This window comes from Vulpes lagopus, chromosome 14, assembly GCF_018345385.1.
Source record: "Vulpes lagopus strain Blue_001 chromosome 14, ASM1834538v1, whole genome shotgun sequence".
Taxonomy (NCBI): Eukaryota; Metazoa; Chordata; class Mammalia; order Carnivora; family Canidae; genus Vulpes; species Vulpes lagopus.
Window position 1 is genome coordinate 18,301,679 of NC_054837.1, and position 143,196 is coordinate 18,444,874.

At 47.3% G+C, this 143,196-nt stretch overlaps 4 protein-coding genes, 1 long non-coding RNA gene and 1 pseudogene across 12 annotated transcripts in view; 4 read left to right on the forward strand and 2 right to left on the reverse strand.

The window, feature by feature from the left end:
* The first annotated feature begins 61,513 nt into the window (after window positions 1-61,513).
* On the forward strand, window positions 61,514-67,190 carry FICD (FIC domain protein adenylyltransferase). 2 transcript variants are annotated; one of them, XM_041729541.1, is made up of 4 exons: window positions 61,514-61,598; window positions 61,780-62,047; window positions 63,067-63,419; window positions 64,379-67,190. In XM_041729541.1, the coding sequence occupies exons 3-4, from the start codon at window positions 63,119-63,121 to the stop codon at window positions 65,452-65,454; spliced, it is 1,377 nt and encodes a 458-aa protein (XP_041585475.1). In that variant the 5' UTR covers window positions 61,514-61,598; window positions 61,780-62,047; window positions 63,067-63,118; the 3' UTR covers window positions 65,455-67,190. The 2 variants fall into 2 exon arrangements, with proteins under 2 accessions (XP_041585475.1, XP_041585477.1); XM_041729543.1 differs by lacking the exon at window positions 61,780-62,047 and having other exon boundaries at window positions 61,534-61,598.
* A 1,496-nt stretch (window positions 67,191-68,686) lies between these two features.
* SART3 (spliceosome associated factor 3, U4/U6 recycling protein) lies at window positions 68,687-106,293 on the reverse strand. 2 transcript variants are annotated; one of them, XM_041728811.1, is made up of 19 exons: window positions 104,713-106,293; window positions 95,941-96,067; window positions 94,286-94,390; window positions 90,320-90,504; window positions 89,106-89,211; window positions 87,477-87,601; window positions 83,277-83,432; window positions 82,183-82,321; window positions 81,606-81,713; window positions 81,101-81,178; window positions 80,924-80,982; window positions 79,923-80,032; window positions 76,744-76,856; window positions 75,574-75,650; window positions 74,765-74,933; window positions 72,216-72,670; window positions 71,517-71,669; window positions 70,495-70,685; window positions 68,687-69,763 (listed from the first exon to the last, which is right to left on the reverse strand). In XM_041728811.1, exons 1-19 carry the CDS (start codon window positions 105,025-105,027, stop codon window positions 69,586-69,588), a joined length of 2,949 nt encoding a protein of 982 aa, XP_041584745.1. In that variant the 5' UTR covers window positions 105,028-106,293; the 3' UTR covers window positions 68,687-69,585. The 2 variants fall into 2 exon arrangements, with proteins under 2 accessions (XP_041584745.1, XP_041584746.1); XM_041728812.1 differs by having other exon boundaries at window positions 89,106-89,157; window positions 104,713-106,290.
* Window positions 106,294-106,462: 169 nt separating this feature from the next.
* ISCU (iron-sulfur cluster assembly enzyme) lies at window positions 106,463-113,643 on the forward strand. 2 transcript variants are annotated; one of them, XM_041728813.1, is made up of 5 exons: window positions 106,463-106,623; window positions 108,301-108,414; window positions 109,305-109,415; window positions 111,557-111,635; window positions 113,137-113,643. In XM_041728813.1, exons 1-5 carry the CDS (start codon window positions 106,510-106,512, stop codon window positions 113,217-113,219), a joined length of 501 nt encoding a protein of 166 aa, XP_041584747.1. In that variant the 5' UTR covers window positions 106,463-106,509; the 3' UTR covers window positions 113,220-113,643. The 2 variants fall into 2 exon arrangements, with proteins under 2 accessions (XP_041584747.1, XP_041584748.1); XM_041728814.1 differs by lacking the exon at window positions 106,463-106,623 and adding an exon at window positions 107,630-107,813.
* A 112-nt stretch (window positions 113,644-113,755) lies between these two features.
* LOC121475501 lies at window positions 113,756-114,791 on the forward strand (annotated as a pseudogene).
* Window positions 114,792-115,233: 442 nt separating this feature from the next.
* On the forward strand, window positions 115,234-117,779 carry LOC121475504. The gene is made up of 2 exons (XR_005983769.1): window positions 115,234-115,383; window positions 117,364-117,779. It is a non-coding gene; the product is annotated as an uncharacterized LOC121475504 (long non-coding RNA).
* Window positions 117,780-133,427: 15,648 nt separating this feature from the next.
* The window catches only part of TMEM119 (transmembrane protein 119), a 17,088-nt gene continuing 7,319 nt past the window's right edge, over window positions 133,428-143,196 (reverse strand). For 2 of the 5 annotated variants that reach the window (XM_041729230.1, XM_041729231.1), the window contains one exon: window positions 133,428-135,585. In XM_041729230.1, coding sequence (XP_041585164.1) covers window positions 134,729-135,574 — 846 coding nt within the window. In that variant the 5' untranslated portion in view covers window positions 135,575-135,585 and the 3' untranslated portion in view covers window positions 133,428-134,728. Of the gene's footprint in view, window positions 135,586-138,446; window positions 138,511-140,032; window positions 140,271-140,364 lie in introns of those variants that run through there. The other 3 variants (XM_041729228.1, XM_041729227.1, XR_005983797.1) reach the window with 3 other exon arrangements.

Here is a 143,196-nt window from a genome sequence, read left to right on the forward strand (position 1 = left end):
TATACTTATTAAAAGAGAAAGATGGTTGCAATATTTTAAGGGAATATCATATGTTGAAGAAACATTGTGGATAGTTTAGTAGCTAGGATTCATGGAGTAGTTTATCGGTGACTTTCCTGGTACCACTCCATCCATCCCCTCCTTCCTTACTCTGATTTTGCACTATTAAACAGATATGTTCAGCCCAGAGAATAAGATTTGTTTAAACCAATCACAGCATACCCATTCCCCCTCTTCCAGTGATTGGCCTGGAAGTGGGCAGGTAGCCCAGATCTGACCAAGTAGACATAAGGGAAATCTACTGAGAGGCTTTCAGGAAGTAATCCTCCCTCTGCCTCTCAGTAAGAGAGGTACATGCAGAGAAAACTCCTTTCCTGCTCAAGTTGTATTCTTGTCCTGGTTTAGGACACAATCCTCTGAAGATGTGATTCTTGGAGCTGCAGCAGCCATTTTGTGACCATGAGGGGAGTTACTGCTCATACTCCAGGGAAGGCAGGAAAAAAATATGGTAAATACCTGCATCTTTCATGCCTTTCATGACATTGAACCACCCCAAAATTACATTCCCTCAGCCCTCTTGGTAAATAAATCTCTTTATGTTTTAAGCTACTGTTAGATGTTTGGGGTGGGTTTTTTTTCTGCCTCTTGCTGCAGGATTCTTGGCTGCAAGTAACAGAAACCCTTTCAAACTCTGAAAAAGGGAGGTTTGTCATCAGGACAGTTAGAGAACTCAAAGTCACAATATGGCTGAATTATGGGAGTCATCTCCTCTTCTCTCTCACTGCAGACCACTCTCCTCAGCTTCCAAGCCTACATGACACTGCAGTGTTGCCCATCCCAGATACTCACCCACTCCACTTCAGGGATTGGCAAGTTTGAGGCTACAACTGCTTGGCCTCCATTCCAAGTTCTTAGTCAACTCGGTGTGCATCAGGTGCCCATGCCTAACTTAATCAATCACACCCAGGATTGGGGTCATGCTGCCCAGCCAGAGCTTTAGAAGCTTAGCATGGAGCAACATGGATGGGAAGATGGGAATGGTATCATGTGGCAGACAAAACAAACAATCAAACAAAACCCTGAAAATTCCAGAAGGCTTATTATTCACCAAAACTTAACAATGTTTGCCTATGTGTTGTTGGATTCTAACTTTTTCTTCTTTATACTGCAATTTCTTACATCTCCACAGTAAGCGTGTAAAAGGAACCAACCAAACCTGATTGCACCATTTACCAACCGCGCAACTTCAACTTTCTGACCCTCAGCTTTCTTGTCTCTAGAGATGAGCACCATCCTCCCTATTTCAGCAATTTGGAGGGAGGATCCAAGGGGATACATCAGCTCACCAGCCAGATATGCTGTAAAGTGGGAGGCGAGGCACCAATCCTCAGAGTGGTTTCCTCACAGTGTTTGTATTGGGTTAAATAATGTCCCCCCAGATTTTGTGCTCACCCAGCACCTGTGAATGTGTGACCTTATTTGGACATGGGGTCTTTGCAGATGTGGCCGAGTTAAGATGAGGTCACACTAGGTTACAGTGGACTCCAAATCCAACAATTGATATCTTTATAAGGAAAGGGAGATGTAGGGACACAAATGGACAGGAGAGACAGCTGTGGGAAGACAGAGTCGAGACTGGAGGGATGCGGTTATCAAACCAAGGAGCACCAGTGCCACCAGAAGCTGGAAGAGGCAAGGAAGGACCCTCCCCTTAGAGCCTTCAGAGCGGGGCTGTGGCCCTATCAACCTCAGTTTTAGATTTCTGGCCTCCAGAACTGTAAGAAAATAAATTTCTATTGTTTCAAACCACCTAGTTTGGAGTAATTTGTTAGGACAGCCCTAGGAAACTAATACAGTGCTAACATAGTACCTTGCCCATGGTCAATTCTCGATAAATGTTTGTCGAATGAGTGTGTGAGAGAATGAGTGAAATGAATTGGAAACAGAGTCTGACAGGGATTATAGCTAAACAACTATGCCAGGCTCTCTGGCAACCACAGTTAATGTTCAACAGTCTCTCCCAATACTGATCCATTCATTTGTTCATTGTTTACCATTTGTATTTATTGAGCTCTTGATTTGGCCCAGGTACTAGGCACTGAATAGCAACCTCATTTTAACTAAGGCAAGGATTTGGTAACCGGTCTCTTTCTAGTCACCACCTCCCCATGTACCTGTGTTTTGATCGATGACTCCCCAGAAGCCACCCAACCATGCTTGCACAATAAAAGGAGAGAAGAAAATTTAATAAGATTCCAAATTGCCTTCCCTTGAATTCAAATTGCTTCATATATTATGTTCATGGTAACTACTCTAGTCCCTATTTTTTCTCAACACCCCCCCACTTCCTTTCTAATACAAGACAAGTTCTTGTGTTAATGAATTCTAGATTTTCATTTAATAAATGTTGTGTGGGAAGCTTCATTATTTGCAACTTCATCAATCTAAAGCGGACACATACATGCCCTCTTTCTAAGTACCTGGGATCAATAGAGCATGATTCTCACGTACTGGGCCCTATGACTGCCAGCAAGAAGAATTCAGTAATTGAAAAGACCTTATAAATCAATACAGCCAAATTGAAAACTCCAAGAGAACTCCACATCATTCACCGAGGCGCTTGTTAAGACTTCTCTTTACTTTCAGAGGGGAAAAAAACAACACTGGTGAAAGGTTGAAGAGGGGGCAAAAGAAAACAGATATTTCTATTCAATCCTAATCACTTGGCAGAGCCAGTGGAGCTCCTCCTTAGCAGGTGGATTTAATTTAGTTTTGATTACTTGTCCTGATTAGGTTTGGTGGGGCTTTTTGTCTTTTACTCTATGCAAACATAAGGTCTCTCCTCTCCAGACCATGTAGGGATGGTTTCTGAGTCTTCTCCAGGGACACACTGAGAGCCGGTTCACTGTAAGTCTGCAAGATAATAGGTACTCAGTAAGTGTTGTAGGGGCGCCTGGGTGGCTCAGTCAGTTGAGCGTCTGCCTTCAGCTCAAGTCATGATCCCAGGATACTGGGATTGAGTGCCACATTGGGCTCCATGCTCAGTGGGGAATCTACTTCTCCTTCTCCCTCTGCCCCTCCCCTCCCCTCTGCTCGTGCTCTTTCTCTCTCTCAAATAAATAAGATCTTTAAAAAAAAAAAAAAAGTGTTGGGGGGCAGTCCTGGAGGCTTAGTGGTTTAGCACCACCTTCAGCCCAGGGCATGATCCTGGAGACCCGGGATTGAGTCTCATGTTGGGCTCCCTGCATGGAGCCTGCTTCTCCCTCTGCCTGTGTGCCTCTGCCATGCTCTCTCTCTCTCTCGCTCTGTCTCCATGAATAAATAATAAAATCTTAAAAAAAAAAAAAAAAGTGTTGGGGATTTCAGTTGAATTGCACTGAACTAGTGACCATTATCCTACAGTCTTTAAAGAACTGGAATAGGGGCACCTGGGTGGCTTAGTCAGGTCATGATTCCAGGGTCATAGGAGTGAGCCCTGCATCAGGCTCCCTGCTCAGTGGGAAGTCTACTTCTCCCTCTGCCTGCTGCTCCCCTGCTTGCGTGCTCTCTGTCTCCTCTGTCTCTTTCTCTCTGTCAAATAAATAAGATCTTTAAAAGAAAGAAAGAAAGAAAGAAAGAAAGAAAGAAAGAAAGAAAGAAAGAAAGAAAGAAAGAAAGAAAACAGAATAAAAGAGAACCCCCTTCTCTCTGTTCCCATGCACACTCCTCTTGCCTAATAATTCTCTACCATGGCTATAAGAGTTGAATGAAATTTATGTTGAGTGCCCACAATGCAGCTAGGGTTGTTTTCTCCCTACCATTTGCTTCCTGATTGTGGTAAGAAAATCAAAATCAGTTAATGTAAATTACCCACCCTGCGGGGAGAGAAATAATCTGTCAGTCAGTTGATGGTGACAACTAGATGTTTGGATGTTTCAGAGATGCTTAGAACACAACCTGCACAAACCTGCACTGACCATCTGCATCCCCACTTTGAGTCTCCCCCTACACTTCACTCACAAAATGGAGACTCCACTTATCCATGGGGTTGAACAGTTCTCCTGCCTACCACCCCACCCCCGCCCCACTACATCCACTCCACAGCCCAGTCCCCATGTCTACTCTCTTTCCTAAATATTTCTGGGTTCCAACCATCTCTCCCCATCTCCATTACTACCACTCTGTGCCATGCCAGCTCTTTCTTATGTCACTACAACTTCCGCCTGCTGAATCTACCATCCCCATCCCCATCCCTGCCCAAAGGATCTTCCTAAAACTCATGTCTGATTATGTCACATGCCTGTGTATTAAAACCCTTTGATCATTTCCCATTGATTTTGGATTAAGGACAAATTCTTGATACTTTATAAAGAAAGATCTGGTCCTGCCCATCTTTCCTGCCTCATGTTGTTCCATCCCTACTCCCACCCCTAACCTTGCTCCCTGCACTGTAGCTACACGGGCTACCTTTCTATTTCTTGGACAGCCCCTTCCTCCCACACTTCTACTTATTCATCCCTTGAGGCTGTTTCATTGTCTCCTCCTCAGACAACCCCTCCCCTCACCCCACAAAGCTAGGTCTGACTCTATTATATATTGTTGAAGACTCCCCCCTTTTCTTGCTTTTATAACACTTATCACAAGTGTAAATACAGTAGTCCCCCCCACCCTTATTCTGTTTCAGCTACCCACGGTGCAATGCAACCCAGAAGTAGATGATCCTCCTTCTGATACATGGTCAGAAGGCTCATAGTAGCCTAACACTAAGTCACAATGCCTATGTCACTCACCTCACTTCATCCCATCACAGAGGCATGTTATCATCTCATGTCATCACAAAAAGGGTGAGTTCAGTACAATAAGATTATTTTGAGAGAGACCACATTCATGGAACTTTTATTAAAGTATATTGTTATAATTGTTCTATTTTTGTATTAGTCATTGTCGTTAATCTCTTTCTGTGCCTAATTTAGAAATTAAACTTTGTCATAGGTGTGTATGTTATTAAAAAGAAAACTACTTATGCCAAGTGACCAAATCAGGACTTAATATCTAACTTAACTGCACTCCAATCTCCCCTAGAAATTTAGTCATCAGGTCTAAATTCAGTCCTGGTCAGTCAGGAATTTTCTGATCCACACTAAAGAGATCATCTGTCACATGGGCCCTCTCCATTCCTTAAAGGAAGAAGAGATGATCCACCTGATAAGACTCACAGCCCTTCTCCCTAAGGGAAGGTGACCTTGCCTGGACCAATCCTTTCTTTTCTTTTGCTAATAACATCCTTACTCACCCTCCTCTCTCTAAAGGTCTTCCAGTTTGTACAACTCCTAGGAGCTCTCCTCTACTTGCTAGACAGGTTGCTGCCTGATTCATGAATCACTTAATAAAGCCAATGAGATCTTCAGTTACTCAACTGAATTTTGGTTTTTACAATATATATGAACAAACATAGTATATATAGGGTTCAGGCTTATCTGTGGCTTCAGGCACAAGGGGCAGGGTGTCTTAGAATGTATCCCCCATGGTTAACAGGAAACTACTGTAAGTGATTTTTGTGTAATTGCTTGTTTAAATAGTTTTCGTCTAGCTAGACTATAAGCACCATGGGGCAGGTCCCACTTGTGTTCAGCACCTGAAGTTTTTAGGACTCAACAATACACCGGCTTCAACATGTAAATTAACTTATTCCTGACAAATTGAAAAGAATGCTAGTTATCAAAATATAATCATGTTTGCCAGGGCACCTGGCTAGCTCAATTCTAGAACATGAGACTCTTAATCTCAGAGTCATGAGTTCAAACCCCACACTGGACATGGAGCCTACTTAAGATTAAAAAATATAGAGGCACCTGCGTGGTTCAGTGATTGAGCATCTGCCTTTGGCTCAGGTTGTGATCCTGGGGTCCTGGGATCAAGTCCCACATCTTTGGGGATCCTACTTCTCCCTCTGCCTATGTCTCTGCCTCTCTCTCTCTCTCTGTGTCTCCCATGAATAAGTAAATAAAATCTTAAATATATATGTGTGTGTGTACTCATTATGTGTTATTAAAAAGTAGTGGTGGGGTATACATATAGAAAAAGACTAGAATAATATATATCAAAAGCCAAAAAAAATTATCTTCACTCTGGATAGTAGGATCATGGATCATTTTAGTGTATTTTTTGGTTCTTATATGACTTTCCAGCGATGGACATGTATTATTTCTTTAATAATAAAAAAACTAGCTATTTTATTTCTTTAAAAATCTTTTTTCCTGGGAACACATGGGTGGCACAGTCGGTTAAGCAGATGACTCTTGGTTTCAGCTCAGGTCATGATCTCAGGGTTATAGGATGGAGCCCCACGTCGGGCTCCACCCTCCGTGTAGAGTCTGCTTAAGAGTCTCTTTCCTTTGCCCTCTGCCCCTCCAGTTCATGCTGTTTCTTTCTTCTCTCTCTTTCAAATAAATAAGTAAAATCTTTTTTTAAGGAATTCTTTCCTTTTTTTCCCTTAATTTATCTACCAATGTGTGACAGCACTGGCTGGTAAGCAGTAGGTGGTTATCCAAAAGGCTAGGCCAAATATTCAGCAACAAAAATATTGACCTTAGGGACTTTGGTTATTCAGATGTGAGGTCAAAATAACTGAGCTGAGAATTAAAAGTCTGGGTTCAAGTCCCAGTTCCTACATTTAGCTTTCTGAGTCTCAAGTTTCCTCTGGTGTAAGATGAGGACCAGGTCTGTGTGAAATGAAGTAATACAGGTCCAAGTTCATCATTAGGATACATAGGGCTAGTCAAAGGTTAAACTTAAGAGAGGGCAGTTTGTAATGGTTAGGAAGGAACGAGATGACAGCAGGTGGAGTCTTAGCCCAGCCACCTGCCAACTACGTAGTCTTCATCAAAGCAGTTCATCCCTTAAGCCTTGGTTTTCACATTTATAAGTGGAGTGACACTAGTACCAAGTTCATAGGGTTATAGTGGGGATTAAGGGAGGTGACGCATCTCAGGTCCTTAGTGTTGTGCCTGACACATGTGCGTTTCATAATATAAAATGATTATTTTTTATTTATTCCACCATGTTTCCATCCCCATTTCTTTCCCACTCATTCCAAGGCAGTGGTACCCACACCTGTAATCCTGACCCACACACTTTTCCTCTGCTTCTGATTGCAAAACCACCATCAACTCAGAATGTCTCTGGGCTCTCAAAGCTCTTATCCATTTGCTCTATCAGACCCACAGGCAGGGGGATCCCTGGGTGGCTCAGCGGTTTAGCGCCTGCCTTTGGTCCAGGGTGTGATCCTGGAGTCCCGGGATGGAGTCCCGCATCAGGCTCCCAGCATGGAGCCTGCTTCTCCCTCTGCCTGTGTCTCTGCCCTCTCTCTCATGAATAAATAAATAAAATCTTAAAAACAACAACAACAAAAAAAAAAAAAAAAACAAACCCATGGGCAGCCAAGTCCCAGGGGGAAATCTTGAAGGTGAAAGGCCAAAGAACACCACTTGCCCTCCAGAAAGCCATCCTCCTCCTCACCATGAGTACAGCTCTAAAAGGAACCCAGTGAGTAGCTCAAAGCCACAGTTTAGGTTATGCTAACAACAACCCTGGCCTGAGGACTTGGAGCAGGAAAGGAATTATAGTCAACCAGGTTCTTCCAGAAAAAAGAATGGTGGTATGGGACAGTGGGAGGGAGTGGGATGGTGAGTAGAGTCCAGAAAAAGGAAGTTGTTTGCGAGTTGAAAAAATAAAGGAAATTCAAATTAAAACAGCAAAAGGATATCCTTTTTGCTAATCAGATCAGCAAAAACAAAGTGCTAGAAATCGCCTTCCAGTGCCATTGATGGAATAGAGTTGGAAGCCACTGTGATGAACATGTAAACTAGCACAACCTATCCCATAGCAACAGCCCACTCCCATCAGAGTTCCAAACTTGCACAACCTTTACCCTCCCAGCTATCAGATGCATGTTTTCTACAAAAAAACATGCACAAATATGTATGGACAAGATTGTGCATGAAACACAGAAAAGAAAAAGCTGGAAATAATTAAATGGTTATCAACAGGAACATGAAGCATACATATTCCATCGGAATATTTCATTGGAGAGTTAAGTATCTTTTAAAAATGAAGTTGTTCTTGGGGCATGTGGATGGCTCAATTGGTTTGAGTGTCCAGCTCTTGGTTACAGCTCCGATCATGATCTTGGGGTCGTGGGATGGAGTCCTACGTTGGGCTCTGTGCTTGGTGCAGAGACTGGGATTCCATCTCTCCCTCTCCATCTGCCCCTCCCCCACTCGCACGGATATCCATGTGCAGCTCTCTCTCTCTCAATAAAAAAGATCTTGTACTCACAAGACTTATTTCTAAGTGACAAAAAGCAGGTCCCAGACCTGTAAGTATTATATGAAAGGTATCATTAGAAGAGAAACGCAAAACTACATTTAGGCATATACACAGGTTGTAAGCAGAACAAGTTAGGGGTCTTAGGAGAAAGAAAGATGAGGGATAGCTTTTGTGACATAAGAAAAGCCATTTTAGGTCCCTGCCATCTTGGGATCTACTTGCCCAAAGAGCATTTCTTGCAGAATTTCCTGGGGTATGTTGCAATTGCAGAATAGACTCCACAGATAATGCTTTTAAGGGGAGCGTAGGGAGATAGGGAAATGGGTGGGTAGAGTTCTTACATAAAAACGTAAGAACAAACAGACGCTGTCAGGCCAGGAGATAGCCTAATATCAAGACAATAAATCAGAGGTGAAACTGATACGGGAAAGCTTGGTTCTTGGTCTCACGGAGTCGAAGAATGGATCTCGTGGACACAGGAGAGTGAGGAAAGGGACAGAAATTTATTAAGTAAAGATACAGAGAAAGCTCTCAGGAGTGAGAGGTCTCGACACGGTTGCCACTTGTAGGGTTGATCTTTTTTTTTTTTTTAATTTATTTATGATAGTCACACAGAGAGAGAGAGAAGCAGAGACACAGGCAGAGGGAGAAGCAGGCTCCATGCACCGGGAGCCTGACGTGGGATTCGATCCCGGGTCTCCAGGATTGCACCCTGGACCAAAGGCAGGCGCCAAACCGCTGCGCCACCCAGGGATCCCTGTAGGGTTGATCTTTAATCAGAAGCCTAATCAGGGAACCTAAATCCTCTTAACATTATCTATTGACACCACCATTGAGTAAGGACTATTGATGACATATTTAATGGCTTAAATATGGGGTCTGGTTATTCTTTGTTGGTCGCAGATGACTGTCATAATAAGCTGCCCTCCCTGCCCACACCTAGGGCAGGGTGGTCTGGCTTGTTCTTTTATCTCTGGTTTCCTTACACCTCAGCATTTTGGGGATTTTTGTTAGCCTGCTTCCATGGCCCCCTTCCTAGCCCTGCCTACCCCTGTTTGTCCCTAACTCCTTCCTCCCCCTGGAATAGTAACCCAAACTGCTGTTAGGGAATGGGACAATGGTCACTCTGGCTGCTATTCGCCTTTAAGTGGCTGACAGGTACCGGTTTTGCTGTTTGTTACGAGAAGAGGCTATCCAAGGGAAAGAAGTCTCCCAGGAAAGAAATGAGAGTCCGCATTTACTCACCCTTTGCTGGGACTGATCCCAGGTTTCGGCATCAAAATGATGCAGGAGAGCTTGGTTCTTGTCTCATCGAGTTGAAGAATGGATCTCGCAGACACAGGAGAGTGAGGAAAGTGACAGAAGTTTATTAAGATACAGAGAAAGTTCTCAGAAGTGAGAGGGGACCCGACAGGGTTGCCACTGAGGACTTGTAGGGTTGGTCTTTTATCGGAAGCCTAATCAGGGAACCTAAATCCTTTTAACATTATCTATTGACATCAACACTGATAACATCTTTAATGGCTTACTTCTTTGGGGTCTGGTAGGTTATTCTTTGCTGGTCACAAGTAGCTATTATAACAAGACACCCTCCTCGCCCACACTTTAGGGCAGGGTGGTCTGGCTTGTTCCTTTATCACTAGTTTCCTTACACCTCAACATTTTTGGAATTTTTGTTAGCCTGCTTCCGTGGCCCCCTACCTAGTCCTGCCTAGCCCTGTTTGTCCCTACCAGTGCTGGTTCAAAAGTAAAGATTGACCTGAGGTACATTCTTGAGTTATCTCTGCAGGATCTAAACCTCTGAGCACTCAGATGCCAGACCAACTAAAGCCAGAGAATTGGTGATGTTGACTTCTACCTGGACTCTGTCACCTTAAGATGACTTTTGCCCCCATTCCATGCTGAGGCCCCTTTATGAATATGTATGCGCTCTTAGCTTAAAACTTCCCCAGTTTTGTTGATTGAGGAGACCTTGCTTTGAGTAATATCCCAGGTGTTCTCCTTTACTCCTTCCAAGTAAAACCCTTTCTTTTCCTCCTATTCTTTTTTTTTTATAATAAATTTATTTTTTATTGGTGTTCAATTTGCCAACATACAGAATAACACCCAGTGCTCATCCTGTCAAGTGCCCCCCTCAGTGCCCGTCACCCATGTCACCCATTCACCCCCACCCCCTGCCCTCCTCCCCTTCTACCACCCCTAGTTCATTTCCTAGAGTTAGGAGTCTTTATGTTCTGTCTCCCTTTCTGATACTTCCTACCCATTTCTTCTCCCTTCCCTTCTATTCCCTTTCACTATTATTTATATTCCCCAAATGAATGAGAACATATAATGTTTGTCCTTCTCAGATTGACTCATTTCACTCAGCATAATACCCTCCAGTTCCATCCACGTTGAAGCAAATGGTGGGTATTTGTCGTTTCTAATAGCTGAGTAATATTCCATTGTATACATAAACCACATCTTCTTTATCCATTCATCTTTCGATGGACACCGAGGCTCCTTCCACAGTTTGGCTATTGTGGACGTTGCTGCTATAAACATCGGGGTGCACATGTCCCGGTGTTTCATTGCATCTGTATCTTTGGGGTAAATCCCCAACAGTGCAATTGCTGGGTCTTAGGGCAGGTCTATTTTTAACTCTGAGGAACCTCCACACAGTTTTCCAGAGTGGCTGCTCCTATTCTTTGGCTAGGTTGTGTCCTTTGGCTTGACAAATCGCCAAAAAGGGAACCCAGTTCTGGGTAACAAGGTGTGCAAATGCATAGGAAAAATCCTGCAAGGTTAAAATCCACATAGTTAAAAAGTAGATACTGAGGGATGAGTAGAGCTCAGAGAATTTTTAGGGTGGGAAACTACTCTATATGATATTGTAATGCTGGATACATGTCATTATAAATTTGTCCAAACCCATAGAACATACACTACCAAGAGCAAGCCTGAATATGAAGCTATGGACTCAGGGTGATAATGACGTGTTAAGTGTAAGCTCATCAATTGTAACAAATGTTCCACTCTGGTATAGGATGTTGGTACTAGGGGAGCCTGTGCATGTGTAGGGGCATGGCATACATGAGAAATCTCTGTACCTTCTTCTCGGTTTTAACATGAACCTAAAATTGCTCTTAAAAATAAAGTTTATTTCAAAAATAAAATAAATATGAAAACATTTTCAAAAAGTGGATACTTATGGAGAGAAGAGAGAAGGACTTGTGCTTTCCATCCTATATAAAAAAGAAAAAAGATCTAAGAAAAAAAATACAGAAATAAGGGAGGTGATGAGTGATCAGTAGGAAAACCTCACCTTCCCATACCATTTCCCATCCCTGCCATTCTTTATGAGAAGATAGATTTAGGTCCTACTTTTAAATATTCAGAAGGCTTTCAGACATATGCCTTGCTTTGAATTCTCTGCCCGCTCCCCTTGCCTGAATCTGCTTGGCATCCAATCCATGAAGGCCTCCCTGTGGGGCTATGCTCCCGCACAAGGGACCCTAAGCACAGAGAAGGTCTAGGCAAAATTTACGCATGACGCAATTACAGTCTTGCATGATTTCCCACTTGTGTCTTTTTGTAAACCTTGATTTAAATTTCATTCCCTTAGCACATTCCCTTAGCACATTCTCTCCCCTTCCAGATATTTTTGCAATGGATATTGTGTTTTTTAAGACTTTTGGGGTTGTAAGTAAGAGAAACTAAATAAGCAAAAGGTGGAATTTATTATAAGCCTTGAGTAAATGTTTGTTGTTGTTGCTGCCTCTGCTATTATTAAAGACAGGACTTGGCTGGGTTTCAGGAACATCTGGAAACAGGAACTGGTGTGCCATTAGAAATTTCATCTCCCTCCATTGCTCATCTCTGGTCCCATTTCAGGCTGGCCTCTTACTCGTATTTGAAATCCATGTCAAACCAGCTTTAGCAAAAAAGTTTGGGGGCAAGCCACTTATTGGCTTATATAACTGTGGCTTCAGGAACTCCTTCATTTAGGTGCTAAAACTGTGTCAATTACGTGCTCATTTTGGAAGAGAGTGTAGAATCAGTCCTACTCAACTCACGTGAACTTTCAATGAGGAAAAGATGGTTCATGCCATGGCAAATCAGTGTATTGCCACCAAAAAAGATAGAAGAGATGCTAGATAGGGAGAAACAACACACATCCACTATAGGTCATCTCCTTCCACATTCCTCTCTCTCTCTCTCTTTCTCTGTCTCTGAAAACTGGCTTTTTCCTGACACTGATCTCTATGGTAGGAGATATGGCTGCCAACAGATCCTAAATCCACCTAGCCTGACTCCCAATCCCAAGCCCAAAAAATTTCAGTGAAGGTCTTGTATCAGTTATCTGCTGCTGCATAACAAATTATCCCAAAGCTAAGCAGCTTAAAAGAGCAACCACGTTTATTATCTCACATAGTTTCCATGGATCAGGAATTCTGGGGAGCTTAGCAGGGTGGTCATGGCTCAGGGTCTCTCATATGCCAGAAATCATCTGGAGGCTAGACCAGGGTGATAGAATCCATTTCCAAAATAGCTCGTGCACATGGCTGGGAAGTTAGTTCTGGTTGTTACAGCTCTGCACCATGTGGGCCTCTCTATAGAATGCCCATGAGTGATCCAGGACAGATCCTTTTTATGAACAGCCTTGTAAATCACATATCATCATTCTATTCATTAAGATGAAGGCATCCAGCCCATATTCAAGGAAAAGGAAATTAGGCTTCACTGTTTGAAAGAAAGAGCATCAGAGAACTTGTGGATATATATATTGAAACCATTACAGAGTTGATTAGTCTTTCTTGGGTCAAGTTTTCACCCTTGAACCAATCAACTGTGTCCAGAGGCAGGATCATGTTGTAACATGGCTATTCCATCTACAATCGTGTGGATATGGATAGAAAAGAAATTTCTAGAAAAAGAAGCTGCACAATCAGAAAAGAAAGAATTCTTTTCCTCCAGCTCCAGAGAGAAAAATCCCAGAGAAGTGTTCTAATTGGCTTAGCTTACATCACATGTCCCTCTCAAGAGTCATACATCACAGTGGTCAGCGGCAGAATCTGGTGCCACAATAAGAAAATGGAGGAGGGGTCCACATGGTCATACATGATCATGCCTATGTTGTGTGACTTTAGGGGAGCCGCTTAGTCATTTTATGTCTTAGTTTCAACATCTCTTAAATAGGAATGAGAAGGCCTTCTGTATAGAGTTGCTACAACTATTAAATTGGGTGATATCATGAGAGACTCCTAACTCTGGGAAACAAACAAGGGGTAGTAGAAAGGGAGGTGGGCAGGGGGATAGGGTGACTGATTAACAGGCACTGAGGGGGCACTGGATGGGATGAGCATTGGGTGTTACATTATATGTTGGCAAATCAAACTCCAAAAAAAATACAAAAATATTTTTAATTAATTAAAATGAATAAATAAAGTAGGTGATATCTGTAAAGCACAACATTCAGCCACATGAAGGTCTATTAAGATCCATACTGCTACATGTCTATAAAACTTATCTCAAACTGGCATTTTTAAAAAGTAATATATAATTGGAAAGTCTCAGGGCCCACTCTTCATTTCTAATTCTCTTGGTTGTTACTTCTTCACTGTGGTTGACTTCCTCCATAAGCAGGACTTCCTCATAAAAGGAAAATAGCTGCAGCAGCTCCATGTCTCATGTTTGAAACCCACACAACACACACACACACACACACACACACACACACACACACACACAGAATGTCTTCCTCTGAACATCACAAGCAAGAGTCCTGCCATTCACCCTGATTGGACTGACTTAGGCCACATGGCCAACTCTAAATCAATCAATGTCCAGGGAAATGGATTGTACTGATTGCCTTAAGCCAATCAAAATCTACCCTGATGGTTGGTGTAGAGTCAGTCTTCCAGGAGCACAAGGGACAGGTGGAGAGAGGTGGAATAAAAAACCAGATACTATTAGAAAAGAGGGTAAGAGAGAATGGGTGCTGTATACCAGCATTGACTTGCTGGCCAAATCAAGCCCACAGCCTGTTTTTATCTTTAATACAGTTTTATTGGAACACAGCCACATGCATTGTTCCTCATTGTCTATGGCTGCTTTTGTATTAGAACAGCAGGTTGAGCAATTGCCACAGAGACCATGTAGCTCAAAAAGTCTAAAATATTTACTCTCAGGCCCTTTTCAGAAAAAGTTTGCAGACCCCTGCAGATAGGCAAATAATAGAATTTCTATTGCAGTAGTACTAAAAAAAAAAGTTTCCTTCACTTCCCTCTCCCTTCTCTTTTGAGAGACATCATGACAAACCAGCAGAGCAGGCATGTGTAGGCAGAGGATCTTTCTAGGGTCCATCAACTTCCACCCCATTGGCAATGACTAAACATGAAGCCACAGAATTCACATAAGGCAGAGGACTGGGTCGAGACGAGCTTTCATGGCTGCTGGAGCATATAGGCTCTGACTCCATTACCCATTGCAGAACTTCACCACTCAAAGATCAATGACGCAGCCTAGATGATGCTGGCAGCCCACGGGCTGCAGATCCCAATTTTTCCTCTGTGATAAATGAGGAGCAATCTCCAGAAACTCTAGCCTGAAAGACAGCCCTAGTTAAATTACTTTATCGCCCAGCTGAGAGATGGCCAGCTTGGAGAAGAGGTACTCAGGCAGCATGCTAACTAGAGCCAGCATTAGCACATGGGCTCTCTCTTGAGTACCAGACCCCTCCTTCCTCCTTCCCAACAAAGCACAGAACTCCACCCTGCAACTGGCCTCTGGAATCCACCCTCCTGCCATTCCACTTGTGAAAAAAGACTGGGCATCTGTGAAGAATATGCTCATCCTATGTGCATACATCCCGTGAGATCACTGTTTGCATGTTTGTTGAGTGGCAGAGAACTTATACATAATGATGTCCTTGCAGATATTTGAAATGCTGGTATATTGAGCTTAAAAGAATGCTCTAGAGCAGTGCCTAAGTGCACAGGCATCAGAGAGATTCAGAATAGGGTTCAAATCTCAGCTCCTCAACTCACTCTCATGGGCAAATGTCTCCATTTGGGATCACTCAGAAATTTCCTCTGGGACAAGAATTGGAGTGCAAGTAGTTTATTTAGAAGGTGACCTCTTGAAGTACCAGCAGGGGACAGGGGTCATGCAAGGTGTATATTAAGGTAGCTACCAAGATGTGCAACTGGAATTGAATTCTTCTGGAGACCCCTGGGAGCCAGTGCTGAACACTGCCTCAGTGGTAACTCATCCAAGGAACAAGGGAGCTGGGGTATTTATACACCAACTCCTCCTATAAGTCATTATTCAAGGGCTGCCCCTGGGGACATTAAATCCCTGCCACTTCTGGCCTGCTATGCATGGGGACTCTGGTGGTCAATGAGATCCCTTGGGGGGGAAAAAGCTGCATATGCTGGCAATTAGAACCATGAAATGGTAAGACCTCACGGAGTAAGTGCAGAGGGGCACCAATAGCATATACTACAACAAACAATCTAAACTCCCTGTTTCCTTATCTATAAAATGTAATAATACCTACTATCATGGGCTTGCTTTGAAGAGTAAAGGCAATACCATAAGTTATAAGAATAAGAGTCAGCACAGTGCCTGGCGTAAGTACACATTCAATGGCAGCTCTGTCTATAAGACCCAGGTTGCAAAATCAAACACACAATGAATGCCATGCTCATTTTTTAAAAAAATCAACTCTGACAACCCTCCCCTCTCCTACCTAAGGGGTTAGTGAGAAATTCAATCTCCATATTTTGGAGGTGGTTCTCCCATCTTTCTAAGGGGGCACTGGAATCTGAGAGGCTTAATGTGGGGCTCAGGAAACAAAGGCTAGGCCTCTGGTCTTCAGTTCCCTATGTGTGGCTGATGGGCTATCATCCAGCTCTACAGAATTGTGTAAATTTGGCCACAGAAATCTTTGTGCAGACTGAAAGCCCCAGTAGTCAGGGCCCATCTTCCTTTGGAGTATCCCAGTCCTTCCACACCACCCCATCCCAACCACCAGTGGGGTTCCAGCCATACCCTCAGGACCCTACAGAGCATCACAGCATCTGTAGAGAGCCAACCAATCCCCTTCTGGTGTTGAGGAGTCTCCCTCCCTCCACTCCCACTGTATCTGATATTCCCCTATTCCTCAAAGGTACTTGTCTCCCTGTCTCTCCCTTTGAGACCTAAGACCAGCATCATCTAGGCTGCACAACATCATCAAGCTACGAATGGAGACGTTCTGTGACAGGCAGCGGAATCAGAGCCCTTCACTCTCCTACAGCATCCCTGAAAGCTCTCATTAACCCAGTCCTCTGCCTGATGTGAATTCACCAGCTTTGTAAGTAGGTCATTGGCTATAGAGTAGCTTTCAACTCCCCCTGGGACATTTGTGCCTGCAGATGACTACTTGTCCAGTTTGTCACAATGTGTAACAAGATGGAAAAGGAAAGAGAGAAGGAAACAAACATTTATTGAGTACCATAGTAGCAGACATGGCACATCCTGTCTACCTTGTGTCCATCCGCTTTTCCCCTTTACTAGCAGTATCTAGTACAGAGGAGAATTGACAAACAGCTCCCCTGCATTCTGATTCTTTTCCTGTAGAAAAACAAAACACAAATTAATATCTCAATGAATTATCCTGCCTTATAAAACTCTGTGCTAAGTCAACTACCATCTCATACCAAATTCTAATATAAGCCAGTAGCAAGAGCCAATCATCTAGTGGGGAAAGAAAAAGCCAAAACTGTAAATTCTATTTATTCATGGTTTGGTTGAGGTTTTTTTTTTCTGTGAATCTGAAACAAGTTAATTTTGGTAAAGGAGAATGCCTAGTCTTCAGCAAGTGCTCAATACGTGTTCAGTCTAGCACAGCAAATATGCCATTCTGGAGACATGTTCACACTCTGAGAAACAGAATTGTGTTATTTCTCTGGTAGTGGCCAAATGTCTGCTTCTCAAAACAAAACAATTACTTTTCCCAAAGGGATGGGAGAGTGATCCAGGAAAATATCACCTTGCCTCCTCACCATCAAAGGTAGCAAATGCATGAAAATTTAATACAGATAATTTGCATCTATTTGGGGCTTTTAGCATTTCAAAATGGTCTCACTTCAGTTGCTGTATTATGCAAGACTTCACAAGTGTCAGAAACCCAACTCAAAGTTATTAAGCCTAAAGGGAGAATTTACCGCCTGGTGTAACCTGGAAGTTTAAATAAGTGTGGCTTAATCCAGGCACTCACAAGACAGCAACAATACTTGGTTCTTTTCTATTTTGTATCTGTGTGTTGGCTTCATTCTCAGGTTGGTGTGTCCTCCAGCATAACAATGACTGATGCGGGTCCTTGCTTACATGCCACCAGCCAGAGAGACATTCCAGCAGAGAAAGAAGAGCCGGAAAAAAAAAAAAAGAAAAAGAAAAAGAAAAAAAAAAGAAAGAAAGAAGAGCTGGCTCCTAGTATCTCTTGCCTTAGTCCTGGAAAGCATTCTGATTGGACCAGCTCTGCAGTCATGTGCCTTTCGTGAGCCAGTCACTGTGCTGGGGGATGGGTAGGTGCTCTGATTGGTCAGGCCTCACCTTGCCTATGCAGGTAGCCTAGAATGGGACTAATCAAAGAAGAGATGGCTCCTCACTATAAATCAGAATGATGTTACCAGGAGAGGAGAAAGGTACGCCAGGCAGGAATGCATAACTGGTGTCCCTGCAGGATCCACAGCTATCACGTAATTCTCACGGGGCCCTATGACCCCCAAAATGATCATGTGGGTCTTTTACTCTTTTTTAAATCTCAAAGTGAAACACACTCACTGTAATAATTACTTTTATTTTATAGATGAAGAAAGAATCAAGAAACACCCAAATTCTCAGTCACTCTGTCTCCAAAGTGGGGACCCTTACATCACTCAGCACATCCATGCACTGTCTTTTCTACCGAGGTTCCTGAAAATGCCCAGGGGTCATTTTCAGGAATGTCCAAATTCTTCTACAATATGTATCAACCAAAGCAACCAAATAGCATTCCTCATCCCTTGCTCACAACCCAGGAAAATCAAACTTCAGGTGCCTATTTTGCACCCACCTGGAAGGGGAACTGATCACTGAGCCAGTAATTCTTTGTTGGGTTAATGCAGCAGTCACCTGGGTGCTTGTTTAAAACAGTTACTTCCTAAGTTCTACCCCACACACCTGTGAAATCAGACTCTCTCAGACAGTGGCATCCGGCCTCCAGGATGGTCCCCAATGATTCCTGCCTCCCAGTGAATCTCTAGTATTTGCATCTTGTGTCCAGTCCCCTCACCCTTGACTAGGCCTGCCCTATTGTCTTAGCTCTAGCTACTATAACAAAAATGCCATATGATGGGGTTGATGTAAACAATAAACTATTTTACAAGTTCTAGACTTGTAAAATTAAAGATCAAAGTGCCAGAGCTCACTTCCTGGTTCAAAGATCACCATCTTTTTGCTATGTCCTCACCTGGGAGAAAGGGGCAAGGGAAATCTCTGTGGTCCCTTTTATAAATATCCCATTCATGAAGACCTTCATGACCTAATTACCTCCCAAAGGCTCCACTTCTTAAACCATCCCATTGGGGATTAGGTTTTTAACACATGGACAAACACTCAGTAACCAGTAGGATATTGTGGGAGCTGACTTCTGCAGCCAGGTCATAAACAACATCACATTGTCTACCTTGTCCTCTCTTGAATCCCTTGTTCTGGGGAAGTCAGCCGCCATGTCATGAAGATGCTCAATCAGCCTTACGGAGGCTTCCATACGCTGAGGACCTGAGTTCTGCTGACAGCCATGTGAGAGAGCCCCAGCCGCAGCCCAGCTCCAGTTCACACTCTGACAGCAACCTCATGAGACCACCTGCCAAAACCAACCAGCTAAGATGCTATCTGATTCCTGACCCTCAAAAGCTATGTGAGGCACAAATTCATTGTTGTTTTAAGCTGTTATGTTTCATGGTAATTTGTTACATAGCAGTAGATATGTAGATATGTAGTTATTCTACAGAGTGAGCCCAGAAATCTGCATTTTTTTGTAAGCTTCCTGAGTAAGTTAGATATACATTTGTCAAAGTCACTGCAGCCCCAGGATGTTCCTGAAGCACTGTATAGACAGTGACATCCGTGCTCTCCAGGGAATTAGGAAGCAAATTATAGTCCACCCCCAAATTATAGACAGTGATACAGAGTACACAGCTACCTTATCTTTTTTCAAAGGAGGCCCAGTATCATTTCATGACACATTGAATGAAAAAGCAGTTAGCATGTACTATGCCATCCCATTTTTGTTTTACAGGTGGTATTATTATGTAATCCCTCATGCCCCAGGAGTCACCAACCTGTAAATACAAAATAAAGTCTTCTATTCCTTAAAGAGAGTTCCCTTTACTCCTAAATTATCAAGGCACAAGCCCACAGCAGCCTAATTGCTTAGAATTAGTCCTTTCTTTTTCTTTTTTTTTTTTTAAGATTTTATTTATTCATTCATGAGATACACAGAGAGAGAGAGAGAGAGAGAGAGAGAGGCAGAGAGGCAGAGACACAGGCAGAGGGAGAAACAGGCTCCATGCAGGGAGCCCAACATGGCACTCGATCCCGGGTCTCCAGGATCATGCCCTGGGCTGAAGGTGACATTAAACCACTGAGCCACCCGGGCTGCCCAGTCCTTTCTTTTTCTAAAGGTTCCTCAAGAACCTACTGAGTTCAGGAATGAGTCCACATGTCCTTTTTTTTTTTTTTTTTTTTTTTTTTTTTTTTTTTTTTTGAATTGTTTTAAAGTTTTATTTCAATCCCAATTAGTTAACACACAGTGTTATTTTAGTTTCAGGTGTACAATATAGTGATTCAACAATTTCATACATCACCCGCTGCTCTTCATGACAAGTGTAATCTTTAAACTGTGTATCTGAATTTTTTTTCGTGTGTCTGAATTTTAATGTGAAACTTTGCAGATGGAACTTATATTTCATCAACTATACATTTTTGTAGCCCTGTGGCTCATATCAAAGATGTCTTTTGTGCTTGAAAACACTGAATTTCGTGAAGACAAAATGAGCGTTCTCACATATATTGGCATGTACTTCTATAGCAGCATTTATTGGTCACCGGGAATTTTATGGTAAAAAAATTAGTGTTTTCCATACTGTGATTTGTAATTCATAGTGGGGCATGAGTTTAATGTTGTGGATCATAAGCAGCATTTTAAAGAAATGAGGTAAAATAAAACAGAAAATACCAGAGTGGCCTGCATGTACAATATACCCATGGACACCCTCCCCACATTTGTATGGCTAGTGAATTATGTCAATATGCATATTTTTCATGCATTTTGATACAAATTTTAAAGGTCAGTACTTTAGAGGGTATCAGACAAATACCTAGAGGCCATTTCTTGCATGAGGATGATGGGTTGGGACCTGCTCAGTCTAAGTTCACAGTTTTCAGTAGCTTTCGATATAATGCTGGAAATTGTCAGTGTAGTTTGAGTATGTGCAGCTTTACTGTAGGCATTTGACCCTGAGCAAACTCACATGTCCTTTTGACTTTGGCCTCCTGCCACCCCATCTCTGTGTTCTGCAGGTATGACTCCCACCTCTGGCCCAGGAGGCAAGATGCTGTTCCACCATCCAAATTCCCCACACAGACCTCGAAAATATCCAAGTGAAACCAGGCTGTAGGATTGGCTTGTTTTTACACATGTATAATACACGAAAATCCCATTCTAAAAATTAGTTTTAAGTGAGGGATAGGGTAGGTAGTAGAGGCAGCAGCGCATAGTGATTCAAATCCTGACTCCACCTCTTAAATGGGCACTGTTGACTCCTTTCTTGAGGTCCTCCTGCCCATCACAAATTCAAGGCCACAGCTCCTATTGTTTTCTATGTATATAGCGCCCCCTGGAGGTGTGCCTTTGTTTCTGCATCATAATAAGGATCCTAATCTTAATCCATAGGGTCATTATTAGGATTGGACAGGTTAACTCATTCAAATAAAGCCCCTCAACAATGTGTGGCCCAGAGCAAGCACTCAGCCATGTTGCCTGATATTTTAATTGCCATCATTAGTGTCTATATAGACCCTACACAGAATCCCACTGCCCTCCTTAGAAGTCGCCCCCCCCCTTATTGTGTAAGCAGGCACCTTTGCAGAGTGTTCTGTGCACTTACATATACACAGAAACATAGTTCTGCACTGGCTTTTTGCTTTTTGAATGAATGGGATCACTCTCTATGAATTCCTCCTTAGCATTGTGTATCAGAGAAACATCCACATCCACAAGTATGGATCTGCCTCACTTTAGTGGGGACACACCATGGTTTGTCTAATAATCCCCATGAGATGGACACCTAGTTTATTCTGTTTTATGCTATTGCAAACAACCCTTTTGGTTTGATGCTGCAAAGAATGCCAATACATGTCCATCACACTAGTATTTAGATGAGATTCCTAGAGGTGGCATTTGTGGACCAAAGGATATTTGCATTCCAAATATTGACAGGTCCTCAGACTTTGAAATTACTACGGTTGGCAAGATAAGAGAAGAGACATAGTAACATGAAGATTACTTTTGAACCATTGTTAAGAAAGTTTCCTCTCTTTCAATCCCGAAAAGCAGACACCACATCCAAGCTCCATGGCAAGGAGCTTGCTCACTTAGCACTGAAGATGTTTTTTTTTGGTGGGGGGGGTGGTCTCCACTCCTCCAAGTTCCCACCAAGCTCCTTCTGGGCCAAGAAAAATGAGGAAGAAGACTTCTTGCCAATAGACCAACAACACCTCCTCATGAACCAGGGGAATTGCTCCCCCATGGAGAAGTCCTAGTGTCACATGCAGCGAATCTCGTGGCCCAAAGAAGACAACCACATTGCCTGTAGGATAGTTCCAAGCCTGTCTGTTGGGTCTTATACATCACCACTGGGAGGGAGACCAATGCTGGAGGCCTGAGTCCTCCTCGCCAGATCAAATGTGCACATCCCTCCTGCCACCATCTGGCTCTCATCACCACCACCAGTGAGCAAATGCTTAGGGGAGAATATACACCCCATCTCCCACGAGCAAACAGGCACATTCAGGCCTGAGGCAGCCCACTTCCAAGTTCAGAAACAGATTTTTCTCCAACACTGCAGGGGCACATCTGCTAGCACACACACGTGCACACACACGCACACACACGGTTTGCATTACATTCTTCTGAGAACACTTAACAGCCCTGTCTCTGGTTTCAGCATTTGGGTTTTCAGGGTCTCCCTCAAGAACTGTAGATAGATATTTTTCTTTTCTGCTCACCGAGTGCTCACACACAGAATCAAGGGATATTCCTTCTCAAACGGAAATTCCAGTCTCCCTCCCAGAAAGTAGGAAATGCATGTAATGTTTTAAATATGAGTTTTCTGGGGTGCCCGGGTGGCTCAGCTGGTTAAGCATCTGCCTTCGGCTCAGGTCATGATCCTACAGTCCCAAGATTGAGCCCTGCATCGGGCTCCCTGCTTAGAGGGAAGTCTGCTTCTTCCTCTGCCCTTCACCCACCTCATGCTCTTTTCTCGTTCTCTCTCTCAAATAAATAAAATCTTTTAAAAAATTAAATAAATTAGGGTTTTCCCAAGCATTTCCCCAAAATGTGCAAGTTGATTCTACTCCAAGAATCCTATTAAATATACATTTATATTTTTCATTCCTTCAACCATATCTACTGAGCACTACTACATGCCAAACATCAGTCTGGGTGCTGAGGACACAGGAGTGGGAAAAACAAGCCAAGACTTTGCAGGGATTACATTCTAGGGCACATACACATGGGGGGGGGGGCGGAGCCTACAAAATATTTTTAAGTAATAATGGTTGTCCTGAGGTTTGTGAAGACAGCAGACCTTTTTTGTTTTCCTTTTATGTTTTGCATTGTTTGAAACTTTCCTGTGTGGAAAAAAAAAATCATGGTTTAGAAGAGTATCATTGTGAGTGTGTGCTCACAATATAGTGCCACGTGAAAACCACTGACTACAGAAGAATATGCAACGTGCTATTTTTGGTTAATAATATATATATATATATATATATAGTGTGTGTGTGTGTGTTGCTGGTGGTAATTTGTGACTGGAGGAATTATAAAGGATTCTGTTATTTCATTTTCTTTGTGCCCTTCTGTGTTTTCCAAGAGTCATACACTGAGCACACACAGCTTTTATGAATACAGGGGAAATGTTATTGAACACCCGGAATGGCTGCCTAGCCCTAAGGTATTCTATCCATCGGTCTATCAGATTGCCAGAATGTTCTCCATTAGAGTCACTCATATGATTAAACACTGTGTTCACGGAGGCTCCTGTTAAAATACGGAAGAGGAATAGCACACTGGCCTCTGTGAGGGCTCACGCGGTGAGGTGGGAATGTGAATGAGGGGATGGAGAAACAAACTGTTGCTCTGGAGAGCAGAGAGGTCCCCCCTGGCTCAGCGAGCCAAGGACAGAGAGGGAACGGCCGGAGGAGTGGACACCAGCGTGGCCGAGTGGGAACGACGTGGCTAGCCTCGCTGGGAGGCTGGGGGGAGGAGGGAGGACTCCTGTCCTGAGGGTTATTCTGGAAGCGAGGTCAGTGCTAATTAGCAGACTAATGAACAACCTGTTTGCTCCGAGGAAAAGGACACCTATTTGTGGGAGGTTTTCTCAGTCGTGAATGGCTTGGCCCCAGTTTTCAGAAGCAACGTCTGGGGTGACATCACTGTCCTCTGTCACAGCTGCCAGAGCTGAATGTCACCGCAGCACCCAAAGGACTCACTCACCCATCTCTCTCTCTCTCACTGTATGTTTTCATCCATTGTCCTGTTTGGTACCATCTGACAGAGAAGGGGGTCCTCAGCACCCCAGCAGGAGAGCAGAGGGGAGGAAGGGCCCACCAGCAAAGAGGTGGATCCTTCCTGATGTAATCCTACCAGGCACACCTCTGCTCTGCGCTTCCTGCACTCTGCATGTTCCCGGTGCCTGCATCCAAGTGACCCTCAAAGCCTCCCTCTGCTGAGACACTGTGATCACCCACACCTGGGGCAGAGGATGGGGCGTGGGGGCGTGATTTAGCCAACATCCCTGAATGAGTCATCTCTGTGATCTCTGACATCACTTCACTCAGCCTCCACTACAGCCCGTCCCTCCTGCCCTCCCAGAAATCTGAGGTGCAGGAACCATAATCATCAAGGGAAGGTTAATATTACAATAGCATCGCACCCAAATTAAGACAGACAAGTTCAAATCTTTCACCTTTACCCCCGGTCCTATTAACCTGTCAGCAAGTTTTGTTGGCTCTTCCTTCAAAATATATTGGGGATCCAGTTCCTCCTTTTAACTGAGGCCACGCAAGGCCAAGGCACCAGGATTTCTGCTGCCTCAGCCTCTGCGAGCTCCCCGTTTGCACACTTGCTCCCCCGCAGGCCGGTCACACACGTAGCAGCCAGAGTCCTCTCTTGAAAATATCAATTGGATCATGTGTCTCTGGTGGCACTTAAAATAAAACATCCATTTCTCACCCTGGTCTAGGAGGCAGCACCATCTGTCTGCTCCTGCGACCTCTTCTACTGCAGCATTGTCCCCGCGGACCCTGTCCTCTCTGTTCCTGGAAAGCCCCCCAGCTCTCCCTCCACCCCACCCCCTGGCCTTTGCCCTTGCTGGTCCCTATCTCTGGAATTCTCAGCCGCTAGGTGTCTGCACAGCTAGTTCTTTCTCCCCCTTCAGGTGGCAACTCAGATGTCACCTCCTCCTAGAGGTCCTCCCTGAGTCCCTGTAAAATCCCTGACCCCCCTGGAGTCATTCCCATCTCATCAGCTGTGTCATGCCTTCAAAGAATTTCTCACCATCTGCAACCACCTTGTTCACCTATCTATTTGTTGATTGTCTGTCTTCCCAAACCACCACACAAATGCTACCAGGGCAGGGCCCAGGTCGATTTTGCTCAAGCATCCAATACACAATAGGTGCTCAGTAAATACCTGAGAAGAAAGGGAGGGCGGGGGAGGGCAGGAGGGAGGGACAGAGAGAACGGGAGACCTGTCTGGGCTCCCCACGCCCACATGCATGCTGCAGCTCCAAACACTCAAGTAAGAGTCAGCTAAGCAGGGCAGCAGGCCCAGAGCCATCCCTACCCTCCATCAACACCACCACATCCAGGACTGTTTGTCACTTGGCATGAGCCCCCATGAGTCCAGTCACGGCTGTTCAGAAAAGCTGGGACCTCTACTTCATTAGTGAGCAGAGACTCAGCAGCCAAAGCTTGCAACATCACTGAGAACGCTTCTCTCTAAGTCAGGTTTATGGCTCTTGTCTTTATTATTAACATTATAGGATGCTCTAATAGGTCTGTGAAAAATAGCCAACACCTGTAGAGTTCCACCTTCCAGCATCCAGCCCTGACCTGAGGTCCTGGGGTACACACGTGCCCATATCACAGGCTTGGTGCAGGGGAGAAGGGGTCCACACTGAGCTGGGGAAAGGATCCATCCCTCCCTGTGTTGGAAATCCCTTCCCTTTGCTCTGCAAGGACCAGAAGCCCATGTCAAACCAACCATGGATGATTCCCCCCAAGTCCCAATTTCTCTCTCCGGCAGGAAGAAAGCAATATTGATTCTGTAGGCTCTGGGGATGGTAAATTTGCCCCTGTCAGGCAAGCTCTGCCAGAGTGGGGAGAAAACAAACCACTCCAGCACCTAAATCTAGTAAACCGGGGAGAGGTGGCAGCCAGGATTGCTGCAGGGGGGAGTAGTTAGGGGCCAGGAGAGATTTATGGGGCACCAGCAGGAGAGAAATGTGGGTGGTTGAGTCCATTCTTCTGCCAACTCCAGATTTATACACTCCAGGCCTAGTTCATTGTCCCCACGGGACCTCAGGGACCTCTTGGCCTCTCCTCCTAGCCTTGGGGAGATTAATCACAGAGAAGAGGCGAGTGTCGGTGTATCGCTGTGGGTGTGAGTGTGCCAGTGTGTGCTCGGATATGTGTGTGAATTGTGTGTCTTTTTGTAATAGCCTTGGTGCATTTGGGTATTGTGTGCACGTATGCATTTGTGTTTCTCTTTGGCTACACCTTTTGAATACATGCTATCAGTATCCCTTTCAAATGCCCTTTTGGGGATTTGCTACAAGGTCTGTGTTCCCCTCCTCTACTGCACATCATGAAGCCTCAGCTTCCCTTCCTGAATGTTGAGGCACCTTCTCCCATGCTGACCGCAGAGCACATCTTGGAGGTGGTCTTGGATTATATTCAGGGAAAAATGGAAATCTGTGATTGTGATATGTCAAGAAAATGAGATGCTGGTCTCAAGCCCCTAGTTGGTGAATACCCTCTTCGTTCCCTCCTGTGAGTCAGTTCTGATTTAGGACAAAGATTGTAAAATCATGTGTCTGTAGTCTTTTCTTTTTCTTTCAACATGTGCAGCCCTTCAATTCTCTCCTCCTCTGCCTCATGACCTGGATGCTACATAACGAGATGGTAGCATCAGAAAATATCAAAGCAGCCTGAGTCCTTAAGTCATTGCATGAAGGACCACCACCTAGAGGGTCGACTGACTGTCACCAGAATTCACACAGGAGAAATAAAGCTTTGTTGTGTGAAGCCACAGAGATTTCTGGGTTTGCTTGTTACTGCAGCATTAGTGGGCCTATCCTGACTAATGCAACACATAAATCATCTTATATAGAACTGGTAAGAAATAAAAAAATACTTTTTGATGTACTGGACCTGGCTATTTCCAAGGTCCTATTCACCTTCAAGACATGAAGATCCTAAATTCTTATGATTGCATGGCCCTAATTCTTTCCCCAGTCATACCACTGGAATTTCTACATAGATGAAATCTCCTCCTGATATTGCCACCCAACCCTCAAGAGTGTTAGGAGATAAGTCTAAAGGTACTGTCAGGCTGTCCCAGAATGGTAAAGCATGAAACTCAGGGGTTTGTTTTGTTTTGTTACTATGACCACAAGCCTTTTGTATTTACTACCCACCTCAGAATTCAGCCAACTGCATTGTCACCCTGTGAGGGGCAGCTGTTCCCAACCCAATCCAAACCCCTTCTCTCCAGATGCCTTTCTGTGATCAAGACCTTCCCAATTAAGGAAATCACTTTGAAATTAACCACAGAAGACTCCTGTGAAGTGCCCTTTGGCTTCAAGCAAACTGGGTGCCTTAAGGGTTTATCCTGGCTCTTTATCTAGGTGAATTGGTCACTCATATCTAACTGAAGTACCAATGACCTAGGTTCAATCTCTACTCTGGTAATGTCCTAGCAGTGTGAACTTTGACAAGTTTCTTAGCATCTCCAGGCCTCATGTTCCTCATCTGTCAAATGTGGACCATAACAGTACCTACCATAGGGTTGTCCTGAGGAAACATGAACACGAAACTAGTTCTTAAGTGAATCAGAATAGCCCTTCACATAAGCAGAATAGGGAAATACATTGTATTCAAAAATCCTTTTCCTCCCTACTCTGGCAAAGTGTCAGTACTTTTGCCATTAGAGTCACAAATTGGAATTAAGATATTGCCTCTAGAAATAAACTTGACCTGAGAAGATAGCCCTTTGACTCATTATTGCTCTCTAGCTTCTCAAGTGTGTCATTGCTACTGCAAATGAGAGACAATGAGACAGGGGACTAGTGGATTTTGATGATGAGGAGAGCCCATGCTTGGGCATTGCTGGGGAAGTCTTGGTCAAGTCTTCATTGGGCTTCATTGGGCTTCTTCAATCAAGAAGCCCCAAGCACTAAAGAGACAGCATGGAAGTAGTGTATGAATCACATCTCCACTTGAGATCTCCATTTCTTCCTGCATAAAAGCCATAGGATGCATTGAGAGCCTAAAGTGGCTGCCACAAATTTTAAAGTGTGGTGGACTTGTTTTCACTGCTATTGCCATAACCATTATGATTACCCTACCCACAAATGCTCTTATAAAACCACCCCTCCCTTCAGTGCTCCTCACACCTTCTCCTTCCTAGAGCCCCATACTGTGCAGCTGGATGAATCAAAACAAACACTCTCCAATTTCCAGAACTCTCTTGGAATCATTGTTTGTTCTCCAAGAGGGTGGGCTTTAATTCCTTTGAGGTGAGAGCCTGGCTTCCATTCCTCTCTGCTGTCATGGAAACCAGGGCACTGGCAACTTGGCACGGAAACAAGAACGCAGCTTTCTTCTTTCACCAAGCAGAGGAAAGGCTGAGACAACTTCAGCGCAGGAGGAAGAGACCTTACAGTTGATTTGATCTCCCTTTGTGAAGGAACAGCCACCCAGAAGGTGCCACCCAGAGCTGTTCACCCACCGAGCCCAGGAACTGACTTCAGAACCATGGAAAGCTCCCTAAGACTTAAAGGTTGAATGAGGAGGCTACACCATATTCTGACTTCTACAGAAGGCTGAGTATTAAAGCTGGAGACTGTGCTGTGTTTAAGAGTGCCAGAACCACAGAGGGGAAGTGTGAAGTATCATTCAGTTCACAGTTCCTCAAAGTGTGTTCCGAGGGCCCAGGCATCAGAATAGCCTAGAACACTGCTTCTTCTGACATCTGAATCATTCTCTGCAGGGTAGAGCCCTGGATTGTGCATTTTAACACACTGCCTCAAATAACTCTGATGTACATCAAGGCTTGAGGCTAAGTGATCTGGTGCCACACTCATTTATTTCAGGTGGGAAAATGGTATAGTCAAAGTGAAGTACATTTCCCCAGTTCAAAGAGCAAGTTGAAACCAGAATCCATGTGTCCCAATTACCAATATTTCTCTAAACCATCCTGGGTCCTATCTCAAAACCCTACCCTAAGTACCTATGCTGATGGCTCCAGCAAGCACATGAGATAATAATGCCTTAGGTCATCTCTCTGAGAGTTCTCTTCTATGATACAAATTCTCCCTGGGAAATGTGAATTGTCTTACCACCATATTCATATACCTGGAACCTAAAGCACACACACATGCTCAGTACATGTTGGCTGAGCTAACTAATATATTTGTGTACTAATGGATGAATGAACTGCTCAACAATGGGGTGGGATGTCTCTTTAGTGCAGCTATAATAAAAATTCACACTTATTGAGCAAGCATTATATGGCCAGCTACAAGGCTAAGAAATCAACATTCAAAGACCCATTGAGTTTGCACAACAACTCGATGAGATAGGAACTATTACCATCCTCAATCCAAAGATGAAGAAATACAGCTTGGAGAAGTTTAGTAACTTATCCAAGGGACACACAGGTGTGGCAGAGCTGGGATTCAAAGCCAGGTATACTGAGTCCAAAGGCTGAGCCACATTTTCTGGACACACCGGGAAAAGCCACTTGTCCTTATGAATAGCCTCTGCATACTGGGAAGAAGGTTAATCAAAAGGCCATCCAAGCCCCTGTGATGTGTTTGGTCATTAGCTAGAGCCTCTGACTGGGGCTTACCAAAGAGAGGTTAAATTTATCCATGCATCCATCCATTCATTTCTTCATTCTGCAAATGTTCATTGGCCACCTAATACATGCCAGGCCCTGTTCTAGGTACTGGTGCACAGTAGTGAACAATACAGACAAGGTCTCTGTTTAGTTGAGAGAGACGACACACAAAAAACTAGCATAGGCACTGTGATATCAGTGCTAAGAAGAAATACAGCAGGGCAAAGGGGATGGAGTGTGCCAGGGCATGTAGGGAAACAGCATAAGAGAGCCACTGGCACACGGCAGCTGAGTCTGCAAGAACCCCAAACAACTAGCTGAAAAATAATATGTCAGGCAACCCACTGTTTGGATCAGAACCACCAAACCTTCTCAGGGATTTCTCTCCACTGAACCGATCTTATGTTGTCTTATTTTTTTCTCTTTTAACAGAATTGTTGATGTATAGATAGAAATAGAACCTGAGAGCTGGAGGCTATGACCAATGCTCCATTCCCTGGGTTAGCCTGGGCCTTTTTTCTGTTTAAGACAGCACTGCTGTGAACAGTGAGGACTGGCAGGAATGCCCGCTCAGGGCTCAGAAAGAACAGAGGCCTGTCCATGGACAACTGTGTCAGCTGGGACTCTCTGGAGACAGGTATCAGAAGCTTTCTAAATCTAACATTAGTAACAAAAGGGGACATGTAAAGGTATGGAGTATTTCAAAGAATCCAGGGTGGAGACCTGCCAGGGCTCAGGAGAGACCTGAATGAGCAGCAGAAGGCACTCAGGATGCCCGTCTCCTCTCTACCTCTGCCCTTCAGCCTGTGTCTCTCCCCACACATGGGTTGTCCAATTTAGGTGACAAGCGATAAGGTAGCTACCTACAGCTCCCATGTTTTATACTTTAGCTCAAAAGCATCCTTTGGACACTAAATCTTCTTAGTCCAAATCTCAAGTTCCCAGGGAAGAGGTTCCACTTGGCCTATTTGGGGCTAGGGTTTTCTACCTTTGGCCAGTCAGCTCTGGACAGGGAGCATGGAACTCTATTCTTTTTAAAGGTTTATTTTATTTATTTGAGAGAGAGACAAAGAGAAAGCATGAGTAGGGGGAAGGGCGGAGGGAGAGGGAGAAGGAGAAGTAGACTCCTGGCTGAGCAGGGAGCCCCATGTGGGGCTCGATCACAGGACCCTGGGATCATGACCTGAGCAGAAGGCAGATGATTAGCCAACTGAGCCACCAAGGCACCCGAGAGGGTAACTCCACTGACCAATTATGGGAAACTCACGTATCAGAGGAGCAATGGAGGAATCATTTTCAGGAATAAGGGAATCAGTGTGAGCTGTGCAGAATCGCATAAACTTGCCATGATAATGATACATCCCAGACTCTAAAAACAGAGACAATGTGCACTCCAAGGGCTGAGCAATACAACCAGGGAAGAACCTGGGGTCCATCCCACATGGAAGTCAGTGATGGGGACGAGAGAGTTAAGCCAAACCCACAAACTCTGAAAAGCGCCCAACTCCACTCAGTAGTCATTGAAATGGCCTCCATAAAGCTCTGAGGCAAAATTATAGATCATCATTTTAATTGAGTGCAATTGGCTATACATTAATATTCATGATTATTAGAGCAGCTAATTTTCCTCTTTATAGAAAAGTGAGTGGGGGATCATTTCAGCTGCTACTTACTTTTCTTCCCTTAGATTTCTGTGGGGGAGGTGAAAGAATAAAAGGCATGGCACTTGAAATCAGCCATCAATTTCTGAATGTTGGGTAATTATTAAGGATTTTTAATTGCTTTGACCTCTTCGAGGGGGCTAGGAAGAAGCATCTTATGAATATAAAAAATACACATATCCACGAGCCTCAAGAAGTGGCTCCTTTGGCTAAATGAAAGCAGACTATCTAAATGAGAATTCTATCTATTCCTCAGTCCCACTTAACCTGCCAGGGTTAGTAACAACAGCAACAATTACAACAGTAACAGTAATGATCATCATCAAAGCCCAAGTGGGATGAAGAGAGCATCTGCCTGGGGGGTGAGAACAGGCAGGGTGACAAGGATGTCTACGAAAGGCAGAGGTGGCCACCTTAACAGGACAACTGTTTCATCGGTCAGACAATTAAACATATTGAGGATAATGGCAGCCAGTTTCTAATCACCAGAATTACATCAGAAGAGAGTTATAGGAGGGAGAAAAAAATCAGAATGAACTCTAAGGTGACAGATTAGAATCAGAAGGATCAATGTGACTTGATGGTTTTCAATATATAGAAAAAAATCTAGAAACAAATATAGATGTAAACATGTACGTGTACACACATAAACATCCCCTAGCTTTGTCCATGGAGAGGCTTTTGGAACTGTGATGCCCCGACAGCAATACACACACCAACACCAAAATCTTTACTTCTAAATATTCTCCACTGGGATCCCTGGGTGGCGCAGCAGTTTGGCGCCTGCCTTTGGCCCAGGGCGCGATCCTGGAGACCCGGGATCGAATCCCACGTCGGGCTCCCGGTGCATGGAGCCTGCTTCTCCCTCTGCCTGTGTCTCTGCCTCTCTCTCTCTCTCTCTCTGTGACTATCATAAATAAATAAAAATTTAAAAAAAATTAAATATTCTCCACTAAATTGAACCAGGGCTTCTCTGAGAAATGGTTGATTCCAGGGCTGGCTCAGAGAAAATACAGGGTGAGCCTAGAACACCTTGCGGTGCCAGAAAGCAAAGCAGGACCCAGAGTAAAATGGAGGTCATACCAAGTGACGCAGAAGGCAGCTTGAACAGATTCTCACTGGCCAAAAATGAGGTAGTTGAAGCTCTAAAACAAATGATGATAGTAATGTATTAAACCCACTAAGTAAAAGAGCAAAGAATGAGTTCTTACTGATATAAATGAATGAATGAATGAATGAATGAATGAAGTATTTGGTGACAGTAGGTACACAGTTTCAAAAAACTTCCCCACAAAAATTCTAAGGTAGAGGAAAAGAGTAACTTCACAGCAAAGAACCTTGGCAGAAACCACCTTGGTCACATGACCAAAGTGAGCAACACATCAGTAACAGAAAAAATGGAACTCACATGCCACCTGGCAGGATTCAATGAGGACACAGCATCGCTCCTGTGCTGTTCCTGCCAAAGATGCACAACCCGAAGCTAACCTATTTTTTTTTAAGATTTATTTATTTATTTATTTGAGAGAGAGGTCACGGGGCAGAGGGGGAGGGGAAGGGGTGAGGGGGCCCGAAAGGAAAGGCTCTTAAGCCAACTCCCTGCTGAGCCCGGAGCCCAAGGCGAAGCTCAAACTCATGACCCATGAGAACATGACCTGAGCAGAAACCAAGAGCCGGATGGATGCTTAACGGACCAAGCCAGCCAGGTGCCCCATGACCTGAAGCTAATCTTAAGGAACATCAGACAAAGCCAAACTGAGGGACAGTCTACTAAATAATGGACCTGTGCCCTTCAAAAGATTTAAGAATGCAGAATGGAGAATGCTCCAGACTGAAGGAGACTCAAGAGATGGGACACCTACAGGCAATGGACAATCCCAAACTGGACCCTTCTACAACAAAAGACATTATCGAGACAAACAGCAAAACTGAAACATGGTCTGAGGATTAGAGGTTAGTAAGGTATCAGGGTTAACATCCTGATCCTAATAGTTTTATTGTGATTATCTGGGAATCTTCTTGTATTAGGGAAATAAATTCTACTATATTCAGGGGTGATGGGTTATCAGGTTGGCAGCTTTCTTTCAAATGGCTCTGGGGGGAAAAGTTACTTGTATTGAACTTACAGCTTTTCTGTAATAATCATAACTCCCAATTGGAGTGCCTAGCATTGCTGTGCACTTTTCATCACTCTGTTTCTACCTTACAAATAATCTTACAAGTTATTTCTGGTTTCCTTCCCATTTTACAGGTGAAGACACGGAAGGTCACAGAGGCTAAGCATCAAGCACAAGACTCTTACTTCTTTCATTCTACACGTATTCACGAAGTCTCTGGGTGTGCCAGGCACTGGTACATATAGTGACGAATCAAATAAGCATGCCCTACCTTTGTGAAGCCTCCAGTCTAGGAGGGCTGTAGGCAATAACTGGGAAAGCAAACAAGGAAACAGTTCCAGGGGGTGACAAGGGCCGTGAAGGTACCGAGAAGAGGTGTGAAGAAAGATAACATTGGGGAGCAAAGGATGATGAGCCAGATCATGAGCGCCCTTACAGATTTTGGATCAGATTCTAAATCAATGGGAAATCATGGACATGATTTATGCAGGGGCAGTGACAGGATCTGATTCATATCTTAAAGGAACTCCCTGATTGCGGAGAGAGATTAGATGGGGCAAAAAGAGAAAATGTAGGGACCAGAGAGCTAGGAAATGTCAGAGCCCATGTTCCCTGGCCCCCCACCAAGATATGTCTGACCTCATTCTCTAGCACTCTGGGTGCCCTCCCATATTCTTGCACGCTTACCGCGTCTGGCACCCCAGCCCAACTTCCAACTGCCGTGCCAGGTCCAGCTCCTTGCCTTGGGCTTTCTCTGGCTGCCCAGGGCAGGTCAGCAGTGTCTGGAATCAATGCCGCCTAAGCCCCCGGGGAGAGCATCCCTCAGTTGATGAATTGTCAGAGTTAGTGGATAAATACTACAGCTCCCTAGCTTGGGGAGAATTTAGCAAAATGAGCCACTTCATAGCAACCTGGGGCAGTCTGTGCTATATAGAGGTTAAAGACAGGGGGCACTTGCTCTGAAATTAAATGAGAGCTGGGTTCTAACCCCAGTTCTACGACTCAGTGGGAGACGGAACTGAGAGGCTCCTTAAGCTAGAGCTAGCGAAGGTCCCCCGCCTTTTTGTTCTTTGAACATCTTCTGTTTTAGGTCTTCCTGGCAGGGGGCACCAGTAATGGCCAACAGAATTTTCCCCCATATGAGGAGTGTTCTTTATCTGTACTGTCCAATCTGGTAGCCACTAGTTGCATGTGGCTACTGAGGACTTAAAACCTGATTAACGCAACTGAGGGACTCAAGTTTTCATTTTACTTCATTTTATTAATATGAATGCAAACAGCCACACATGGCTAGTAGCTTCCATACTGGATGGAGCAGCTCTGCACGCTGGGACAAATGCTAGGGCACATCCCGCTGGAATGGGCACCAGCACCCAGTTTCCAAGCTCTCCGGAGAAATGCAGCAGTGCGAGCAGCAAACCACACATCCAAAGCTACGTGACGCCTCTCCTTGGGTCCCCAGGATCACCTGCGGGGTTTCTCTCTCCTTTGTCCTGCCTAAACAGTGCTGTTCCTTTACAGAGATGCACACGAATTTTCATGAGACCAAATAGTGCTAAATTGCATCTCTCGCTCTCTCGCCTCCTGACACAATTCCCCTTCTAATAAGATTTTCCCCTGCTAGCCCATTTTCGCAGCAGCTGTGCTAAAAAGCCGTCTTCTGATTGAGCTGTGACTTAGGCAAGGGACAGGGGAGCGTGAGGCAGAAAGCCAGAGGGATTTAGGTCTATTTTCTCACCTCTTTGGGGGCAGCCAGGTGATATAATCAAGCCAAAGACAATTCCTCTACCACCCGCCAGGAGGTCAGAGGACCAGCACCTGCCACAGCCGCTTGCAATTGACAATGTTGCCAAAAGACCTCACCTCCGCCGTGGGACAGACTCACCTCCGCCGTGGGACAGACCTCGCCTCCGCTGTGGGACAGACTCACCTCCGCCGTGGGACAGACCTCACCTCTGCTGTGGGACAGACCTCATCTCCACCAGGGGACAGACTCATCTCCACCATGGGACAGACTCATCTCCACCACAGACAGACCTCACCTCCACCATGGGACAGACCTCACCTCCACCATGGGACGGACCTTGCCTCCGCTGTGGGACAGACCTCATCTCCACCATGGGACAGACTCATCACCACCACAGACAGACCTCACCTCCACCGTGGGACAGACCTCACCTCCGCTGTGGGACAGACTCACCTCTGCCATGGGACAGACTCATCTCCACCACAGACAGACCTCGCCTCCGCCGTGGGACAGACTCACCTCCGCCATGGGACAGACTCACCTCACCATGGGACAGACCTCACCTCCACTGTGGGACAGACCTTGCCTCTGCCGTGGGACAGACCTCATCTCCACCACGGGACAGATTCACCTCCTGCCGTGGGACAGGCAGACCTGGGGCCCTCACTTCTCTGGAGTGAACTTTCTGTTGCCTTTAGGAGGAGTGGAAACAGAGACCCATTTCTCCAGAGCAGTTATTCTCTAATAGGAGATGGTGGGAGGAACGCTGGTGGTCTGAAAGCTCTTCCAACAAGTGCAGCAGAAGTGATGCTTTCTCTCCTCCCTTCATTCTCTAGCCCTGGTCTCTGGCACCCTGCACGTCAGGGTTTCCCTCCCTTTCTCCCCATGTGCGCAGCAGAACTCCAGCCCAGCCAGCAGCAGCCCCTCTCACCTGGAGGAATGAAATCACCTTCTGCCCCCGACAACTCCCTCTCTCACGGCACCCAGACAGAGTACCTACTGGTGGCCGGGACAGGCCCAGTCATGAGCCAGTGACAATCAATCCCTGAAAGTTAGTTACTTGGAACAATCAGAGTTCCCTTGTTGCTCACATTGCATTCGGCTAGGACATCGGCTCCAAGTCCCCTCATGCAGGATGCCACCCCCACGACAAACAGCTGATGGTTGCTCCTGACAGTGCAACAGCCACCTCTTGCTCCCCAGGCTCCCTACACACGGCCACCTGCTGTCATGTCCTCCCCTTTGGCCTCATCTGCTCTTAGGCCAGACTGTGCCAGAAGTCAGGAGGCTGCAAGATCTCTAAGGGGACAAATCACCACTTCCGTCAATTGCATTTAAACAGTTTTATGTCAGGAAGAAACACACACAGGGACATTCCCTCCCGATTTAGCACACGGTCTACTCCTTCTTCCCTGGGGCATGCTCGCCAAGAATGGCAAAACAGGGAGTCCCAAGCCCTGATGGATACTTTAGAGTTGTTAGGATTATGGAAAGGCGGTGTTTATGGATAGGCCACCCTGATCTTTGTTATTGTTGACATGAAGATTTCACACCGGTAGCAGAATCATCTGATAAACAGGGAGAAGGAATCTTCCTGGCCTGGCCAGGGCCTCTTCCACCCCATCTTGGGCAATTTTCCTGACCAGGAAGAAACAGATTAAAGAGAGGGCTCTATTTTTTTTTTTAAAGCACCCTGAGCCAAAGCTGGAGCCTGGAACTCCTGAGATGCTCTCTGGTGAGGGAAGAGGAGGGCAGGGGGGGAAGCCAGGGAGCGAGGGTGACTCGTGTGGGCAGTAATCCTAGTTCTGCCAATTTACATCTGTGTGTGGGAGCCTCAGTCTCCCTCTCTATAAAGTGGGGATACTAATAAGGTGGCTTGAGGATTGCAGGGCAGAAAGCAAAGTCCCTTGCATATAGTAGGTGCTCGACATTATGAGAGTTTTGACATTTTGGGGTTGCTTTGGCTCCTGATGTGCGTCTTCCCCACGTCTCTACAAGCTGACCACGGGCCTTCCTTCAGGGCCACCTTTGCTGGGAAGCCCTCCTTGATTGGCCTTCCTTGGCCGATGACGATCTTGGTACCCTCAGAATCTGCATGCTGTTGAGGCCTCAACTGTAAACTCTGGGTAACTCTCATCTCCCCACCTAGACCATAAGCTGGAAACTGCCCTGATTTCTTCATATGTTTTGCTGAATCCAGCGGGGGGTAGGACGCATAGTTCAGTACCATTCCCTGCACTCCCTCTCCCACTGGTTCGGTCCTCAGAGCACCCTTTGAAGGAACTTTTAAGTGCAAATTAGGCCCTGCCCCTGCCCAGGTAAAAACTTTTCAAGGGACCCCAAGAGATAATGAATAAGTCATTAGCACTGATGACCCCCCCCATACCTCTGCCACCCCACTCCTGCTCACCCCACCCTCTCACCCATGCCTCCAGCCAGGCTGAGCTCTCTGCCCTTGTGAATTTTCCAGACTCCATCCCACAAGCTGCTCTGCTTTCAAAACATCCATCCTCCTCTCCATCACTTGGCGCACTGCTGCCCTCTTCTCCTCCACTTGGTCCTCACCTCCTTGAGGGCAGGGGCTTTGCCTGCCTTCCTCCTTGCCATGCCTCAGGGGCCTAGGACAGCCACCTGGCACAATAGGGACGCAATTACCAGCAAGTCAATGCGTGAGTGAATAAGTGGGCTTCTCCTACCTCCCCCGTATCTAGGGAATGGGAATTACAAACCTAGCGTGGCTGGCAGGAAGAGATGTCGCAGACCAGGAGACAGCCTTGCAGACAATCACCCCAGAAATGGAGACGATGGAGAGGAAATCAGGCACTGCCCATGTTACAAGGTGACTGGACCTCAGAAACACTGCTGACTGAAAGAAGCCAGATACGAAAGGCCACATAGTGTACAATATCATACATACGAGCTGCCAAGAACAGGCAAGTCTGTAAGACAAAAAAAAAAACACACACACACACACACACACACAGATTAGTGGTTTTCAGGGGCTGGGGGAACGGCCCGGTGTGCGAGTGGGGTGGTGTCACTAATGGGAAGTGGACTTCTGTTTGGGCTGGTTGACACATTCTGGAATTAAATAGTGGCTACGGTTCTACAACCTAGTCAGTATACTAAATCCACTGAATTTTATACCTTAAAAAGGGTGAATTTTATGAGGTGGATTATAGCTCAGTAAAAAAGATGATAGACAGATAGATATTTTTTAAGTCACACCAGCTCTTTGACTGCAGTTGATGGTGATTAGTATGTTGAGATCTATATGCTCTGGTGAACATGTTCCTTCCCCTGCAATAATATCAGAGGATTTTCTTTATAAATAAATCCGAAGCATACTCCTTTAAATAAAAAAATAATAATAAAAAGGAAAGGACCAAAATGGTTAAGGTGATCTCCTTTTCCTGCCTCTCCATCAGTTCCATACTACTAACAATTTCACCCCCTTGTGAACTACACCATCCTCTGCTTTAACGCTGGATATTATCACTCACAGAGCAGCCAGTCATGACTACAGAGCTACGAGCAAGGGACAGAATGAAGCTCTGGCACCTTTCCCCTAAATACTCTCCCAGCCTCCTCCAAGCCCCCATCCAGAAGCAGGATTGGCTGAGAAAGTCCCAGTCCAAGAGCCCCCAACTGTCAACAGAGAGCACCAGAGGGAGATTGCAGATGGGCGCCCACCCTCCACCTGCTCCTGCATCCACACCCTCTGCCACGTGTCTCCCACTGGAGGCAGTGTGTCTGCTCCACTGAGACTGAGATTGGTCATGTGACGTGGACTTGCACCAACAGTGTGCTAGTGGACATAGCAAGTGCAAAGTCCTAAATATGCTTCTGCAGTCGGCTGGCATCTTGTGTTCCAGACAGTGGCCCCAGAAGAGAATGCCCTGGGTAGCCCCCCAGTCCCAAGAGGCCGAAGGCAAAGGCATGGAAGAGTCCTAAGCCTACTCTGCAGCCTGGAGCCCAGCCCAGCCAAGCCCAGCTCCAACTGAACACAGATGAGCTGTAACGTGGTAAACCACTGTGCTTCAGGGCGATTGCTCATGCACTCTTGTGGGTATTGCTAACTAGTGCTTCTAGACAGCTGTGGAGGCACACCTTGGATTCCTGGGGGACAGGGGCCTTTGGTCTGGATGTCCAAACTGGCCTCAGCTCCCAGGAAATGGAGCAGTAGGCATTGGCTCTAGGATCCAATCCTGCAGCCCCTCAGAACCTAGGCCCACCTAGTGTGGTAGGAGGAGGTTTCTCAGGTAGCAGTGACCCCTGTGCATCTCAGCAACACTGCAGTGGGGTCCCCTTCCCTCCACCTGCAGGGAAGGAGTGGACAGAGGCTGAGAGTGGCTCTCAGGTACCCTTCCCTTGAAGACTCTGGGTCAGGCAGGAATTAGAATCAAGGACTGATGTTTTCCTCCTAGGGGCCCAGGACCCAGCACTGTGGGCTGTTGGGATATAGTGCTCCTGGGAGGGCTCAAAGCTCTATCAAAGGTCCAGAAGGCAGGAGACAGCCACCAAGTATTTGCTGAACATGTGCCAAACTGCTTGGGTTTAAATCCCAGCTCCATCCCTTGCTACCATGTGACCTAACCTCTCTATGCCTCAGTGTTCCCATCTGTAAGATGGGATTTTAAAACAACAAGAATATAGCATACAAAAAAAAAAAAAGAATATAGCATACATTCCGTGGGATTGTTGTGAGGATTAAATAAGGTATGTAAAGCAGTTGGCCCAGTACCTAGGACAATACTGAGGGCTCAGTCTTGGCTACTGTCATTATTTTCAATGTTATGAAGAGAACAAATGGGTGAAGGGATAAAGAATGAGAGAGGGAATATATTTAGTTAGGGTGGTAATAAAAAGCTGTGCCAAAACTTTCATTTTAGCTGAGATTTGGAAGATGAGAAGGAGCCAGGCATGTGGAATAGCTGGAGGAAGGGTCATCTCAGACTAAGGAAACAAAGGTCCTGAGGTAGGACAGAGCTTGATGCTCCCAAAACATTGAAAGTGGCTGTGGATGGAGCAAGGTCAGTTCCTCCCACCTCAGGGCCTCTGCAAATACTGTTTCTTCATGAAACACTCCTCTCCTCCCTGTCCCCACCCTCACCTCCAGCCCAGCCCCTTTTGCCAGCGTTAACTGCTACTTATCCTACTACATTTGCCAGCTCAAATGTCACTTCCTCACAGATCCTTATGAGTTCCCAGATGAGGTCAAAATTTGTTATTACACCTGTACTCATTTCCTGGGGCTGCTGTATCAAACTTCCACAAATTTGGCTGCTTCAAATAACAGAAATTCACTTTCTCACAGTTCTAAAAGTCAGAAGTCTCAAATTAAGGTGTCAGTAGAACCCTGATTCCTCTGGATGTTCTAAGAAAGAATCCTTCCTTGAGTCTTTCAGCTGCTGGTGGCTCCAACTTACATGGCCTTCTCCTCTTCTCTCGTATAAGGACACTTGTCATTGATTTGGGGCCCAGCTGGATAATCCAGGATAATCTTATCTCGACATCCATCATTTAATTACATCTGCAAAGACCCTTTATTTCCAAATAAGATCATGTTCCCAGGTTCCAGAGGTTAGGGCACAGACATATCTTTTTAGAGACCACCATTCAACCCACTTGACCTCCTCACATCTTAAACCTCCTCTCACGCACCTAACCATAGTTGGAAATTCTGTAATTGTGAAATCATTTAGCAATGCCTACAGTTTTAGGAAGCTGCAGGCAACAGGAAGGCAGATCCCAGCACCTGACGGACAGTGGGTGCCTGGTGTGTGTGTGTGTGTGTGTTGAACAAACAGACTGTTGAGCCCCAAGCTCCTGGAGGATGCTTCTTGTCAAGGACATAGGCCGGAAGCCATAAGCAAGGGCTCCAGGCTACAATGTACTTAAGCCTTTACGGCCTCATAAATCCCCTGGCTGGTGGCATGATTAGGGACTGAGTCAAAATGCAAGAAATTTAATTTCCCAGTGCTCAGCCTTGTAAACTCACCCCCCTAAACCAAAAGCCATAAATGTTTTATAAAACACCATGTGGCTTCTGCTTCCCAGAAATGGTCCCTGGGCCCAGGGAAGAAGCCACATTCAGCCGGCACTAGATGTGATGTGGGCATTGTAATGAATGTTCGGCAAAGCTCTTCTTAATGGCCTGTGCTCTTTTTGGCCATATCAATAACAATGACAGTCACCCAGTCAGTTTGCTGATGAGTCCAGTGCAGAGAAGAAAAGAGAAAGAAAACTCTCAGAAGCGACTTCACACACATTACCGGGTAAAGGAACATGGCCATGGATTTATAGAAAGCTTTGGCTTTTCATCACACAGCCATGTCCTTGATCTAACTCGATCCTCACATTGGGTCTATGAGAAGAGCAAAGCAAGAATTGCTATCTCTGTTTAATGGAAGAGAAAAAGCCCAGAAAGGAAATTTTTTGGGTCACGCAGGTCATAATAGCCCCAGGAACTGAATTCGAGTCAGGACCCCTGGCCCCCTCACACACCACCAGTGGTGATGGTGGGAAGGATGGTATGCACATAGCAGCAGGAAGGAGGGAGGTCGGGTTTGAGGAGGACCTTCCTGACCAACAGCATCCTACAGCCCATAACTATCTGCAAAGGCCTTCTGAAGGACACCTGGATCCAGTCAAGCCTGAAGCCAGAGCTCTGGATTTTTCAGTCTGTTGAGTCAGCCTATTACCTTGCTTCAGCCAATGTAAACTGTGTTTCTAAGGCATTCAATCAAAAGAATACTGATTCAGACACTCTGGATTCTATCCCCAAGATGAAAGCAGGGAATTGGAAGAAAACTCCCTCTCACACTCAGGCATGTTGGCATCAATAAATTTCAGAATGTCAGAGCTGTTAGAGTCACTTCACTGTACAGAGGAAGAAACGGAGGCCAAGAGAGCGGACTTGACTTTCCCAAAGCCACACAATTCAGGGATTCAAGCAGGACTCACAGAGTTTCTCCCTTTACAAGTAGGCAACAAAGGCGTCCAGCCACATAACATCCCTTGAGGAGCACAACACATCTCCCAAACACAAATGACCAAATCAATCATATCACCAGATCAAAATGACTTCCTACTCCCTGTCACATTGCCATCCATTAGGGATCCATTCCCTCCTTGTCTTCTGTCTCCAGGATGCATTTATCCGGGGAAGGAATTCCACTAGGCTGATTGGTGGAGTGATACAGCTAGGGAGGTTGTGGATTATCAGTGGGTTACTACTGATAATCCTACTAGATGAGGAAAATTGAGGTTAGGAACAGGACCATGACCGGCCTTCCACTTCCATTTTCACAGGAAGATCTGGAGGCAGAGCAGACACATCTTTGGGAATGACACCCGAGGGGAAGAAGCAGGAAGAGCCCAAGGTCAGATGGTGCTGACTTCCCTAATTTGCCGGAACTGACACAGGCCAGCTGGGAGCATGAGGACGGCGATCGGAGCAGGACACACGCTCTAGATCAAGTCCTCCTTCCTTTAAGAGTCTAAAGAACACAGCAAACTCTAGTCACTCTTTCTCTGTAGTGAGAAGAGAGAACCTCATATTTTGCCCTTAAGAAATGGGTGTTGACATCTCTTTACATTATTAGAGAAAATGCCCAGCCAAGAAATAAACCACAACTTTATTTACAGTATATTTCCCAGAACTCAGAGAAATGCCGTGCTTTTCTGCATAGACTTCAGACCAGAGCATAATTTATCACAATACATCAAACTTTACAGAACATAAAACTCTCCCTACCTTATAAAAACATACAAGGATTTGCTCGCTCTTTATATAAATTACTTAAGAACCTCCCAGCTGTAGACATCATGTTGAAAGGATCTCCATGACTGGAAAGAGCTGATCTTTGCAGTGACCAAGAGAGCAATTAAAATGAGAACGATAGAAGTTGTAACAAAGTGTTGGGCAGAGAAGAAACCCATCCCAGATCCGCCTAGAGCGGCATGTGCTGCCCTAACCATGAAATAAGTCACCTCCGTATTGAGGTTCAGCCTTGCAAGGCAGGTGACAGAAATAGGAGCTGGATTATAAACATCCCAAGGACAAGAACCATATCTAGCTTTGGTCACCAGTATACCCTGGCACAGAGCAAATGCTCAATAAATTCAAATTTTAGAGGGAGGGAGGGGGGATTAGGAGGGAAGGAGGACCAGAGTCTATGAAACATAAAGGTATCAGTTATTTACTGTGACAATAATGCCACGTAACAAACTACCTTAAAACTCGATGGCTTAAAACAACTACTAGTTTCATGACTGCTAGTGAGTGTGCAGATTGGGTGGCCGTTCTTCCAGCCTCGGCCAAGCTCACCCACTTGTCTGGCGGTTGGCAGGCGTTGGCTGGTGGCCTCAGTTGGGACAAGTGGGCTCTCTCCCACGCGTGCCTCACGTGTGTGTGTCTTTCATGTTTCATGCTCTGGGCTGGACGTGTTTTCTGGCCAGCTCAGGCCCATTCTCTAGGTGCCTGCAGGAGTCCAGGAGAGCCAGTGGAGATATGCAAGCACTTTCCTCCGCCTCTGCTTATTTTCTGTTTGTTAGTATCTCCCTGGCCAAACAAAGTCACATGGTCAAGCCCAGAGGCAGAACAGGAGGAAACTAGGAGTTAGAGACATGGCCTGGATACAGGGAGGACGCTAACTGGGACAATCAGAGCGACCAGCCCACCACAATAATGATACCCAATTCCTAGCAATGCTCGCCCCAAACCACACCCCACATTCTGTGATCTTGAGCCCATGGAAGAGAGAATAGAAGACGAGCTTCTACTGCCCCCCATTCTCCATATGGGAAAAGTAAGGCCCCAAAGCCAGGCTCTTCAATTAGTCATATTTATTTAAACCAGCTGTTGCAAATGTTAATAACTACAGGGACAGGCAGGATAATTACTGAGCCAGACGAGGCAGGGACCAGAGTGACTGGAAACCACCCCCCTGCTTCCCCAAGGGTGGCAAGTATGCGGCTGAAGCCAACAAAAGCCTCATAAGAACGCCAACCGAGGGCTGCCAGCTTATCTAATTATTTCAAGAGAAGCTGGAAATAGGCATTTTTAAGCAAAATCATATATTCAAATTTAACTACTATTTTTTAAAATTTTAAATATAGTCTGGGACACCACCCCCCCCCAAATAGCCACGAAGCACACCCGATTGTTAGGCCTGGGCGTGCCGGCTCTCATTTCAAACTCTGTGTTCTAAGGATCTTGGGTTCAAACTTGAGCTTATTGATTTTGCATCACATTGGTGAGAGGTCAGATGTTTTTAGAGGAATAAAGGCAGAACTGTGTCTGTCTTGTTTACCACTCTGTTCCCCAGCCCAGAACACTACCTGGAATGCAGCACTGGTTAGAAGGAAGGACGGGGAGAAGGGGGAAGGAAGGGGAAAGAAATGAACATTTACACAGCATCTGCTATGCACCATGCAAGCATTCTACGCACTCTAAGGACTGAAGGACCCACCCACTGCTGCCCAGTAAACTCCTATATTGAAGCCTTAGCCCCCAGAATGACTGCATTGGGAAATGAGGCTTTTAAGGAAGTAATTAAGGTAAAATGAGGTTATAGGGTGGGGGCCCTGATCCTCTAGGGCTGGTGTCCTTCTAAGAGGAAGAAGAAACAGCAGAGATCTCTTGATTTTCCTCCCCTTCCCCCTCCATATACCTCCCCCCTCTTCATTTCCTCCTCTCTCTCTCCTTCCCTCCTTCTCTCCCTCTCCACCCCACCCTCAACATACACACAAGCAAAGAGAGGAAAGAGCTATCTGCAAACCAAGGAGAGAGGCCTCACCAGAAACCAACCCTGTTGACCCCTTGATCTTGGACTTCCAGACTCTGGAACAGTGACAAATACATTTCTGTGGTTTAAGCCAGTCAGTCTCCGGTATTTTGTTATGGCAGCCCAGCTAATACAATACACAATCCCAACCCATTTAAAACACAGAACAAAAATACAACATAAATAAATCTCCAAAGGTGCGGTATTCTATTTACAAAGCCCTACGGCAGTTGGGGGGGCGTAGAGGGAGCAAATGATTGCCTCCATTTTTCAGATGAGAAGACTGGTAGTCAGAGAAGCTGAAGGACTTGCCCAGTGTCAACAGTGAGAGGAGAACACCAAGTCAATCACTCTTTCCGATACAGCCCAGCATCTGGTCTGCCCTGGACAATATTGGTGCTCAGCCCAAATCCACTCAGATCCCTTCTGCTCCTTTCCTGTGTGTGCCACCATCTGGCCCACCCTCTGGGTGCACTCACCTCCACCAGCCAGTCCCTGAGACCCTTCTTGGAGCACGGCCACTGGCTGCTGGGGGCTCTCTGCTGGCACTTGCAGAAGGCCAGAAGCACCTGAGCTTTTCTCCCAGGCAGCCCTTACCCGAGGACCATCAGGGGCCTGGGGCCAAAAATCCCCACTCCCTCCCCAGGCATGGGCTAATTCTGGGTTGTCACTCACTCCCCAGGGTACCCCCAGGGCACCCCCATGGGATCAAGCTGAGGACACCCACCACAGGACTTTGCCAAAATCATACCTGTTTGGCTCCCTCTCTTTCCCTGTCCTGCCTCTCCTGTCCCCTTATTCGTCTCCCCTGGGACATAGAAGCCCTTCTCTCAGAAGGTCGTCTTCCCAGAAACCCAACCCAAGACCAGGTTCCCTTGAAGATGCCTGCCCTACAACAAGGCTGGTTTTCTGTCCCGGGTCCTGATACAGTGGCTTTCTTTGATCATTCCTATTATATTGTTACACAATTTATACATACATATATATTCAGTGTACCAAAAAAAAAAACGTTTCAAGGCAGATTTTTTTTTAAAGATCACCCAAAGATAAAATAAGCAGTCAACATATTGGGGTATCTCCAGCCAGAATGTGTGCATGTGTTTAAACAAAAATAGGGCCATCCCATATATAGAATAAGTACAGTGTAGGAGAGGCGTCAGAGTGTAGGCTCTGGAGCCAGACTACCAGGATGTGGATTTTGACTCCACACTCACTAGCTTCGAGACTTGAGGCAAGTAATTCACCTCCCTGTGCCTCAGTGCCCCCATCAGCAAAGTAAGGAGGCTAATGTTAGCCTTGGAGGGTGGTCTCGAGGATTCAATGAGTTGATATACATAAAGCACTTAGAACAGTCCCTCACACACACAAAGTCCTGTGCTAACAGTTGCTATCCTCACCATCAGTACCATTATAATTGGAGGTCGTAAACCAGCAGCTTCTGGCAAGATCCAGCCTGCAGATGTGTTTGGTTTAATCCGCATAATGGTTTTTGGATCTATTCCGTTTCCGCGTGCGCAGGTGCTGACTTAGAGTTGAGCGGGTCCTCACCCCTCAGTCATCGGGGAAGAGCTGCCCGCGGGGTAGGGAACATACATTCCCAGCAAAATGATTCGGGCAATCTGAGGGCGAAGCGCCAACACAGACGCAGGTGCTGGTTGTAGGGGAGACCGTGCGTGTGAACACAGTAAAGGGGGCCGGGCATATGGGCAGGGCACTGATTGTGTTCGCTACAGAGGTGTTAGGAAGTGTGTGGAGGTACTTGTTGGTGAGCAGTGATTGGCATCTGATGCCAAAGGACCAGCGATGCTAAAAAAAAAAAAAAGTACCATGGCTTGCCCAGTCCCACATAGTGAAAAATCGTCCCACTCCAAAATGTCAAAAGCATCCCCAGAGGTGAATGTTTCTCTGGTCCCTCATTTGACAGATGGGGAAACTGAGGCCCAGAGAGGGAAGTGACTTGCTCAAGGTGAACAAGCAAAAAAAGACACAAAGCTGGGGGCTGGAACACTGGTCTCTTCCCAGCTGCCCTCAAATCTTAATTCCTTCCAAAACCTAAAAGGGAACATTCTAAGCCCCAAGTGCAAAACCCCTCCCTGAGTTCTAGAAGGGAAAGCCAATCCCCCATCTTCTCTGGATGAAGTAGGGAGAAATCAAACTTCAAGACAGTAGAGGCTAGTGCCAAAAGCAGATGTGCAAACAAAGATAAGGAAGGCAGGGTTTTCACCAGACAAATTCGTGCCCCGCTCGGTTTAGACATTAAAATGAACTAACTTAATTTCATGCCATATGCAAATCCTTACCAGCTGTCAGCTCTGTAATCACAGGAGACTTAATGTAATAACTAAACAAGAACAAAAACGCAGCAAATACAGGCTCTGGGCAAGTCCATTGACAGCGGGTTTTATGTTCCTGGGAACTCAGCAAGAGCAGAGCATTTATGGCGGACATCTGGAAGCAGCTATGTGCCCAAACGCCTGCCATCTCCTTAACAAAAATGCTGGCAGTGATAATAAATAATGGCTAAGGACTGATCTGGCCGTTGCATACCCTGAGTCCCCACGTACTGTGAAAGTCTCTCTCTAGACCCAACAGCCTCTCTGCAATTGTCAAGGTTCAGCTTAGCCTGGCCGCAATCTGGACTGAGAGCTCAGAGGTAGCCAAAAGACACCCCAGGCTCACTGGGTTTGGGTCCCCCTACTTGGAACCAAAGGGGTGGGAAGATGCCTGCCACCAGGGGGTGCTGCGGAGGGGGGTGGTCTCCCAACCTGAGGGCTCTGGGTTACTCTGACTGCCCCAGCTAACAATCATCACAGCAAACATTTATCCAGTGCTTGCCGTGGGCCAGAAGCCAAACGCATTATCTCAGTGTGTCCTCAAGTGTGAGGGTTAAGTCCATCCAGTCATTCATTCAACACACATTTATTAAGCACCTATTATGTGTCAGGCACTGTGAAGAAATAGATTAGCAAACAAAACACACAAAAAACCCTGACCTTGTGACATTTGGTTTCCGATGGGACATACTTTTAAAACGCAGCTGGGATGTGTGTTAGGAAAAAGACACTTTGCACCCTAAGATGTCACCAACATTACTGCCTTGGGATGAAGTTCTATGTTTAAAATTTGATTTAAAGAAAAGCATTGAGGGGTGCGTGGGTGGCTCAGGTGGTTAAGCGGCTGCCTTTGGTTCAGGTCATGATCTCGGGGTCCTGGGATGGAGCCCTACATTGGGCTCTCTGCTCAGCAGGGAGTCTGCTTCACCCTCTCCTTCTGCTCCTCCTCCTCCCCCTCCTCCTGCTCATGTGTGAGCTCTCTTTCTTTTTCTCTCTCAAATAAATAAAATCCTTTAAAAAAAAAGAAAAAGGGACACCTGGGTAGCTCAGCAGTTGAGTGTCTGCCTTTGGCTCAGGGTGTGATCCTGGAGTCCCGGGATGGAGTCCCACATTGGGCTCCCTGCAGGGAGCCTGCTTCTCCCTCTGCCTGTGTCTCTGTTTCTCTCTCTCTCTCTCTCTCTCTGTCTCTCATGAATAAATAAATAAAATCTTAAAAAAAAAAAAAGATTTTCTAAGAAAAGTGCTAAGTAAATAATAAAACAGGTGATTCACAGGTGAGTTAAAAGCATGATGCGGTTTCTTCTATACAACCTTGATATAGGTATTACTGTTAGTCTCAATTTATAGCTAGGGAAACTGAGGCTCAGCGAGGTGGAGTCATTTGCCTGAGGTCAAATGGGACATGATGGAGTCTAGATTTAAACCCAGGTCATCTTCAGAGTCAGTATTTTAACCAGTACTCGGAGCCAAGGAGATACATCAGGTGGCCTGTTTCATTCTTGGCTCCCTCCCTGCCACCAGCTACCCAAATCATTTTGCACATGGTTAATGCCCCCTCTACAGAAACTCTACCAAGAGGTTATGCAATTTCCCCTTGCTCATGTTTTAAGATTAAGGAGGATTTAGGACAGCCTATGTCATATCCTTCCCTAATTTGAGAGCCAGGACTGCCCCTCAGTAATACAACAGCCTAGGGTCCTGTCAAAACAAGCAGATCCCCACCCACTACAGGGAACACTCTGATAACCCACAGCTATTTCCCCAGTCCTGATGGGGCTCATCTCAAGTGTGATCGTGTCTGTGACCAACACACAAACCTGCCAGCACTCCTGCCAGGAAAGCAACTCAGAACATTTTCATTTTCAACATCCCCCATGTATTGTATGCCAAGAGCTCACTCCCTCCTCCAACAACCTGTGTGACAACCACTGTGATCATTCCCATTTCACAGATGAGAAGACTGAGCCTGAGAGAACTAAGTAACTTGTCCAAGTCACGCATCTGCTCCAGTGGCAGGGCTGGGTTTTCAACCCCAGACAATCTGGCTCCAGATCCTACGCTAAACCGAGGGTCGGAAAACTTATTCTATGAGAAGTAAATATTTTAGACTTTGAGGGCCATGCAGCCTCTGCTGCCACCACTCAACTCTGCCAGCGTAGGCTAAAACAACCATAGATGATACATAAACGAGTGGGCATGGCTGTATTCCAATAAAACTTTATTTACAAAAAACAGGCAGTGGGCCAGATTGGGTCCACCAGCCGTAGTCTGCCAACCTGTACTTGAGACCACCGCACAACACTGCCTTTTGTCATTTCTAAAGCACATACCCTGAGCTGCCCACTGGGGATCTGCATCATAGAAAAAGCAAATGAACGATAAGTTGGTCTTGGAGTCAGGCCAATCCTGTGAGACCCGGAGGAGACCATGAAACCTCCTGTTCATGTTTCCTCTACCCGTCAAATGAAAACAATACCTGCATGGCACACATAGAAAATGCACGTGTGCACATACACACTCTTCAGGCTCATTAGGACAATCCGGGGAGGAAGTGCATGCAAACGGTGTATGAGATCACCTCTGTCCAAATGTAATTATTGTCATTCTATAATTGGGGGCTCCAGCTACTCCTCCAGGAAGCACAGAAAATATTGGGCACCATTGTCAAGAGGCCCTCTCTACTACTTCTGAGGGCACCTCTATGCCTTCCCATCACACTGGAAACTTATTTGTCCTCCATTTCCACTGTGATTGAGCCTCTTAACTTCCTCCCTGTTGAAAGCCATAAGGGCCCACGTGTGAGATTTAACACTCCACTCTCCGAGTAATTAGATCCAGCCGTATAAAGTGAAATGTTGAACAATTAACTTCTGTGCAGTGCCGGGAGGTGATGTGCTAACAGCGCAAGCAACCCTGTCCATAAACCACTCTTTTGTTCTCTCCTGGAACCACTCATCCGTTCCCTGCTGACTCCCCATTTTCAGCTGGTGGAACTCCAGGATGGGATGAGGGGAGGTCAACACCCTAAGAAAGACACTCCGCATGGTGAAGGGGAGCCACAGGGAAGATGTTTATAAAAGGAAGCAGTAAGGTTCAGTAAAATCTAATCAGCCCTGAAACAAGGTGAGTTCTTGATACTTACAAGAATGTTGCATTCATCCTGGAACTATTTGGGGGTTCATGCTGTGTGCTGTCACTGCTGCAGACAAGAGCTGCCCTCATGAGTCCACAGGCCACTGGGGATATAGCAGACAAATAATTCGTTATAATGACCCCCCAGAGAGGGGGCAGGAAGTCCTGACCACAAACTAGATGCCCTAGGCTAGGCTAGTAAGCTTCCCAAGAAAGGAGCTAAGATGCCCTAGGTGAGCAGAACTTTGCTACGGGAAGTAGGGATGGTCCAGGCATGCTCCATTTGCTCCTCCCTGACTGGCTATTCAGGGAGAGACTCTGAGCTGGGAGGAGGGGCTTGCAACATGTAGTTCTACAGAATCGCAAGACAACCATCAAAATAAGCCACAACTGCCAATGTATTCTCATCAATTAATCCTCAGACCCCAATTAAGTTTTACCAATTATTCCAATAAAGTCCTTTATAATAAAGGGATACAATTCAGAATCAGGACATAATCAGGTGTCACACTTCCTACTGTCTTCCAGTCTGTAATAGTTCCTCAGTCTTTCTTAAATGGCTCTTGTGGGGCATCTGGTGGCTCAGGTCATGATCTCAGGATCCTGGGATCGAACCCCACATCAGGTTTCCTGTTCAGTGGAGAGTCTGCTTCTCCCTCTGCCTCTGCCCCTCCCTCTCCCCTGCTTGTGATCTCTCTCTCTCTCAAATAAATAAATAAAATCTTTTTTTCTTTTAAATGGTTCTTATGATCAGAACACTTTTGACAAGTACTGGGTGGATAGTTTGTAGAATTTTGCTCAGTTTGGATCTGTCCAATTAAATTATCCAATGAGACTGTCCACTGCACACCCACCACCACAGACCAGTAAGCCACCAGCTGCCACCAGGTGAGTTGCATGCTTACCAAAAGTAGCTGTTTGCTCCAAAACCTGTTTATGTCTATTGTACCTGCCATTAAAATGATATATTTTAGGTAAACAGTGGATAGGATAAAATTTGAGGGGAAAAGGAAATCGTATCTATGAAAAGTGTTTGAGAAAGCCCTAAAAAAATCAATTTCCTGGGGCACCTGGGTGGTTTAGTCAATTAAGCGTTTGCCTTCTGCTCAGGTCATGATCCCAGGGTCCTCAGATCGAACCCTGCGTTGGGCTCCCTGCTCAGCGGGGATCTGTTTCTCCCTCTGCCTCTGCTCTCTCTGTCTCTCAAGTAAATAAGTACAACAAAAAACAAACAAAGGGAAAAGTCAACTTCAAAAATATGAACTGAGGAGGAATTAGTTATAGAGGTAGAATTCAGTAAAAGATTGGGCAAGGGCAGCCATTAAAATCTGGAAGGGCTTTGTATTCTGCTCTGCAAGTGTTTTAAAAAAAAAAAATTCTCATTACATTTAAGTAAACCAAAAGAGACAATTATCTGACTTATACGGGAAAGATGACAGGAGACTTTAATCAATTAACCCATCATCAATTAATTAACCCAGTATTAATTAGTTGCTTAGGTTACTCAATTGATCTAATATTAATTAACCCAATATTAATATTGGAAAATTAACATACAGAATACAAATTAATATATAAAGCACTTGTGCGGGTAAGTTAATATAAAAGGTGAAATATTCTAGGATATAAAATCTCCTGTTTTTCTGCTTTAACCAACTTTTCCAACTAATCTCCCCCAGCACTAGTCAATGAGAAAATAACATCATGCTCCATATCATCTGTCATCAGGGAAATGCAAATTAAAACAAGATACCACCACATGCCTATGAGAATAACCAAAATCTGGAACACTGACAACACCAAATGTTGACAAGGATGTGAAGCAACAGGAGCTCTCACTCACTGCTGCTGGAAATGCAAAAGGGGACAGCCACTTTGGGAGACAGTTTGGCAGTTTCTTAGAACAGGAAATATCCTCTTACCATACAGTCCAGCAATCATTGTCCTTGCTTTTTTACCCAAAGGAGTTGAACACTTTTGTCCACACAAAACCTACACACACAGATGTTTATTCATCATTGCCCAAACCTGGAAGCAACCAAGATGTCCTTCATTAAGGAAATGGATAAATAAATTGTGGTCCATCTGTACAATGGAAGATTCAGGCCTAAAAAGAAATGAGCTGTCAAGCACAAAAGACATGGAGAAAACTTCAATGCATATAACTAAGGGAAAGAAGCCAATCTGAAAAAGTGACATATTATAGTATTCTAACATACGACATTCTGGAGAAGACAACACTATGGAGACAGTAAGAAGATCAGGCTACCTTGGGTTGGGGGGATGGGAGGGATGGGAGGGAAAAACAGACAGAGTACAGAGGACATTTAGGGCAGTGAAAATACTCTGGATGATTCTACGATGATGGATACCTATCTTTATACATCCTTGCAGACCCACAGAGCGCACAACACCAAGATTGAACCCTAATATAAACTACAGACTTTGGGTGATGATGATGTGTCCATGTAGGTCCATCGATTACAACAAGCATTCCACACTGGTGGGAGATGCTGGTAATGGGGGAGGCCGTGCATGGAGGGTGGCCAGGACATATGTGGGAAATCTCTGTACCTTCCTCTCAATTTTGCTGTGAACTTAAAGCTGCTCTTAAAAAAAAAAAATTTTTTTAATTAAATCTTTAAAATTAAAAAAGAAATGATAGCAGACTAGCATCTCAGCTATACCCAAGGACATGTTCAAAGTGAACACCGGGAATGCTATTTGGCCTTAAAAAGGTAGGAAACTCTGACATGTGCTACCATGGGGATGACCCCTGAGGATGCTATGCTAAGCCATCACAAAGACACAAACACTGTAGGGTTCCACCTAAAGTAGTCAGAATCATAGAGTCAGAAAGTAGAATCTCCTAGGCTGTGGGGAGGGGGACTAGGGAGCTATAGAGTTTCAGTTTGGGCAGATGAAAAGAGTCCTGGGGATGGATGGTGGCGCTGGCTGTACAACAACGTGAATGTGTTTAATGCCACTGAACTCTATACTTTAAAATAGGTATGATGGTAAATTTTATGTTATGTGCAGTTTAATACAATTATAATGCTAATCCAATGAGCAAGTCAAATATCTAGGCTAGTACAAGGCAAAAAAGTGAGACTGCACTGTTTATGGCTGAAAGAAAATAGATAACTTCAGCAAAACATGTGCATGAAGTAAAAGAGGTGGCTTTTAAGTGAATCCCACAAAAAGAAGAGAAGGGGAAGGTCTATAACAATGAACTAATCCTAACATGCATGATGGTCACAGGGCAGTGCTTGGCACCTGGTAGGCACTTGCTGGTTGATCATGACTGTCTTACCCCAGCCTCCGGAAGAAGGAGTTGTGGGGAAGCATGTCCACTCACACAGGCAGGATGCCTGGCCGGACGTGCTCCAAAGGGGCCACCTGCCCCACTACAGTCTCGAAGCAGTGGGGAAGGCTCCAGATGGCCTCCAAGGAATCTACTCCCCTCCATCCCTCTGGAGCCTGAGGGGTAACTCAGCAGCCACAGCCAACAAATTGTTCTCAAAGAGAACGGGGACACCTTTGTCAGAGAGACTATGGAGGACTTTAAGGAGGCACAGAATAAAAATGCTGAAAGAAGCCAGTCACAAAGACTACATATTCTATGATTCCATTTATAGGAAGAGGAATCTATCTGGATAGAAAGTAGGTTGCTGGGGCTGAGGGCAGGTGGTGGCAGAGAAACCTAAAGGGTGGGAGGTTTCTTTTGGGGGAGGGTGATGGACAGTTCTAAAATCGACTGTGATTGTGAGTGAATCATATGGTACGAGAATCACAGCTCAATAAAGTTGACATTAACAGGAGGTGCACCTGGCTGGCTCAGTCAGTGGAGCAGGAGACTGTTAATCTTGGATTAGTGAGTTCAAGACCCATACTGGGTGTAGAGATTACTAGAACAAACAAACAAACTTAGAAAGAAAAAAACCTGCCAGTCTTCTTAAAAACAACAACAGCGGCAGAAAGGTGCCTTCCCTCTAAACTTCCTCCTCGGGTTCCTCTATGAACACCAGAGCCACCACCATCACTCTAAGGGCTGCGCTCATTTCACAACAATTTATTAAAGAACATTTCCTCGATGCCAGGAAGAGACTCTTTGATGTCCATCCCTAGCCCCCCTCAGAATTCTTACCTAGTTAGAAGAGAAGGATGCATAGTAAAGGCTCAGCTTTCTTGCCTAGCCCAGCACCCTTGCTAATTTCCTGGTCTCCACGTTACTATGGCAACAGAAAGCTTCCATCAAGAGCTTCTGGGGCGCATTCAAAGGGACTGCAATGGGGACCCAGGGTGGTTGCAGTCACTCTACCCGGTAGCTCCCAGGCGCTGGTTTCCTTGCTGATGGGTACTGCAGGGAGAAACAGGCCGGGATCCCAGGAAGCAGGGAAATCGGAAAAGGGGAGGAGGCAAACAGAGTGACCTATAGGTCTGCACTCTAGGCTGGCTGGCCTAGTGGCCACCCCGAGTCACCATCGCCATGCAGGAGGAAGAGAGGGTGTTGGCTATATCTTTTAGAGGCTGTGATCTAAAACAGCATCTTGAGCACCTGAGCTAGTGTCCATGTCAGCATGACCATATTTTTAGGCAGGAGGAGGCAGCTTCTCAGGCCAAGTAACCTGGCCGGAAAGCTTACGTGAAACATCTGGGGAGGAGGCAGTTGACACACTGGGACCCCAGTGTTGTGACAGGTGAGTCTCACACCTGCAGAAGCTTCCTGCCCAGAGGGCCCCAAAGACTCTCTCAAGGGGCCTGAAGTCCCTGCTGTTAGGCTGTCGCATGGAACCACTGGGATTGAGGAGGGGCAGGCCTAGCGGGTGCTGGGCAGGCAGCCTCCAAGATGGCCCCTAACGATCGCCACCTTCTACTGAACGTTTGGCAGCCCCCTTCCACAATGTACCTATATTGCTCTATGTTGTGACCCACACAGTTCAGGAGAGGTGACAGTGTGTGACTTCCAAATCTGTCATAAAAGACATCATGCTCTTGGATCACTCATAATGGGGGAAGCTGCACGTTGTGAAGGCACTCAATTGGCCCTATGGAGTGAGCCACATGGAGAAAACCTGAAGCCCCTGCCCACCAGCCAGCACCAACCCACCAGCCACATAAGCAAGCCACCTTACAAATGGCTCCTTAGCCCTATCAAGCCTTCAGTAACCGTAGCCCCAGCCAATATTGCGACTGCAATCTTGAGAGAAATCCTGAGTCAGAAGAATTCAACTAAGGATGCTCAGTGGTTGAACATCTGCCTTTGGCTCAGGGCGTGATCCTGGGGTCCTGAGATGGAGCCCAAACCCACTGGGCTCCCTGCAGGGAGCCTGCTTCTCCCTCCACCAATGTCTCTGCCTCTCTCTCTGTGTCTCTCATAAATAAATAAATAAAATCTAAAAAAAAAGAAGAACTATCCAACTAAGCTGCTCCTAGATTCTTGACACAAACTATATAAAATAATAAATTTGAATTATTGTGTTAAGCTGCTAAATGTGAGGGATCCCTGGGTGGCGCAGTGGTTTAGCGCCTGCCTTTGGCCCAGGGCATGATCTTGGAGACCCGGGATCGAATCCCACGTCCGGCTCCCAGTGCATGGAGCCTGCTTCTCCCTCTGCCTATGTCTCTGCCTCTCTCTCTCTCTCTCTGTGACTATCATAAATAAATAAATAAAAATTTTAAAAAAAAGCTGCTAAATGTGGACACTATTTGTTACACAGCAGTGGATAACTGTTACAGAGTAGCTCCAGCTGTGCCTCAGTTTCACCTTCTGTAAAGTGGGTTTAATGATCTCTACTTCATGGTATTGTCACAAAAATCCAATAAAATACATGTAGAATTACTTGGTATGTGGTTAAGTGCTTAATAAATGGTAGATACTACTAACAATAATGAGATAGTGTGACAAGTACAATTATTTCCACTTATAGTCAAGATACAGGAGGACCAGAAAGGTTGGAGGACTTTATTGGTCTAGAACAGGCCCTGAATGGATGTTTTTTTGAAAGCAGGTGATTGATTCTTTGAGAAATTCTGCCCTAGAGAAACTTCCAGATACATGCCAAAATAACACACAAGAATTTCACTGTCAGGGTACCTGGGTGGCTCAGTCTGTTGAGCATCTGCCTTCAGTTCCAGGCATGGTCCCAGTGTCCTGGGATTGGGCCCCATGTTGGGCTCTCTGCCTAGCGGGGGGCCTGCTTCTCCCTCTCTTTCTCTGCTGTTCTGCCTACCTGTGCTCTCTCTGTGTGTCAAGCAAATTTAAAAATTTGTTAAAAAAAAGAAAGAATTTTACTGTCAAGTGTTTATAATAGAAAATGACTAGAAATGAATCAAATATCTATCAATAGATAGCTGGGAAATAAATCATAGTGGAATACAACACAGCGGTGTACAAGTAATGAACCAGAACTAACTGTATCGACATGAATATAAATCTCTAAATATAATGCCACCCCCCCCCAAAAAAAAGGCAGGATATACAGTGTACATATAACATGTTAAAGCCTGCAAAACATCACTATATATCATTTAGTACTATATATACATATGGGTAAAAACAAGAGCCCATGTATGGATGTAATAAGTAAGAAATTCAAGATGGTGATTATCTCTGGGAGGGAAGGAAGGGAAAGTGACAGGGGAGAGGATGCCCAGGGCTTCAGGGCATTGATAATATGTGCCTTTTTTTAAAGATGTTTGTTTGCTTGTTTGTTTGTTTTTAGAGACACAGAAAGAGAAGAGTATGAGCGGGAGGGGCAAAGGGAGAGGGAGAGAGAATCTCAAGCAGACTCCACACTAAACGTGGAGCTCCATCCAGGACCCCAAGATCATGACCTGAGCTGAAATCAAGAGCTGAACACTCAACCAGCTGTACCACCCGGGCACCCCAATATGATATTTCTTAAAGTGGGGGGGGGCAGGAACACAGGTACCCTTTTTATTATCTATGCCTTCTGGATGGCTGAAATATTTCATAAGTTAATAATAGATGTGCATTAAAAAATATCTAATACAATCATGCATGGGAATTTGTTTTCTTACCATTTATTTGTGCCTTCTATTATATCTGTGATTTCATTTTGCTTTTAGGAAATAAAGCAGTGGTAATAACACTGTAAGGTGGCAGACAGTAACTGCACTCCTGGTGAGCACGGAGCCCTCGTCGTCAAATCACTATGTCGTACACCCAAAACTAATATAATATTGCATGCCAACCATACTTCAACTTAAAAAATAACGAAATAAAATAATTGGTTATTTTGGCTGTTTAACAAGAAATGAAGGAGTAAGGCTTAAATTTTTGGAAGAAAGAAATATCACTTCCCCCAAGTGATTTGCTCTGAAAACAACGCTTATTTGCATGTCTGAGACCATCCTGAATCCAGAGCATGAGCCAAGGGCCAAGGACATTGGGTTGGAGGACTTTATTGGTCTAGAGCAGGTATTCCCTCAAACCCTGTCCCTTGGGGATGCCTCAGGCACTGGGCCCGACCCCACTGGGTACGCAAACTGATGATGTCAGGAGTCTGGGAGAAGGGCTGCTGGGGGGCCTCTTCAGCTCTAAATCAGAAGGAGAGGGGGAAAATCCAAGGAGGCTAGGGAAAGGGGCAAGGGGACCTGTATGGTACATTTTCTTTGAAATGAAGTTGAGTCATTCTGGAGCCATTTCAACGCAATATAGCCTTCAGTTGGGGAGTTTTGTGTTTCCTAAGCAATAGAATCCGACTCTGCCAGCAAGAAGCGCTTGACTGCTGTTTCCTAAAGATGCATAAAGGTTTGTTTTGTTTTGTTTTGCATAATAGACACATTTCCCAAGCAGCCACTTTGCAGGATCTTTGTCAAGTGTCAGGATAAGCTTTTAGAGAACTCCTCCGTGGGCCGCGAGGAGGCTATTTCCACCCAATACGGAATGCTTAAGGTGGAGCAAGCCAACTTTTCAATATCGCTTCAGGGACCATATTTTGTGCATTCAACGCAGCTGAACGCAGTCAAGAAAACTGTGATGGAAGAGAGTGAATGGGAGAAGTGATGCCTGGTGAATCACTGGCCCCTGGTGGCCACAGGCAGTGGGTGCGCTCATCTGCCGAGGAGCATTTGTGATGTTCCTTCCTGGGTTCCCAGCCACCGTCCCCCACCCATTTTACAGGTCTAAAACAGGGATTACGGTCTGGCAGTCCTCCGTAGCCAGTGGGCAGATATGCCAACTCTTTAAAAATCTGGAGAATTTGCTTAAAATTCTAGGCCTGACGTTTCTTTTGAAAAATTAGAAAATCTGTCAACTTGTGGGTATAATATATTTTTTAAAAATATTTTTTTAATTTATTCATGAGAGACAAACAGCGAGGCAGAGACATAGGCAGAGGGAGAAGTAGGCTCCCCGTGGGGAGCCTGATGTGGGACTCGATCCCAGGACCCAGGATCATGACCTGAGCCAAAGGCAGGTTCCCCTGGATGCAATTCCTTTTTTACAAACTAAAATGTAGGCTAGAGCTGAGAAGCTGCTGCCCATTTTGGATAAGGCAGGTACTCTCACCTTCTCCACCCTTCCCACCAACCCCTGTTGTCTCATAACCAGGCAATTTTACTCGTCAGTCGATGGTTCTGATGTAGCTTCTGGATTTGCTGCCCATGGTTCTAAGCTCATTGAAGAGGTGACACTGGCATCTCAGAATGTGGAAAGTGCCTTTATTGTTTTTTTAATTTTTAAAAAGATTCTATTTATTTATTTGAGAGGAAGAGACAGAGAGCTAGCAGGAGCAGGTGGAGGGACAGAGGGAGAACAGGGAACCTGACACTGAGGCTCCATCCCAGGATCTTGAGATCATGACCTGAGCCAAAGGCAGATGCTTAACTGAGCCACCCAGGTGCCACTGTATGGTGCCTTTATAAGCAGATGATGACATCACCTTATGCCTGGGAGGGGCAGAAGTCCACAAGCCCCATGATACCCGGTTCAGTGGGGTAAGTGACAGCTAATAAGAGGTAGCTACATTTGAACACATACCTGTCTGACCCCTGAGCCACACTGCTTTCTACTCCACTAACCATCTCTCATAATTAGCTGGTTGCATAGCAGGCCCTCCTCTGGGAAAAGTTTTTAGAGCATTACTGCTTGAGTCATCAGAAGTGAAATTTGCAGGACTTCAAGAGAACAATGTTTGAGACCTTTGTTCAAAAGACAGAAACAGAAGCCCCAGAAATAACCACTATCCTGATTTTGTTTCTTAAAAACACCATGATTTGTCCTGCTTCGGGTATTTGAGTCAACAAAATTTCTTGAGCATTTACTGTGTGCCATTCTCCATGCCAAGGGCTAGGAGCTGGGGGAATGGGGAAGGGTTACAAGACACAAACAGGAAGCACAGCTAGCAAGGGCCAAAGCTGCTTGGCCCGTCCCCCTGCAATGCACCCCGGCCCCCATGGTGTCTTTTATGACAGCACACTTCTGGCTGTGGGTCAGCAGCTTGCCTAAACTGGTAGCGGATTAAGACCTATGAAAGGACGTGGAGTCTCTCCTCAGTGATTGGAGCCACCCCCAGGTCTGACAGTTTCTTCTGGGAATAACAAAAAGCAATGACTTTGTGTCTTGTCTAGGAATAAATGCAACAGCAGATATTTGTCAAGTGTTTGCTTTGTGCGAGCCATGTTGGATCTCACTTTACTCTCACAGAAAATGCTATGAGGAGGAATCATCATCACTGTCCCCATTTTACAGAAAAGCAGACTGGACCAGTGAGATCAGGTCACTTGCTAAATGTAACTCAGTTTGCAAGTGGCAGAGCTGGTACTGGAACCCAGGGCTATGTGGCTCCAATGGTGACACCCACAACCTCTGCCTGACAGTGGCTCCCAGGGGGAATGTGTGTCACGGAGAAGGTCAGATCTTGAAGAGTCAGGCTCCAGTGGATCCTGAACTTGAGGCCAAAGGCATGGTAGGCTCTTTGTCCCCATTTTACAAATGGAAAATCTGAATCTTGGAGTAACTTGCTCAAGGTCACAGCTTAGATGACAAAGACTGAATTGAAGCCCGTGTCTCTCTGCCTCCAGAATCTATATGGCTAACATCTTGATGCTTAGCATTTCTGGGCACGTCCTGGATGTTATTTTATTTTTAAGATTTTTATTTATTTATTCTTGAGAGAGACACAGAGAGAGGCAGAGACACAGGCAAGGGAGAAGCAGGCTCCTTGCAGGGAACCCAATGTGGGCACCGATCCCAGGACCTGGGGATCACGACCTGAGCCAAAGGCAGATGCCTAATCGACTGAGCCACCCAGGTGCTCCCCGCCGCACCACCTAAGATTTTACTTATTTGAGAGAGAGAAAGGGAGCACAAGCAGGGCGAGGGGCAGAGAGGGAGAAGCAGGCACCGCACTGAGCGAGGAGCCCTACGCGGGACTCGATTCCAGGACCCGATCATGACCTGAGCCAAAGGCTGCTGCTTAACCAACTCAGCCCCCAGGCGCCCATGGATGTTGATTTTCAGTATCTGTGAACAAAGACGGAGGCTTCAGCTCTCTGCTTCAAGGCGAAAATCCCAATCTCTCTGGGAAGCTAAATAAACCTGCCAGTTCCTCCTCGAGTGGATGCAAATTGAAAAGAGGAAAAGGTAAAGGGAGGTGAGAAAGGGGGCAGCTGGCTACCCTGGTACCCCGGGGTCGAGGCTAGGGGCAGGTGCTCCGAAGTCAGACTAACAGGGCGGGGGCGTCCTCATCTTACAGCTACGGAAGCGCAGGCCCCGGCAGCGACCTCCCGGCAACCGCGCCCGCTGCTCCCGCCTGCCGCCCCGGCCCCGCCCCCCCGGCTGCCTATTGGCTGCCGCCGGCACGAGGCCAACACAGGAGCCAGCCAATGGGGGTGACCCACGGCGCGCCTTTCCCGGGGCGGCCGACCCAGACGCTAGAACCCGGAAGTGCGAGGGGCGGACGAGTCGGGGAAGCCAATCCGCCGCGACGAGGCTGGCCGGCCGGCCAATGGCGAGTTGGCGGGGGCGGGGCCAGAGGGCCGGCGGCGAGCGGGGCCTGGGAGCCGGCGGCTGCGGAGCCTCGGAGCGCCGGGAAGCCGCGGCGGGGTCGGGCCGCAGCGCGCGGTAGGAGGGGGCGAGCCCGGGCGCCTCGGAAGGAGCGAGCTGGGCAGGGGGCGGCGGGGAGGGGAGCCCTGGGCGGGATCCAGAGGGACCTCCGTCCAGCCGCTTCGCCCCGCGGGCCTCAGTTTCCCCCTTCTGGGGTGGTAGGGGTGAGACGTCCGCATCTCTTGCCTGCCCCGCGCAGACCCGGGTCCCTGGCGAGCTCCACCCTGCCGCGGATTCCGTCTCTCGGGGAGCCGCCCCGAGCACCGAGACGAGGCCGTGAACCCCCACAGCGCGCCCAGCGTGCCCCAGCGTGAGAGCACAGGCCAAGCCCTTGCAGGTGTATCAAGGAGCCAGGCTCCCCGTTGGGCTGTAAGCCCTGGACCATCAGAAGCCTAAGCAGTCCTGTCTGGGTCTTGGAGGCCCGGCCCCAGAAGCAGGCCAGAGCACGGGCCCTGGTTGGAAATAAGGTAGAGATCAAGACCTGGGCACTCTTCCCAGATGCACTGGGGATTCACTCCTGATGCTTCTATTTACTCGCAAAGCCTTCTGGAGTTTGACTTACTCTCTCTGCTTCACTTTCCCTTGCCTGTAAAATGAAGCTGGGGGTAGCTTTCCTTCATAGGGTGTTAGGGATTGAGATAAATGCATGGCTAGCACTCAGCCTAGTGCTCAGTACACCATAGTTGCTTAATAAATGCTTATTGTTAGCATAATGGTACTTGCACACCAGACCCCTCCATTCCCACTGCCAGCCGGAAGCACATGCCCACTGCCAAGTGGAGGGTGAGTGGTCATCTACTCTGGCCCACAGCTTACGTTCCTCTTGAGATGCTTGGACTGCCCAGGCTCTAGGTGAGATCCTTGCTGCACAGGTAGGAAGGGAAGACTGGAAGGGTAGCAGCACTGTGGCTAATACCAGGGTGTGGGCACAAGAGGCGGGCACCCATGTGGCAGCAAATCAGGCCACCAAACGGTTGTATCAAAGAACAGACCTCAAACCGCCTTGGCCAGTCTGGATATGCCTGTGGTCAGAGGTCTGTGGTCAAGGGGGGTGACTTTGGAGCCATGGGTTCCTGAATTCAAGTCCTAAGGCTGTCCCTTACTCAAAGGGCTTCATCTCTCTGAGCCTGTTTCCTCATCTGGAGAAGTGGGATGGACAGTAGCATCAGCTCCTGTTGAAGATTACAAGAGACAGTATGTGTGAGGTCTTTAGTGCTTAGCACAGGGCCTGGCACACAGTAAGCGCTCAATAAATGTTGAGTGCAGTGGCATTACTTTTCAGAGTTACAGTGCCTTTGAAGTGGTACCAGTCCTCCAGGATGGCCCCTTCCCATTTATATTCACTTCCTGCCTTGCCCACTCCCCCCTCTCCTGAGTCATAGGGAAATAAGAGGTGTGGGGCCCTCCAAGCCCCAGCTGAACTCAGAAACCTATCCTGAATGTGTCCCCTTCCCCTGCTTCATCTACAACTCCTGTTTCCCTGCAGATCCTGCTCTCTGGCAACTGAGTATGTGTGGGGGGCCCACCCCTAAGTCCAGATGACACTCATGCCGATGGCTTCAGTGATGGCAGTGACTGAACCAAAGTGGGTGTCAGTCTGGGGTCGCTTCCTATGGGTGATACTGCTGAGCATGGTGTTGGGGTCCCTGCTGGCACTGCTGCTGCCGCTGGGGACCCTGGAAGAGCAGTGTTTGACCGTGCTTAAAGGCTTCTACCTGCTGAGGAGCAAGTTGGACAGGGTGCAGCATGCCGTCACCAAGTGCACCAGCCCGTCCACAGAGCTCAGTGTCACCTCCAGGGATGCAGCACTGCGGGTGGTCAAGACCAGGGCCTCTCCAGGTAAGGCAGACTGGCCACCTCCCTTCAATCCTTAACTGGGTAGATTGTGTCCCATGTGTCTGGTGAACAGGTCCGCCTTAAGCTCCCAGCCTAGACAAGATGGCAATTGGCTGATACAGCGTCACCAGCGTGGTGATGGGGAAGCAGGGGAGCATACCAGGAAGGCTCCCTGGAGGGAAGGCCTGAGCTGAGACCCCAGTGTAAATAGGAAAATGACCCAAAGGAAGAGGCATGAGGGGAAAGTGTACCAGGCAGAGAGCAGAGAGTAAGAGAGCCTGGGCATTTGAGAAAAAGAAGCCCACTGAGCTCCTTTTTCTCAGCAGGTGGAGGGGCTGGTGAGGGAGGGCTATATCTAGAGCAGTTTCTTGCCCTCTGCACTGTCCGCTGTGGTGCATTGTAGGATACTGAGCAGCATCTCTGGGCTCTACCCACTGGATGCCAGTAGCACTGCCCCCCTCAACTTGACAACCGCAACACGTAACGTCTTCAGGTACCACCAGCTCCCCCTGGAGGGCAAAATCACCCCTGGTTGAGAACCACTGGGTTAAAAGATTGAAAGAAAAGCCCAGGGAATGGGGAAACCTCCAGAGTTAAGCACCAGGGGGGCAGCTGTTAACAGCCTACGCCTAAAGGGACAGGGCTAGGGACCAGCATCACCAGGATTGATCCAGGATAGGAGAGAGCTGAGAATATAGGAAAGCCAACCAACAGGAGCTGCGGCCACAGCCACTCACTTTGGTACTCAGAAGGCAGGGGGCCAGGGAGTCTAGGCAATACCTCCCAGGGGACACACAGACAATCACCAGCTGTGGGGCACAAATGCACCCATACATGTGAAGTGGTACCGTGAACAGAGTAGCCGAAACAAGCCCCCTGAAGGGTCAACACAAGGGATGGCTCCCCGAACATCCTCTGCCCTCCCTACCCTCTCTGCCAATGCTTCTCTGGCTCTTTTCTAGCTGGTAAGTTGGAAGCCAAAGCAGCTCTGAACCAGGCTCTGGAAATGAAACGCCAAGGCAAGCGGGAGAAAGCCCACAAGCTCTTCCTGCATGCCCTCAAAATGGACCCAGACTTTGTAGATGCACTCAACGAGTTCGGCATCTTTTCAGAAGAGGACAAGGACATCATCCAGGCAGATTACTTATACACCAGAGCGTTGACCATCTCGCCCTACCATGAGAAAGCGCTGGTCAACCGGGACCGGACACTGCCATTGGTAGAAGAGATCGACCAGAGGTATTTCAGCATCATCGACAGCAAAGTGAAGAAGGTCATGTCCATCCCCAAGGGCAACTCTGCGCTGCGCAGGGTCATGGAGGAAACCTACTACCATCACATCTACCACACGGTCGCAATCGAGGGCAACACCCTCACCCTCTCAGAAATCAGGCACATCCTCGAGACCCGCTATGCCGTGCCAGGGAAAAGCCTGGAGGAGCAGAACGAGGTCATTGGCATGCACGCAGCAATGACTTACATCAACACAACACTCGTTTCCCGCATCGGGTCTGTCACCATCAGTGACGTGTTAGAGATCCACAGGCGGGTGCTGGGCTATGTGGATCCAGTGGAAGCTGGCAGGTTTCGGACGACACAGGTCCTTGTGGGACACCACATCCCTCCCCATCCTCAAGATGTTGAAAAGCAGATGCAGGAGTTCATACAGTGGCTCAACTCCGAGGATGCCATGAATCTGCACCCAGTGGAGTTTGCAGCACTGGCCCATTATAAACTGGTTTACATTCACCCTTTCATCGATGGCAATGGAAGGACCTCGCGCCTGCTGATGAACCTCATCCTGATGCAGGCGGGCTACCCACCTATCACCATCCGCAAGGAGCAGAGGTCTGAGTACTACCATGTACTGGAAGTTGCCAACGAAGGCGATGTGAGGCCATTCATCCGCTTCATCGCCAAGTGTACAGAAACCACTCTGGACACTCTGCTCTTTGCCACAACGGAGTACCCGGTGGCACTGCCAGAGGCCAAACCCAACCACTCTGGGTTTAAGGAGACACTGCCTGTAAAGCCATAACCCTGGAAATCCTCCCTTGGTGACAAGGGTGTCCCGGAGAGAGGGAAATCTTAGCACTTCTAGAAACCGGACTGTCTCCCAAAGCAAAAGGAGACAGAAAAAGGACTTAAAACATTCTTTACCTCCAAATGTTTTAGTTAAAAAAAAGAGAAAACCTAAATTATTAAGCCCTATGTCTAAGGTAACTTATAATTCAGCCCAAGTTATTATTTATTTTCTCCTCTTGGGCTAGTAAATGTTGTATGGTGTCCGTGCTGTCTGTGCTGGTGGCCCTAGGTAGGCTTTGGGGGCATCAGTGCTGTGTGTGTGACCAGAACACCGGTTCTGGAGCAGAATTTGCACTCACGTGGGGAGAGGCCAGAAGTGTGGAAGGAGGTCCAGAAGCCATAGGAGGAACTCCTCCAAGTGTTCTGTGATTTGACCTGAGAGGTCAGCACTCTTGGGGAGAACCTGGTTCCAGTTTTGAGAAATGACTGAAAGCTTGCTTTCTTAGAGAATTTTGCTCTCCTACAAAGAGATTAGCGTTGTGACTAATTCTCATTAGTAGAGCAAACTTCTGAGAGGTGAAGTAAAAATGTTGACAACATTTTTAGTTAGATACCTTGCTTGTTTCAAGGAAGTCCTGGAGTCATAGCTTGCACACCCTAGTACCAGAGGCTGTTATTTTTCCCTTATCAAGACTATTTTTCTAATTAAGAATAGGGGAGCGGCCAGCTTGGTTTTCTCTGTGTATGCAATGTTTCTCACACTTCGTTTGCAGCAGCTCAGACCAGATGTTTTAGTCTGCAGATTCTCTGGGTTTGTCAACTGAATCCTACTGCAGATCAGGTACTGTGCGAGTGGCCAAGTCGGCCCTCACCCCCGACTCTTGAGTTGAACATCTTGTGTCGGTAGATACTCAAGAACACATCTGTAAAAACAGTTGCCACATCGACACCAAATAAGAATTTTTGATAATTAGATGAAGTTTCTACCAAACTAAGAAAAACCTTTAAAAACAGCCAGGATGCATCCCTTTTGTCATGCAGTTTTATCCACTTTCTGATTTGACCCCCACCTCCCACAGCCATGGTACTGTCCAGCATCCCATCGGGGAAGCAGAAGAGATTGCCTAGAGTAGCCTTATTTTTCTAGCAACTTATAGAATGATAAAACATTCTATGTAATACGGCCAAGTTTCTAAGTCTTCGTTCTATGGAAGAATAATTTCCTGTACCGTTAATATATTGGCACAGGTGCCGATATGACTGCTGCTATGCTACTCAAGAGTCCAAAGGGCCACGGGTTCCTCTCCCAGTGACAGAGCCTGGGACATCTAACGCTGTCGTGCACTTTGTCAGGGTCAGAATGATGGTGAACACAAAGTGTGGTCTCTGACTTGGAAGTCACAGCCTGACTGTAAAGAGGTCACTGTTCTGAGGTAGCAGGTGCTTATAACTTACTTGTAGGATAGGCACAGAGTCGCTTTCTGAAAGATTGAGAAAAAGATGTGTGAAGTGGCCCCAAGTGAGAATTATTCAAACCTTTATAAAAAAATATTTTCATACTTGTATGCTGCCATAAGGTATCTCTTCAACCTGAACTCTTCTGGCGTCTTGGTCTTAGCAGCACACCAAGGAAGCCTGACCAGAAGTGCGTAGTTTGTACTATATAGAGAAATGTGCACTTTAGCTTTATTGTGAAGGATGTTATTTTAACAGATTACTGACTCTAATAAAGTATTTTATTAATAAAGGCCTGAGACCTGCCGTCTTATTCAAGAGATGTTCCCATCTGTCATAAAGATGGAGGAGGAATTCTTTCAGAACTTTTAAGCCCTGTTTGTATAATGGCAGAAGAATAGATGCAAGATAGTAATTTCGACAAGAAGGTGATACGGAACTATGTGGGTCAGCTACCTACCTGCACTGGCAGGGATGATGTACTGGTCTTCCACTAACACGCCAGTAACTCAGATGGTGTTTCGTGCTTCTGTTTACCATCAGTTCTTGATTTCCTGGGGAAAACACATAAACCCACTCACATGTTCCTGACACTCCGTTTCTAGGACCATCAATACCCTGAGCTCAAGTCTGAGCAGCTCCAGTTCCGTGTTGACATGGGAAAGCACAAAGTGAGGGCAGAAGACTGGCCAACAGCAAGAGAGAATGGTGAGATGTGCAGCAACAGGAGTGAAGCCACGTCAGCCTGGACTGGTCAGGAGATGCTCAGGGCTCCTCGGTGGCAGTCCCTGCACATCCCCAGTCTCTTCCATGGGTGGGTGGCAGGGGTGGGGTGAGTGCCCATTCCAAAGAACACAGGAGGGACCAGCGTTACAGCATACGTTCTCCTGGCCACTATTTGAATTTAATTCACGAGGAACACCTAACCAAAAATGTTTTGTGCAAAAGAGAAAGACACGGTAGAGAGGGACCTTCAGAGACTTCAGAGGTTTATTAACCAATCCTAACTTCCTAGGGGGTGGGGGGATGCACTTAAAAAACATCAGGAGGGCAACCCTGGTGGCTCAGTGGTTTAGCGTCCCCTTCAGCCCAGGGCCTGATCTTGGAGACCAGGGATCGAGTCCCACGTCGGGTTCACTGCGTGGAGCCTGCTTCTCCCTCTGTGTCTCTGCCTCTCCCCGCTCCCCCCCCAGAATAAATAAAATATTAAGAAAAAAAAAACCTCAGGAAACAGGGAATTTGGGCAGTTGAGGACACAAAAGCATTACTGCTAATGTTTCTAGGAGTAATGAAAAAACCGTGGCCCTCAGGGCCTGATCTCCTGGAGGCCATGGTGCGCTGCACTGTTACTGGGGCTGGGGGCCGAGTAGGGGTGTGTGGCAAAGATGAGGAACCCTACACTAGATGGGAATGCTTGCTGAAGCTCAAGAACAGGCGTGTAAGGAGTTCCTTTTGCTCTTCTGTCAACACTTCTGGATGGCGCTTCCAATTTCCCATTAAAAATGCAGTAAAGCCTGATGCACAAAAACTTAACAACCAGATAAAGTGGGCTGATTTCTCCCACGCATGAAAGCATTTCCTGATTTCTTCTCTCAGTGTCTTTATGAAAAAATCCGTCTCCCTACTGAACTGGCAAGGTAGCTTTTAAAGCAATAAATATTTGATAAGAGATGAAAGATTAAAAAAAAAAAAAAAGCTTAGAAGCGAACGGGCCAAAATGCAGCAAAGTGAAGTTTAAAACTGAGGACCCATCACAACTGAAATGACTTAAATCAGAGGAACAAGAGGAGTTGACTTACAAAAGTTCTATTTACACGTTCAGTAACGCAAGTGCACCCATCTCAAAGTACAGCCGTGTCTGAATGCACATCTGAGTACCATTCGGCAAGACGTTTTTAAGAGAACTTCAGTTTAATAAACAAAGCTAAGAGGGGGGAATTTAAGTTTGCACTTGACATGATATTTAAACAAAACCAAAGGGCTGAAACTCAGTATTTAGACAAAGAACACAGTTCACTCATCACTAGGCAAAGAAAATGGTCCACAGCAGGTGGCACACAGAACTCCCATAGAAAACAAAGGTCACAAATATTTTGCTTTTAGGAAACATAAAACAATGGGTTGATGTGTCTTTTACAAATACATAATATAAAAACGCACAGCGCCCCCTCCCTTGAACAGAAATCCATCACATTTTTTTTTTTTTATGTGACTTCCCTATTCCCACCACCCCTTTACTAAAATAGGCCATTCTGGTGAATTACTAGCATCTGCCATTTTGTCTTTTAAAATTAAAAGAGTGATGGGCCCACGTGCTATGCAGGCTGTAAGAGAAGTGTCTTATAAAAAGAGGGCCAGAGATGGCCGAAAACACCTGGACAAGTGGGTCTCAAAACGGGTTTGAGTTTCACTTCTGTTTCTCACTCTATAAGACACAAAAATATCTTAAAGAAACTACACGCTGGGCCCAACCCACAGAGTGATCAATTTTCCTCCTACTGCCCTCAATATGAGGGAGCACTTCAAGCCTCTTTCCTTGGACACCCTCATCCCTTTTCTGTCTGACCCAGAGGAAAATATGCAGGAGGGGTGCTGTCCTAGGCCCTTCCATACCCAGAGTACAGCTGGGTGCCGGGTGCTCTTCCTGGACAGCATGAAGTAAGGCATTTCCCTTCTCCAGAGTCCCATTTCACTTTCTCAGAAGCAACTTGGCGAAGTCAGCATTGGACATCTTGGGTGCCTCGGTGGCTGCTGAAGTGGTGACCGCCGGCTGTGGGGCAGGGCCATTCTCAGCCTGAGCAGCTGTCGTGCTCGGGCGCTGCAGGGCACGAGGCAGCAGGCAGAGCTGGGTTCTCCCCTTCCCCCGCCTAGAAGAGCAAACACTGGATGTACCCTTACAAAGCAACAATCCATGGCCCCTGATTTCTTTGTGCAAATAAGCCAGGATGGTCTTCAATTACCCAAAGTTACAAGGTGAAAACCATACTTTCTGAATTCATTTCTATGTCAGTTACTACAGAAGTTTCTTGGAATGTGCAGAGTACCAAGTTAATAGGTAAAGAGTAAAAACCTAAAAACCAGAAAGGAGAGATGATCCCTGTTCTCTGTGACTTTGACTAATATGCAAAAACCAGTTTAAACAAACTGCCTAAACAATTTTGGCAAAGACCAACCCTGTGAAATAGTTACATGCAGAGTGGATAAAAATGCTATCTTCTTTCAGACCTCACCAAATAACCTCACAACTTTGTGTTCTCCTTCCCACCAGATGAAAGCTACCTCTTATCGGATTACAGCCAGAGCAATAAGAATCTACATGATGGATTCTACTGCCCAAGGAGACTTTAAAAATAATCACTGCCTAGAAACCAAATGATCTCAAATAAATCCCAAGTGTAAACTGGCAAATACCAGGAAGGGTTCCACTTCCGGGCTTTTGCTCCGCATGGCCCTGCTCCAGACACCCTGCTCTGGTAAACCACCGTGAGCATCCCCAGGAACAGCAGGCCCTGGCTTTCTGCCCCAACTTGCTGTACTAGCAGGAAACGAATCCCCTGCAGTGCTGGCCAGGGCAGAGTTTGTGCATGCAAACACTTACGCTCCATAAATCTGTCGTGGCACCATGCCACCACCTGGAGCTTTCTTTGCCTCTGGCTTCTCTGGAACCTTCCTCTGAGGAGGATTGCTGATGGCCACTTTGATGACATTCTCTTTGATAGTCATGCCGTCCATCTTTAGTACAGCCTGTGACGCCTGAGATTCATTTTCATACTCCACATAGGCCAGGCCCTGAAAGATGCAAGTTCCAGAGCCAGATCAGGTGTGGCAGAGCCAGGACACAACTTCCTGCCTCAGCAGAGAAGCCAGTACAGACAGCTGCCCCGTCATCAGGTTCCCTTCCCCACCGCAACCATCCTTTGTCTACAGATTTATGCATTAGTCACACTCTTCCTCCCTGTTTCTGCAACAGATTGTAAATATCAGATAACCTTTGTGAGGCCAGTGTACCTTGTGCTTGCTGCAGAAAAAAAAAAAAAAAGATAGGGAGGGAGAGACAGACCAGTAAATCCAGCAAAAGCAAATGAATGAGGCGCCTGGATACAGGGTGAGCCTTCATGTGGGTCCCTCCTTACTTCATGCTCTTCAACTCTCCATCAACCCAGAGGCTGGAGAAAGACAGGGAATCCAAACTCGTGGCTAGCCAACTACTCAGAACGTGACGCAAAAAGATTTCACAGGATGCTAAGGGGGCTAATAGGAAAATCTGGTGGAGTCTCTGGGGAAGAGACTGAAGGAGGCACCTGGAAACCTAATGAAGAGGTGAGTTGGGGCAGGAGGGCACACACTACCAAAAAGAACCCTCACAGCCAGGGGTCTGCACTGTGGCCCCTACTAATTCATGGTAAGTTTCCTTTTCCCTCAATGCCTTATTTTTTAGTATGATTAGCTAGAAACAGGTTACTCTGACTCCAAATGCAAGTAGTGCCAAGTGTCCCTATTATTCTGTTCACTTATTTCTCAGCTAACAAGGAACCCACTCAGAAACTAAGAATCTGAACAGATGGAGAACTAGGTTTGCCAGAGCCTCGGGAGGCTGACACCGTCTGCACAGACACTGACCTTCGGTTTGCCTGCCCGGTTGGTAACCAGCCTGATGTCCTTCACGGTGCCATGAGCTTTACAGATCTCTTCTAGTTCCTCTTTAGTGCAGGAAAAAGGCAGGCCCGAGACAAACAGCTTGTGTTTCTCCAGGGCAGTGCTGTATCTGAACACCTACAGGAAGGGAGGGAAAGAGAGTCAAGCACCCATGGCCCAACCCAACGTACAATACTGTAGCTAGTACCAGACTCAGCCACAGGCCTCACCCTAGCCAGAGACCACAGCCGACTCTGGGTGCTATGAACTATTAATGGGGTCACCCTGGCCAAGTCACTTAACCTCTCAAAGCCCCCGCTTCTGCCTCCGGAACGTGGCAGGGATGAAAGCCGCTACCCGCTACCCTCAGAGTTTGGATGAGGATCTGACAAGGTGACACAGTAAATCCTTCGCACAGCCATTGCCACTTCTCAACATTCAGTGGCAAGCAGCCGCTGTTAGAATTTCCAATTTTCTCATCATCTGTCAACTAGCGCAAGCTCGGTATCACTAAGCTGTGAGTCAGGCCTCACCTACCCAGCTCAGAACTAGACCCTGCATCTAGTTCTTCACAGACCACAAATATTCCACGCAGATTCTAAATGGTAGTTGCTTGCTGCAAGACAAAATGTTCAATCTGTCCACAGTAACCTGATGTGAAAGGCATTTTCTACAAAGACCCACCTTGAAGTCGGGATGTTTGCTCTTGTCCACACAGGGGGAGACAAACATTGGCCTCCCCTCTACAGTCTTCCGGTCCAACTCCAGCGCCTGCAAGGCTGACTTCTCCTCTTTAAACTCCACATAGCAGTAGCCTCGGAAATCCCCCCGGTTGCTGAAGATGGGGCGGATCTCTGTCACCTCCCCACAGGCCTCAAAGAGCGGCCGGAGCTTCACTTCAGGCTCGTCCATGCTATAGGGCAGGTTGCTGACAAAGACGGTGATGCTGTCCTTGCTACTGTCGTGGGGCACCTTGGGCACGTCCCTCTTCAGGGCGGCTGCCCTCTCCTTCTGCTTGGAGGGAGGGTCGACGTCTACAGGTGCACTTTTCCCAAAGAGTCCCATTTCTGCCTCTAGATCCTGTGCCTCACCAGCTGGAGGAGTGCTGTTCTCTACCTTTCTGCGTTTGGAAGGCTGCTCTACAGGGTGAAAGAAGAAAAGGAACAATGATTAATGAACTTCTCTTAAGCGAGCTGCTCGATACAAGTCCTCCTCCCACTCTGGATGGTGCATCTGCGGCAGCTGCACAGGACATATAGCTGTCCTTCTCTGGAGCCAGGCCCATGCCACACCCTCCATCAAGTCTTATCTAACACATGCAACAAGTCCCACTAGCTGTTTGTCCCACACTCTGGGCCCCAGTTACATTCAAGTGAGTGGACTAAATCAAGTGAAGTGATAACATAAGTCCCCATTATCCACTCTTAATTACACTTGACCCTTGAACAGGTTTAAATTGCACAAGTGCACTTACATGCGGACTTTTTGGGATAAATACAATACATAAATGTATTTTCTCTTCCTTATGATCTTTGTATAATAATGTTTTCTTTACTCTAGCTTTATTGTAAGCAGACAATATATAATACATATAACATAAAATCTGTGTTAGTAAACCATTTACATTATCCTGGTAAGGCTCCCAGTCAACAGTAGGCTCTTAGTAGTTAAGTTTTTGGGGAATCCAAAGTTAAACATGGATTTTTGACTGTGTGGGGGGTTGGCACCCCTAACCTCCAAGGTTCAAGGGTCAAGTGCACAAAAGCTCAGGAGGGCCTCAAAGTTCTGATGACAAATTCTAGTACCCCTCTTCTAGAAAGCCTGGGGCAGCAAAGGAGGGATACGGCCCAGGGACTTGCATTTCTTTTTTAAAGATTTTGAGAGACCTAGTGCGCATGTGCCCATGTGTGTGAGTGGAGGGAGGGGCAGAGTAAGAGAGAAAGAATCTCAAGTAGACTAGGCATTAAGCACAGACCCCAACACAGGGCTTGATCCCGCGACCCTGAGATCATGACCCAATTGAGCTGAAACCAAGAACTGGATGCTTAATCGACTGAACTCCCATGAGCCCCGGGGACTTATATTTAAACAAGCACCTCAGGTGATTCTGACAAATGCACTGCACAGGCTACACTCTGCAAAGCACTATAATTCCTAAAGTGTTCACTGTTATGCTGTGTCCTTCAACACAGTTTAACATTTTACTCCAACCCATCTGCCCTATTGCCTCTGGAGGGACAGTACTGAAAGCCAGTTGGCACTGGCCCCACTTCCAGGCCTATCAATTCCCCACTGCCTTCCTGATGGAAGTCTAACTACTACTCACTGCATTCAAGAGGGGCCCTGAGTGAGCAAACTGGCCCACTGTTCCAGCCTCACCTACCCCAGTACAGTCCTCAGCATGCATCAGGGCTCAAACCCGGTTATTTGCTGCTCAGAGAAAATGCTAGGCTGTTCTGTGCTTCATGCCTTGCTGAGGCATGCTCTGTCTAATTCTCCCTTCTTCCTTTGCACTGGACAGTCACCCATTTTCGCCTCCAGACGGTATAGTGCATGAAGTCTTTCCTACGGGGAGCTGACCCAGCAGAGCCTCATTTGGCCTTCACCATTAATCCAGACCGTCCTGTCCCACAGTCCTAATTACACACCACTACAATCACATGTCACATCTGCCTTCCCCCGCTAAGCCTGGGGTCCTCAAGGCCAGTGAGCTACCCAGCTACCCATCCGTGGTCATTTCTGACAGTCTCAAAAAGGTGCACAAGAAAGGTGAACAGAACTACTACTTCCCTCTAATTGACCCCTTTGTACCAGGAACACGTATGGAGTCCCTGAAAGTCTACAAGCAATTCTTTACCTTAGTGGACTCTGCCAAAATAAACCTGCCCCACACCTGCCTGCCCCTGAAATGGCAGGGGCCAGAGAAGCACTGCTTGGAAAACTCCACCAAGGCAAAACTGTCTGGCAGGCGAGCAAGGCAGGTGTCTGCATAAGCTGTGGTACAGGATGCTTGAGTCCAAGGGGAAGAAGGGCAGGGACAGGTGGGCTGTGGGAGCCCAAGTAGGGAGGGAAGATGATGCCAATGTGGACAGCGGGCAGGGATGGGAAAGGTGATGGGGCACCATGCTGACAACTTATTCTCAACTGTTCAAGACAAAAAGTTCTATGTATGGTGCCTGTAACTTCTCTGGAAGTTAGAGATGTTCCCAAACAACACTTCCAGAAAGCTCTACCTTCTTCATCATCACCCCACTCCTTCTCATCATCCTCTTCTGCTTTGCGCTTGTCTGCACCTCTGGTCTTTTTCTTCTTTTTCAATGCTTTCTTCTCGGCCCGGGCCCTCTTCCGCTGTTCGGCCTTTTCTTCTTCTTGCTGGGCAAGGGCTGCTTCCTTCTCTGCAGCCTGGGAAGATGGGAACATGGATACATCACTAGGATGGAATAACTGTGGGAACTCTACAGGCCCATGATGAGCAGAGAGGAAAGGGGACGCTGGGAAGAAAAATTTGCCACCCCAAGGAAAAGAAAGGTCATGAGGAGATGGCTTGGGCAGGGGGTGCGGTGCTCACAATTTTCCCTACCAGGCTTCTTAGGGTTCCTAAGAAGATGTAGGCTTCTTAGGGTTCCTAAGAAGATGTGATCTCACATCTACAGGATGTTCTGCAACATCCCCAGTAATTACTCACCAACAGAAAGAAAACAAAATGTAAAATTGGAGCTCTAATGAATTTGGATGTGTTCCCGTTCCAATCACAGGACTAAGTGAGGCTCCATTCTTAGCTTTTCCATCTGTATCCCAGGAAACTTTAGGTCCCAAACTCCCCTACTACATAAAGTTTTTATCATCAGGGCTAAAGTTCTAAGCCAATTCAAGAAAATTATACAAGACAGGCTTAAATACAGGTTCAAATATTCCACTAGTTAATATTCTGAGTAAAAGATACTTCTTCAGAAGACCTCAAAGGTTTTAACAAGAAATATTCACACCAAACACAGTCAAAATAGCCAGAAAAGCTTCTAAAGGCTTTAAATAACATCCTTACCTTAATTCTCTGCTCATTAACACGAGCTAATCGAGTTTCGGTTTTCTGAACAGCTATATCCCAGTCTTCTAGGGTACCTAGATAGAAACAGAAGCAAACTGTCACTATTTAGAATTTTAAAAGATAGGGTAATATAAAATGTTCTTAATTTCCCCACATCTCCACAAGAGAGTCAGTTCCCTATTTTCAGATTTCCTTATAGTAGGCCTGAACTTTTCAGAATTTGACCAGTTCTTCTAGCTGTGTTTAAAACACCCTTCTCTTGGGGCACCTGGGTGGTTCAGTCGGTTGAGCAACAACTCTTAATTTTGGCTCAGGTCATGATCTCAGGGTCCTGGGATCGAGCTCTGCCCCTCCCCACTGCTAGAGAGTGCACTGAATGCACAAACTCTTGAAAGTAAAAAATTAAGTCTTTAAAAAAATAAAACAAAAAACAAAAAACCCTTCTCTTTTAGAAAAGACTTGAAAACCAGAATATGATCTATTACAGGTTCTCATTAGCAAACTAAAACGAAGACATTCTTAATGTAAAAGGTGTATGACATTTACATGAAGACTGAAGGATTTTAAGAGCTGCTCAAACGATAAATTTTGGGGTGTTTTTAATCTATTGTTGCTTGGGTGTTTTACTCCCAGTTCTGAGGGGTTCACACCCAAAATCCAAATCAATGCCCATGGATAAATTCACTATTTTCCTATTGACAACTTCTTTTCCCTATTGAGAACTTAATGCCAAGGCTCTAAAATTTAATGAGGGATGTGCATACGCCCAAAGCCTGTAGTCATTAGCCCTTTGACCCTCAGTGTGCCTCTGGTGTGCATGACACTGTGCTACTGCACAGATTCTCAACTAGAGTGCTCTGGATCCCCAGGGAACGAGTCTGGAGATGTTTCTGTCATGACTGAGGACAAGGGAGGAGTACTCCTAGTACCTAACAAGTAGACAGAACCACACCCACCACAAAAAATGAAGAGAACCCTGTGCCAGAGCCATGTCTCAGCCTTCCTTTATTCCAAAACTCTGCAGAGACAGGCAAGGGGAATGTGGGCTCACCAGGCAGTCTAATCACAGAGCACCACCTGAGCAGATGTACTCATACAGTCTGTCCTGAGACCAAATGGTGGATGAGACAGACTCCAAACCAGAATCAGAGAGCTGAGGGTCCCCACCTTCTGTCCTCTCCATGGTGAGCAACACTTCACAGACATGCTCTGGGTAATCACTGGTGCACTGGACGGCCCGGTGCAGGGCCTTCCTACAGTGCTGGGTGTCACCGTGTGCCCTAGGACAGAAAACAAAGCATTGCTGCCACAAGGACACAAAGCAGAAGGCACACAAAGGGAGGGGCCATCTTCTCACAGGTAGCGTCACAAGATCAAAAGCTCTGCAATGGCTCTAGCTTCCAGGAATATCCACAGCTATTTGTATTACTGCTACTTATAATGTTTTCTCCTTTTTCCTCAACTCAAAACTAAGGTTTTCGCCTAAATCACTCTTTCCTTTAGCCAAGGAGATGCTACTGGAAAATGCACCTAGGACAATAGTCTGCTACCAGGTGTCCTGCCTTGATAGCACTGGCATATATGCGACACAGGTGGGAGATCTAAGAATGCTATGTAACTTGATAAAGTCCTTATAGAAATTCTAGGATGCCACCCTACCCAAGGAGAGAAGCACTAATCCAGAGAATGGTCAGATTTAAACCCCAGAATTACACATTCTGATACTCACATGGGAAGATACACCATTAATCACAGTAATTATAATAATCTCTTATTAACAACAATTATGAAACACTATGCTCCCATTCCTATTTTTAAAAACTTAAAAATATACATAAATTTTATAAATACATATAATAGTTAAAAAAAAAAAAAAAGTTAAGAGCAGTAGTTCTCAAAGTATGATCCATGTAGTTCTGAGGGTCTCAAAGACCCTTTCAGGGGATGTGCAAAAGCTATGGCTAACCCTAATCCTTAGCACAAATCTAGACTGCACACATTTTATATACTGTGTGTGACAAAAGAAGATATACACATAAAGCACTTTTCCTGCATACCAACATAAAATGGTTGTCACAAAGAAAAGTGTTATCTTTTTGTTTGAGGTGCAAGTTGAACAGTTTGTTTTTTCACAGAACACCATTTTTACTTGAGGAAACAGTTGAGTGATAAAAACTGTGGTTACATAGACCTGAATACCTGGCAGACATTTGTGAAAATTAATGAAGTGAGTCCACCACTTCAAGGAAAACCACTGGCTGTTTATTTGTTGCCATGATCAAACTGCAGCTTTTAAGTGAAAATCGGAATTTTGGAAAATCTGTATCTACCACTTTTAAAAAATATATATTTTATTTATTTATTCATGAGAGACACAGAGAGGCAGAGATATAGGCAGAGGGAGAAGCAGGCTCCCCCCAGGGATGTGGGACTCGATCCCCCGACTGGGAACATGCCCTGAGCCGAAGGCAGACACCCAACTCCTGAGCCACCCAGGTGTCCCTGTATCTGCCACTTTGAGTTTGACAGCTTCCTACTTAAAAGACTTTTCTACTGGGGAGTCTGGGTGGCTCAGTTGAGTGCCCAACTCTTGGTTTCAGCTCGTGTGATCAAGCCCTGTGTCAGGCTCTGTGCTCTTGGGATTCTCTCTCTCTCTCCCCCTCTCTTTTTGCCCCTCCCCACTTGCATGTGCACTCGCTCTCTCTCAAATAAATAAATCTTTTTTAAAAAAAGACTTCTACTAAGATCACTGAGGATATGAACAAACGGGATTTTTTAAATGCTGTATAATGAAATGTGTCAATACTGGAAGAGCTGCATGACTTTGTGAATGAGTATTTTCCAAATGAACAATGCATGTCACAGAAGCACATATGGATAAAAGGTTTATTCAAAATACAAAACAGGGGCAGCCCCGGTGGCTCAGTGGTTTAGCGCCACCTTCAGCCCAGGACATGATCCTGGAGACCCGGGATCGAGTCCCATGTCCAGCTCCCTGCATGAAAAGCCTGCTTCTCCCTCTGCCTGTGTCTCTGCCTCTGTCTCTCATGAATAAGTAAATGAAATTTAAAAAAATACTTTTTTTTCAGGCCAGTGAATATTAATATAACAAAGTCTGAAAAACTCAGTATGGTTTCAGATTCCACACTGAAACTATTTAAAAAACTACCACTTGCTGAATTTTGCCCTAGTGTGAAAAAATATCCACAATTATCTGAAAAGGTTAAAATACCCTTTTCTTTAATATCCTATCTGCAGGAAGCCAAATTTTCTTCATATTCTTCAATGAGAATTCACAACACAGTAAATGCATAAATAGACATCAGAATCCAACTGTCTTCCAAGCCAGACTAAAGATACTTGCCAAACTACAAAACTGTGCCACTTTTCTCACTAAATTATTTTGGAATTTGAAAAACACACAAAATATATTCTTTATGTTAAATGTAATGAATTTACTATTGTGACAATTTTTAATTTCTCAGTTTTCTAATATGGTAATATTAAGTACATACAACTCACATATACAAAAGCTCTCTACAGTTCTCAAACTTTTAAGAGTATAACGGGTCTTGAGAACAAAAAGCTTGAGAACTGCTGACCTAGAACAATATTCAAGAAGCTTTAATAGTGGTCATCTCTGGGGGTGAGATGCTAAGGAACTTTCACTCTCTACCACATAGTTTGGCAAATGCTCTATTTTAATTTGAGCATGTTATTTTTTAAATGGGGGGTAAAAAAAATATTCCCCCAAAAAGTATACAGAAATACATTTACTGACATGCAATGTTCAAGATACAATAAATAGAAAAGATGGTCTTATTCTTTACATCTTCCCCATGTTTACAACAGTTGGTCATGTCTCATTTATTTAAAATAAATTTTAAAATTTGTAACATGTACTCTGTCACTGCATTTTCTTTTAAAAAAAATTAAGCATAGAAAAATCTCAAAAACCATTAGCTAACAGGGGTTACATCTCTGGATTTATTGCTGCAGATAATTTGGGGTTTTTCTCTGCTTTTTAATATTTTCTACTTTTACATACAAAAGCAATATAAAAAAATAGTTCTCCAAAAAGTCAAATAAAATATTCAGGTCCAAAAATCAAAACAAACCAAAATAACAAACTAAAAGAAACGTTTGGCTGTACGACAAGCCTGGACACTAAATATTAGGTTTAGTTTCCTAACCTCGCCCAGTACACACATAGCCACTAATGAAAGACAGGCAGATAAAGGCCCAAGGCCTGTGGGGAGGAGCAAGCCCAGGCTGGCAGGAGGCAGCCAGGACCCACAACAGCTGACCCCTGATAAGCACCACCAACACGCCCCCAGGTTGGTTACCTCTCCAGGTTGTAATACTCGAGCCACATGTTGGCATACTTGGCGTTTCCTTTGGTCATGATGCTGTCCCAGAGTTCCCGAGCTTTCTGCATATTATTGCACAGTCGAGCCTAAAATGCATAAATAGGCTCCACTAGGAAAGACTCAAAACTTGCAACGTTGGCACCTATTACAAAATATACTTTGAACAGAAGTGCCTTAAAACCCCCCACTGATGATCAGTGTTCTGTAACTCCCTGCATATTCCCCAGCCACGCTGCACAGCAACAGGCCCGGCTCAACCACTTCCGGCTTTTAGAGGTGACAAGTCTCAAGCTGTTCGCCTATACTATATGAGAGCAAAGAGCAGGAGCCCACAGGTTTTTATTTTTATCAAGCTTACTACAAAAGTTTAGTCCAAGAGGCAATGCAGAGAAAGACTGATCTAGGAGTAGGTCCTAGCTCTGCCATTTAAGTGACTTGGACAAGCGAACCTCTCTGAACCTGATAGATATTTGTTTCTTTGACCTGACTCCCCCTCAGAAAATAAAACATGATTAGAATTTCACAATTCTGTGAGCTGATCAAGAGCAGGTTCCATACCTTAGTCACTTGGGGTCCTTGCTCCAAAATAATATCTATTTCCTAATTATTTGTCAAATTTCTGACTCCCACACAACATTAAAGACTTAGGAGCACAGAGCAGGTCTACCTCATTTCCCCAGCACACAGTATAATGCCTGCCAGATAGTACATATCCAGTATACTCTCACAAACCACGCACCAGGGTGGGGCGGTCCACAAGTGAACATCTGGATTTCCGATGTCTGCTGCATAAGTTCTTACCCAAGTACTGGTGTTTCTCTTAAGAAACAGCTGAATGCTCATCGAGCTAGATATAGAACACAAACTCTTAGAGACCCTAGACCATCACCTAGGATTCTGACTCAACATTAGCCATATTATTACACAAATGTCCTTCAAAGGTGGATGTCACAGACAGATGTGTCAAACACACTTACCTCGATCCTAGCCCAGTTCTGCATGATCATGCAGCTTGGATCTCCACTCTCATTGAAACCTGGAAGAACAGAATTAGTCACAATTAGAAATGAATTTAGAGACAAACAGCCTCTGAGAAGGCATATCCACCAAGAGGAAAGACAAGTGGATCAAGGAGTAGGTGAAGCCACACTTACGCTCCTCTACCTCCTGTTTGAGATACTCCAAGGCGCGAGTGAATGCAGACCTCAGCTCTTCCAGCTCTTTACTGGAGTCTGTTAGAAGTTGCAAGAGAGGTTTGGCTTCAGGAAACCGCATACCATGTCTTTTTTGTTTGTTTGTTTAATCCTACAGTGAAACTCCTGGGAGCCTGCTATGCACCTGGCATCATGCTGGGGACACAGAAATAGAATTGCCAGTCCCTGCCCTCATCACATAGTTGGGGGAGAAAGACACTAGAACAGAAAGCACAGTATGGAAAATGCTGGCAGGAGCCAGGATAAAAGGACCCTAACTCTTCCTTTACAATTCACAGCAAGACTGGTTAAGGATTTATGTAGCTAAAAGTTCTGGGGGAAAAACAGTTGTCAATGGCTGGTCTACATCATTTGCCTAATCATAATGTATTTGGGCAACTAGGACTCTCACCAAAACATGTTAGGAAAAAACTAAGAACTGAATTTGACACGTGAATATAAATACCTTGTTTGAAATCAACCCTTCTCCTCAGATAATCAAGGTACGCCTGCCAAATCTCCACATAATCAGTGGCCTGAATGAAGCCAGCACTCAAAGCTTTCTCGAAGGTCACTAAAATTGAAGAAAAAGCCAGGATTTGTTACAAATTCAAAAGGAAGTTATCAAGAGTTATCAAGATTGTTACAAAAGCCTCCACTGACTATCAAATACTATATGACTTAATAATAATGACAAGATGCAATAAAGTGAAATGGGCTAGAGAGAAAGGTTCAACAGAAAAGCTCCTACGGGATTTGCATGAACTGTGTTCTAGAAAGGGCACGTTCCACAAGATGCCCTGCACTAAAAGAACTCCAGGTCAAGTAAGTTTGGAGAAAAGACTCCCACTTCCTGGAAAATCACAAGAAGTGTTAGCATGATAAAAGCTTGTAACCAGTTTATTTCCCACTTAGGGCCTTTTTTGTCACTAATACTCAATATCCCAAACCAGCCAGGGAAGGATGATTTAATGACTATCACAGCACTATGTTTCTGGTCTGGAACAGAAAGCCTAAGACTCTTCCCACAAAAACATTCGCACCAGAAATCACTCGATGGTCAACTCCATGTCTTTCCATGGCCAAGAGGTAACGAGTCCACAGGGCAACTGTCCAGGGGCAGTTTCTAACAGCACGATTATGTACAGATAAAACCAAATCCTTCACTTTCAGCTGCCGATCCTATGATAAAGAAGTCCACAGTTAGGAGATAAAATGCTATCATTACAGGTTTCACCATCCATGAGACATTTTCAGCACAATCAGCTAACAAAAGAAATCTCCTTAGAAATGCCTCTCATAGGACTGGTTTCCTCAAGAAAGAAATTGTAAGAAGGAATGGGGCAAGAAAAGATGCAATAAGGGGAATGTATAGATGAAAACAGCCTTAAGAGACATCAACCAATCCGAATGGATGGACCTAGTTTGGATCCTGATTCAAATCTTTTATATAGGGGATCCCTGGATGGCTCCGTGGTTTAACCCCTGCCTTTGGCCCAGGGCGTGATCCTGGAGACCCGGGATCGAGTCATGCATTGGGCTCCTTGCAGGGAGCCTGCTTCTCCCTCTGCCTGTGTCTCTGCTTCTCTCTCTCTCTCTCTCTCTCTCTCTGTATCTATCATAAACAGATAAATAAATAAATCTTTAAAAAAAAAAGCAAAACATTAAAAAAAATCTTTTATATCCACATATTGAAATATTTACAAAGAAATGTGATTTCTGGCTCTGCTTCAAAAATTACACGAAAGGGGGAAGAGGGTTAATGATATAAACGAAACAGACTAGTGCCATGAGTTAACTGTTGGAGCTAGGAGACGAGTCCAGGAGCTTTTCACCCTACTAATCTGTGTTCTAATGCTTATGTTTTTTATATACTGAAAAGTTACAAGAAAAAAGTTAATCTGTCAGAAAGTCCTCAGTAGCAAGACTGTGCAAGTTTTTTTCACAGTTAGCAATCAATTTGAAATGACTTGAAACACTGGAAAAACTGTGAGCTGGCAGAGGTGAGAGGAGGATGAGAGGAAAGGGGGAAGCAGAGAGGGGTAGCACACAACTAACTCTGGGCACTCCTGCTACTTTTCATTGAACAGATTCTCAATCAGCAAGGAGGTAAGTTAGAACAGTCAAGTCGTCTTACTAGGTACTGACTGTAGCGGATCCACAGGTCTGGGACGAGGCAGTTCTCAACCAGGGCACGCTCGAAGATCAACTGCACACGAGCAGGGTCACCAATTTTCATCTCAAAATCAATGTATGCTTGATATTCAGCCAGCCTGGGCGCCTCTGCTTGCAACTGAGGCAAAGCATAATGAGGTTGAAATGAGCTACTTGACACTGTCGGGAAACACAACATATCTTCATATTCAATTCTGGCAAGACTGGCTATGTCAGTAAGAATCCCCAATCCCAACTGTCAGAACTTCTGGCATGCCGGGGTCTACAACATGACGGGCAGAGTAAGAGTTCACAGCGCCTCTTCACAGCAATGGTTACAAAGGCTCCAGAGACCCTTTTCTACACCTACCCCTAGGCCACAGGGGGTTTCTAATGGGAGCATCCCACAGAAACTGAATGAAAGAAAAAACCTTTGCCAGTGACCATGGCTAGCCACCCCTCCAAAACAGAAGTCACTTTCTTGGCCCACTGAATGAAGTGAACACAACCACACTGGAGTGATTTACAGCCTTCATTCCAAGGCTTCTCGTTCCAAATATCAGTTCCTGCCAGTGTGCAGGTACATGCAGAACATGAAAGAGACTAGGCTGAATGTGTACTGATCCAAAGACCTTCAATCAAAATTCTTTTCAAGCAAAATCCTTACTCAGCTTTTCTCTTCAGCCACATTCTACTAACGGTCGTAACAAAACGAACTAGCTGAGGATTTCATTAATGAGGCTTTGAGAAATCCAACCACATACCAATCATCTACATGTGGAAAAGGGAGGGAGCACAGGCAGGCCAGCAGGAGAGCACACGTGCTCTGAACATGGAAAGATGATGTTTTAGTCTCAGTTTCTCCTTATAATAACAAACCGGTTACCCAGACTGCCATTGAAAACAACCAAAACTACTAGCTTCAATATGAAGAACATCTTTGAAAATCATCAGCAAACTAGCAAAGACGCAAGAAATACCAAGGACAAAATCTAGGTGCAGATTAAGCTTTTGCTGGTGAAAGATGTACTAAGGATCTGATCTTCACACTGAGGTGTCGTTATCCCCATCCTACATTTGAAGCAACTGATACACACAGAGGCTAAGCATGAGCTCAAAGCCAAAGGGCTAGAAACTAACTGGCAGAGCTAACATTCAAACTTGACGCAGCCCGGCTCTCAAAGTCTCTGTTCCTACTACACCACAAGATACCTAAAAACAGAGCCAAGAAGCCCAACCAACCACAAAAAAAAAGATATATACAAAGATATACCCTGGACCTATTGCAATGATATTACAGGACATCAAACAAAACCAGTAAGATTTTAAAATGGGCCAGAGAGAAAACAAGGATTGCCATCAAGGAAGTTGACTTCTCAGCAGCAACAACAGAAGCCACAAAGAAAGACAGGAGACATAACTCTCAGTCTAGAATTCTACATCCTGAGAAATGAACTTTTAAAGAGCAAATTGAAGACCTTTTCAAATTAAAACCGAAAAAATCTGTTACCAGCAAATATCCAGTGCAGGAGACTACTGGGTGTACCTGAAGCAAAATAAAAATGATTCCAGACAACTACACCAGGATGCAAGGAAAGAAGAGCAAAGGTAGTGGGAAATGTGCATAGTGAATGTAAGCAGGCTGTATGATGCCAGATTAACTTAATGATGATGCCTTTCAGGTCAAGCAGAAAGGTAAGAAATACAAGAAAACACGAGAATAAGTCTGAGGCATGAAGTTGAAAGTATTTTCTAAGACCAAGACAGGGAGAAAAACGCCACTTAAAATGTTGTAGTCAAAAACCAAATATTATGGTCAACACAGAAAATCCAAAAAAATCTATAAATCTTTATAAGAATTCAGAAAGTTCAATAGACAAAAAATTAGTATAAAAAACAAATTACAATTTATATACCAAGGACAACAAGAAAAGCAAATCTTTTAAAAAGTCAGCATTTTCAATAGGAATCAAAAATAACTTAAAAGGGAGACAGAACATGAAAGACTCCTAACTCTGGGGAAACAAACTAGGGGTGGTGGAAGGGGAGGTAGGCGGGGGGTGGGGGGTGACTGGGTGACGGGCACTGAGGTGGGCACTTGACGGGATGAGCACTGGGTGTTATTCTATATGTTGGCAAACTGAACACTAATAAAAATTCAATGTATAATAAAAAAATAATAATAAAATTAAATATAGACTTAAAAAAAATAGCTGACCACTGAGGGAAAAAAAAACAAACTTAGAAATAGATCTTAAAAAAATGTGTTCAAGGAACCAGAAGAAATTATGAATTTATAAAACTTTACAGAAAGATAGAGCCTAAATAGCAACGGCCTATACCATGTTCATAGGTTGGAAGACTCAACATTTAAAAGATGTATATTCAGGGACACCCGGGTGCCTCAGTGGTTGAGCGCCTCCCTTCAGCCCAGGGCATGATCCTGGAGTCCCAGGATCGAGTCCCATACCAGGCTCCCTGCATGGAGCCTGCTTCTCCCTCTGCCTGTGCCTCTGCCTCTCTGTGTGTCTCTCATGAATAAATAAATAAAATCCTTAATAAGTAAATAAATAAAAGATGTATATTCTTCCCCAAATCAATCAATGCAATTCCAATAAAAAATTCAACAGGTTTTTAAATAAAATATGAAAAGCTGATTCTAAATTTAATAGAAATATTAAAAGCTAAACAAAGACAAGACATTCTTGAAGAGGAACAACGTGGATGGGATTCATGTTACCTAAGAGCAAAACTTATGAAGCTATCATCATTGGGACAGTGTAGTATAAGCCACTGGGGCAGAACAGAAAGCCCAGAAATAGATCCACACCCAAATGGACAGCTAATCTATGACAGATGTGGGCCAGCACATCAATGAGGAAAGGATGGAATTATCAGAATCAGTGCTGGAACAACTGGTTTTCATATGGAAAAATGAAACTGGACCCCACCTCAGGCCATACACAAAAATCAATTCCATATGAAGTTCTAAACGTGAAATATACCCCTATAAACTTTCAGAAGAAAACAGAGCTATGAATATTCACAAGTTTGGAACATGGAGAGAGTTCTTAAGCAAAACAGAAGCACAAACCCTAAGAGGAAGAATGACAAATCCAATTAGAGTAAGATTGAGAACTGGTCATCAAAAGATTCCATTAGAGACTGAAATGACAAACCACACACTTGGGGGAAGCTTTTGCAATAGATACTACCAAAAAGTAAGCATTACAGATCCAGGATTCCTACAAATTAATTAGAAAAAAATACAAATGAAAGAAAAACGAGTCAAAGACTTCAAAAGGCATCTCCCAGAAACAGAAATCTCAACGGCCAACAGATGTGCAAAAATGCTCCACTTCGTTAGTGGTCAGAGAAATGCAGATTACAACAACAACTTCAGATCCATGAGAGTGGCTATAATTTACATCAATATCCAAGGCTGGTGAGAACAAGCAGAACCCTCAGGTCAGTGAGAACTCCAGGGCAGGAGTGTCAACCGATAACTTGGAGAAACAGTTCAGCACAAGCCTCTGATCCGGCAATTCCATTCCTAAGGACACAGTCTGGAGAAACCTTTTTGTATGTACACCAAGAGACTCTTGCAAGAACAGCCAGAAACCTGTGTCTCTGCCTCTCTGTGTGTCTCCAAGCAACAAACCGGAAAGTGACCCAGCTAGGAACGTGCATAAGTACACTGTGGCACACGCCTACCACCTCACTGCTGTCAAAGCAGACTATGCTTATCAACATGAGTACAACCCAAAAACAAGTTCAGTGAAATACACAGCACGATTCCGTTATACCAAAGCTCAAAGACAGGCAAAATTAAACAATATATTAATCAAGGATACGTTTATAGATTGTAAAACTATAAAGAAAAGCAAGGGAATGAGTATCACAAAAGTCAGGAAAGTGATTACCTCTCGGGAGAGGGAAGAGGAGGCAATCGGAGAGGGGCACATAGGAGACTTCTAAGGTACTGGCAATGTTCTATTTCTTAACCTGGGTGGTGGGTACATGGACGTTCACTTTGTTATTAGTATGTAAACTGTACGTACACATTTATACACTCTACAGATTTGACAACAAAACAAATTTTAAAGATACGGTTTTACTTGCAACTATTGATTAGGGAAAAATTTGCAGGGAGAAGTTTACCATAAAGGAGGCCAACACTTACCAGTGCTTCTTCATATGGTTTGTATCTCTCCAACTGCTGTAGTGCTTTGTTGTAGTTCTGAATTACCGACTCTGGGATTGGGTCTTCTGACCATTCTTCATACTCTGCAAATGTGGCCTCCATATCTATTGAAAGATGGATTCAGCCCCGTAGGTCTTGCCATAGGGTTTTATCAACCCAGATATGTAACCACGAGACTCAAATGTTGCAGCCCCTCCCAAATCAGTGGCCACAGCAACTCTTATGATCAAATCTTCTACTGGGCCCAGACTTGATCTTATATTCTGTCTCAAAGCAATTCCCCAGGAAGCCCTACCAACTAATTAATCAGTTAATTAAATAATAGCAACACTTACCTAGTGCTTCCTATGTTCTAACACTGTCTATCCACTAACTCATTCTATTTTCCCAACTCTATGGAGTAGGTTCTATTGTGATCCCCATGTTGCACTTGAAGAAACACCAAGTAGAAGGTTACATCAATTGTCTGCAGTTCACAGTAGAGCAAGGCCTTCAACCAGGCAGTCTGGCTTAAGTTCATGCTCTACTCACTGTACTATGCCGTGGCACACTGGTATATGAGATGAAACCTACAGGCTGCTCAGTTCTAGCCTTTTCTGAGTGTCACCCAAGGATTCAACTGGAAAGTCACTTTATAATTTGTTAAATCAAATCCAAATAAATGGGGATCCCCGGGTGGCTCAGTGGTTTAGCGCCTGCTTTCAGCCCAGGACGTGATCCTGGAATCCCAGGATCAAGTCCCACATTAGGCTCCCTGCATGGAACCTGCTTCTCCCTCTGCCTGTGTCTCTGCCTCTCTCTCTCTCTCTCTCTGGATCTCTCATGAATAAATAAATATAATCTTAAAAAAAAAATCCAAATAAACCACAAAGTAAAAAGAGAAATTACATCTGGGTTCAAGTAGTTGTCCAGAGATGCCAAGGGTGTTACAATGCGTAAGTATGCCTAGGGAACAAACAAGATGACAGCACCAAATTCTTCCCATAACCAGAAAAATCCCCCAGGCACTGCTCATGCCCAAGCTCCAGAGCTTCAAAGGCTTGGCTTACCAAAATACATTCACCCAAACAGGAAAATCCTTCCCAAACGCCCAAGAAATTCAGATGTAAACACTTCCAATCAACAGAGCTCCTGAACCAAATCACCCCCACAGAAGAATGATACAAGCCCAGTGAAAATCTCCATTCTGATACAAAGAGGTTATTGCTAAGAAGAAAATGCTCACAATGGAACTCTTACTCAATAAAGTTTCCCCAGAAAATACAGGGGGTCAGTTTCCCTATTCCTTATAGTGACTCTACCTCTCCAACAGTGTCTTAATGGAGGAAATGAGAGTCAGGAAGTCTAGCTTCTAGTTCTGTTGGCTGACCCTCAATCCTCTTCAGCATTAACAATTCAAGGTTATGTTTTTACCAAGGGCCTCGTACACGGTGACATTGTCCAGTGAGAGTAAGAAGACCAGCAACATCTGCCTCACAAGATGCTGGAAAAACCTAGTAGTAATAGGACATACCCCAAAGCATTTTAAAAACCATGGAGGAAAAAAATAATAATAAAATAAAATAAAAACCATGGAGGGCCAGACGTTGTCAGGTCAGTTTCTCTTACCATAGAGTGGGATCGCCAGCTGTCGCCGGAAGAGATTGTGGACTTTCTCCAGCTGTGAATCAAAGGTTTGTTCCCGGTCAAAAGGGGAAAGGAAGCCAGCTATGGGCTAAAGAAGCAAATTTATAGTAAATGACAAACTTTGTGGTCCTCCCTACTTCAAAAAATATTTCAACAAATTTTTTAGTTCAAACTAAAAAAAAAAAAAAAAAAAAGTGACACCTGCTATATGAGGTATTGTGTCAAACGCTGCAAGAGACATAAAAACGGTTGTCTCTGCTACCCCATTTATGATGGGGTGAAAAGCAAAAATACAAAAACTGTATATATTGACTACATATGCACATATGTATATGAGTACAATTAAGCAGAATGTAAACATCACAAGGCAAGTATCACAAGTAGCAAAGTACTGGAGCTTGCTTTCAGCTGATTTTTAAGGCTGAGTTTTGTTATGAAGGGAGGAAATCAGGGAAGACTCCTGGAGGAGCTGGCATTTGGGATACATCTGCAGGCTCTCTTGATGTAGTTCAAGGAGGAAATGGACTCCCAGTCAAAGGATCAGTGTAAGTACAGTAGAGAGCAAAGGTACGACTGTCGAGGAGGGTGTGGGAGCAAGGCAGGGTCATGTCTGATGCTAGAGGGCCACACATGTCAGCCAAAGGAGTTAGCCCTGATGCCTCAGGCAGGATAAGCCAAAGGTATCACTGCAGACTTTTCAATAGGAATGTAATCAACAAGGGACTGGGCTACTTTAATAATGGTCTAACTACTAGGGGGCTCCACAAGGTACCAAGGGTAATTGCATGCATGCACACCAACATAGGGGAAGGGGACACGGAGAACTATAAAATCCTTAAATCAGAGTTTAAAAAACCCAATTATGATGGGATCAAATCTCTTGCAGTTACTATTATATATGATTGATAAGGATACAGATATATATTTTTGGAGTGACATGGTTATTCTTGTATATTCACCTGGAACCAGTAACTGAAACAGTATTTTTAAATATCAGAAAAATTATAGAGTCCTCTGCTTTTTAGTCAAAGAAATCATCCTTGCTGTTCCATAAAGACTACCAATTTTACTTTTCTGCCCACCCACACCAAGGGATTGGCAAAAACCATTTGGTTATCTGTGTTCTTCCAAGGCTATGTACAAAGATAGCCCCCACTATTCAAAAGCAAACAGTGGTTAGAGACAGGGGCACTCACCCGAGCAGCTTCCACAATCGCACTTTCAAACTCCCGGTAAGCCTCCCAGATGGCAAGTCCTTTGGTCATATGTAAGCCAACTGATGAGAGCGCCCTTTCAAACACAGAGCGGACTTTCTCAAGGCCACCCTTCTGACCAATTCCACCGACTGAGTATTGGCCATATTCTAGCCAAATGTTAGGACCTAAGGAGGAGAAGTGCTCTATTAATTCAGGATATGAAATAAATATCCAAATATCAAAACTTTTGTTCTGATGCATCACAAATGAAAATGTCCACCAAAAGAGTACTCATTCAGGCAGAAAGGCAAGAGCATATCAACAAGCATCCCAATTTATGTTTATTACTAATACTGCAGCTAGAAAAGAAAGTAGATCTTAAACAGTGTTCCTACTAGGTTACAATAATTGAGATTTTACTGCATAAACAGAACATGCCAGCAGGTAGTATGTAATACACTCATGATTATAAAGCCTATTTGTTAAAATGGAAAGAATTCAATGAAAATTCAATGAAAAAACTTGATGAAAACAGTTACAAATCTGAGACAATTTTCAGAAAAATTTCAAAGCCTAGAATTCTTTAACTTTTGAAATTTTTTAACTCTCTGGTCAAAGTCAAAGAACAAATTAAAACCACCAATCCTGTAACCAGAAGTCTATATGTTAGGTCTCTTATTTGTAATGTTTAAACAGCAACAACAGAAAATACCCAATTGCCTTGTTTTTTGTCATTTTCTTCTTAAACTTAATATACTCATCCCTGCGGCTTTTAGAGCAGACTAATGAATTAAACTCTTTAGTAATGCAGTGGTTCCCACTGTACACTTTTTGCCTATTAAGTCACTTTTCAGAGATCTGAAAATAATTTCATAGGCCTATCCACTAACTTTGTACAATAAAAATACATAAAGGATAAAGAAGCCAATTTGAGAATCACTGTATGTTTCCCCAAGGCTTGCTTTTTCATTGAAACAGGTTTATTTCAGAGAACTTAGACAGCGTTTGTTAGCTATTTCATTTTAGCTCACCAGTACAGAGTTGCCATATGGGCTGCAAACAAAAAAGTGAGGGGCGCCTGCTGGTTCAATTAGTAGAGCATGCAACTTGATCTCAGGGTTGTGAGTTCGAGCCCCATGTTGGGTGTGAAGATTACTTAAAAATCTTAAAAAGGAAAAGAACTAGATAGATAACTCTTGGAGCTGAAGCCCTTGGAGATGATAAGTAACATTTACATATCATCTATGAAACAGCTCCTCCTGGGAAAGAAGGCAATTTTTAATGGGTTACCTCACGGCTCCTCCCAATATTTAATCTAGGAAGGGGTAAATATTACGAACGGTATTTTAAATTCAGAAAACCCAAGGATGCAGAGTCCACGACGACTATAAGGCAAATAAAGAACACAACACTAGACCACAGGTTCCAAAGCAGGCATGAAGCTTCTGCATGAGGCTGCCTCCAGAGTCTAAGGAACCCAGTTTTCAAGACTGTTGAAGAGCCAAAAGACCACAGGCATATAATTATTAATGGTACAATGAATACCTCCTGCGCAGTTTGAAATCACTGATGAAATCACTGAGTACCTGCTCAGGAAAAACGGTCTATATTGAGCATCTTCAATGTGCTAAACATAATTAAAACCTAAGAAACAGGCCAAAGTGGCTTCCGAACATTCACAAAACAAGTGACACAATTTCCATGATCCACGGCTCCTGAAATTAACACAAGAACCCCAAGGGCCCCAAATCAAAACTGCTTCAAGATGGGGCATCTGGGTGGCTCAGCAGTTGAGTGTCTGCCTTTGGCCCAGGGTGTGATCCTGAGGTCCCGGGATATGGAGTCCCGCATCGGGCTCCCTGCGTGGAGCCTGCTTCTCCCTCTGCCTATGTTCTCTGTCTCTCTCTTTCATTAATAAATAAAATCTTTAAAAAACAAAAAAGGAGAAAGATCTAATCTAAATGGTACAGTCATCAGACTTCCTGACCACCGGCAGCCCTGAATCTGTTGGGGGAAAGGCAGGCATCCTGACATCAACACTGAAAGTGAGGTCCGAAGGCAGGGTGACCGCAAACCATCAGGGACCAAAAGGACCAAAAAGCATTACAGTCTGTGGAGGAACAAAAGATCCTTGGAGAAAAAGAACTGGTGCTGTTAATGACTCTGAGACCTTCACAAAGGGGTGATAGGATCATCCAAACACATGGGAACGTCACCTTCAGAACGGTCAAGAGGTTCTAAGCAGCCACACGGGCAGATCAGAGGAGAGACGCAGTCTAGCTTCTAACAGCACATATGGTGTAATTTCACATTCATATAACACCTGTAATTTTCAGTATCCGGATTATATAAACTCAAAAAATTGATCAATTCTTTTGGGTAGTAAATCTGAAAAATTCTCTTCCTCGGGGCAGTCTATCTTCCAAGTTCCAGGGATTCTCACAAGGGGAAATTTCCCCAGTGGGGAGTGGGGAGAACCAGATATGGAAGAAGGATGTTTAATTTAAAAGGAGGAAACTTTGGGGGGGGGCGCCTGGGTGGCTCAGTTGGTTGGGCATCTGACTCTTGATTTCTCTTTGATTAAGAATTGTCATGATCAGGGATCCCTGGGTGGCACAGCGGTTTGGTGCCTGCCTTTGGCCCGGGGCGCGATCCTGGAGACCCGGGATCGAATCCCACATCGGGCTCCCGGTACATGGAGCCTGCTTCTCCCTCTGCCTATGTCTCTGCTTCTCTCTCTCTCTCACTGTGTGCCTATCATAAAATAAATAAAATTTAAAAAAAAAAAAAAAAAAAAAAAAAAAAAAAAGAATTGTCATGATCAGGTCATGATCTCAGGATTGGGCTCCGTGCTGGCATGGAGTTTATTTGTCCCTCTCCCTCTGCTCTTCCCCTCCCAAGTCCCCCAGCTTGCATGCACACCCTCTCAAATAAATAAAATCTTTAAAAATAAAATAAATAAAAGGAGTGCTTTTTAAAAAATATTTTTAAAAAACATTTTGCCCACAGCATTCTCTGATGTGTCCTAAATGTACATACAGAGAATAAAGAACCGGGGACGCCTGGGTGGTTCAGCAGTTGAGCATCTGCCTTTGGCCCGGGGTGTGATCCCACGATGCAGGATCGAGTCCCACATCAGGATCCTTGCAGGCAGCTTGCTTCTCCCTCAATGTCTCTGCCTCTCTCTCAATGTCTCTGCCTCTCTCTCTGTCACTCACAAATAAATAAAATCTTAAAAAAAAAAGAGAGAGAGAGAGAGAATAGAGAATCATACTACCAACAGGGGAGGATAAAGAAACTTAAAGGGAGAGGGGTCTACCCTCCACCTGTGCTGGCAAAACATCAACTCAAGCAGACAATACAGACATTTGTGGGGATAGAGGATTATGTATCTCAACTACAGTGGTGGTTACTAGAATCTCCATGTATGATAAAATCTCAGAGATAGATACACACATTGTACACTAAGATTAATTCCCTGGTTTTGATTTTGTGCAATAGTTACAAGATATTGGGAAAAGCAGGATGCAGTAAGTATAGAACCTTTCTGCATAATTTTCCCGTAAATCTGTAATTATTTTAAAATAAAAAGGTTTTAATAACTTTTTAATATCAAAAAAAAAAAAAAAAAAACAGTTTTCTGTCCAAAACTTCTAAAAACCCATTCAACAAGTAAAAGGCAACCTTTAGTCATCTGGAAATACTATGTAAGTTCTCCCTGCCAGAAAGATCAGAAAGATACTAGGTGTGAATTTATTCACTCCTTTACTACAAAGGTTTCTTCTATGTATTTTAAAACCAAATATTCTCAAATGAAAACCACAGAAAAATAAGTAAACTCAAATCTTTTTAACTACCAGACTAACCCCCTCCTTTCTGAATTGGGGGGACACCTCACGGTACAACCCAGGGCAGCAGAGATGGATGCATTCACAGACACCTAGAAAAAGTGAATGGGGAACTTACAAATGTAATCCTTCACAGCTTTCTCAAAGAGTTCGTACACGTGCTCTCTGTCCAGGCCGTCCAGAGCCATGCTGATCTCATCATGCAGCCACTCCAGCCAGAGCTCTGCAAGACAACAGCACCTCCTGCATCACCATCTCCTTCCCCGAAGGGCAGGATGAAAGCAGGGACTTTACTCTGAGTCAGGAGCACACAAGCATTTTACCCACCATATACAACTTGCTACGGTTCACAGAAATTCAATTCTTAAAACCTGTACCAAGCACATAGAAGGTTTATGCTTCCAGATAAGATCAAACAACTAAAATCATAATACCCTACACCTGTTGGGCATTTTATTATTTTTGTGAAATACTTACACATATATATTTCTCATTCAATCTTTGTTAAATTCCTGTAGATGATAGTCATAATAATGAATACTAATGGCATTTATCAAAGCATTTATGATATTCTAGGGTATTTGATACATGTTGTACATAGGATATCTCATCCAATCCATGTACTATAAGGCAGAAGATACTGTTAGCCCATTTTACTGCTGGGAAAACTGAGTCTTACAATGTTTACATAATTTGCTTAAGGTCTTACAGCTAGTAAAATAATAAAACCAGGGATGAATCTGGGCAATCTGATTTCATACTCAGCAGTTATACTTTTGGGCAGAGAGAGTGGGACAGAGGTGGATCTGGGACCAGCATTCTCCAAAGCCTCCCCTAAAAGATCAATTATAATAAACATTCCTGAACACCGATCTACAAGATGCATGGTGTAATTATGTTTCAAATAAGCAAGTATAAATAACCTAAATGCCCAAATACTGTGTAACAAACAAGGTATAAAACATTTGCATTAAAAATTGTTTATAAAACCTTAACTAGGGGTGCCTGTGTGACTTAGCTAACCATCTGCTTTCATCTTTGGTCATGATCCCAGGACCCTGGGATCGAGCCCCATGTCAGGCTCCCTGCTCAGTGGGCAGCCTGCCTCTCCTTCTCCCTCTGCCTGCTGCTCCCCCTGCTTGTTCTCTCTCTCTCTCTCTCTCTCTGAAGATCTTAAAAAAAAAAGGAAAACAACAGTTTAATTATAATACAATTATGTGGTGCTGAGAGAATGGATTAAATACATAAACACTGGAATGGAAAATAGACACGGGAAAAGTTTAATCACATAAAAAGTTTTCATCATGACATAGGATTAAAAAACAACAACAACAACAACAACAGAATCCAAAATATGAATCAAGATTATATGATCGGGGAATCCCTGGGTGGCGCAGCGGTTTGGCGCCTGCCTTTGGCCCAGGGCGCGATCCTGGAGACCTGGGATCGAATCCCACGTCGGGCTCCAGGTGCATGGAGCCTGCTTCTCCCTCTGCCTATGTCTCTGCCTCTCTCTCTCTCTCTCTGTGTGACTGTCATAAATAAATAAAAATTTAAAAAAAAATTATATGATCACAACTAAGTTTTGCAAAAAAAAAACTAGAGGATGAAAAACTAGAAATCATGGACACTGGATGATGGGTTTTCTTCTTTGCACTCTATTTATATGTTCCAGATTTCTGTAAGTAACACGTCCCAGTTTCAGCTCTGAAAACAGAATGTATACTCTTCAGTTCTCTGTTTATTAAAGCAGCCTCGCTGCTGATATGTTACCTTCAGTCAAAGGAAAGATCTCACTCATCTTCTGGCGAGCCATCCTCACTTTGGTAAGCTCCCCTTCCAGGCGGAGCAGCCGGATCAAATCCACATGGCAGTTGTAGTCATAGACGTTAATAGATAGCTAAAAAGAAAAGAACACCAGGTGAAATTTAAAATGCCACCATCAAAATAACCTAGCACTTTTAACCACTGATAACAATGCACATGTCTGCAACAAACAAAATAAATGTGCTATCTGGGAGAGCCACTGAGACAGTGATACAACATTTACCCCCAGGAAGAGAAAGAAAATCTCTTTTTCTCTAATAAATGCATATCTCTTCCAATCTGTTCTAGCTGGAGGAGAACGTAGTTGGGTTTCTCTGAAATACAGGAAACATCCCGATGAAACAAACACACACACAGTGTGACCTTAGGCAGGTTATTAACTTTGCCAAGCCTCTATTTCCTCATCTGTAAAATGGGAATACCACTAGGGTCTAGTCCATAAGGTTCTTGTGAGGGTTTTAAAAGGTGGTTAATAACATGCTTTAGCACCTGCCAGCTCTATAAGAGCTTTCGTCTTTTACTAAACAAACACACACAAAAGTGAAAATCCCTACTGGGAGAAACAAGAATGGCAGTACCTGTTGAAGCTGAGTGATAGGTATACAGATTTATAGATTTGAAACTTTTCAAACTAAAAGTTAAAATAACTGCTTAAAAAGCTATCAGGCGTCTGAAACAATAGAAAACAAAGAATCTGTCACTAGCAGACTTTCTCTTAAAGACAGAGAAAGGAAGAAAAAAGAATGATAAAAGACATCATGTAGCATCAGGAAGGAAGAACTGAAAGAGCACCAAATACAGACAAGTATCCTGGAATGGTCCTTCTCATGAGTTTTCTAAGTTTTATGTGGTAACTGACACAAAAGTTTTAAGACCATCTGATACTCAAAACAATAATATTTACAAGCGGGGATGGTAAAGGGACTTAAATGGAACTAAGTTTCCACACTTCACTCAGTGGTAGAACACAGATACCATGTAAGTCAAATACACTATTAATACCCAAGGCAACCACTAAGAAACTATACAAAGCACTACACCAAAACTCATTATAAATAAATCAAGATGAAATCCTAAAAAATGTTCAAGTAACTGGTAGGAAGGCAAAGAAAGAGAAACAGAACATTTAGAAACAGAGGAAATAGAAAATAATAAAATGTTAGGCTTTAGACCTAACATAGAAGGATTTATCTTAAATGTTTCTGCTCTCAATAAACTAAGAGGGCACCTGGGTAGCTCAATGAGTTAAGCATCCAACTCTTGATTTCGTCTCAGGTCAAGATCTCAGGGTCAGGCCCCACATGGGGTTCTGTGCTTACCAGGTAGTCTGCTTCTCTCATTCTCCCTTTCCCTCTGCCTCTCCCCCTTGCACGTGCGCATTTTCTAAAATAAATAAATCTATACTAACTAAAAGACAGAGAACGACAGAGTGGATAAAAACCATATGCTGGTTGCAAGAAACTCACTTCAAATTCAAGGAAACAGGCAAGATTAAAAAAAAAAAAAAGGGTATACTATGTAAACATTAGTCCAAAAAAAAAAAAGCCAAAGTGACTATATTAATATCACATAAAGCAGACTTTGGAGAGAATAAAATTACCGAGGATAAAAAGAGACATTACAAAATGATGGAAGAACCAAACCACCAGGAAGACAAAGCAATTCTAAACATGTATGCAACAAACAATAGACCCTCAAAATAGATTAAGCAAGACTGTTCAACCTAAAAGAAGAGACACATCCACGCTTATGATGGGGACTTCAACATCCTCCACTTCAGCAACTAAAAGAACTACTAAATGGATAATAACAGCAAGGATACATTATCAATCAACAGGATCTAATTCACATATAAAGAACACTCCATCCAACAGTAACAGAACACACCTTTTTTTTTTTCCTCAGGGGCCCATGGAAGATTTACTGAAACCAAATTATGGGCCCTAAGACCAATCTCGACACATTTTTTAAAAGTGAAATCATAGAGTATGTTTTCTGATCACAACAGAATTAAATTAGAAATCAGTTAACGGTAGGGAAATCTTTAAACATTAGGAAATTAAGTGACGCACTTCTAAATAATCCACAGGTCAAAGAGAAAGTCTCGAGGAAAACTTAAAAATCTGCAGAACTGAATGAAAATGAAAATACAGCAAGTCAAAATAAGGATATAATTAACGCAGTATGGAGAGGAAAACTTACAGAACGAAAAAATTCAATGTATAAAAAGAATCATACAGCATGAGTAAGTGGAATTTGTTTCAGGTATATAAGGCTCATTCAGAGTGCAGTCTTTGAAAATCAACCACTGTAACCCACTAGATCAACAACCTAAACCAAAACTCATGGTATCAACTGATACAGAAAATGCATTTGACAAAATCCAACAACCGTTCGTGATAAAAACTCTAGACCAGTTGAGACCTTATTAAAGTCTAATTTTGCTCTATAAAAGACTCTAGTAAGAGGATGCAAAGACAAGCTAAGGACTTAAATATATATATATATATATATATATATATATATATATATATATATATATATATGTACAAAGCCACATATTCAGCAAAGGACTGAATTTAAAAGATACAACTCCAAACTCAACAATAAAAAAAAGTCTACTTAGAAAAATGGGTAGGGCAGCCCTGGTGACGCAGAGGTTTAGTGCTGCCTGCAGCCCAGGATACGATCCTGGAGACTTGGGATCGAGTCCCACATCAGGCTCCCTGCATGGAGCCTGCTTCTCCCTCTACCTGTGTCTCTGCCTCTCTCTCTCTCTCTCTCATAAATAAATAATCTTTAAAAAAAAAAAAAAAAGAAAGAAAGAAAAATGGTTTAGTAAAAGACATGAACCAACAAGTATATGCAAAGAGGACATGGCAAATAAATACACATAATCATAATCAACATCATTAGCTATCAGGGAAATGCAAATTAAAGCCATAATGAGGGATCCCTGGGTGGCGCAGCGGTTTGGCGCCTGCCTTTGGCCCAGGGCGCGATCCTGGAGACCCGGGATCGAATCCCACGTCGGGCTCCCGGTGCATGGAGCCTGCTTCTCCCTCTGCCTGTGTCTCTGCCTCTATCTCTCTGTGACTATCATAAATAAATAAAAATTAAAAAAAAAAAAAAAGCCATAATGAGCAGGGTGCCTGGGTAGCTCAGTTGGTTAAGCATTTGCCTTCGGCTCAGGTCATGATCCCGAGGTGCTAGGATGGAGTCCCACACAGGGCTCCCTGTTCAGCAAGGAAACTGCTTCTCCCTCTCCCTCTGCCTGCTGCTCCCCTGCTTGTGTGAGCAAGTGCCCACTCTCCGTCTCAAATAAATAAATAAATAAAATATTTAAAACACACACAATTAGATATTACACACCTAACAGAATGACTAAAATAAAAAATAGTGACAACATCACACTGGAGAAGATGCAGGAAAAAAACCTATAAAGAAAACCAACTAGCTCACTCACACATTGCTGATGGGGAAGTAAAATGTGTATGGCAGCTCCAGAAAACAGTTGGGCCGTTTCTTATAAAATTCAATGCACAATTACCACATCACCCAGCAAGTGCACCCTTGGGTCCTTTTCCAGAGAAATAAAACCCCTGTTCACACAAAACCTATATGTGAATATTCATAACAGCTTTATTCCTAGTAGCCAAAACTAGAAACAACCCAGATGTCCTTCAGCAGTGAATCATTAAAGTAACCATGGGACACCCACACTGTGGAACACTACTCAGCCAGAAAGAAGAAATGAACAATATACACCCAATTCAGATGAGTCTTAAGGGAATTTTGCTGAATTGGAGAAGCTAATCCAAAAGATTATACACTACATGACTTCATTTATAGAATATCCTTGAAATGACAAAATTATAGAAATGGAGAACAAGTTAGTGGTTGCCAAAGGTCAGGAACTGTAGCTATAAAAAGACAATAGGAAGGACCCTTGTGATGACAAAACTGATCTGTGTATTGACTGTACCAATGTCAACAGCTGGGTTGTCGTATTATACTGTAGTTTTACAAAAGGTTATCATTGGGAGAAACTAGCAAAGGGTACACAGGCTCTCTGTAGTATTTCTTACAATTGCAGGGAAATCTACAACTATCTCAAAATGAAAAGTCTAATTTTTTCAAAAAACTTCCATGTGAGTTGGGGTATGAGGTTACTTGAAGTCTGTACACAAACACTAGCCTCTACTCTTCCAACATCTGCCACAACATTTCAGCAGTATCTCCCTTTCCTTCATTCAACTGACACTCTGACAAGGTACTTAATAATCTAGACACTAGCTATTGCAATAAAATACACAGAGGATTTGTTTCACCAGGTAGCAAGCCTTAGTAAGAATGAGTTAGATCTTGGAACTGACACAGGATTGACAAACTGAACAAAAGAGAACTCCCAGAAACAGACCCACACAGACAAAAAAAACACATGACAGAGCGGCACTGGTTGCGTCTATTAAAATGAATTCACAACCCATGACCATGACCCCCATTTGAACACTGATTCAAAAACACTGACTGGAGAAATTCTTATACATGTTCTATTATTGAACATTTCAACAGTAACAACATTCCTTGTAGCTTGTTGGTAATGAGACCAAAAAACCAAACAAACAACAAAAACGGAGCAATGTCAGAAGAACTAATAAACTGTGGGACACCCACCCAATGGTGTACTAAATGTAAGTCGTCAAAATGAACAAACTGCAGCTACAAGCAACATGGATAAATCCTAGGAACACACTGTTGAGTGGAAAGTAGTCCCAAAAGATTACACATACAGCATGATACACTTTTCAAAAGCTCAAAAGTGAACAAAAGTGGGCAATGTATTACTTAGGGACAACACACATAGGTGATAAAACTATCCATGTTTTAAAGAAGGAAGCACACCAGATTCAAGAAAATAGTTACCTAGGTTTTAGGAGGGGAGGAAGGGCCATAGAGTAGGGATAAAGCCCGTAGTACGTGCAACAGCACTGATGAAGTTCTAACTCTTAGACCAAGCGGTGGGGTAAGCAGTGTTCGTTTGATTGTCACATTTCACAATTTACAGACGTGAACTGCTTTGTATGCAAATTACATGCAAAAAAGACAATACTCAATAACAGAGAAGAGTCTGACCTATATTTTTTTTTAAATCTTAAGACTTTTAGCAATGTTCTCCTGCTCATGACATATCAAATAAGCTGAGCCCATCCCAAGATTACATGATGGGTTGAAGAAGGACTGGACTAGGGCAGGCAGCAGCAGTGTAATCTCCCCGAGTTCTCAGTTTCTGTATTTGTACCAGGAAGGAGCCGGAATAAACCCCCACTTCTCAAGTGGGCTGCCATGACACACGTTTCAAAACCAACTGCCAAGTGTGCACTCAAGTAACATAAAGAAGTGAAGTTTGCCCAAAATGTACTTTCCTTGTTAAAGAAGAGGCAAAGGCTCTCCCTGTCACCCACTGCTCTCAACTTACTTGGATCTGAATGGGTTTTGGAGCATGAAGCAGGGTGAACAGTCCTTGCTAGTTAGCAGGATTAATGTCTACACAAGTGCCCCTTACATGAATACCACACATAGGTCAGGAAAAAAGGTATAAAAGTCAATGAAGTAGAGAAACTGCCACCAGGATGGCTTTTGGTCTAAGTTTCTGACTTTTAGGCCCAAATAATAAAGACACTATATACGAAGAGGTGTTCTGAAAGCATCTTATTAAATGCATAAGAAGATGCATTTAAAAGACATTTCCACAGAGTTCGCTTAGCACCAACAAATAAGCACACATACTATTCTGGTCCCAGAACATCATTAAAAAAGGATTATTGAAAGAAGGAGGGGTACCTGGGTGGCTCAGTGGTTGAGCATCTGCCTTTGGCTCAAGCCTTGATCCCAGGGTCCTGGGATTGCTTCCCGCATCAGGCTCCCTGCGGGGAGACTGCTTCTTCCTCTGCCTATGTCTCTCCCTCTCTGTGTCTCTCATGAATGAATAAGTAAAATTTTAAAGAAAGAATGGCTTGGCCAATGCATAAAATGATGTGTTGATTTCCTGACCCCCTCACAGCACAACCTGGGCCTGGAATATTGGTAGAGAAATAACCAAAGGCCTGGTCCAAAAGATACAACAACCACTGCCATCATGGGAAGGGCAGGGAAAGAACAGAGCAGGTCTTGGCACAGCACCTACTCTGTCAAATTTGCCAGGAGCTTCCTAAGTGGCGGTTCACTGAAGCTCCCCAACAGTCCAGTGAGGGAGGCACTGTTCCAACCCTTGTCTTAACCATCTAGGACATCACAGACTCAGAGAGCTGGAATAAGGGACCATGGGGCGCCATTTTTAGTTTCAGGACACAAATACAGCTAACAGGAAACCTTCGCTTTTGTTACATGGACAGATACCACAACTAACTTCGAGCTTTCACAAAATACATTCAGGATGAGGACTGGAATTCACAAAATATGAGAAGGTTGAGTTTTTCGCAGGCCTGTCTAGAAGTTCTTCATCATTACGCTTCCCCATAAGAGCCGTTACAGCAGGAACTATAGGCTCTGGGATCAGGATGAGGTGTGAGGGAGGTTTGGAAAAACTGGAAAAATCAATCTCTAGACCCCATCATGACAGAGCTTGACAGAGCCAGAAGCTCTTCAATTCACATCACTTGGCAGATCTCATCCTGTGTGGTCTCCGTCTGGGCTCCATTCCACGTTCTGTGGCCTGAGATAGGGCAGGTGACTGCAGGACACCAGGAGCCCTCTGCTTTGACTCATCCTCCTTTCTCGCTAGCTGGTTATCCTCATCAAGGACTTAATCTTTCTGCTTCCAAGCCTCCGCTTCCGCTCAAACAGCTAATCCTATTTCCCCTGCCTCACAGAAGAGTGAGCTAATGGCTTGTGGAAAAGCCCAAGGCTAGAAGTCAGAGACACAAATTTCCATCAGGACAGGGACATAGCCTGGCACCCTATATTACTGCATTTTCTGAATGAATAAAAGACTGAACAAACACGGGTGTACTTATTTATAAAAAGTAGAAAAGGTAACCACTTGCCTACCCCAACTGGGTTCCTTTGACATTCGAATATAATGACAAATGAAACAAGTGCTGCCAATAGATATCATCATTAGGGACACCTGCGCCTGCCTTTGGCTCAGGGTGTGATCCTGCTGCGCCGTCCCTAGATCGAGTCCTGCATTGGGCTCCTGGTGGGGAAGCCTGCTTCTCCCTCTGCCTATGTCTCTGCCTCTCTGTGTGTCTCTCATGAATAAATAAAATCTTTAAAAAGGAAACATATCATCACTATTTCACACCAAAAGTATCACTGCCAAAAAGGACATTATATGGAATCTCATACCCAGCAAGGTTAAATGAGCAACATAGGTTAACAACTTCACATCACTAAGTGATTTCATATCAGTGTGGCTTTTGGTCCACAGAAAACCCCGACCAATTCAATTCAATTTCATCATCCATTCCGAGCCTGTTTCCTCATTGCTGAGACGAGAATGTGCTTGATTTGTTTGCCCTTCCGATTCTACTCCCCACCCTCTTCCCTGTCCTGTGCCCTCCTGTGTGAACCATATCCGTGGCGCCTCGGCTCTCTTGCCTCCAGCAGGGTTTGCCCAGCAAAAGGCACCAACAGATGTTTGGAGAGGAAGAGAGGTCACGGCATTCCTTTCCCCAACCCCAAACCCTGATGGGAAGCTGGGGCTTCCCTGACTAAAGGTCTCACCTGCTCTCAGGTGCCCTCTCCATACAACTCATTCGGAAAACTGGTCAGTTTTCTCCCTTAAACTCTTCAGGTCGAAAGGTGGACACAAAGCCCTGCTGTCACTAGCCCTGAGGTACTGCACCTCCACTCCTGATTTGTCTGCCCACACTCTAATAAACACAACATTCCCTATATTAACCTTCTCTCAAACTACCCTAATCTTAATGTATCGCCTATTTCCTGCTGGGACCTTGGATTAGACAGGAGTTACAGATCAGACACCATGTCACCAAGGTGCCAGGCACTGGGCTATTCATTACTGTTAGGACAACCACATGATGGAAAAATGCTCCCCACTGACGGGGGGAGCGGGCATGCCCAGGGCCCGCAGACCCAGGTTTGAGGCCCGCCCGGTTCTGCCCTCCCTTACTGGGGTCTCCAGGCAGGGCTTCCCTCCTCTCCGGGCCTTGATTTCCCCAAGGAGACCATGGGGGAAAGCGGAGGCTCAGAGAACTTAGGAAATGTGCCTACACTCACACGAGCACAGAAGAGCTGGGACCTTAGCCCCCAGAAGCTGAAATCCCTGCCGTCCCATTTCCATTATCGTGGTCATCACCGTGGGCACTGCTACTGAAAAGAAACGAAACAAGCCACGCTCTCATGAATACAATTTTACTGCTACTGCTGACCACAGCTCGACAGCGCGGTGACGAGCGGCAGCTCTGGAGTCGCTTCAAAGTTCCAGGCCCGGCTCGCCTCCTCGGCCAGAGAACTCGCTCCACGGCGAGCCTCAACTTCCTCCCGCGGAAAGGGGCATACTCTACTTCCTCCACCGGGCCCAACGAGACAACGCTTGCAGAGCACGCGGCAAGCATTAAGGGCTCCAACGACGGGAGCCGCGGTGATTAATAGCGGCTTTATTCCCGCCGGGGACCGACCGAGGGGTAGGGCGGGGGCCTGGGAACCGGAGGGAAGGAGCCGGCCGCCGCCCGGCCCCGGCCCCGGACGCACCTGCTCCTCCAGCCGCTCGATCTCCAGCTGGTTCTTCTCCTCCTCCTCGTCGTACTCCCATTCGTACTCCCCGGGGGAGCTCTCCGCCGAGGAAGCCATGGCGTACTCCTCGTCCCCATCGCTCTCACTCACGCCCTCCTCCTGCTGGTCCCACCCCGGCCCCACGGCCTTGTATGCCGCAGAGGCCACGGCCCGCGACAAAACCTTCCTCCTCGTCCTAGCCGTCTTAACGTCGTCCTCCTCGCCCTCCGCCGTGGGCCCGGCCTTCGACTCAGGCTCCGCTTCAGAAGCCGAAGCTGCGGCCGCCGTCGCCATCTTGCGCTTCCAGGGACTCCCGGGTCTTCTCGCGGCCGCCGAAGACCCGCCGAAGTAGAAGCTGCCCGCGGCGGGCGCCTGACCAAAATTCCGCTCTCCCGGCCACCGAAAGGGAAACCGTGAACCTCGAGTGACGGGAAAACCTCAGAGTGCATGGAATTTCGTGTTGCTTTGACACAGGTGTAAAAGTGCTCGCAGAGAAAAAGCTCCCCAACACGGCATGTGTTCCGTTGCAACTTCGGGCAGAAGTTGGGTCTTTGCACCGGAAGTGGGGGCCGTAGAGGAAGTCACGGGGCGGTGACTGAAGTCAACGATTTGGCGCCATCTTGAGAAGGTCAAAAGGAATCTCGGAATAAACGCCGGTCTTCCCGCCTAACCCGACCTGGAGCTTGGTTCAGCGTCCCCAGCATCTGAGCCTCAAACGAGGGAAAAAAAACCTCCAAGTCTTCAGGGAAGGATCGATCACACCACTCACGAGAAAACCCGTTTCCCAAAGAGATTCCTCCCCTTTATGTAATATCTGGTGCCTAAGTAAGCATTAAATACACGTGTGAGGTTTCTGGTTTTATAGGATCCTATTCTGCAAACCGGTATTAATAAATTTCACGACTAAGCGTTTCTTTGGAAACCCTTCATTTCCAGGCATTGTCACACGAGTAGGTCAGTTTGCTGCCTTATGAGAAGAGAAATAGATGCAGGCATATACATATATACTTTTTTTAAAAATCAGGGTATGGCGTGTTCGTTTCCTCAGTTAAGCTCCATTTTTGAGGTAGGAAAATACTGTTTACTTGTTGCGTTTCTCCCTCGTTAGTAAGGTTCATTATGTCGGGAACTCATGTGTTTTTCTTTTTCTTGCATCCCCGAAGCCTAGTACAGCGCCTGGACACACGGCAGGTAGGTACTCAAGTCGTACTTGCTCAATGCATGAATTGTCCTTGAATTAGTACAAAAGCGGGGATCGAAGCTTAAAGAGATGATGTCATAAGCCTAGGGCCACGCAGTGGAGAAGGTGCAGAATCAGGATTTTTTAACCCAGGACTGCCCTTCTTTGAATCCCAACGGAGTCTGTCTGGGCAACCTTGGACAAGGTACTAAAGCCGGTCTGACCCTCAACTTCCCAAGCTGCACGTGAGGTTAAGAAAAGTAGACTGGTTGATCCACCGCGCCGGATTCTGGCGATTGGGCTCCGTGAACACAAACCTGGGCCCCCACGGCCGCCGGAGGACACCGCCACCCCACCCCGGCCGACAAGGCTGCACTCACAAGCCCTGCAACTTCAGGCTTTCAGTTCGGCGTCCCGCCCACCCCGGGGGGGCGTGGTCCAGACGCGGCCAGAGGCGGACACGTGCACCGAGCGCGAGGACGCAGGCGCGAAGTCGCGGTGACGTAAAAGGGCGCGCGCTCCCAGCCGGAGCCGACTCGCGGGCGCGCTCCTCCCCTCCGTCTCGCACTCGGCCTGCGCAGGCGCAAGCCCGGAAGATGGCGGCGGCTGGAGCTGGCCGTCTGAGGCGGGCGGCGTCGGCCTTGCTGCTCCGGAGCCCGCGCCTGCCTGCCCGGGAACTGTCGGCTCCGGCCCGGCTCTATCACAAGAAGGTAGGGACGGCTGAGGGGATGCGCGAGGCCCGCGATGGCAGTGGGGCGGGAGGGCGAGGACCGCCGAGGGCACCCGGGTACGCCGGCGCTCCGCGGAGGCCCGGCCCGAGGAGGCGCGGCCGCGGGAGCCTCCTACTGCGGCCGGGGTACGGGCCTCCCTCTCGCGAGACTCGGACCGGACGAGGTTTCCCTCGCTGCGCCGCGACTGCCCGCGCCGCGGCCGGTGGGCGGCGCCCCCGGAAGGACGACCCCTTGGGACCCGCCGCCGACGCGCACCGGCGCGGGCTTCGGCTTCGGCTTCAGCTTCAGCGGGGGCCGCTGCCACCCGGATGGCCTCGGGCAAGCCCGTGCCCTGCGTCGGACCTGTTTTCCCCGTTGGTAAAATGGAGACTCAGGGCGCATTCCCCTCAACGGGATAGTCGTTCGGTCCTCGGCAGGGTGCCCAGCACGTGGGAGTCATTTATGGCGCGGCTACTGTCGTAGGAGGCGGCGGCTCCCAGGGGAGTAAGATGCGTAACCAGCAGGCGTAAGGTCTTAAGTTCTTCTTTGGGGGGTGGGGGGGTTTGGCGTCGGGGAGTAGAGGCAGGTGCGTGGCTCGCAGCCCTTTTGCCTTCCGAGGGCGTCGAGTCCCCTAGACCCGAAACGTTCCCCCTCGGGAAACGACTAAGGAACGCGGTGGACCAGCGTGAGGCCGAGTCCGGACGAGGCCCTATCTTACAGGTCCTTGGGTTGGAGTCGAAATCCGTGGTCAGGTGGGAAGAGACACGGGCAGATCGGGACACTTAGGGCCAACTGGGAGACAAGCCCCGAGGTTCCCCCAACGCCTCCCGCGTGCCGCGCCTGTCCGCGGGACTTCGCCCCTCCCCTACCGAGGGGTGTGTTTTGTTGACAATACGCGCGCCCCACGCACGTGCGCCAGGAGCCTCGCAGCCAGCAGGGCGCGCTGCTCCACCCTCCGCAGGGAGGGGAAGCGCCGGGGGAGGACCGGTCTCGTTTTAGCATAACAGACACCTTCCATAGCACTGTTCCTCGGGTTACATTCTCCTTGAGGCTTCTGGGAAGCCCTTTGATTGCTGGACCGTACTTATTTTTTTAAAATTACAATGGCTATCCTTTGAGCATGGATTTATTTGGAAATACCAGACATGCTGTTGGATCCCAAATCTGGTGACTTAGGCGGTAAAGATCAGGTAATTATTTGTGACTAAAAACCCTGTGGAGTTAAGGCATGATTTTTGCCGATTTTTTTCTCCAGGAACTCCTATCTCTGAAGGTAGTTGGGAGAAGAGGTACGAAAAAGATTGGTTCATAAAGTCTCATTGACAGGAGCGTAAGCCTTCCTCCCCAGGTGACATTTGCTATTTAGGGACTGCCTGACAGGTTCAGCTTGCTGACTTCAAGGAGCTTACCATCAAGTTGGGGAGACCAGTAAAAAAAGAGGGATGGGGGGATCCCTGGGTGGCACAACGGTTTAGCACCTGCCTTTGGCCCAGGGTGCAATCCTGGAGACCCGGGATCGAATCCTACATCGGGCTCCCGGTGCATGGAGCCTGCTTCTCCATCTGCCTGTGTCTCTGCCTCTCTCTCTGTGACTGTCATAAATAAATAAAAATTTAAAAAATATATTAAAAAAAAAAAAAGAGGGATGGGACATTTCTCTTAACCTTCTCATTGCAGGTTGTTGATCATTATGAAAATCCTAGAAACGTGGGGTCCCTTGACAAGACATCAAAAAATGTTGGAACTGGATTGGTGGGGGCTCCAGCATGTGGTGATGTAATGAAATTGCAGGTACCACTGGTTTTCATCTTTAGTGGTAATGACAGCAATCCCTTTGCTCACACAGTGCTTCGTTGTTTACAAAGCATTTGCAAGCACAGCTTTCCATTTGGTCTCTGTCTGGATTCCTGTGAGATGGTGGGATGGATCAATGTTATTGATTATTAGGGTAGGGACTAAATCTTAGTTCTCCTTTCCTGCACACTGTGCTGACCCTTTAGGTGTCACTTTTCTACTCTATCAGCTTAAATTCCAACTCCAGTTAAGAAGAAAGTTTTGTGAATTTTACTGGTGAAAGGAAAACCACAACCATTCAGTTAGCAGTCCCCAGTGACACAGGAAATACCACATATCAAGCTTCCCCCCCCCAAAGTGGAAACAACACAAAGATAGTAACTGGCACTTTGAGTAAACCTGTACCTTTGTCCACATCTTCATCATGGTGAGGGGACAGCTTGCTGGAGGTCTTCATGCCTGCCTTGGAAAACAGAAGGCAGGAGGGAACCACTAGATGTCATTTCATGCCAAACTAAAAAGCACTCACCAGAGACGGTTATTGCAGACTCCCCCCAGTGTGTAAAGATGCAGATTGAATGAGTAGCCAGGAGCAGAACTTCATAGCCAAAAAGCAGACTAGGGTTGCAAAACAAAAAAGTGGGTAGGGGCATATTTTTTACCTTATCTTTACCAGATTAGGCCTGTATCATTTTGCTGATCGTTCCTACATTTGATTCTTCATCACTGAGCCCTTTTGACGAAGCAAATTCAGTAATTAATGTCAAAACTTAAGGTGTGGAAAGCAAGACCAAAGCCCTTGAGGAGAGCCCCCAGTGAACCCCCGTAAATGCAGGATCTATGAGGCGGCATCAGGAACCACTGCTTAACACCTGTCTTTTTTCTAGATTCAAGTGGATGAAAAGGGGAAGATTGTGGATGCCAGGTTTAAAACATTTGGCTGTGGGTCTGCAATTGCCTCCAGCTCTTTAGCCACTGAATGGGTAAAAGGCAAGACGGTAAGGTTGCTTGTAGATGGACAGAATTAAATCATATTCTCAACAAACCTGCCTCTGAGTTAAGGGAGGGTCTAGTTATGGGGGGGCGGGAGGGCAGCAGGTTTTTGTTTTTGTTTATAAAATATTCTAAGGTGTTTTTTGTTTGTTTGTTTGTTTGTTTTTAATTTCTCCTACTTGAGCTTTGATTAAATTCTCCACTTTGGGGATTATGGATAATTTTGTTAAGTGTTTTTTGTTTTGAGGGGGTTTTTGTTGATCATTTGTTTGGGGGTTTTGGTGGTATTTTGTTTACTTCTGAGAGGGGCAGAGGAAGAGAGAGGGTATTAAGCAGGCTCCACACCCAGCACAGAGACTGAGGCAGGCCTCAGTCTCATAACCCTTAGATCGTGACTTGAGCCAAAATCAAGGGTCAGACATTTAACTGACTAAACCACCCAGGCACACCTGTTTTGTTTTGTTTTTAGTTAAATAGAAAAAAATCTTCACTTCCACCTCTAACAACAACAACAACAACAAAAACTATAAAGAAATCTGTGGCTTTCTCCGAGGTTGTTGATTATTATTTCTTAGGAGTCTAAAGGTGAGAGAGGTTGTATTGTCGTTGGTATTCTTATTTATTACCTTCTATCATGTTTCAGGAAGGATTGCAGGTGGCTTATAATGATTCATGAAATAATGGACAAGCCTGTGCTAAAAGAGAGATTAAAGAATTAAAAACAGCAAAGATTAGGGGCAAAGTGATCAAATCAGGTGTTTGGTCAGCAGGCCCTCTGACGGTGGAAATAAGAGAGGCTGGAATGCCTTTTTTGTTTTCTCTGCCAAAGCCTCTTTCCCAGCAGCTGCAGAGGTAGAAGGTCCCAAATCCACTGAAGAGCTAGAGCTTCTAAAATCCAGTCATTAAAACCTCTCAGAAAAGCCAAACTATGGGGCTGCTTATCTTTGCAGCCCCGAGGGACAAGTTCAAGGAGCTGAGTCATGGAGGTGTGTGCTTGGGGAGCTGGGCAGCTCTACTGCAATGCAGTATGCCAGGTCATGTGCTGCCTGCTTCCTGTGGCTCAGGGCCTTCTGGCTGGCAAGCTCCTTTGGCAAGCATAGACCTGACCTGTTCTGGAGGAGGTGGCTTTGAAGTAATTTGTTAAGAACTGTCCTCGGAAAGGGGAAGTGAGACAAGGCACCTTTGCTCCCAGGATCTGGCCTTTGAGTTGTAATCAGAAAGTGAAGGAAGAGAGCCTTTCTTTGACCTTGAGGTCCTCCCATCTGAGTTACCCAGAACAGAACGTAAAGCAGAATTATCCTTGAAGTCAGCAGAACTGAGAAACTGGGGAGCAGGTGGGCAAATCTGGCTTTCCTTAAGGCAGCAGGGCTCCATTCCCCATGGGCCTGCCTCATGCCCTTGGGCACTCAAGCAAACCCAAGCATCCTTTTCAGTCTGTTTTGAAGGCATAGATTGTCTTAGATAGAAGATGATCACAAGACTGGTCTGTGCCACTGTCAAGTGCTGGAGTGCCACTGGCCTATTTGCCATCTCTCTGAGCCCCCTAACACCATTCAAACTTCTAGTTGAAGGGATTTATTTTAAACATTTGGTATAAGACCTCAGTGAAGCTGATATTCACAAAACCAGAATAGGAAATCACTGCGCTAAAACAAAAAGACTCCTATCACTGGCCTCAAGCAGACTTCTAAGAGATGTCTCACTGGCTGGCTTGTAGAAAAGGGTCTTTGCCGGCCCTGCTTACCCCAGTCAAGCAGTAGGGTGTGTATATTCCATACTGGAGAGTCCTGGCTGTAGCTAGCCTTGATGCACAGTGAATATCCTTTGGGGTTGGTAAATGGAAATCATCCCCCACCACCCTGTCCTGATGGCCTCTTTGGCCTTCCTTTTTTTTTTTTTTTTTTTAATTTATGATAGTCACACGGGGTGGGGGGGAGGGCAGAGACATAGGCAGAGGGAGTAGCAGGCTCCATGCACTGGGAGCCCGACATGGGATTCAATCCCGGGTCTCCAGGATCGTGCCCTGGGCCAAAGGCAGGCGCTAAACTGCTGCGCCACCCAGGGATCCCCTGGCCTTCCATTTTTATTGCTTGTTCCTCAAGCTAGAGCATTGCTAAAACTGTTAACTCTCACATACGCCCCTCAGGTGGAGGAAGCCTTGACCATCAAGAACACAGACATCGCCAAGGAGCTCTGCCTTCCCCCCGTGAAACTGCACTGCTCCAGTAAGTCTCTGCTCCAAAATGCCGACAAGCTTGCACAGTTGGGAGTAATTTTGTCATGGCATCAGCTGGCATTTGTGACAAAGTAATGGCGAGCCCGTTTTGGTTGTGGAGTTCATAACCTTTGGAATGGTTTAAGTCCCCAGGTCTCACAGCCATCTCAAGAGAGTCTTACAGGAAGGAGTGTGTACTGGGCATCATGCCGTGCTTATGGCATCACTTCTAAGACTCAGAAACGTTCTCTAGTCCACAGATAGTGTCATTACCTTTCCTTCTTACAGACAGGGAAGCAGGGCTCAGCTTAAAGTGCCTCAGTTACATGGCTTTTAAGTGGGAAAGCGAGGCCCTAAGCCCCAGTCTTTGATTCCAGAATCTGTGCTATTCCCACTCCATTGGAATCAAGTTAGAACCAATGAAGGAGAAAATTCAGCTTCTGCCATAATCCTATCTGGTGCATGTAACATGTTACTGTGTCCGGTCTGCATCTGTGTGTACGGGATGACTAAGCCCAGTTGTGCAACAGCCCCCTGTACACTGTTGTGAGAGAAAGCCCAGATGCCTAAAGACTTACACTTGGCTTTGCAGTTCAGTCTCTGTCTTAAATCTAAAGCTTTCTCATCTTCTTTCAACCTTCTAGGGGAAGGAGGGAATGAGAAACAGTAGCCTTACTTACTCATGGAGGTTTACTGACCAAATTAGTCAAAAACCAGCATTGAGCCAGGCCTCTTGCCAGCATAAGACTCATAGGGGAACTGAGTGCTGGGGCAGGGACATGCTAAAACAGTCATCAGGAAGTCTGCTGAGACTCGAGTTCTTTCCACCTGAACTGGAATTTGAAGCACCCAGGAGCCAAGGCATAGCTTGTAAACATTTTCAGAAAACCCCCAGCCATTTCATTTGGCCTTCTTGGGTACTGCAACCGTCAGCTACTGCTCTCTGCCACTTGCTTGCTCTCTCTTGTCATTCCAACATTCTTAATTTCTGACACCCCCCCCCCCCAAAGCCTCATTTTTAATATTGACTCCAAAGCCAAAGTTTTCAAACTTGGGATCGCTAGAGAGTTATATGGCAGATCCTCCTATCAACAGTGGGGCATGGCCTAAGTTACACCAGCTCACTCACCAGCATCCACTACACTTAGTCCTGACTTCATGTGAGCAGATGAGAACTAACATCTCTGGTGGCCCTCCGATACGTCAGAAGCTTTATTAAGTCCTCACACTATCCCAGCAAGGAAAGAACGCCCCAGTGTGATAGGACAGAGGGGGATTCCAGGAGACCAAGGGACCAGTCTTGAATCCCAGGTATTTTAAACACCAGCCTTTCTCCGAAGCCACCAGGCAAGAGTAATCAGGCTTAGGAAACAGATGGCTGGCTCTCCTGGCTTGCCCCTGGCCTCCAGCCCTGCCCAGCACCGCTGCCCTCCGGCTTTTAAAGATGCGATTCCCAGACCTTCTGTGTACAGTCTACACACTTAGGCTGTCTTTCCTTGTGTTCCTTCCAGTGCTGGCCGAAGATGCAATCAAGGCTGCCCTGGCTGATTACAAACTGAAACAAGAACCTAAGAAAGAAGAAGCAGAGAAATGAGCGCTCAATGAAGTGTCCAGCAGTGTCTGACACCCGCCACGCGGTCACTGTAGGCGTTCAGAAGCCCCTCACACTACAGTAAAACAGCTCTGAGACGCACAAAGCATTTGCTGGTCACGTGGTGGCTCCAATGCAAGCAAAATACAGTTTATTCGTTCCAAGTCCTGTGCTTTCTTTCAGCCCACTTTATCGCCTTAATCCAGTTTGTGTATATTTTGAATTGTGTGCATGGCCTCAAAACTGAAATCAATCACGAAGTCTCAAGTGTGGTTAATCCACAAAGTGCGCAAATACCTAATCTCACCTGAATCTATCTTGAGGAAGATTACCAGTAGAAGGCCTTGGTATGATTATTTGATAGAACCAATTATTGTACATAAAACATTTACATATATAATATATATAATAAAGGAACGTAAGATCATGTTTTTCTCTGATAAGCCTTGTCTCTTGGATCCCTCGCTCAACCTAGGGTCCTGCTCAGGGCCCCTTGGGGCTCCCAGGTACTAACCCGTGATGACCTCTGCACCTTTCTGAGCAAACTGGACAGGAAAGACCATGGACAGATGGCTAGATGGGTGTCACATTTTATGAAACGGCGAAGGTGAAAGAAAAGAGCCATTTCTTTTCATTATGCTTTGCGGTTTGTAAATTGACAAATCAACATGAGTCCAGGAGATTCTTTTTATAATTTCACTGGCTTGTGAAATGCCGAAAGCTGAGAAAAACTGGCTTTGACAATCCCCTAAAGCTACAGACCAAATACAGAGCAACTGGAGGGTGGGGTGAGGAAGGAGAACCTATGTCTGGGCGGCACCTGTCTGCCAGGTGGTGGCCTTGTCACTTTGCCTTAGAGGTGTGGAGCTGGTGGCTGCAGCCTCCAGGCTGGGATGCCAAGCCAGAGCCATGGCCAGTACCGTGGTAGTGGTTGGACTGCCCTCTGGTGCTGTAGGATTTGCAGGTCCTTACATCTTCTACAAGCCATGAAGCATGTGGAGCCTCAGACAAAACAAGCTTTTCAAAGTCTACCAAAATCTGCCTTCAATGGTGGCTACTGCAGAGGTGACTTAGAACCCAAAATGACTAAACGGGAAGAAGCATTAACACAGGCATAAGCCCCTAAAGGTGAAAGAAGAGCTGCCCATCTATGCATGACGCTTTTAAAATCACCCAGATGGGAGGATCTCTGTAGATAGCAGCCAGAATGAATGAAGCTGAAGATTTTCTAAAAGGTGAAACAAACGAATATATGGTGAATTTTAAGTTCTTAGGAGTATATGTAAAGAGGCACCAACTTTTTATAATAAAATGCCTCAGTAGGAGGAGAGAGAGAAAGCAGGAGCAGGGGTGGGAGGAAAGAAGCAGACTGCTGAGCAGGGAGCCCGATGTGGGGCTTGATCCAGGATGCCAAGATCACCCGAGCTGTAGGCAGACACTCAACTGACTGAGCTACCCAGACGCCCCTCAGCTACAAATTTTAAAAATGATTTAGCACAAGCTACATCAAAAACTTGAGTATGTTTCTTTGTATCTGAGGATTTTAAGTCAGATTAAAGAATATTTGGAGGCTAATAATTGTGGATACAATTTGAATAGAAACGTATATTATTTCACAAACTGAGTAAAGTGAACATGCCCATCTGTTCTCAAGGGGCCCCCAATCTAGTGGGAGAGTGACAAACGTAATTAAAATCTAATGTGATTAATACTATGATGGAATTAGCACAGGTCCTTGTTCTCTCATCGGGAGAAAAAGCTGTCCATGTTTCCGAGAACTGACCCAGCAGCTTGGAACCTTGAATTTAAAAGTGAATTTAGCCACAACTTTGACCCAAGGTGTGTGTATGTGTATATATATATATATGCACATACATACACCTAGATCAACTTCTTAGGTTATATGTATCACTGACGGAATTCAGATTTCATACATTAAAGGCTGTAAGAGTATGATTTTAAAAACAACACCTGGGGGATGAATTGAAAATGGAGATTTCTAGACCCAACGTTTGGCTTTAGGTTCCTGCCTGTGACTTTTTTTTTTTTTTTTTATGATAGAGAGAGAGGGGCAGAGACATAGGCAGAGGGAGAAGCAGGCTCCATGCACCGGGAGCCCGACGTGAGATTCGATCCCGGGTCTCCAGGATCACGCCCTGGGCCAAAGGTAGGCGCCAAACCGCTGCGCCACCCAGGGATCCCCTACCTGTGACTTCTGATGGCCTCCAACATGGTTCTGGGTGGTGGAGGAGCCAGGTCACAGGGAAGACACTGCTTTTGTCCATTCTCTGTCCTGCTGCACGCAGGTGTGATAGTCAAGTAGTTCATTGAGAACTGTCGCATGTACAGCGACCTGAGGCTTAAAAAAATCTCCATCCCTGGCCCCAGCATGAATAACATCCTGCCTGCCATCCCTTCTGACCCTCTTCTGCACCCACCCCTAAGGTTGTGTCTTTCATTCCGAGGTACCCACAGTCCTGCATCAGCCAAAATCCCACTAAAGGAGGCCCAATTTTCTAGCAAAAACATGATCTTAAAGTACCAGCTAACCAGGGCATCTGGGTGGCTCAGGTCATGATCCCAGGGTCCTGAGATTGAGTCCCACTTTGGGCTCCCTGCAGGGAGCCTGTTTCTTCCTCTGCCTATGTCTTATGAATAAATAAAATCTTTTATAAATAAAGTGCCAGCTAACCATCTCAAATTTTCAACTCTTCAAAAGTAGAATAGTAGTTTTTTCCAATGGTGGTTTTTTCATTCAGGCATGGGCTAGCTATCTCTTCTCTTTTGTTTAAAAACAGAAAAGAAGAAAAAAAAAAAAAGAAGAAGAAGAAGACCTCTGAGTCCTGAAGAAGGGCACAGAACTTCAAAGGCCATTCCCTCCACAGCCTGTGGAGAGGGCCACAGAGCAAGGCCTTTATGAGAATCTCAAATTAGGGCCGCCGGGAGGAGCCATGTCAAATTGTCCTGTGTGGTGCATTCTACTATTTAATTCACAATCCCTCTAGGCTAAGCTGGTCTTGTTCCCTTCTTCATTATATGTGGCAACACTGCAATTCCCCACCGCTTTTCTTTGTAATTTAAAAAATGAGACCTTTCTGTCCCAGTTTGCATCCTCTGAGAGTTGAACCAGAATTCTACACATCACAGGCCGCGCACAAACAACTCGGGCAATGTTACCAGAACAGCCCAAACCTCAAAATATGTGGTTGTGCAGCTCAAAGAAATGAATTTTTTTGGACTTATAGTCAAGACCGCCTCCCCCCTTTGCCCAGACAAATCTAGTTTTCACCACACGAGGGCATCGCGTACTCCTCAATGAGCCTAAAGCTAGGTCTGAGCACCCCTGAGTAAAACTTCCCCTCCCCCAGGGAGATGGGGACACAGAAGTTACCAGAGTGTATCTGGCATCCATGCCCTATACCAAATGGATAATCTGTTCCTTCTCATCGACAACCCTCTAAGGGGCACATTATTTAAACGGACTCAAGCCAAAGCCCATGCTTCTCCTTCCTGGCTTCGTTCTCACAGGACACACCAAGGTTCCGACTGACCGCGCATCAAAGGCTCCCCAGGGCCTTCAGCCCTCACACAAAGAAGATAAACCAACACAGGATAGGCCCCAATCCGTTTATCTGGCCACCTCGCCACCAAGTACTATGGCCCTTAGCTGTGCATCAGAGTCATCTGGGAACCCGGTTTAACCCCAATGCCCCCATTAAATCTAACGTCCTGGAGGTGGAGTGTGGGCGCTGGTATGCTTTTAAGGCTCCTCAGGAGTTTCCAGTGTATACTCTGCAAATCAGTTTGCTACAGTTATTTCAGTGGATGCTCACAGTCCTGTGAGGAGGTGTCACTTCCCATCTCCAAAAGACCTCCTGAGTCCCTTCAACTCTGCCGCTCAGTGCCTGCCTCCATCTAGAACTTCATTGCCTCTCCTGGCCTCTCCACTGGTCTCCCTGCCTCCAGCCTCACTGCTGGGATTGACTTTGCACATGACTGCCAGGGGGTCTTCCTAAATCAAAGTGACCCTGTCCATGGCTCCCTGGTGCACTTTACACAAATTCAAGACTTCCTACCACATTGATGGATTTGCTACAGGATGCCGAATCTTACCATTAGGCCTTTCTCTTGCTGTTTCTTTTGCCAGGAATGCCCTTGCCAGACGTCTTCTCTTAACCTCCGTTCAGCCTGGGAGCTTCATCTCCGGCATTACCTCCTCTGAGAAGCCTTCCAGGTTGTCCCAGGCTGAGCTAGGTGCCATTCTCTGTTCCCACAATCCCCTATACTTCTTAATCACATGTGCCAGGGACAGCATTGTAATTTGCTGTTCTCTTGTCTTTCCATATCATGATACAGACACTGAGTCTTTTTTTTTTTCAATTTTAAATAGGTAGCATGCCTCAAGAAAAAAATTCAAACAGCCTGAAACGAAAGAGTGCTACATAAATTTCCTTGCCATCCCTAATCTTTCAGCCTCCTTCCCCAGAGGCAATCTCTGATACTCGTTTCTTAGATGTCCTTCCAGAAATTCTCTCCGCAAATCAAAGTATACATGTGTTTAAATAGACTGTCCTCATTTCTTTTTTTACACAGGTGGTAACATGCTATACATATTTCCGCCATGTTTATTTTCCTCTTGACCATATTTCTGAAGACCGTTCCCTATCTGTTCCTATAGACTTGCCACATTCTAAACAGCTGCACAGCATTCCATGTATGAAGGTCCATAATTTAGTTTTCTGTTGATGATTGTGTAGATTATTTTCATAGCAATGTCCCAATTAGGGGACCCAGCATCTGGTACAGTTCTTAATCTACTAGGGGACTCCCTGAATGCTAATTGAGTGGATGCATGCATGCATGCATGCATGCATGGATGGATTGGTGGGTGGGCGGGTCGATAGGTGAATGGATGGATGGATTCATGGGTAAGTAGATGGATGGGTGGGTTAGTGGATGAATAGGTCAATGGATGCGTGGATGGATAGAAGAATGTGTGAGTGGTTGGGTGAGTGGATGGATGGATGAATGGATAGATACGGTAGGGATCTATCAATATGGGTAGGTGGATTAATGGGTAAATGGATACATAGATGGACAGTGGTGGATGGATGGAGAGATGGATGGATGGATGGATGGATGGATGGATGGATGAAGAAACAGGATCAGAATGGTTAAATGACTTGCCCCAGATGACACAGCTAGGAAGCAGTAGGTAAGCACTCCAATAATGTCCCCTATCCCCCTCTCACTCCTTTCAAAGCACCACACCACAGCAATGACCATGTCTCTAATTTAACCTTTTCTAGATGTTATTCTTGGATTTGGGCCACTTGGGACCACATCAGAATGCACAGTTTTAGAACCTCACATTAAGCATGTCTTGTCAAAACTTGCTGTCTCTATCTTGGAGTCTTCTTTAAAAGCCAAGCAAATGAGAGGCACCTCTTGATAACTGAGGCTCCTTCAACTTGAGGCAGGAGTGCAGACTCTGTTTCTATCCTCATGGCAGGAAAGAATACTTCTAGGTCCCACTGAGTGTTGGTAGAGTGAGGAAGACCCTACAGGCAAGCTCCAACCCCAAGCAGGAGATAGATGTGGAGTGCATTCCTCATCCATGGCTCTTTCTGGCCTATCTCCTTGCTTTCTCCCCGCTCCAAGGTGACATCAGCCAACCCTCAAAAAGCCACCTCCCCAGAGAATGTGGTCCCCACACAGGGAGGCAGCAGCAGGGCAAAGTTGAGTGAGCTGGGAATGCTGGAATCAGACAGGGTGGGTTCAAATGCCAGCTGTCCGTGCATGACCCTGAACAAGAGACTCCAAACATCCCAAGCCTCGGCTTACTCATTTGCAAAATGGGAATGATAATCATACCTGCCCAGTCAGACTGACAGGACCATTAAATGGGACAATGCAGTAAATTGCATGATACATAGAGCTCATCATTGTCACGGCGTCTGTTAGGATCACACACAATAGTTCAGCCCTGACTACATACCAGGCACAGTTGCCTGGTGTTGTTACAGAGGAGCTCACTGACTCCCCGCAGGAAGCCTAACATGCTATTATTATCCCATTTTATAGATGAAGAAACTAAAAGGTAAAGTGGCATGTCCAAGATCACACAGCTAGAAAGTAACAGGCGAGATTGGAGCCCACAGCTGTCTGAGCCAGAGTCCCGGCACTCTGCTTGCTACTACTCGACTCCATTCTCTCTACTGCCCTGATTACTATCAGCATTGGTATTATCATGGCTATTATGGATAGTAACTGTTGTTACTCTTACTCCTACTGTTTGCTGCTACTACTACTGTTACTCTTTTTAAAAACCTAGAACCTCAAGACTTCCAACCTATGGTATCTTTGCCATGAGACCGGCCCTCACAGTAAGGCCTAGTCTGCAGAGCCCTAGTCTGGCTGCCCCAGCGCAGGACACACACAGATGTGACTTCTGTCACACACGGCTTGTTGGGCAAGCTCCTTTCACAGTGCTTGGCCAACCACAGGCATGGCTCTCCCCCAGATCCAGCCTCAGATACCACCACTACCCTCCCCGCCCAGCTATCTTTGGAAAGCTCTAGGTCCTGCCCTCACCTCAGAGAAGCCCAGGTCCCAGAATAACTCCAAAAGGCCCCTACAGTGAGGACAACTATTACTGCCCTAGAGCTGCTGGTGCCAAAGAAGTTCCAGGGGCCTCCCATCCTGCCCCTGGTACCTCAAGCCAATGGGTCACAGGAAGCCCCAATGGGGACACTAGGCTAGACCCCCCTCTGCCCAAATGCCTCCCCACCATATGTAGCCCTCTGTCACTGGCCCCTTTGAATATGACCACAGAGTCTTAGGGAGCAACCCTGGATGTGGACCTGGGAGCTTGGGTTCTGATCCCAGCTCTGCCATGATCTCTGCATGTGACCTTAAGTGGGTACTGAACCTTTCTGAGCCTTGATTTCCCTTTCTGAAAAATCAGCAGAAAACCAGCTCCTAAGTCATAGGATTGTTGTGAGGATTGAATGAATTATGACATGTCAAGTGAAACACAGAACCAGGCATGCAGTAAGAGCTCAATAAATGTTAACTGTCATCACCCTTACCATCACCCTGCCCACCATCAGCAGCAGCACCACCATCATCCTCTTTACCATCACCACCATGCCCATCATCATCACCATGATCCTCATCATCATTACCACCATCATTGTCACCCCCATCATCACCACCATAATCACCATTACCACCCTCCCTATCATCATCCTTACCATCACCACCACACCATCAGCAGTATCACTCCCATCATCATCATCATCACCATCATCATTGTCATCCCCATCATCATCATCATTAATACCATCACCAAAAAAAAAAAAAAAAAATACCATCACCACCATGAGCAGCACCATCACCAAATTCAGCAGCAGCAACAGCACTGTCACCATCATGGTCATCACCATCATCACTGTCCCCATTATCACTGCTATTAACTAAATAGTGTTCCCCCCAAATCCATACAGTGAAACCCTAACCTACAACATGACTATCTGAAGATTAGGTCTCTAGGAGGGAATTATGGTTAGATGAGGTCATAAGGGTGGAGCCTTACAATAAAGATGCCTCTGCATGGTCTCTGAGGAAAGACCATGTGAGGACAAAGCGGCCATCTACAGGCCAAGAAGAAAGACCTCACCAGAAACTGATCCCTGTCCAAACCTTGACCTTAAACTTTCCAGCTTCCAAAACTATCAGAAAGTAAATTTCCATTGCTTAAGCCATGTGGTCTGGGGTATTTCGCTCTGGCAGTGCAAGCAGATGGATACATCTACCATCACCACCACCACCATCATCACCATCACTGTTACAGGTCAGATTCCCCAGGAAGCTGACTCTGAGATGGCTTAGCATGAAGGATATTTATTTGGGATTAGTCCTGGTATCAACACCTGTGGAAGGGTGGTAAGAAATTAGGATTGGGCAGAGAAAAGAGATAGGCAGCAGTGTACCCCTGACAAAAGTGCCCGTCGATCCCACGGGAGCTCTAAATCTGAGAGCCCCTCAGAGTTGTCCTGCATCCAGGCCCCTGTCACTTACAATCTCTAGAATGTACCACAATATTGAGTTCAGGACTTCATCTTCCCACTCATTTTCCAAAGGAGATGTGCAAAGTACAAGAAGAGGAGCCAAGGGCTTACCACCAATGAATAAATCATTAATGGTGGAATTCCAGGCATCTGTTGGGTTTACTATCTCGGGGCAAAGGAGCTTTGTGGGAGCTTCTCACACTGTCCCACTTGCCTTGCAGCCCCAGAGTCCTGTTCACTTTCCCACAACAGCCGGGCCCCTGGGACCATCTCCCTTTGAGTGGGTACTCATCCATTTTAACCCCAAAGGCTTGGGACAGCTTGGCCCTGCTTCTTGGCAAGCCTTCTTGGGCGGTCGCTGGGATCTGTCTCCTCTTGACCTTTCCCACTCTTTTTTCTAAGGAGCTGAACCAAAGGACGATCTGCTCGTGCAAGCGAGTCCTTTTCTGGCCAAGCTGATGGAGCTGAGGGCCTCAGGGAGAGAGCCTGGGTCAGGGTCGCTTGTGTTGCATGGCCACGGACAAATGTGGCCTCTCTCATTTAGAAAATCTTCAAGGGGCTGTTACAGGGCAAAATGAGGTCACATGATCATCCACAGGACAGGCCCTTAGCAGGCACTACAGGGCAGAAAGAAAAGTCAGGATTTATGCTAAGCAACAGCTTCCTGAACCTCTTTGGCCCCTCAGGCCTTACCTGCCTACTTATTGCTCCACTCACCCCATTCCACCTCCAGTGGCCTCCTTGCCATCCCTCAGACTCACCAAGCTCATTCCCATCTCAGGGCCTTTGCACTTGGTGGCCCCTCTGCCCAGAGCCCCCTTCCCCAGAGCTTCCCAAGGCTGCCTCCTCCATTGGGGTCCTACCTCACCCCATCCCCCAGGGTTATGGTAGAAGCCCACACCTGCTCACTAGCTCATCACCCTCGTCCATTTTCTCCGCTGTATACAGCCTCACCTTGCTCAGAGAGGGTATGTCTGAGGATTCAACACTCAATCTCCAATGCCTAGAACAGACTGTGTACAATACGGGAGGCCCTCCCAAAGGCTCGTTCTGGCCACGGGTCCTAAGAAAGCTCGAGGCAAAAGAGACCTGTTCTTACTCCCTGGGCAAATCTTTCTCCCGCTCTGTATTTGCAGTTTCTCTGCAAAATGAGGGGATTGGACCCAATGACTCCATATTCCCTTCCAGCTCAAACAAAAAGATTCCACAAACTTGGACAACTTCTCATTTTAGCCAATAACCAACTCATGCCAGAACATGATTCATCTCTGCCGATTTCGCCTAGCAACCAGCCCTTCCCCCCACACCCGGAATCAACCCCCCCCCCCCAAAGAAAAATTTTTCCCCCACCACACACTTGGCCCGCCTTCCCCCACCCCTCCGCTGGCATCCTGGAGAGGAATGCAAGGCTTCGAGGTCCCCCGCCCCCCCACCCCGTCTGTCTGCCACCAACATTTTAACGCAACCTCAGAATGTCTCGGGCTATGTCTGGAACAAGCTGAGGAGAGCTGTTCCCCCTCGGGATTAGTACAGGAAACAGCAGCAGAAGTCAGGCAGGCAGAAAGCGCTGACCCAGCACCGGGAGATCATTTCTATTCCGATGCCTCACCCTCCTCAGGCCTTGAACAGCGTCTGCGTTTCAGGGAGGAAGAAAGGAGAGGCCGGGAAAGTGAACAAGGCAGCGGGAAGGCTGCACTCCCGAGACAAAGCCAGCCCATTCGGATTGCCCGAGGGCCGTTTGCCCCCAGGTCCCCACCCTGAGAAAAGGGACTGGTCTCATCTTAGGAGATACTGGAAAGCATTTAATAAACTTCAATACCCGTTTGTGACACAAAATCTTGGCAATCTAAGAATAGAAAGGAATTTCCTCAACTTGAAAAAGGATATTTACCAGAAAACTAATAGCAAGTGATTTGTCCACTGGGAAACTTTGGAAGTATTACCATTAAGATCGGGCACAAGGCCGCCACCACCACCACCATCACTGCCATCACCTATACCTCCTTAACCACCACTCCACCATCACCTCCACCATCTCACTATTACCTCCACCATCATCACCATCACCACCACCACCCCCACCATCACCACCACCTCTACCATCATGACCATCACCTCCACCATCACCACCACCTCTACCATCACCTCCACCATCACCACCATCACCATCACCTCCACCTCCTCCACCACCACTTCCACCACCACCATCTCCACCATCACCACCACCTCCTCTACCACATCCCCAACTCTACCAACACTCCACCTCCATCTCTTCTTCTACTATCACCCCACCACCTCTGCCACTATTCCTACCTCTACCTCTACCTCTACCATCATGACCACCTCCATCACCATCACCTCCGCCAGTCAATATTGATGACAGTCAGGGGGCCTGGGTTGAAGACCTGCCTGCCTCGGCCATTGCCTTTTGGATAACTTTGAGTCTCATTTTCCACCTTTGTAGCTTGAGTGGTAGGACTGTGCCAACTGTTTGCAAACTACACTCCACTGAGGGCCAGGGGCACCTGCAGGGGAGCACAGGGAGACAAACAGGTGCCTTCAGAGTAGCCCATCCCCCTTCCAAAATGTAGCTCTTTTTTCATGCAACTTATGTTAGGATTCCTGGTGAGAGTTAATTAAACAAAGGATTCTGTGGCTCAAAAGAGTTGAAAATCAGTGGATACACAATCAATACAAGCAGAGACTAAGGATAGAAACAAGTAATTCATGGGAGAAGTACTCTGTAAGGAGAGAGTTCCCTTTCTCACCAGTATTCAGACAGCCCTACCTAACCCACCAATGGAATACCACTGCCCACCTATTGGATCGGAAAAAGCCTGAATGCCAGCAGTGTCGTCAAGGATGTAGAGAAATGGAGGGTCCTTCTAGACCAAGATGGGAATGGAAACTGGTGCCGCATCTTGGACAAGTCATTTGGCAGCATCTGTGAGCAGGCTATGCATGTTCCTTTGACCTGGCGATCCCACCAGAAGGACCTACAGGCAGGAGCACTCCCTGGGTCTGCAAAGACAGGCACCTGGAGGACGCCCTTGGAAATGTGTGAGGACACAGGGCCACCCAGCTCTGCCATCTGTGACCTCCCTTCACGAGCTCACCCAGGGCCTGCTGCGACCCCTGTACCTACCCAGGGGAACCCCGAACTGGCTCCATTCTGGGGACGCCTGAAGCCCAGGTGACCAGAAGTCCTCACCTCAGTCACGCACCTGACTTGTGTGTATAAGTCCATCACGCCAGGGCTGCTCCCTGGAGCTCAGAGCCCTTTCCATTCTCATAAGGTAGACCACAAGGAGGTTGAGCTCCCAGGGCAGACCTAGGATCTGAGCCCTTTCCCCCACGTGCTGGCTGTGTAACCTTGGACAAGTCACCTCACCTCCATCAACAATTCGCCAGAGCAGGGATGGTTTCCTCGCCAGCTAAATGAAGCTGATCAAACCAACTCTGCAGTGATTTTTCATGTGAAACCATTTACGTGAAAAGCAAATTGGGAAATACTATGTCAGTATTGACCACCCCTCATGTTGCAGCACCCCCCCAACAGCCAATTCTCTCTGAATATCCCCTCACTGGGCAGGAGCACCATCATTACCACTGCCACACGGATGGGCACAGAGACAGCTTCCCTTCTTCCACCTGTAAACAACACTGGCATGAACATCCTCGTAGGTCCATGTGTAGGCCGGCTCTGGAAAAGAATTTCTGGGGCAAAGGGCAGGGACATTTACAACAATGGTCAGTGTGGCCATCTGACCCCTCCGAGAGGGCCATTCATCTTCCCTCTGCTCTGCTGAAAACCAGACCATGTGAAGATCAAATCTGAACAAAGACAAGATGTTCCTGTCTTATGAGAGGTCATGGAAAAAAACCAAAAGTGTTTCTAACTGGCTCCCCAATAGCTGGCCCCGTCCCTCCAGCCAGAGCTCTGCTGCAGGCCAGACTGTGGGGAAACTGGCCCTCAGGCCCGGCCTGTTCAACTTAGGTGCGCTAGAAAGAAGGACTTCCTAATAGGGAGGCATTCACAGATGCTAGAGAGGATAGAATTTGCGGGAAGGATTCCTCTAGGGGTCTCTTAAGGGGAGAGAGGGGTAGTTTGAGCTCTCTGGGGAGGATTGGGAAGTGGCAGTGGAAGAAGCCAGATTCTCCCAAGACCTCCACGTCCAAGAATTGAGTGGCTCTTTGTACTTAGGGTAAATGGCATCCGCAGTGCTTTCCCCAGGTGCTGACCATAACACCTCACACAGGAACAGTTTGGAACCCACCAGCTGGCTAAAATCCAGAGCAAGCCTCCTTCTTCCCTTTGCCAGAGACTCAGCTGAGGCCCAGGGAGGGCAAGCGACTTGCCCCGGCAGCACAGCCCGGGAGAGGGTAGAGCTGGACCCCCTCCCCCACCCCCACCCGGGGGCACGGACCCAGAGCCCGTGCCTGCCCGGGCCTCCCACCTGCAAGTTCACGTCTCCGCAGAGCCCGAGGGCTGTGGGCCGGTCCTCCAGACCCGGTGGACTCGGAATCCCCGCACGTGCCGCATCCTGGGCAGGACCAAGGGCCCCAGGGTGCCAAGGGCCGGCTGCTCCTTCACCTGCCACGTGACCTCGGGGTGATGCCAGGGCCTCGGACACCTGCTCCACCAGCGAGTGGGAGCCCCGCACCTGCGCGCATGCGCCATGTGTGAGCCCGCAGGGCCCGGCCCCGCGGGCGGGGGGCTGTGGTCAGAGCCCCCTGTGCCACCTTTCTGCCCGCAGACCACAGGCGCCCCAGCCCCGGGCCCCTGTGACGACACCTGCTGCCCAGCTGAGCTGCAGGGCCACGCGGAAGTGTGGGCGCCTTGGGCTTGGGCCTCTGCTCTAACCCTGTTGTCCTGCATTCGTTCATTCATTCATTCATTCACTCATTCATTCATTCATTCAGGGACAGGATTGCAGGCCTTTTCAGAGCACCAGCCATGGGCTCCAAAGCCTCAGGAGATTCAAAGCCCAGCTCAGGCACCTTCTGGCTGTGTGGCCTTGAGCAAGTCACTTCACCTCTCTGAACTTCCATGTCTTCCTCTGTAAAAGGTGCATAATATCTGTGCCTCCCTCAGCTCTGTGAGGACCCAGTGTATAGAAAGTGCTTAGTGCTGTGCCTGCCACACGGTGGGTACTCAAGTGATGGAAACTGGATGTGATAGTGGGATATAAACACTGACCAAGGACAGACATAGGAGATGGGGGGTAGAGAGGGGTTTTTCAGGGAACCTCGTCTCAACCCTCCCTAGGGTGGGTGCAAGGGAGATGTCCTACCTCCAATGTCACCCTTCCTCTCTGCTCCTCATTCAGGGAGCAACTCAAAGGGACCTCAGGACTCCTTGCTCAGCATTCACTGAGTACCTACTGGGCACCCAGCTCCATACTGGGCTCTGACCCGCAGTGCTGGGCAGGGAAGCCACAGAATCTCAGAGATCAGAATGGCCTGCAGCATCCTCTCCGGAGCTTCCTGGCAGCAGGAGTGACAAAGATCGTCAGGAGAGTCTAGAGAAATGGAGCCCTTTCTCTACCCTGGACCCCGGGCTGTGGGCTCGAGGAGCACCTTCTCATCTGAGTCTCACAACTGGGCAGGGAAGGGGTTGAGGCCCCCAAAGCAGGGAGAAGCTGCCCAAGGTCACGCAGCCTGGAAGTGGAATTCCAACTCGGATTTGAATCCAAGTTTTTTGGAATGCGGATACCTTCTGTCCTTCCCCTACACTGCCTGAAGGAGTCTCCCGCCCAGAGTCAGTGCTGATAAGTGTTTGGCTTGTTTTGTTTCATTTTGTTTTTTAATTTGTTTTTATTGAAGTTCGATTTACCAACATATAGTATAACACCCAGTGTTTGGCTTGTTTTGTAGATGGGAACCCAACAAAGAAGGTAGGGAAGATATTCCAGGTCACCTGGCAACTAATCCAGCTGGGCCACCCTCCCCCCCCAACACTCCCCCCACCTTTCCAACTCCCCAGAAATAGCCCTGGCGCCCACCCCAGATGAGCCCAAGTCTCTGGGCTCCCCGACCCACGTTGTCAGCCACGTCTCCAGCTACACTCGCCCAGACAATGTCTAAGCCCTAACTGGGGTCACCACACCTCAGAGGGAACAGCTGCCACATGACCCCTGGCCCCCATCAGGCGCCAAACCCCTGCAGAGGGGCATACAGGGTTGGGGGGGTGTCTTTGCCCAAAGGGTAGTGTGAGCCTGTCTCTTCTCTCCAGCCACACCCTTCGCCCCCTCCGTGGAGTTCACGGGACTTCCCTGGATACTGGCATTGTTCTGCTTTTACCAACATTTCCAGGCCCGTCTGCCCTGCCCCACCCCAAGAAAACTCTAAAACAACTCTAAAGTTTCAAGTATCTAAGTAAGAATCACTGATCTTAGGATTCTGAAGCTCCTATTACTTAGATCTGGAAGGAAGAGGTAACTCTCGACACAGCTAGACACTTGGAGACAGAAGTTTCCCCCTTTGCACACAGTACGTCAGTTTACAGCTAACAGAAGCTCACGTTTATTGAACACCCATGGGGGGGCCTCTTCTAAACCCTGGAAGTGAATGAACTCAACTTCCACCACCTCTCCGAGGCAGGGACCACCATTATTCCCACTTCACAGAAGCAGAAACTCAGGCCCAGGGAGGTTAAGTGACTTGCCTGAGGTCACACTGCCGGCTGGTAGCAGAGTTGAGATTCCAACCCAGGTCATGTGAAGCCTGTACCCCTAACCACCACGCTCCACTGTCCTACACATTGAAAAGTGCATTCACAGCATTCTGGGGGGGCAGGGGGGCAGGGGGGAGACAGGGCAGGGGCTGTGGTCCCAGGGCTTTATAAGTGAAGAGCCTGTAGTTCAAAGTTAGGTAAGCTGACTGCCCAAAGTCACGCAGCTAGAAGGAGCCTAACTAGGTCTCCTGGTTCCTTATTTCCGTATCCCTCTGTCTCTCTCCTCCCCTAGCTGTCCCCAATCCTCCACGCCTGTACAATCCCAGTCTATCTTTTCCCCTCCAGGCCCCCTAGCTGAGTCTTGTTTCCCAAACCCTAAAGCAGAGGCTACAGGTGGCCACCCATAGACCTGGACCCTCCAGTCTTCCAAGACACCCCCAGGTGTCCCTGCAGGGTCCCCGCGGGTGGCAGGATGCCCATGGTGGGCACTGCAGAGGCCTCTGGCATCAGGGACCCTGGCAAGAGTGGATTTACGAGCAGGACTATTTTATACTTTGCAGCTGCCGCCATAAACCTTGGACCCATTTGGGGAGAGGGGAGCAGCTGCAGGGGATCCCCCACCCCGGGCCCTGGAGCCAGTGCCAAATCCTTCCTGCTATTTCTGAGCAGCCGGAGGAATCCTGAAATTAAAACCACTCAAAAAAATGACAAATCCCTGTCCCACTCCACATTGGCCTGCTTCTTCCCCAGCATCAGGTGAAGGGCCAGCGATGAAGCAGAGCAGAGCAGAGCTAGACACAGCACAGGACCGCCCACCAAAGACCCCAGATTCCTGGTCAGTTCTGGAGGGTCCTAGCCCCTGTCTGGTCCTCAGATGTCCACGTATGAGGTGGGGTACTGGTCTAGATCAGGATTTCTGAGACCCTCCAAGCTTCAGAAGTTCACTCCAGTAACTTAGCTCAAACATTCCTACCCTAAGTTTCAGTGTTTCAACTGCTGGCTGTGTGACCTTGGGCAAATTACCCGACCTCTCTGACTCTGTTGTTTTCATCTGTCAAATGGGGAGAAATAACAACCGTCTCATTAAGTAAGCTGTAAGGGGGATCCCTGGGTGGTTCAGCGGTTTAGCACCTGCCTTCAGCCTAGGGCATGATCCTGGAGTCCCTGGATCAAGTCCCACATGGAGCCTGCTTCTCCCTCTGCCCGTGTCTCTGCCTCTCTCTCTCTCTCTCTCTCTCAAATAAATAAATAAAATCTTAAAAAAAAGAAAGAAAACTGTAAGGAAGAAATAAACTAACATCAGGAGTTCACAGCAGCTTTCTTTGTAATAGCCAAAAGCTGGAAAACCACCCAAACGTCCATCAGCAGGTGAATGAATTAACAAATTGTAGTGTATCCACACAAGGGAATACTACTCAGCAGTAAAAAGTGGTGAAATATTAATATATACAATAGCCTGAATAAATCTCACAATATTTATGCTGCATGAAAGAAACCAGATAAAAAGAGCACACAAATGGTTCCATTGATAAAAAATTCCAGAAAATAAAAATGAGTCATAGTGACGGAGAGAGTACATCAATAGTGGTCTAAGGATTGAGGTGGGGAGGAACAATCAGCAGAGATTACAAAGGGGTACGAAGAAACAAGCAGAGGTGACAGATGTGACCGTTATCTTGACTGTGTGAATGGCTTTATGAGTATACACGTATGTCAAATTATCAAATTGCACATTTTAACTGTGTGGTTTTATGATGTGTCAATTATACCTCAGCAAAGCTGTAAAAACTAATATCAGAGGATGCCCGGGCAGCTCAGTGGTTGAGCATCTGCCTTTGGCTCAGGTTGTGATCCCAGGGTCCTGGGATCGGGTCTTGCATCGGGCTCTGCAGCCGGGTCTATGGGTGCCCTGCTTCTCCCTCTGCCTGTGTCTCTGCCTCTCTCTCTCTCTGTGTCTCTCATGAATAAATAAATAAAATCTTTAAAAAAAGAACTAGTATAAGTAAAGCGCCAGACACATATAATAGCACATATATTTATGGCGGCCATTCCTGTTATTAATCACTGTGGTTCCATCTAGATGATTCTTTGATTCATTTTCTGTCTCCTCCACTCACATATAGCCTCAGATCTGTTGTGCTAATGGTGTGTCCTCAATCCCTGGCACACAGTAGGTGCTCATTAAAGAGTCTGAGGTTGGAAAACAGAGTCCATGACCCTGGCAGTTGCTCCTTGGCCACCTTGGAACCCAGAGAGCTGATTAATGGCACCTGGGACAGACTCAGTGGTTCCAGGACTCTGCATGCACTGGGAAGTCACAGCCAACCCCCCGAGGGGGAGAGTAGGGTTAAAACAAGGAAGCAGGACCCACGATGAAATGCAACGGACACCCCGACATCAGTAGAAGGGCTCAGCAGTAGAAGGGTTCATCAGTAGAAGAACCACAAACAGGTTCTTAAAATGGAGCAGGAGGCTCAGTGCTGAAGGGCCTGGCTCGAGGAGTCAGACAGGCCTGGGTTCAAATCCCAGCTACGCCCATCTGTGTGACATTGGGCAAGCCTCTGCACCCTCTGTTTCCATATCTATAAAATGGGGGGTCATGATATTGCTCATCTCTCTGTGGGGAGTGTGGTGAGGGTTAAATGGATGTGCTGGCACAGAGGGCTTCCCTCAGCCTTATACACATGCACGCATGTGCATACACGGAGCACCTACTGTGTACCAGGCCACCCTGCCCAGTTCTGGGTAGATGGTGGTGGACAGACCCACAGGCAGTGACAATTGCCCAGCTGTACCCTCAGACACTCTGATTTAATTGGTCTGGGTGAGCGGGGGCATGCCTCGCCGACTTAGTCGGTAGAGCAGACGAAACTTGATCCTCAAGGTCGTGAGTTCAGGCCCATAGAGATGATTTTAATTATTTTATTATTTTTTATTATTTTAATTAAATAATTACCTAATTAATTAATGATCTGGGTGGAGCCCAGGAGTTCTGATATTAAAAAGTTCTCAGATAATCCCAACGTGCAGGTTGCAACCCTTACCAGGTAGGGTAGGATCATCTCCCTTTACACACATGGAAACAAAAGGGGTACGAAGAAACAATCAGGGGGGACAGATATGTCCATTGTCTTGACTGTGTGAATGGCCCAGAGAAGTGAGTCCACTTGCCCAAGGCCACACAGCTAAGGAAGGGTGGAACTGGCATTGACCCCGGCAGTGTCCCCAGGGCTCAAACCACCTAATGACCCCAAGAGGGTTAAAGACGCTGAGCCTGGTACAGAGCTCCCAGGAGGCAGTGACTTCTGCACAAGCTCTTGCTTGGGACATGAGCCAGCGAATGCCCGGCTCCCCCGGGGTGATGCAGGGGTGATCCGAGAAAGTCAGGGCACCTCTTCCTCCCCTCCGGCTCCCCGTTGGCCCCCGCCACACCTCCCCAGAAGCCCCCACTTCCGCACTGAGTGGGGGTCCGCGTCTTGACATGGTTTTGTTCCCCTCCCCCTCCCTCTGTACCGCCAGAGCGACAGCAGGCCTGGCCCCCAGACAGATGCGCAGCCTGGGGGCAGCTGTGCAGTTTTACAAGCCCTGGGACAGTGGGGGCCTGTTCTGGCCCTGGCAGATTCCCGGATCCCTGTGAACAGTGGGGATCCCCCAGCCCCCACCCACAAGCCCAGCCTCTCTCATGAGGCCGCAGCGCACACGTGCCCCCAGCCCCCTCCATAGCGCACCCTCTGCTGCTGCCTGGCCAGATGCGTGCCCAGGGAAGGCCCTTCCCGTGACTCCGACAAAAATGTGGGATCAGGGGCCCCTGGGTGGCTCAGTGGCTGAGCATCTGCCTTTGGCTCACGGGGTTCCGGGGTCCCGGGATCGAGTCCCACATTGGGCTCCCTGCATGGAGCCTGCTTCTCCCTCTGCCTGTGTCTCTGCCTCTCTCTCTGTGTTTCTCATGAATAAACAAATAAAATCTTTTTTTAAAATGTGGGAGCATACTGGAGGGCTCTAAGCGGAACAGGCCCCTGCTTCCTCCTCCCCAAGGGCTTCATTCACGCATCCACAAAGCTGTAGAGCCCGATGGAGAAGTCACTGTAGAATCAGACCACCAGGCTGGAATCCCGGCTCTGTGACCCAGGCAACTGTCTGCCTCTGTGGACCTGTTTCCGCCTCTACGAGGAAACAGCAGCAGGGCTCTCTCCTCAGGGCGGGAGTCTCAAGGAGTAAATGACGTTCGGTGCTTAGAGCAGTGCCTGGTACGTAAGAGGTGCTCGTTAGCTCTGAGCAATTATTAGTAGTACTGAGCCCAGGGGAGTGTGGGAGAGAGTCTGGGTGGGGGCTGTCAGGGAGGGCAGGTGACATCTAGGGTGGAAGCTAAAAGGGGAGGAGAAGTTAGCAAGACAAGAAAAGAGGTGGAAGGGTGCCTTAGGCAGAGGGAAGAGTAGCTGTAAAAGCTCAGAGGTGAGGGAGAGGTTGACTCCCTCCCTGGGGCTCAAACTACCTCCTGAATCCCCACCCTCCTCAGTCCTGGAAGACACAGGCTACCATTAAGGCCACACGCTTTGTGTCCTCTAATGGGCCCAGTGACAATTAATGGGGAACCAGCGGCCAGGGAACTGCTGATTACAAAATCCATCCCTGCCTGCTCCCCAGGAACCCCTGACATCTGCTGCTATCTTACCGGGGCTTTACTTGTTATGGGGAAGCTTAATGTATATCCCAGCCACACCCGATTACCTCGACCGTGCAGGAGCTCAGAAACCAGGGGAGAGCCTGTCCCACACAGAGACCCTGAGTGACTTGGTCCGGGACACGCAGCATTCACTTATCCATATTGGATTTTCCCTACATTCTTGGGCAGGAGCCGGTCTGGGCTGAGGGGGAGTGCCCTTCCCCACTGCGCGAGACAGAGGCCTTGTGTGTTATGAAACCCAAACCCGGTCCTCCCCGAAGGGATGTGGGGTCAGCGGAGGAGAGGAGCTGGGGGGACAGCCTCCCTGCCCCCCTCACCCCGGGGGATCCAGCACGTGCTCCCAGCCCAGCCACATCTGGATTCCAGCTGGCAGCTCCAGGGAGGAGGGGCAGCAGTGGCTGCAGGAACTTGCCATCAAAGGCAAGGAAGAGCCTGGTGGGCGAGGAGACAAAGGCTGGGGCTGCCTCCCACCCCAGGCCAAGGGTGCCAGGAGCCTGGCATTGTCCGCGAGATCTGTTCTAGTCCTCGGCCGCTCTGCCAGCAGATGGGAGACTGAAACCTTGGCTGGCAGCTCTTCCCCTGCTCATGTTTCCCGGAAAAGGAGGTGGGAACCCCTTCGACGTTCCTTTCACGAATCTTCTCATTCAGCCTCTCGGGGCCTGCCTGATGTGTCTCCCCCCAAGAGCCCCACCCCATGGAACAGCCTGGAAGAAATGCTCTACCCCCACCCCTGCCAGCAGACTCATTCCCATCCCCTCAGAAAACCAGCGACACTCAGGCCAGAATAAAGGTTTATTGTGCTGGTTTGCTATATCTCAGCACCTAAAAACTTGTGCAGAGGTTGGGGGAGGGGCCCAGATGGAGGGGTGAGGAGGAGGACCCTCCAGAGCCTCCCCAAATCAAGACGGAGCTCAGGCTCCCTTGTCAAAGGCTAAAGAATGCTGTGAGCACAGGCTGCCAGACAACGCATATGAGCAAAGGGTGGGGGGGCCAGGGCCCCGCAGCTCCAGGCCGGGTGTTAGAAGCCCTCCCCTACCCCCTCAGACTCCCCCAGAGTGGGGCCCTCTCACATACAGACCCCCAGTTTCTGGGCTGCTTTGGGGGCCTGACAAGAAAGGCTCAATTCATTCACCCCCATTCCCGTAGCAATAATGGGATGAGAAATTCGTTCCCAGGCAGAGATGCTTGGAAGAACTTAAGCAGGCTGAGGCCCCCAGGCCCCACAACCCCAGCCCCAACTAGGGGGCGCCTTCACGAACATTTGGGGCAGTAATTTTCCAGAATGTGCTCTACAAGTTTTTATTCTGTAGCTGTAAAAGAAAATAAAAGAAAAAAAAAGTACTCTGTGGTCAAAAGCAGTTTGCGATAGATCAAGCCAAACCAGATTGTGCGGGGGGCCTTTCCTGGAGTATTTGCAGAGCCCTGGGGTGCTCTAAGGGGAGGGAGGGTGCAGGGAGTGGAGAGGCAGCGTTTCCTCAACTCATTGGACCCCAAAATCCTTTTCCCATGGAGTACCCCAGGAACTCAGCCTTGGAAACGCTCACTTAGGGATGCGTCATGAGGCGTGCACAGGCCCCTTGGAAGCTTCCTGATTCACAGGCCCGCTTCTGCAGTAGCTCTAGTGACGCCCCTCCCGGGGCCTCTGACACGTCCTGTTCACCCTCGTCCAAAACTCCTCGCTATCCTAATTTGTCTCTCCTACCTCCGTGGAAGAGCGGCAGCGTTGGCACCATCACAGGGGGCCTGTGACATACGTTGCCCGGATGACGTGGCTGATTTCGTGGGGTGTGTTATCACGAATACAGCGAGGATCCTTCCCATCCGCCCCCACCCCAGAGAGGCTGTTTGGGATGCAGCCCTCTGAGGCTGCAGGGGGGATGTCCCTGGTACCTGGGGTGATTCCTGGGGTAGACTGGAGACCAGCATCTCTGCCTGCTGCAGGGCCGGGACGCACGGGCATTGGCAGCAGGGGGTGGCCGAGGAGGGGGTGTCGGGGAGCGGGAAGGGTCAGGGGCCTTTCCACCCCCGTGGAGGTGACCACTAGGGGTCGGACAGTCCGGGCCAGAGCCCCCGAGGCCTGTTAGACCTTGGGGGCGACACTGCAAGCACAGGGGCTTTCGGGGGGGTCAGCTGGTCCCCTGGCTTCCTGGGCTGGCGAAGGGGCCGACTCCGGCTCACCTGGGCCCGGGCCGGGGTCGGCCTCCAGGGCCCCCTCCACCCCCGCGGGGCAGGGCTCGGCCGGCGCGGCTGCCTTCTCGGCCGGGCTCCCGCGTCCCCGGGCTTCCTGGTCCACCTCCCGGCCGCCGCTCTCGTCCCCCTCCGACTTGCCGTCCAGCCTGGCTCCGTCCCCGCTGCCCAGGGCAGCCCGGGTGGGGGACCTGAGGTTCTGGGTGGCCGCGAGGATGTCAGCCTGGAGCTGCTGGGACGAATCCAGGGCCTCCTCGGGCCGGCCGTCGGGAGCCCGGTCGGGGACCTCGCTGAAGGCCCGGGGGCCCCCGGCCCGGTCACTCTGGTCCACGTACTTCTTCTTGGGGAAAGATGACGGGTAGTAGGCCGAGGCCTTGTGCTTCTGGCGGGTGATGAGGGCAGCGCAGACGATGAACATCAGCAGGAACGCCAGGGAGCCCACCACGGCGATGAGCATCACGTACTGGCGGAAGAAGTCCACGATCCCGTCCAGGAAGTTGGTGGGGGGCTTGGGGCCCGCCAGGGGCGTGGGCTGGGCTCCCACCGATGTGGGGCTGAGCGCCGGGGTCCGGGGCGGCGGGGGGCTTGGGGAGGAGGCCGACGAGCCCTCGGCGTCCCCGCTGCCCCCCGCGTCCTCCAGGGAGGCGGCCCGCAGGGGCATGGAGTAGGCCGCGGCGGGCAGGGCTCTGAGGAGCAGCAGCAGGGACACGGCCAGCCGGGGGGCCACCGCAGAAAGCATGTTGGCGAGACCTGTGGGGAAGCGAGGCAGGAGAGAGCTCGGGTGGGACTCCAGGGCCTCGGCGGGCCTGAGGAGGTGCAGGAAACGCAGACCACCTCCTAGCGGGCCACCTCCCTCGCGGCCATGCGATGGGACCCGTTCGTTCCTACAGGGGGTTCTTGCCTGCCCTCCCACTTCATCCTGGAGGGACCCCCAGGGAGTCACCCCACTTCACTCTGAGGTCCCGGAGGGCAGGGGCCGCATCCTATTTATCTCGGCACCCTCAGGGTTTCAAACCCTACCTGCTATACAGTAAGTGCTCAATAAATGTATCTTGACTTACCTGGCTGAATTAATAATGACTTACCCCTTCATTGCTTACCATGTGCCAGGTACTATGTTAAGTTTCTTACACAGAATTTCATCGACTCCCGAGAACCCCCTAATGGGGGGAGGTACTATTATCATCCCCATGTTCCAGGTATGGAAGCTGAGGCTCAGAGGGATGAAGTCACTGCCCAGCAAGAGCTGGGGTTGAGATCTGAGCACAGCATGGAGGGAGAAACGATGGTCAGGCTGGGTAAGTAAGAAATGGAGTAACTGATGGGGCGCCTGGGTGGCTCAAAGTTGAGGCTCTGCCTTTGGCTCAGGGTGTGATCCCGGGGTCCTGGGATCGAGTCCTGCATCAGGCTCCCCATGGGGAGCCTGCTTCTCCCTCTGCCTGTGTCTCTGCCTCTCTCTCTCTGTGTTTCTAGTGAATAAACAAATAAAGTCTTAAAAAAAAAAAAAAAAGAAATGGAGTAGCTAAGGGAGCTGACCCCTCCTCCTCTGGGCGACCCTCCCCAGCAGTCCTCAGTCCTTCTGTGGTCCTGGTCCCTTCTTCAGGAGACGTGCAGGTTTTGAAGCTTCCAGACTCCCTGAGCTCAGTAGAGGGCCTGGATGCCAGGAACATGGTTAGCCCTCCCTCACCTCAAGGCGCAAAGCAGGGCCTGGAGGCCCGGGAGGGGATGTGCAGGCGGGGGGTGGGGTAACCCTCGTGCCTGAGACAGAGCTGGAGCCTGCTGGAGCCCGAGTCCTAGGCCACCACTAAATGGGAACCAGATGAACCCCGCTCCTCCCTTCCTCCCCCCGCTGGAAGGCTGCTCCCGACGTGAACCCCCAGACCCCATCTGGCCCAGACAGCCAGGCTGACTAATACATTCCACATGGTCCAGGTTTGCGGAGGAGGCCAGCTTCTCAAACAAGGGCTCTCCCTGCCAGCCTGAGGGGGCTGAGTGCTCAGACAAACCCAGAAGCCCCTTGCTGTGCCCCCCTTGTTGGCTGTCCCTGAGAACCCCCTCCTGACCTGTGCAGGGCTTGAAGCTCCAGGACTGAAAAGCCTTGGGATCCCTTGCCTGATGCCCTCTCTCAGGTGTCAGGGGCCTAGGGGCACAGAGCGAGGTCCTGGGCTGGAGGGGAAGTCAGGTTCCCCACACCTGGGCTGTGTGGCCCCTTGAGTAGCCAGTCCTCACATGGCGGGCAGCACCGGCCTTGTGGGTCACTTGTGGGGATTCAGGGAGCTAAGTGGTTACAGTGTCAGGATATGGAGTAGCTTGTTCCAACTGACCTGAGGTCTCCTAATTAAGGATCACTAATTGGAATTAATTGTACTGGTGTCTATTTGAACAAACTGGCTCAGATGACCGAGAAAACCAAAAGGTCATTCTAGGACATAAAAAGAAGCAAAACTACTCAGGGGTTCATTTTAAATTAGCTAATGACTCTGCACTTCCATTGCAGGTGAAGCCCCTGCCCCCTTTGCCAGGGTTCAACCCTAGAGTGACCCTATAGCTCAACCCTATAGTTCAACCCTATAACTCAACCCTATAGCTCAACACTATAGTTCAACCCTATAACTCAACCCTATAGCTGAACCCTATAGCTCAATACTATAGCTCAACCCTATAGCTCAACGCTGGGGGCTGGCACTGTCCACTTCTGCTTTGCAGAAAAAGGACTGGAGGTTCACAGACAGACAATGACTTGCCCAAGGACACACAGATGGCACGTGTCAGAGCTGGGATTTTAACCTTTCTCTATGTGACTCTGAGAATCCACACGCTGGCACCACACGTGTACACACACACATTCTCACACGCCACACACACACATACCACATACACACTTGCACACATGCACATGTACACACCATACATGCATATGCACACACTCACACATTATGCATATATACACACATGACACGTACATATACTCAGGCACACACCCATGTTCACACATATACATTGCACAGAGACATACACACTCACAATACCTTCCTGTAGGGAAGGCTCCCATGTGCTCCGGGCTGGCCCCCAAATGAGCTAGCACCCCTGGAGGACATCACTCGTCTGCTGGAACCGGGGGCCTTCCCTACACCTCATACCATACTTGTCCGCAAAGGTCCCTGCAGATAGCTTTGGTCTTTGGGGTCCTTGTCCACGGGTCACCTCCCTGCCTTGTGCAAATGAAGCTGAGGGAGACCTTTCGTGGTGGCTGCTGAAGCGTCTCACCACCGCAGGGGGCCACGAGGCGGGTGGGCGGGGGGAGCAGTGGGGGTCATGCAGCCTGCCCCAGGGGCCAGGGCACAAGGGCACAGCTAGGATCCCTGGGCCAGTGCTGCCATCTGCTGCAGCCCCCCACAGCCTTGCTTTCCCCATCTGTAAAGTGGGGGGTTGGCGGAGCAGTGAGTGCAGGTTCTGCTCAGAGACACGAGGGCCAGGGGACACGAGTGCAGAGAGCAGCTGGCACTGGGTAGCCGCACACCCGGCAAGCTGGGGCCCAGGAGCAGCCACCCTGCCACCCCAGCAGAGCCCGGGGTGAGCCCCACCTTTGCACCAGGCTGGCAGGTGCTCACCTCCACCTGCTGTGTGAACCGGCTCCTTGCCGCCCCGCCTCGGGAAATGACCAGCTTTTCCACCCTGTTAAGTGAAATCTCAACCCTGACCACCCAGGAATCCGGGGAGCATACACAAGCGCATGTGCGTGCACACACACACACACACAGAGACACGCAGAGACAGACACACAGACACAGATACACAGAGACACACACACAGACACACACAGACACCCAGATACATGGAAACAGATACACAGAGACACACAGAGACACAGACACAGACACAGACATACAGACACACACACACACACACACACCCAGCAACGAGCAGGACAGAGGGGAGGGCCGCCTTCTCCCCGCAGCCCTGGGGTCAGGGACAGAGGTTAAGGAAAGAGGCCACACAAATGATCGCTGGCTCTTAGAGGCCGAGGCCCCGACTCTCAGGTGCCCCCACAGCCCTCAGCGGGGCTCCCCGGGAAAGGCGCAGGACAAGTGTGGGGGAGCCAGCTGGGCCTGAAAAGCAATGATGAGCCCCTGCCCTCTCTGGGCCTCAGTTTCCCCTGTGTACCCCAGGCCCAGTGGCCCGGACAGCCCCGAAGGGGTCAGCCTCCCGCCAGCTGGCCCCACTCCTTCCGGGAGACGTTAGCCTAGCTCCCCAAGCCCTAGGTTCTTCCAGGGCTCAGAAGCCCGCGGGCCCCCAGGAGTGGGCTCAGGCCAACCCCTCTCATTTTACCAGAGGGGAGCCTCAGGGGAGCCTCAGGGGAGCCTCAGGCCCGTGACGGGGAATGGCCTGCCCCGGGGGTCACCCAACCTGGGGCAGCAGAGCACGGACAGAGAGCAGGTCTGACAGGCCCAGGGGACTTCAGGGCACAGCCGTGTCCGGGCTCAGCACGTCCCCTCTGAGGGCCTCCGCTTCCACATCTGTGCGATGGGGCTAAGGGCCCCGCCCCTGGACCAATGTTAGGACAGGAAGCCGCAGTGCCGGGTGAGGAGTGGGGACCAATTAGGGGGCACCTCAGGACTGTGCCGGGACCCCCAGCTTGGAGCAGGGCCTCCCTCCAGAGCCCACGTCACTCAGGGTTGGTGGTTTTGAAGGCCGTGGCCCCAGCAGAGGTGGGGAATACACAGATGATGCAAATCCACCCCTTGGGCCCTGGACCTGAGCTGAGGGGCCTGAGCCGCTGCCCCACCCCCACCCAGAGACTGGTGGCCAGAGGGGGAGGGGCAGCCCGCAAAAACCTGGCTTCAATTAGTGGCTTTTGGGGGAGGGGGGCTGGTTGAAGCAGTACACCCCCTGCCCTGGGGCAGCCAAGGACAGGGACTTGGGCCCCTTGGAAGGGAGGCCCGGAGAGGAAAGGGGAGTCCCGAGGCTCAAAATACACACCCACACAAAGCAGCGGCAGCAGGGACACACAATCTAGAGGCACACAACACAGACGACACCGCCCTGTCTCACAGCACACACGCTCACAGCAACGGGGACACACAACGCCCAGACAACCCCAGAAAGTTTGCACAGCCCATCAGCACGGATCCACAGAGGACGCACAACAGACCCGAGCACATAGCCCTCCCCCGACACACTCGGTTCCCCCACAGACCACGGACGGACGGGACATCCCGGTCCACAGGAGCCTCCCGCTGATGCGGGGACAACTATCCGGGTGCCCACTTTTCAAGAACCCCTCCCCTACAGTTAGGCCACCACTGCACACGCGCACACTGGCCCTGACACAGAGGAGGTGCACTCACACTCCGCCACCCGAACCCTTAGCACAGATGCCTGGGCACACAGCATCCAACACGCCCTCGGAATGCACACGAACTTAGAGACTCCCCCCAAAGTGCCTGTGCCGGCCTCCGTCCCTAAACCCCCAAGGCGCCCCAAGGCTCCCAGAACAGAGGGGACGCAGAGGGGACACCGGGGACTCACCAGTCCCTCCGCGCGCAGGCCTGGGTGCTCCCGCCAGGTGGAGCGACGGGGAGTGCCAGCTGCCGCTGCCGGGGCTGGCGCCGCCGCCCACCCTCCTGCCCCCGCCTCCTCCCTCCGCCGGGCGGCTGGGCTGCGGGGCCAGCTTGATTCCATTAGGAGGGTTTGGGGTGGGGACAGGGGAGGGGCGGGGCTGCGCTCGGCCACACACGATACCCCTGCTTCCAGCTTGCACGCCCCCCTGCCCCCCCCGCCCAGCGCATGCTCCCGCGGTGCCCCCCAGCTCTGGGGGGACACACCAGATGGGGCACTTCCTCCCTGACCCTGGGGCCCCCGGCACTGGCCCACGCAGACAGAGACAGGGCTGTCCTGCAGCGCTCCCCACCACCCCCACCCCCAGAGCCGGGAGCCAGGGCCTGCCTCCCTTCCAAAGGGGACCAAGGTCAGGGAGGTTGAGGAGCCCCTGGAAGTGAGGAGGAAAGTCCCCGGTGCTGGGTTCCAGCTGTGAGTCAGGTTTTCCAGAGGCTCGGGTGCAGGGTGGGAGCTGAGCATGTTTGAGGGAGTGCCTGAGCGGAGGCCCCGCGGAGGGTCCAGGCCTGCGCAGGGAGTGGGCTTCAAGCACCCACTGTCCAGCCCCATTTGGGCTCTTCCCTGTCCCGGCCTCGGTTTGCTTCTTTGTGGCCAGGAAGCTTTCTGGGCTCCCCCTGGGCTCTGGCACCTCATCCGTGGCCTGACAGGACCCCAGATGGAATAGCCCAAGCGGGAGTCGGAGCCCACTTCACAGGTGGATGAAGTGAGGCAGGGTGTAGTCAAGTGGCTCAGCCAGGAAACTGAGGCAAGTCAGTAGCAGCCCCTGGAGCTGAGATCTCTGGCTGACCCGACGACTCCAGCGGCTCTGCAGCCCTTTGCGTGCATTCATTCATTCATCCACACGCCGCTTCATTCGTTCACTTGGCAAATGCTTACTGAACATCCGTCGTGTGCCAGGCACCGTGCCCATCAGGTTTCAGGGGAACAGACACAAGCCGGCTCTCGAGGAGCTCTCACGCAGACGCGAATGACTTTTTTACAGGACAGGAGGAGAGAGGTCAGGCCCAGGGCTCGGGGAACCCCAGGGCAGGGGAGGTCCCCTGAGAGAAAGAGGCAGGGAAGTCATCCTGGAGGACGAGGCTGTGAGCACGCGGAGTCTGAGCGAGACACTCCCGACACTCCCGAGAGTCCCGGCGGAAGGACCGGGTGGACGGAGGCATAGCGGCCCGAATGCCATGCGGGTTACACTAGAGCCTTTGTCCCCTGGTGGACAGCTAGAGCCCCAGGTGGACAAAGGGGAGGAGCAGGTAATGAGGTTTGAAGTCAGCAGGAGCCAGGCTAAGTGTCAGGAGGTCACTCATCCAGGAGGCAGTCGGGAGCCACGGGAGGTATGGGACAGGGAGGACACGAATCGACAGGGCTCCAGATTACTGTCATTCCTTCCAGCGGGCCCAGCAACCCCTGCTCACCTTCATAAAGGCCGGGGTGGGGGGACAGTTGTCTGTTTGGAAAATTAAACCAGACAAGTTCCCTTTTTTTTTCCTCAGGATCCGCCCCCCTCCAAAACCTGGCATCCTGCAGGGACAAAACAGCTGCCCACCCGTGGACCCGCACAGACACACACGCCCCGAGGTGCGAGGGGCCGCCCACAGACGCGTGCAGCAGCTGAACCCACCTTCCAGACAGCCAGCGGGCACCCCAGGAGCCCCGGGGAGGAGCCCCTCTGCTGTGTCTGAGGGCTGCAGGGAACCTGCCCCTGAGAAATCCAGAGGCAGGGCCATGGCTCTCCCAAACAGGGCCTGCCCCCAGGCCTCTAGGCCGCTCCGGCTCTGCTCCTCCTCTGGCGGCAGAGCAGCTGAGCCGACCCACAGGCAGACAGTCCTGGGTTCAGATCCCGCCTCCACTGTGTCCGGGCCCCTACGGAGCCTCCGCTGTGTCATCTGTAAACCGAGGACAGACACTCTCTGCTGCTCGCAAGGCTGCTGGCAAAAGTCGGAGGAGCTGGAGGCCAGGAAATGGCCTAGATGCCAAGTGTATGAGTTTCCTACAGTCGCTGTAACAAGCGACCGCAACCTTCGTGCCTTAAAACAACACACGTTTGTTCTCTCACGGTGCCAGCAGTCCGGAGGCAGAAATGGGTCTCCCTCCGCTGAAAGGCCGGTGTGGGCCGCGGGGTCAGCTCGTCCCAGAGGCTTCAGGGGGAGGGGATCTCGAAGCCGCCTGCATACCTCGCTCCTAGGCTCCTCCGTCCTCACAGCCGCTGCAGCAGGCGGAGGCCGCCGTCCCCCTGGCCCTCTTCCAAACTCTCTCCCGATTTCAAGGACCCCGGGGATGACGCTGAGCCCACCCAGGTAGCCCATGACGATGTCTCCCCATCTGCTCTCCTTAACTTAATCACGTCTGCAAAGCCCTCTCGCCAGGCCAGGGCCCGCTCGGATCCGCAGCTTCCAGGGATGGGGGGGTGGGCGTCTCTGGGGGAGGCGCATTATCCGGTCTCCCACGCTGAGATTGAAGAGTATTTCTCGTTTTGGGCAGAGCTGGAGTCATCCACTCTGCAAGGTACAGAATTTTCCTGCCCTCCACGGAGCCTACCTCGGTGCCTCAGGCCCAGCAGGCCCCATAGGAGCTCGGGGAGAGGTGGATACACAAGCAGAGCCCCCTGGACAGATGTACAAACTGAGGCTCACAGCGGTGTGGCCTGGCCAGGACCCCACAGGCCAGACTGGGGGCATCCAGAGCTTGTGTCTCATCTGGAAATGAAACTGCCCGGCCAGCGATCCTCCCACCGCCAGAGGGCCCGTTCCC

Excerpts from the sequence above, each read along its gene's own strand:
- FICD (XM_041729541.1), top strand. The coding sequence starts at position 63,119 with ATGACACTCATGCCGATGGCTTCAGTGATGGCAGTGACTGAACCAAAG. Across the intron at positions 63,420-64,378 it reads CAAGACCAGGGCCTCTCCAG|CTGGTAAGTTGGAAGCCAAA; the intron begins GTAAGGCAGACT and ends GCTCTTTTCTAG.
- SART3 (XM_041728811.1), bottom strand. The coding sequence starts at position 105,027 with ATGGCGACGGCGGCCGCAGCTTCGGCTTCTGAAGCGGAGCCTGAGTCG. Across the intron at positions 89,212-90,319 it reads CGATTGTGGAAGCTGCTCGG|CCCATAGCTGGCTTCCTTTC; the intron begins GTGAGTGCCCCT and ends TTGCTTCTTTAG. Across the intron at positions 83,433-87,476 it reads AACCATATGAAGAAGCACTG|TTGCAAGCAGAGGCGCCCAG; the intron begins GTAAGTGTTGGC and ends GCTTTGCCTCAG.
- ISCU (XM_041728813.1), top strand. The coding sequence starts at position 106,510 with ATGGCGGCGGCTGGAGCTGGCCGTCTGAGGCGGGCGGCGTCGGCCTTG. Across the intron at positions 108,415-109,304 it reads GTGATGTAATGAAATTGCAG|ATTCAAGTGGATGAAAAGGG; the intron begins GTACCACTGGTT and ends TCTTTTTTCTAG. Across the intron at positions 111,636-113,136 it reads CGTGAAACTGCACTGCTCCA|TGCTGGCCGAAGATGCAATC; the intron begins GTAAGTCTCTGC and ends TGTTCCTTCCAG.